Source organism: Trachurus trachurus, assembly GCF_905171665.1.
Source record: "Trachurus trachurus genome assembly, chromosome: 16".
In the NCBI taxonomy this organism is placed as follows: domain Eukaryota; kingdom Metazoa; phylum Chordata; class Actinopteri; order Carangiformes; family Carangidae; genus Trachurus; species Trachurus trachurus.
In genome coordinates this window covers 26566807-26710985 of record NC_139902.1, presented here as the reverse complement: position 1 = coordinate 26710985, position 144179 = coordinate 26566807, and the positions used below count along the sequence as shown (strand labels likewise).

At 41.0% G+C, this 144179-nt stretch overlaps 2 protein-coding genes across 4 annotated transcripts; both read left to right on the top strand.

Annotated features, from left to right (window-relative positions):
* The first annotated feature begins 15964 nt into the window (after positions 1-15964).
* Positions 15965-19730, top strand: id4 (inhibitor of DNA binding 4). The gene is made up of 3 exons (XM_083988937.1): positions 15965-16660; positions 17343-17408; positions 18236-19730. The coding sequence occupies exons 1-2, from the start codon at positions 16232-16234 to the stop codon at positions 17388-17390; spliced, it is 477 nt and encodes a 158-aa protein (XP_083845063.1). The 5' UTR covers positions 15965-16231; the 3' UTR covers positions 17391-17408; positions 18236-19730.
* Positions 19731-67466: 47736 nt separating this feature from the next.
* ncalda (neurocalcin delta a) lies at positions 67467-143625 on the top strand. 3 transcript variants are annotated; one of them, XM_083989742.1, is made up of 7 exons: positions 67467-67634; positions 70387-70537; positions 88090-88165; positions 125640-126051; positions 136322-136427; positions 138959-139080; positions 140447-143625. In XM_083989742.1, the coding sequence occupies exons 4-6, from the start codon at positions 125674-125676 to the stop codon at positions 139054-139056; spliced, it is 582 nt and encodes a 193-aa protein (XP_083845868.1). In that variant the 5' UTR covers positions 67467-67634; positions 70387-70537; positions 88090-88165; positions 125640-125673; the 3' UTR covers positions 139057-139080; positions 140447-143625. The 3 variants fall into 3 exon arrangements, with proteins under 3 accessions (XP_083845868.1, XP_083845869.1, XP_083845870.1); XM_083989743.1 differs by lacking the exons at positions 67467-67634; positions 70387-70537; positions 88090-88165 and adding an exon at positions 102499-102784; XM_083989744.1 differs by lacking the exons at positions 67467-67634; positions 70387-70537; positions 88090-88165 and adding an exon at positions 104239-104303.
* The last annotated feature ends 554 nt before the right edge of the window (positions 143626-144179 follow it).

Below are 144179 nucleotides of genomic sequence, written 5' to 3'. Positions count from 1 at the left end.
TGCATCCCGCCTGAAAATAAAAAATGTTTGGTAAAGGTTAGGAAAATATTGTGGTTTTGGTATAATGTAAATTCTTTGCGTTGCATAATGAATTTAAATAACTTTTTCTGTATTAAACCAGACTGTGATCTTTCTCTAACCTAGACCTTAGTGTCTGAACATAACATGAACTTATTTGTCCAACCAGGTGGGAAATTTGTTATGGGCTCTGCATCCATGCTGCAGCTATTAAAAAGACAATGTATAATCAGAATACAGTTGTAAAGCACATACTTTAATAGGATCAATTTATAGTCACTGTTAAGGAGCCTGATAGACACAGGAATAAATTCATTTTAAACCTGAGCGTCTTGCCAGAGGGCAGCAGTTCATATTCTGGGTGTAGAACATGTGACGTTTCGTTGATAATCTTATTGGTCTGCTTCGAAGTGGCCTGTTCGAAGATAATGTGATTTACTTTTACCACCTATTATTTTCCATGCATCTTCGTCATCCTCATCGGTTCATTTCTGACCTGCACTGACAGGTTCCTAAACCCTGCAGTAATACCTATACATAGCCATAAACCTTTGATCAACCCCATAAAAAGCTGTTGCGAAAAGTGTAGACTTGCACATACACATTATATGTTCAGTATTAATAAACTTTATTTTAGAATTAACACATATTGTCATTACGTTGGTAGAAATTGTAATTCTAGTCACTATTACGTTTTCTACTACAGTAAGCGTATGTGTGCATGTGTGTGTGTGGGTGTGTGTGTGTGGCAGCACTGCAGCATGCTACATAAATATTGTAGTGGGTTCTTAACCATCCTCTAGAGCCTCCTTTTGGCAACTGGAAGTGAATAATGCATTACAGAGATGCAGGGAGGATAGTGCTTTATTACAGTTTTGAAGTATAATATGAGTTGTTTGCCTCTGAAACTGTTCAACAGGGGAAATGCTTCTACTTACTGTGGACCTCTTCTTTTTTTTTTTTTTTTTTTTTTGGGCCACTCTATTTTCTTCTTCTTCTTTCTTTTGATACATATTTAATAATTAGGGTTATCTCCTTTTCCCTAAAGCAATAAACGCACACACACACACACAGAGAGAAGAGCATTGTCTTTTCTGTTGTTGTTTTTTTAAATCACAGAAGTAAGACACGTCAATACGATTTGAAAGCTGTGATCAAAGCCGAATCCTTTTTTTTTTTTTTTTTTTGGATCTAGCATTTTGGTTTTCTTCTCTGAATATTTTTGTGCTCACTATTGGTGTTTCCATGGTGATATAAATCATTTTTCTTTTCTACTTAACAATGGATCAAATGGAGCTAAAAACAGTATCAAAGCAGCTCGTGGATGCAGTTTGAACTTTTTCTTTAAATAAAAATAAAAGACAGAAACACATCCCCACAAGCCACAAATTCTGTGGTGGTTTAGAAAAAGTAAGAGATGCTGAATTTCCATTTCCTGCTCATATCAAAATAATCTGTTATGCAGAATTTATATGAAACAAAGCATCAAAGGTTTTTCTGACCTTTCAGGATCATAAGTCCTCTCTTCTCCCATGCAGACTTTATTTATTATGATGCACAGTCCTGCTCCCCACACACAGGCAATATGACACCACATTAAAGCATGACAACGGTTTCCTCTCAGAATCACAGAGGCAAATGAGTGTTGGGAGAAAATTAACTGTTTAAAAAGAAGAAGGAAAAAAAAGCACAGATAGCTGAGCCTGTAACTTGAAATTGACTGTGGGTATAGTTGAGGAGATAAAGTGCAGAGAGGCCTGACTCTCTCTCCCTCTTCTGCTCTTATACGATGTGCAGGCTCTTTCATCTGGTAAACAAATGTCTGAGATCTAAGAGCTTTCCCATAGTTGTTATGCTAACCTTGGAGAGCGAAGCCACCCCATTTGCATTTGAAGGAGCTAAATATTAGCTAAGAAAAGAGAGCGCTCCCATTTAAAGGCATGAGAAAAAGTCTGCTGCCTTTGGTACCTAACCATCTGTGCTGGCTTCTCTCCCTGCACTGCAAACACGACTTCAGGAGCTCAGGGTGACTAACTAACTGACTGACTGACTTGACTGACTGACGCTGTATACACTTTGAGCCCATGACTCTGAAAATAAGCCTTTCTTGCACCACATCTATTAATTCAGATAGGCTCCACTGCTTTGCTCCATCCAAATAAAGCTGTTTGGATTCAAGACCAAGCAGGCAATTTTCCATGACAAGTCCATTTTTGAAAATCTCAAAGTTTCAACTGTGTGATTGTGTGTGGATGCTCAGCCAAAGGAGAAAAAAACACTACTGGTGTGGTGGGATATAAAACACACTGTCTTAATCACTCCAGGATTCACTTGCACTTTTTTTTTAAAAGAAGATCTGAGAAAGTAGATTGTGAAAAATCTCCTCAAAACGTTTCTAGTTTCATTTTCATGATCATAGTATTTGGTAGTGCATGGTGCTAACAGTGTTGTATAACTTTACCATGTAACATGAATATCCCTTGGACATTAATCATGCTCTGCCAGTGGAGATGCTAAATCTGCATTGATCAACCACTCAAAGTGAAGTTTGTTCACAGCCTCCCAATAAACCTGCTTATTAAAGGGGAACTCTGCAAGTTTTGCTAAGAAGGCGCTGGATATCATTATATATCATATACGTTTTATGATGTTTCTATTTGTATAGTCTCGGTGCTGATCCTGCAAGGTTGTTTTTTTTTGGCCAATAGATGCTAGTTGGACGGCAGAGAGCCTCCATTCTCCCTGTAACAAGTCATTTAACCATCACAATTACTCTGAAGCTGTTTAATTAAGGTAAAAGACCAAGTACAAGCCCCTTAAACAATTCACTTGGTGCACTGATAACAACTGCCAAAAATGTGTGGATCTGAGCTTTAGACCGTGAACTTTAGACGACTGAAACAGAGCCATGACTAATTCGTGATGATCTGATTCTGATCTTTGTGTCCTTGATGATGCTCTGAACCATAAATTTCAGAAACACTTTTTGTAGGTTTGAGTTGTTAAGGTCAATTATCCCCCCCAAGGAACAAAAACATCTGGTTCTTTTAGCATAACAGCTGGATTCATTTTGATTTTTGACCACAAAGGATGAGGAATAAAAGTAGTAGAGGTCCCTGTCTCTCAGCTTAAAAGGACTTCCTGTTAGGTGTGACTGCACCAATCGCTAACTTTATGTAAAACACTGAGAGGATCGATTGACTTTTAAAACACATTGATTGCAGTTTCAGTTCTTCTCTACAGCCTCACTGGTTTGTCGCAGTCACAAATTACACCAGTCAGTCATAACATTATGTCTAATTAGTGAACAAACCGACTTCCACTGCTGAGATCATGTGATTTCCTATCAGCTGTGTGACGCCTTTTATAAAATTATATCTTTTCGTACTTGCATGTATGCGCGTGTGTGATCTGCATATTAAATTGTCAAGTTAATGGAGGAAACAGCGCTGATTCTCTTTGCCCATTTTCTCCAGAAAATGAGGTCGGGGGTCAGAAATTAATTTGGTGGACAGGATGCATGCTGGGTCACAGCTCCCAGTGGGAGGTCAGAGGAGCTCGCCTGCTCACCTTCAGCCTCTAAACCCTGCGGCTGCTGCTGCTGCACTGGAGGGTGTATACCTGTTACACCTTCAGATGGAGAGGGCACAAACACCCTGGAGCACAAAGAACACACACACACACACATACACACGCTACTGCTAACCCATAAAGGCAGCAGCAGCCGCCCACTGCACAAACTACAGGGCATGAAACCTTCATTCAACCTCTATAGTTTCCTTCACATACCACAACACATTCCTACAGCACAAGAGCATCTGAGCCTCATCCCTCAGCAACACACACACACTTGTTTTCCTGACTGAATGAGAGAGGGGGGGAGGGAGGTGATGGAGAGGTTTATGCAGAAAAGTCACATCTATGTTTTGTTGCAGTGAAGCAGAAGAGTTCATTTTTAAGTATATATTCCTTTTTGCTTCAAAGCAAAGTTGTTAAAATATATTAAATAAGGACTAAAGAGTACAGTTTTTGGTTGATATATTTTTTAAATGAGGTTAAAATGTTTTCACAGCAGCTCGTCACTCATCTTCTGAGTCGGGGTATAAAAACACTAATAAACACTCTATACCAAATAAGTACACAAGTTAAAACAAACACCATGGTTATACAGTAAATAGCGATTTCTGCACAGATTTCAATTTGACTTAAATGAAGAATATCCTAACTTTTCTCTGAGCAGCAGCTGTAGCGTCCTCTGCAGACACAGCTGCTAATTACAGGAAACTGTAAATTTTGTTAGGAAAACAAACACTAAATCAATACGTCAATACAAACCAACAATCATGCTATACAACCATGTTGCATCAGTATATAACTAATATATTTACCACTGAGAACATCTCGGCCCACAGCTCTGTGTAGCACGAGGAAGTGGTGAAAGTGAAAAAAACTTGTGGCCATCCTGACGTAGATGAAATCAACAGCTAGCAGGTCTGTTCATGCTATGGAGCATCACATTCAAATCTATATTAAGAAAATACATCAAAGATGACACTATACCAATGAAGCTGGAACATCTACAGTGTCAGGAGTAGGCCTGATCACAATTATTTGAGCTGACCGCAATGTACTTATACCATCGTTAAAATGGTTTCCATTCAGCTGGATGAAGCTAACAGAAATGTCATATTTCCATCACTATTTCCAGATCGTTTTCCACCATTTGAGGTTTGACTGGTGCTCGTTTAATGACATCATCATGCTGCGCCCCAAACTGTTTATATTCAAAGACCACATTTCGATGAGCAGCTATTGACATGAGCATCATGGGTTTAGTTGTAAAGCCATATGCCAAACAGAAATGTAGTTCTTATTTTTATGCTCCAGTGTTTAATGCCAATAAATGGTTCCTCTTCTTCATAAGGTATGTGTATTATTAAACAATGTTTAGGCTTACCGTACTATAATGGCAGAAAATGATCAGAAAAAGACAATTCAATTATTATTCACAATTATTTGTATGGCAATTAATCGTTAAAGTGACTACGAGGACTTTCAGAAAGTGGAAGTGTTTTCACACTACATATCCCATGAGCCTCTGCATGCACGGTGAAATTCTTGGACCGGCATAAGACGGACGAAAGGGAAAACATTTGCCAAAAATGTTTTTATTAATCAAGAACGAAAGTCGGAGGTTCGAAGACGATCAGATACCGTCGTAGTTCCGACCATAAACGATGCCAACTTAGCGATCCGGCAGCATTATTCCCAGCGTCCGGGAAAAGGAAACTAGGAAATGCTGGGCGAGTCGACCACTTAATAATAATATCAAAATAACTATCAAGACAAAACGATATATTTATCGGAAATGGACACATTAACAAGTGTGGGTTCTGTAGATTCATCCACATTAATATGATACTTTTTTATAACCAAAAGCAAACTTCTCAAGGTCTCTTTAACCAAAACGTCATGATTGTGAGAGCCTTAGCCAAGAGTTGTGTTTTTGTTTCAAGCCTCGATATGATCCAGTGGAGAGGACGGAGAAACTCTGGGAACAATGATGGTTTGATGGGAATAAAAGGGAACACATTAAGTTTTGTTCTCCACAGTGGAGCTCTTCTACATGATGATGATGTGAGAAGCTGCTGGAAAACCACATGACACACAGGGTCATTACTGTACATAAAGTTGCCAGGACTTTGTATTTGTTTAACAACCATAAACCGCTGCGACATCCATCCATTGCACATCATTTACACACTCACGTTGTTCAACATCATGCTGTCTCTTCTTGTTCTGCTGCCTGGTGGCTGCTGTCTGATGTCATTCAGGTTGAAACCTTTGCTCCCGCCTTGTTGCTTGGAGTCACATATATGAAGGTATCTCTCCTCCTGCACAAATGGAAAGTGGTGATTGTACCAAAAAAGAAACATCAGCAGCCAAAGCTAATGTGAACTAATGTGGGTTCGGTGCTTTATTTTTATTGCTTGGATCTAACTTTTGCTTTTAATGAGAGAGTTTAGTTTTTGTAGATTCAAAGTTTCATAGCTTCACTTGGATGAATAATAACACTGGGTTGGGATCAGCAATCAACTCAATAAATGCTTCCAGATCAGCTGTCAGAGACACACATCCATGCACACTCACACACACAGTCAGTGTCAGTGCGTGTGTGTGTTTCTGACATAAGGAGAGATTCAACCTTCACCCTAGCTGCTGAAAACACACCTGATTTGCATTTTATCCTTTGCAACAACTCAAAAGTTTGTGTAGCATTTGAATGACGGTTTAATGGTATGCAAACAAGGAGGAAAGACGCACTGAGAGAGGAAAGAAGAAAAAAAGAAATGAATATGATGAGATATTATATTCCCATGCTCTAGATATACTCTTCTTTCTTTCTTTTTCTTTATTTCTTTCTTTCTGTCGTTTTCTCCTCCTTCTCCCCATCCTCTCTTTCAATAACATTCCAGTCAGTGGTATGCAGTTGGATCATAGTGATGCAGGGTCTCTGTTGGCGTCCAGGGTCGCCGACAAGAAAGACAAGGAGCAGATGGTGGTCTTTGTCATTCCCTCCTCTTCTCAGCCTCCTGGCAAGCCTCACCGCCTCCCTCTCTCTCTCCTTCTCTCTCTCTCTCTCTCCCTCTCTATGCACCACCACAGCAGCACTCTGGGAGTCTGAATAGTGTCCCAACCTCTGCAATGCAAGCAGCCTTGTAGGTATGGACCTCAGCAACCAGATGGTGAGATTATTTGGAGCAATTAATTCTTTGAGAGAATCAGTGAGAACATGTTTGCAGCAGAGATTTGGGGGTGCATGGTTGAATGACATTCCTCCTTAAAGTCCCTCCAAGAAAAAAAAAAAAAAAAAGGAGAAGTTTAGAGGGGGCGGGAGGCTTCCAGGAAGAACAGGGTGAAAAAGAAAAGGGAGGGTTTTTTTGTTTTTTTTTTATCCGGCAAGAAAAGCGTGCGTAAAGTATGAGAGGCTGTGTATGGGAACTTTTCTTAATGAAAAGGGGCCGAGGGGTCGGCAGAGGAATTTCTACATTCCAGAGCAGAAACCAAACAGGAAAAACATGTTTTTATATCAAAATATACTGAGCATCTAAATATGGAGACTTGAACGAGCACTTTATTAGGAACAACTGAACAACTGCTCATCCAATAAGCCAGTCTTATGGCAGAAATGCGATGCATAATTTAAGAATAAATATCAAGAAGGAGAAAAATGTGATATATAAAACTGTAGATTGAGTATTTTCTGCTGCACTCCATCAGCTCATGCACATCAACACCAGTCATCATTATTTGAATGCCCCAGATCTGTTAATCCGACAGTTTACGGCTACTTCCTGCACGATGTTGCAGTTGCACCATGTCACAAACAGCTCAAACTGCTTTTATCAACATGACAATGAGTTCATCCTCCCCATGGTTAGTCACCACTCACCATACCTGAACCAAGCAGTGCACATATGGGATGTGGTGGAACAAGAGGTGCTGCAGGAATTGATTTAATTGCAACATGGACCAGAATCTCAATCTCATGACACCATGAGCCGAGGATGTTTGGAGATCCTGCTTCACCCCAGGATCAGTGTGTATATATATAAAAAAAAACTCTGGGCATTCAATAAAATAAATTCCATCACATTATGAAAATCAGCAGTCATGCCATGTCAACTAATTAGCTGTCCAAAGCGATCAATCAGCATATCAATCAATCTGTCCATCAGTTAGTGTGCTGCCCTTTCAGGCCCAACAGTCTGTTGTGCTAAGCAGTGACATGAGGGCTGTGATCCGTCACCACGCCGCATCATGGACAACCCGACGACCCTGCAGGTCACAGGGTCGAGTTCCTCATTAAGTCTGACACTGGTTTTGTCATTAGTCTTTTCTCTGGCTCCTTCACTGAGGATTTAGACTCTTTTCTTATTTCCATTCCCTCTCATTTCCCACTCCTGTGAATGAAACATGTCGGGTGAAGGCTGGGGCGGGTGGAACAGGTGTTTCTGTCTCTGCCCTGAGAGTGGCACTTTATTCAAAATGTTATATTATATGTATTATCTAAAAAGCAATAAATATTTATGTTGTCACTATATATTTATGGCTCAGCATTTGTATGGACAACAACACTCTCTGCTTTATAAATGAGGCCCAATTAATAAATCATTACTAATGGTATATAGGTCGGTTTTATTAAGTAGTAATTAGTTCATTTGACAAGTAGATACAAATGTCATGAACTCCTAAATGAGCAGTAAATTAGAGTCAACAGCAGTGGATCCCACAGTGTGTCTCAAGGTTATTATAGGCCCTGGGTGCTGAAATATTTGTTTCCAGTATTATGGATGTGTATGTTTTTACATTTCCAAATGAACTGGTAACATTGGCAACAACGTTATTTCTAAATGAGAGATGTACAGATTATATGTTAACCCACTGAAAAAGCTGTTTAACATACAGTTTGTTCAGGTAAATGTGGTAACCAGAGCTCACAGTCGCAACAGTTTCTATTTACTTACAGTATGTCACAAGTTTTCAGGGACAACAGGCATTAATAGTCAGTGTCAGAGCAAATGACAGCAGGTGGAGTCTCTTTCGCCACAAAAATATGAAAAGTTTTAACCTCTTAAAGCCTGAACTGTCAAAAAAATTGACAGAAAATTCAAATTCTTTGAAACTGGAGTCTCTATTTGAACTCCTGACCTGGCAAACAATTTGAATGTCACTCACAGGTTATGTGATATGTTTAATACTGTAGCCTACACAAGATTTTTTAGGGAAAAAAGTGTGACACTGATGATGTAGAGGTCTCAAAAACTGCATGTATTAAATATGATACACTTGGCGTTTAAAGGTTAACAACCAGAGGAGTGACAAATAAATGAATGATGTGTTACTAACAGTTATAACGTATTATAAAACATGACCTTATAAGTCAAGATAAAATGCTTTATAGTGTGTTGTGATTATTGTTATAAAGCATTATGATCATTTCTGAGTGTTTATAACTATAGTTATACAGTGTTATAACTGCATTGTACCTCATTATAAGTATGGTTATAATGTGTTATAGAGATAGGCATCAAAGTAAAGTGTTACCGAAAATGTTTACATCTACATGTCCATCTTTTTAGTAGCCTACTTGAAAACAACAAAGTCAATTGGCAAAAGAGTAATATAACTACTTTACTTCCATCATTTTGTTTAATTTGATTTATATGAAGCAAAAAATTGAAGTGAGTGGTGGGGAGGTTCCTTGTTGTGTTTAGAACAAGTTCGACTACCACTGATGTATTATGTACATATGAGGTGAGTGAAGAAATGATGTGTGTACATTACTGTAAGCTCCTCTGGTGTTTGACGAGCCTGTAAACAGAGACAAACAACTCATGATGTCACTGATGTTGTGTCCGTGCTTCTCTCTGTGTCTCACATTTTTTTAGCTCACGTCGACATTTTGTCACCAAACTTACAACATCAGCAAAGGAAGCCGAATGTCCGAGTGTTGACTCAGATCTGGGAAATGTGTGAGTCAAACAACGTTTTAGCGAAGAAGCCGGATCGTGACTCGTTAACGGCTGGGAGTGTTTCTGCTGCTGCCTGTTAAAGAGACAACAAGCAGGGCAGCAGTTGTGTGTGACTAGATGCAGCACAGGTGCACCTGCTGTGACACACACACACGCACACACACACACACACACATATTAAAATATCTGTCTGCACCTACATGTTGTTGGGTGTACAAACAGGTCAGGGCAAAACCGAGCAGTCATCCAGAGCACCGGGTCAGGAGTTATTTGATGTGACTATATGGTGGGAATTGGGGAAGTGAAAGTAGCAGGTGGGGGAATTATGAAAAACTCCCAGTGTGGCCACAACAAGAAATCAGTGAATAACATTTTTAGACTTCGACTAAACTGCTTGTGACCTAAATGAGTGTGGCCCAGAACACAGATCCCACATTTAGCACAGTTAATCTGAGAATAGATCATGGCTACTAAACACAAACCCCACAGGTGGACCGACACATTGTATACCTGTCTGCGGGGACAGATTGCTAGTTATCCTTTTTTTTTTTTGACACTAAAAAAGCTAAAGCAGGTCAATACTTTAATTTAACTTATGATGCATATGTGTGAGTGTTTTCGAGTAGGTGTGTGTGTACTGTGTCTATGTGTGTGTGGTTACTCAGGTTGCAGAATGTAAACAGTGAATGCACCTGTGTAAATGACACACACAGAGCTGTTTAGTTGAGCTGGGAAGGCCGGCAGGGAATAAGACATGTTGTGCAAAATGTGTCACCTGGAGAGTATGAGAAAGAAAAAGAAAAAAGAAAAAAAAGAGTTTGGCACCACCAGTCATCACAACACACACACACACCTGAGCCAACCAGTTCACATACACAGATCTGGGTTCAGGAGACACCCTGAAGCTCTAGCTGCACCTGATAGATAGTTAAAACTGTGCACTCATGTGTTAGGTGCTGTGTACTTGGAGGGATTAGGGACTGTGGTGCGTGCTGTAGTATAGCAGCAGACAGACAGAATAACTACAAAAAAAAAAAAAAAAAAAAACCCAACCCACCTGTTGGGTATTTTAAGTTCCAGTCTGGTCTACAGTGAAAGCCGTTGGTGAAGACCTCTCCGTCACCCATCACAACCAACCACAACCAGACAACCAGCCGGCACAGCTGGCGTCAGTTTAAAGGTCATCAGATGGAGTGGAGTGAAAGTTTCTGAGCTTGTGAGCAGCTGAGACTTTCAGGGTTACACTGACTGTACCACATGTAGCCCACCCATCTATATGTAGCAACAACACACACAGTCACTTCACCTCACTCGAACCCATACTTTACCTTTACCTATTTTGTACACAGTAAAGTAGAGTAACTTCCTCGTTATATCACAACTGTGCACCCCCAGGTGAAGTAATACACATTTCCAAACAACTATTTCAATAATAATACTCAACATAAACATACCAATTGCATTTTCTGATGCATTAGTGATGCCAATAACATGAAAAAAACAGATAATAATGATCATTGCAATCATTTTAAAGGTGGGTCAATGTGGAAAGGCAAGTGCACCCCACAAACAAAAAATGTTATTTAGAGTTTAACATACTCAAAGATTGTTCAGATGTCTTGGAGGAATAATAAATATATTTCTCTCCAAATAGATGTGTCATGTGTTTCAATGGACACTGCTAAGATTACAATGAGAAACCAACAGCTGAAAACCATGTAGCTGTTTCAGTTTCCAGGTCCTGGGATTGATGATGCTCACATTGTCTTGACTGTACTGAAACACTTTTACTGAATAGCGCTGCATTGATGTTGTTGAAAACACCTGTGCTTTTTTCTTCTCCTATAGCCCCCTGCACACTGGACTAAAAACCCCATTAACACCTGCAAACATCTGGCCTTTGACAAGGGTACAATGAACGTTTATGACTCTGTTGTATCATGGGCTTTTCTATGCAGTCACAGCTTTTCGGGTCGAGCAAACACTGTAAACGCACCTGTCACCTGCCCAACACAGTCTATGGTTATATTCACAGCACAGCAATGCTAGCCGAGCTGACTGAGTGCTATAGTCATCCTGCAGAGAATGTGCAGTGGAATAAGGTTTGATTTTTTTTTAATAATAATTACACAGTATTAAGCATTAGTTAAGCATTAAATACTGAATTCTTCATTTATAATGCATGAATACTCATTAGTATGTAGTTTATAAACACAGTTAAAAATGTTTTATTCATACTGTAAGGTTAGGGTTAGCACTCACTGTATTTATAAACTACATACTAATGAGGATTCATGCATTATAAATGAAGAATTCAGTATTTATTAATGCTTAACTAATGCTTAATAGTGTGTGCTTATTATAAAGTGTTCCCGAATTTACACACATACATATGTAATGGACAAAGCGTCTCAGTTTGAAGCAACAAGCACACTCATCTAATGGAGTGTTAGCAGGTTTAGCTGCTTCAGAAAAAAAAACGCTAATTATTACACTAATTATGGCACAAAGGTATAGGTATAAAAGGTGTGAACATCTGCTGTGGAAAGGCCTGTTGGGCAGGACTGCATGTTTTAGATAAAATATTCAAAATCATTGTTCCTTTGCATTTATGAAATCCTCAGCACTTGAAATATTGCACAATGATGCGGTCAAAAAAAAGTAGTGAACACTTTTTTTTTTGCTTGTTTACACATTGTTAGTAATGTGTATTTTTGTAGTTATTCTGTTTTGCAACAAATGTTCTGGACAGAGTGTACACATGTGGTTTGGGAAACTATGATGATAATGTTGGGTCTTGTTTCAAATGATTCGTAATGGTGCTTTACGTTTTTAGATATGTTTATAGGTGTGTATACTGAGATCTGGTATCACTTTTTAAAATATTTGTATGTTTTCAATTTTGTACATAATGAACTGAATGTTAAAATCCTCTACATAAGTATAAATCCAGCACATTTAAAAGATAGGGGTAGGAGGATGATGGTATAAGCCCATTACCATCCACTCAAGTGATATTATCTTGTGTTTTTACCAAAGAAGATGAGAAGAGGAGTTTGGCCATGTGTGCAAATCTCTTGCACAGATGTGAGCTTCTTGCAATTTCCACTCTGTGTGTATGGTTGTAACACTGGTGGCCTGCCACAGGAGAGTTTAGCTGAAATAGATCTAATGCAATACTTGTATGTACCAACTCTCTGGTTTTCTCTTGAACTATACACACTTGTCAGAAAGGGGAAAAAAAGCAGACTGGTTGAGTAAGTGTCCTCTCTTTCTCTCTGTCTCTCTCTCTGTCTCCACACTGTGTAGCCACAACAAACACAAAGGTTCACCTATCAGGCTTATCTAGTAGGCTAATGAGTCTCTGGTTACCAACCTCCAAGTCCCCAGTCAGCACTGCTGCTATAAACCTTTGGGGAAGTAGAACCAAAAACGGGCCACGATTAGAGAAGTTACACGCAGAGGAAGCGTGAGAAAGCAAACTCAAGAGACAGAAGGGCAAAGAGATAATGCACACTCACATTCCCCCTTTGTTCTGAGCGGCTATGAATGATTGCATGTGTTAAACATGAGGTCCATCTACACATCACTACATCACAGGACAAATAAGAATAGAACATAACAAGGTTACTGAGCAAAGAGTCAAAGTGCACACTGTTTAAATTCCTGCTTACACACATTAGCCACACACACACACAGACACACACACACACAATGTAAACTATATATTGAGGACTATAGGCCTCGTCCCACCAGCTCAGTGGAAGTCATTTCCAGGTATCCATGAGCTTTGTTGCCCATTGGGTACAGTGGCTGCCGAGCTCGAACGGCTAACATTAACCAGTTGGTCTAACACTAGTTGTCACAACATCTCCCCATGCTTTTACGACTCTTCGCCGGTACTTGATTGTCCGAATTGGACACCAAGAGTTTCATATAACCATAATTTAGCAAGTAGGTTAGCTCGGCGGCTAAAGGGCAGAGCCGGCCCAAGGCATCAGCGAGCTAAGCACCTACTTAGGGCCCCGTGACTACTATGGGCCCTAAATTGCAATTAACTTTTTAAAGCTACAGTGTGTAACTTCTGCCAACAATTCTGCGTAATTGCAAAAATTGTTGTTGTTGGACCTCACATTGATTCTCAAAAAAAAAAAAAAAAAGCGAATGATGTGTTTACAGTTTGTTACTTTTAGGCCTAGGCCTAGGTGACATTCAGTATCCCACTCAGTACTATATCACTTTGAATATTAAGTCTAAATCAATCCCAAGCTGCACTTTTAGCTGAATTTGGTGCCATTTCAGATTGAAAATCATAGGTGGATTAAAAAAAACATGCCAGGCTAAGAAATAAGTTTGTAGTAGGTGTGTAAATGATCTATAATTGGTATTATTGGCAGTAATAGAGGGCCCCAAAATAAAATTTTGCTTAGGGCTCTGTGGAGGCTTGGGCCGGCCCTGCTAAAGGGACAGTAACTTGAAAGATCGGTACCATCATCTCCTTTCCTATACATGTAGGTTCTTATACTACAGCCCTCTGCAGGTTACTCCAAAAAGAACTGGTTAACTCAAAAAAGGATCCAGTGATCACATACAGGCCTTGACGCTTCATGAGTATAAAGTCCAGCGAGGAAAACTCTTTATGAGATCCATAATAGTCACATACAACCACGACAGTTTGCTATAATAATCTAAATGTCCGTTTTGCACGAATTTCAATCAACATTTCTGCTGAAAAACAGCAGAAGAATTATTTTACATGGAAAAACTATTCCAAGCAGCAGTAGATTTTTAGGCTTCAGTGGAGGAAGCCAAAAAACTGTAGACTGCAACTTTCTGTTTTATTATGGACATAAATGGTCAAAGAGGTAGACGAGCATTTGTGAGTCACTGCTAAGGCTAAATGGACAGTGTTTTTCTCAGACCTCATCCGTCATCCGCCTGTCATGGGCTGGAGTTCATGCACCATGTTGCTAATGGAAAAGGCTATATAGCATCAAAGATTCATACCACTGACCTCTTTGAAGTTTGTCCTCGAACCAAACATTGTTGCCACACATTATTGAGCCGAACAGTCATTTCCCATGGCAACAGAAAACACAAGAGATAGAGGGAGCAAAAATGAGGAGAAAGAGAAAAGAGAGGAAAATACCCATTTACAGCCATTTAGGCCTTTCAGTATTCATGACAGAGGAGACTGTGGTGGTTCCCATAAAGTGTGGGACATTAAACCTCCAAAAGAGGCACGGCAGAGGAGGAGAAGGAGAAGGAGGTGGGTGTCATCCCCGCTGCACTCAGACCTCAGGGCCCCCGTGTGCATGCATCTCACATGGAAAAGGACTGAGGCTGAGAGTGGCGTCTGTGTTGTCTAGGCAACTTGCATGAAAAGAAAGAAAGAAAGAAAGAAAGAAAGAAAGAAAGAAAGAAAGAAAGGAGGAGAAGAGAGGAAAGGAGAGGAGAGGAGAGGAGCTGGGTGTGAATGGATGAGCTCCTGATGTGTGGCGCCAGGCTGTCTGCCCGGCTGGGCGGCTCAGTGCGCGGCTGTGAGGGAGCGAGCGGAGCGGCAACACGGCGCGGAGAGCGGAGGAATGTTGGAGGCATAAAAACACACAGCGGGGGCAAGGAGGGGCAATGAGGGGCAAGGAGGCCCGGCCAAACTGGGCCTGTCACTGGGTCAGGGCGGAGGAAGTGACAAAGTTTGGTACATTAAACACACAGACACACACATACATACACAATAACGATCAATGTATTCAATCATTTATGATGATTATGGCACCGAGAAGCCAGTGTTCCGTTGTTACAGCTCAGTGGTTTTCATTGTTGTTAGATTTCCAAAGTGAGGTGAGGCAGGTTTGTCTTTTCTTTTTTCCCCCTCTCTCTCTACGCAGGTGGTTCAGCTCAGGATCATCTGTCACTGTGTGGCGGGACCAGTATAATAATATAGGCTATATGCTGCTGCTGCTGCTGCTGCTGCACGGGAGGCTCTGTGTATATGCGCAATTACGCATCAGTGACTCTCCGGCACTAAAGATGCAGTCAGACACTAATCAGCGAGGTGAATCGGTGCAAACACAAACATCACCTGTGACTGGATCAATGAGGGAAAAACCTTCAACATCGTCTCTCTGCCTCTCTTTCTCTGTCGCTCCTTCTCCATCTCTCTCTCTCTCTCTCTTTCACACACACATACATGCGCACGCACACAGACACACATACACACACACCTCTCCTACAGACAGGCAGCCCACCGCAGCGCACACAGAATGAGACACGCCTTTTTCTCGGCTCCGTTGTCGGGTCGGTGGGCAGCGGGCTGCCGGTGATTGACCAGCCTCTCTCCCTGATCTGTCAGCCGGCTGGCTTGGCGCCTCCCCTCTCCTCTATAAATGTAGGAAATCTATTCATTCCTTTCACATCGAGCTTAGTGAAGTGAGAGGGAACTGTGTGAGGCTCCACGGGATGTTTTGACAGACTAGAATATCGCCTTTTGGTTTTTATCTTCTCCTCCTTCTCCTTCTTCTCTCGGTACAATTTCAGGCTGTATTAAAGTGGCATTTGCCGTGTTTACAGCGCCGTGGTAATCTTTAATTCCGCTCGCTAGTAGTAGTGTAATTGTTCGATTTTTTTTATTTTTTCCTTTTTTTTGTTGCCTCTCGTTGAGCGGTTGGTTATCTAAGATGAAGGCTGTTACTCCAGTCCGCCCCCAGGACTCCTCCTCCACCACCACCACCACCAGCAGCAGCAGCAGCAACAGCAGCAGCAGCAGCCAGCTCTCCCTGCACTATCTGTCGAAGCAGAGCCTCAACATCGCCCGGTGCAGGATGGAAGAGGAGGAGCTGTTCTGCCTGCAGTACGACATGAACGACTGCTACAGCCGACTCAAGCGCCTGGTGCCCACCATTCCGCAGGATAAGAAAGTCAGCAAAGTGGAGATCCTCCAGCATGTCATTGACTACATCCTGGACCTGCAGCTGGCCCTGGAGACGCACCCTTCTCTCCACAGACAACAGCAGCCACAGCGGAGCGGGACCTGCCCTGCTCCTCCTCCAGCCTCCAACAGCAGCAGCCGGACACCGCTGACGGTGCTCAACACTGACCACCACCAGGTAAAAAAAAAAAAAAAAAAAAAACCTCAGCGTCCAAGCAGCGGAGACTCGGCTTCTCCCTTTTCTCTCTGTTTCTCTTTCTCTTCATCTCCCTCTCCGGAACTTATCCCGGGGACCCCCAGTCTATATAGTCTACTACCTCCGTGTCCGCGAGTCAGACTCAGACTCAGACAAAGCGCGTCATGCCCGTTATGTGTCATTGTCCTCCGAGTGTTAGAAAACACAGAGATGAATCTAAATGTTATATACTGTATACACACACACGTCTTCTTATCTCAGCCTCGTGAAAATCATGCGTAAAAGAAAAGAAAAAAAAAAAGAAAATGCATTCGGCGTGGGCTAGATTGCGCACTTGATTGCGGGCTTTATGATTTGCATGATAATGACAGTGTGTGTCAGAGGCCCTACCTTATCCCAGGGCTGGTGAAGTACCTCAGCCTGCAGCCCACTCCACTGCGCACAATAAGAGCAATTTGTTATTCAATAGGCTATAAGAGAATTTATTTTGGGAGATATAGCAGGCTGATTTTCCACTGCTCTGCTGTATATCATTTATTTTTCACGGGTTTAGGCAGGCCTTGGATTTTTTTTTTCTTATCTGTTTTCCCCCTCCTCAATGGCAGCTATAAACGTTTAACCTGTTTGTTTTTATTCTTTTTTTTTCTCCTTTTTATTCTTTTAGAGGACATCAATAGTCAAAAAGCAGGAGGACACGATTTTATGCCGCTGAGACATGAGCACTGCATTGGTAAGTTGACTTCCAATAATATTATTAATCATTTTCAGTGTTTTTTTTATTTTATATTTTATTTGAAATCATAATTATTATTGTTATAGTATATTCTTTTTTTCTTCGACTTTACATCAGACACATGTGGCCCAGTAGAAAACACCACAGGCCCTAAACGTGGCCACTGAAGCATCCCCATTAACTTGATTACTGTAGCCTGTTATGTGGTGTAAATTGACAATCTCAAGAGTGCTCTGGGGAGGCCAGTGGATGTCAGAGAAAATAATAATTGAGGAACATGAAATTGGCAGCAACCTCAGAGGCAGCTGTGCTTTGCGCAATAACTGTCACTAGTGTAGCAATCTGGGAAGAAGAGAGGGTTAAAACCTCAGCTTGTCCTCTCTTTCAGTCTCTCACACACACACACACACACACATTCACTCTTTGTCTATCTCTCACTTCCATTCAAGCTACATTACAGCTCTGGCTTTGCTGTCAGATTTATAGCACTGAATCTAAACACACCTGCATAAGACTGAAAGTATGTATGTATACGTTCAGTTGTGTGGTAGTGGTGGTGTCAGACACTCTCACATTCTGGGCGAGAGCCTCAGCTGCCTTCTCGCCACCTTCCTCGTCGTCGTCAGCCTTTTCCAAACAGCCCCGAGGAGCTGTGTGCTTGTTGTTTGACCTGGTTTGTTTTGGGTTGTTGATCAAGCATGGCCTCTGTTTTGTCGGTGGCGCCAGTCAGTCTGGAGTTGTGCAGCTCGCTCACTCACTCACTCACCCCCACCCTTCCCCTCCCTCCCTCCCTCCCTCCCTCCCTCCCTCCTTCCCCTCCACAGGTGTGCAGGCTGCACAGAGCTGCTCCAAAGCCAGCAAAAGCTTCGCCAGGGACTCACACCCAACTGGAGGCACAATCACAAGGGGATTTCAAAAAACCGCTGGGAGGAATTAAACCCAAATAAAGTCACTATTCATATAAGCTTTTTTTTTTTTTTTTTTTTCCTCCTTTTCGGTTCCATTGAACAAGGAATCACTGTGTAGACATCTCCCTTCCCTTCTTCTTCATCCTGTTTAAGTTGCTCTAACTTTACTTCTTCTCACTTAAAAACATGGGATCCCCCCCCCCACACACCCAACGCAGAGAAGTTTTGTGTTGGAAACTCGTCTGTCGACAGCTATGAAAACTGTTTGTGAATTGTGCTTAAAGAATAGTTACAAAATGACTCCAGTTTAAAGCTTTACTAAACTGCGAAAATCATTGTACATGTTTTTGTACATCTATTGTTTCAAATAGATGATTTGTGTTGAACAGGGATCTGATCCCTGGGATCTTAAAATGTTTCATATTGTAAAGAAGAAGAACAATTCTGATTCGAGACAATAAAGATTGTACATAAAGAGACACAAATGTTCTATAAAAGTATGTGAAAGGAAGACTTATATGTTTAAAATAGATTATTGTAATTATAAGCTATTTTTATTAAAACCTTCTTTTTTTTGTCGTTATGTAAATATTGTGTTTCCACTGTTTATGCTCTGCCAGTAATGTCCTCACATGACGATTATCAGTTAACTCTTTGCAGTGTTTTTGGAATAGTTGAATATGTAGCATGTCAGGCTCATTGCAGAGATGTTGAATGTGCACTGAAGCAGCCCCTCCGTGTGTAGATATGTGGTGGAGTTCAATACAAGTTCCTTTTTTATTGATTTGGCCTGCTCAGCTTTCTCTTGAGTTGTTTTGTATTCATTAACTTAACGACAGCTTTGACCGAGGGGGTCGGTCGACTATTTGATCTGGAACAAAAAAGAAAAGAAAAGAAAAAGGCCTGATCTTGATTGTGTTACACTGCAGAAGGCAAAAAAAAAAATGAATCCGATCCTTACAGCACTTTGACAGTGTTTACAATATAATACATCAAAATCACTGCAACAACAATGTCGCTGGTCTATCTGTGCAGTCCGAGGAGTTAATGATTGACACCATGCAACCATGAAACTTTGGTTATACGAACTGATGAAATATGTGAACACGAAGAGACTCTTTGCAGACAAACAAACCAAACTGTGTGCAGACAGACAGGCTGTGTCTTTAAAAGTTAAGATATGAACTGATTTCCCTGTCGGAGAGTCAGCAGCCGTTGTTAATGTAAAGAGAAAAAAGAAAAGAAAAGAAATGAAAGCCTTTATTTTTCATGACATCGAACACCGAATTTACCTCACCACCCTCCTGCCAGTGTGAGAGGGCACTTGTACATTACTGTCAGCTGCACTGTTGGACTTGACCTTCACTGGCTTGTGAGGAGTTGTCAAAACAATTAAAGTTTCCAGGAAGAACTGTGTCGTCTCAAGTTTTGTCTCAATGGGCATCTCGGTCTCTTTTGCTTTTTCGACGCCGGGCGCTGTCACGTGAAATAATGAGAGGGGAGAAACAGGGAGGAGGAGGACGAGGTGCAGGGGAGCGCTGCGCTGGTGGAAATAAAGAAAGGGTGGATAACAGATACTGAAGAACGTTGCAGGTGTCCGCTACACTGTCAGCGCTCCAACCTGTTTGACAGGGTTCAGGGATAAAGTTTTTTATTATTGTAGGCTTTTATTAATTCCATCACACACACACACACACATAGTCACGGCTTCAGAAACACAAGAGACAACCAAACAGTGGAGTCAGGATAAATATAAGCCAGGTGTCATTCGTTTCTTTTCATACTCAAAGCTTTATGTTGGAAAAATATATATATAAAAAAACTCCATGACAAACTAGTTTCACTCATAACATATGACTAATTATTCTAAGAAACATTTTTGCAAAACAAAAATTGAAGTTAAAAAAAATATTGAAGAAGATTGTGAGGATAATTTTCCTTTAGTAGAAACAACACTGGCGTTCTTCATCTGATGGGAATTATAAACCTCTCTGAAACAGAAACCACAACTACATTTACATCTCTCCAAATAAAACACCCAATACAGCAGAATCCAAGTCAATGATTCACAGCATCCAGGTTCACTGTGAATTTAGTTTCACTGGGTAGGGCTGTCACAACCATGAAGTTTTAGTTGCCACACAAATTGCGATTAACAATTTAATTGTTTTCGCATCAAATTATGCCACTATTATAGTATACGCCTAAATATATAAAACGCACACAAAAACTCCTTGATGAAGACGAAATAAAAAAGGCATTTCTGTTTGACTTTAGGCTTTGCAGCTAAATCCATGATGCTAATGTCAATACAGTAGATGCTCATTGAAATGCGAAATATTAGAAATTAAACGCCTCGAGATAAACAGTTTGTGGCACTCCACTCATTCACTTAAACCATAGCAGAAGAAGAAGGGGGCACAATGTGATGATGTCATTAAAAGGGGACCAGTCAAACCTCAAACGGTGGAAAACAACAAGGAAATAGTGATGAAATCTAAGATTTCTGTTGGTTTCATCCAGCTGTTTTTATACGGATCAATGGAAACGATTTTAACGATGGTGCAAAATAATTGCAGGCAGCTCAAAAGATTAGGATCAGGCGATTATGTAATAACTGTGACAGGCCCAACTGTAGGTATTTGGAATAAAGCTGGACAACCCGTCATCAGTAAAGATGCACAATGTTTCCTGTGTTAGAGCAAAACTGTCAGGTGAGGATGTAAAACAAAGCAGTTCACAAAATAATCGCTGAAGAGAAAATGTGAAAATCATTTTAATAAAAAAGAACTAAAACAAAAAAAAAAAAAAACAGGTGAGCTGCTGATTAATGGGCCGTACAACTGCAAATCATCTTCACACTCCTAATTGAGAGAAACCTGCAGTGTTTCTGAACGAGGCCTCACCAAGGTTATGGGAGCGTTCAAGTAAAAACAGCTAAGACGGCAGCTCAAATGTTGAAAATGATAGAGACTGACTGTGTAATGTTGATTATTTTATGGTTATGGGGGGAAACATTTTTAATCTCAAATGAAAAATTCATTTACATTAATTTCTCAATGGTTTTATTTTGGAAATATTCTGAAATAATAGTAAAAAAAAATCTATCCTGGACTCAGCTGTCAGGAAAACACTGTCCTTAAACCAAACAGTGGTTGTTCTTGTCTGTCGTCTTTCCCACAGAGCTGCAGCGTTTTCACTCACACTCACACACACACACACTGACCCTTGTTCACTTGTCCCCACATCAACCTGCTGAATGCAGGTTAAAGCGCTGGTTTTGACACCAGTAGGTGCTGCAGACGCCTCTCAGACGCTGCTGCTGCTGCTGCTGCTGCTGCTCCCACCGTGGCCGTCTGAGGATAAGCGGGCTAACACACAGAGGCCACCTGTGTGTGTTTATAGTCCACAGTAAGAGAGCCTGGCCTCGCTGCCCTTGGGAAGCACTGTGACCTTGAGATGAGAAGTTAGTGTGTGCGAAAATAGAAATGGAAAAAAAAAAAAAAAATGTGTTTCAGCCCAGGTGGTGGCCATCTTGACAGTCAGACCTTCCTGATATGATTAAAGATATTCTGGGTGTCACAGAGCGAGTGAGAGAGAGAGAGCGAGAGCACAACAACACGACCCTGAGAGTTCAGACCTCAGGCCTCAGCCGCCGTGACGACACAGCTGGCCAGAGCGGCGGAAATGCATTTCTCACAGTAAACGCTTAGTTTTCATAGATACATTCAGAGATACGAACCGGCTGAACCTTTAACTCAGTTCACCCCGCTCGCTGACCCTGTTTTCTGCTTCCACTGCTGCACATCGTGGTTCACCTACTTTTTGGATTCGTCACATAATCAAAATAATCAAATATAAAGAGAAGGCCCTAATGTTAGCGATGCGAAAAAATACTATTCAATATGTTTCTTTTGCATACACAGGTATATTATATGTGATATTCCCAAGATAATTTATCAGAAATGCTTGTATTTACACACACACAGTGCATAAAGATGCTGATTTTACAGCAGAAGGACAAGCTACCGTGATCTGCAGCCTCTATTAGTCAGCGCTGAGACTAGCTGCCATCCCCAGATACATTATTCATCTGCACTGCTATTATACTTTGCTGCCCTGTGTTGACTAACAATTCCCACAGTCTTGCTATTAGCCACCACAGTCTTCTTCCTCCTCCCTCTCTCCCCTCCTCCCCCCTCCACCCTGCATCACTCCAGCATTTAGCGCTGCAGGAGTTTCCAAATAATTCCTGTTGAGACCGAGGAGAATCATGTGTGAGACTTGTTCCCTCAGCTTTTCCATCCGCCTCCACGTGTTATTTTCCGAGAACAGGTTGAATTCCTTCCTACCTGTGACCTTCCTGCTGCTCCCTGCAGGATCGTGGGAAAACGCATCACATCCTGTTTGATAAGGACGGCCCTACAAGTTGGCACACTGGTCAACACACTGGGTTTCTTTTCTGTACCCTGCCTGCATGCTGAGGGCCGGACGCACAAGCACCTGTGGCTATTGACTAGAAACTGTCATTATGAACACAGTATCATTATTATCAAAACAAGGGATTGGCCTGGCTGCAAGCGGAGTCGGTTGTTTGCACAGGTGTGAGTGCGTATGTGTGTTTGGCTTTCATTTGTGTGTACACGTATACCTGCAGTGGTGCGTTTTCCTTACAACGCTCTTGCAGACAAACCCAAATGATAATTGTCTGAGTATTTGTAATTAAAACTTTTGCAGATCACACACACACACACACACTGTAAAAAAAGAATCAACCAGCAGTACGTGCAAAAAGAAAAAAAAAAGAATCCACTCTAATCTTTTTTTTTCCATGCACAGAAACACATCAGCTTTTATTTCCACAAAATAGAAGCTGGTTAATTAACCTTCTGCATATGTTAAACTGCAACAACAGGTTTAGCTGCGGCGCGTCACCTCCCTCTCTCCCTGATTTAACTCCACATTACGCCGTTCCACGGGGGCCTATATCCCTGCGTGTTAATCACTAGCTCTTCCCGGGCGCACAGAGAAATATATGGCGGGTGCTTGCAGAGGAACAGTGGAGGACAAAAACGTGCTCACTCTTGGACACTACTTGATTACAGACTAATTGGTCTAGAGTGATTAAATATCTCATGCTTCTCGGTAATTGCAGCTATTTAAAGCAGCTATTAGCTTAAGATGCCTGCCACCAACAGCCATTTACTCATAAACAAAATGCGAGATGCTGCACATTCACCTGCTCAGGCTGGAAACAGGAAGCTGGGCCGCACATCACAACACAGACTGTTAATATAAAGATGTACCGATCAAACACGTAGAAACATATGTCAAGTTTTACTTTTTAATTGAGTGTAATGTTGAGAAATGTCTTTTTTTTTCCTTTTATGCTTTCCCAAATAAGTAACAGATGTACATTTTTATTGATGCCTAATTAATCATAATTATATTAATATCACCATATCTATATTGCTTGTCATAACTGAAGTGCAATTATTGAGTTTGACACTTCATGTTTTTTATAATATATGAGATGAAACTATTATATTATATTGATAATCTTTATTTATAAAGCACTTTTCTTCATGTTTAATTAGTAAAAATAGCATTTATTAAAATAAAGAATTGATATTATGAATATTTTTAATTTAGCAGCTCAAAAACTCAACATTTTTTGTGACTTCACTTGAGCCCGGAGCCATCCAACACAACACAACACAACACAACAACAATCACAGGAGATGTAATGTGTGTACACCCACTAGTTTAGCTGAAGTCATGGGCCTCTTTCAGGGCAACAACAAATAATGACCGAGGTGAAGAGGAGAGGAAGAGGAGAAAGAAAGACGCTGTAAGAGAGGAGGAACAGGGGCCGACAGTGTGTGAGACAGAGAGAGAGAGGGGGGAGACAGAGAGAAGAGGAGAGGGGAGGGAGGGAGGACTTGGCATCGCCGGTGCCAACCAGCAGCTCCCGGGAGACCTGCGATGAATTACAGAAATGAGATCTCAGACAAATGCCAAGCTTTTTCCAAAGAGCAGCGAGAATGGCTGTGCCCCCTCCCTCCCCTCTGGAGAACACAGTGATTATAGAGGGGTAAGGGGGGGTGGGGGGGTAGCCGGGGGTCTGCCAAGCCCCCTTAAAGGATCTGTGTGCGCCTGTGTAAGTGTGTGTGTGTGTGTGTGTGTAGAGATGGCACTGGGACAACAGCCATGTCACAGAACATGACCCTGAGGTGCAGCCATCAGACAGCCAATATGGCGAGTTAAATACCGCTGCTGCATCAGAGCGGAAGGGATCCAACTGCCTCCAATCAAACAGGTTTCTGTTCACCTAATGAGCTTAATTAATGAGGCTTAGTTTCCTTCTTTGCTCCAAAAGGGGGAACAATGTGCCACATTTACCGGAGAATAGGCCGCAGCAGTGTCTCTGTGACAGCGAGAGGTCGTCAGCTGTTTAAACCAGAGGCAGAAGATAAAAACACATTTATTTTAACTCAGCCCATATTTTAACAGCGCTCAGTGTCTCTTGTATAAATAGAACCGGTGTGACCACAAATTCCAACCGCGACTAAAGGATTTTATTTATTTAGTTACTACTGGATGTATCCGACTGAAATCGAACATCACGATCACAATAGACGCAAAGGCTCCAAATCCTGTTTCTTCTGCTTCTTTCTTTTATTTTAAATGTTTGCTGTATTTATCATGACTAAGCCTAAAATAAAAGAACAATTTGGTCATTCATTCGCTTGGTTTTCATGGCTATTCCTGTAGACTTTGACCCATATTCTATTATTTATAGTGCACAGGTGGGTTGAGTCATGCAACTGGAATAATAAAACAATAAAAGAAAAAGAAAGAAAGCAAGTTCTGCCGTATTTATACTCAAGTAAAACTTGTACTGGAGTTATGTTTGTAACAGAGTTGTTGACTTTGTCCATGTTGTCCACTTTGGTCCACCAGTGACCCCTGAAATACCCACACAAAGACACTGCTAAAACTGCCACAAGGTTTGTTTAACATCAAGATAGGAGAAGGATACTAAACAAAAGACAACAAGTTGAAAACCGCGGCTGAGACGCAGCAATGCCACCAGAGCTGTGGAGCTGCAGGGCCGTGCTCTTATGGCTGAAAGGGCAAACACAACTTTTTCTATCATTATCCTTTACTACAGTGCATGCAAAGCAACACAGTGATAATCTATTCCCCAAACTTCTGCATGTGGCCACAGATTAACATGCACTGTTCACCTAAAGCATCTCTACACAGAAACGTCTCACCATGAAGTTTCTACCTCTATGAGGAAGTGATGTCGTCCTGTGTAGATAGATGACGGATTCAGCCTCGCCGGCTCTCGTGGCGTTTGCTGTCCCAACTGGGAGTTCCTTTTTTATTTATTTCTGTATGAAGGTATTGAGGTTTGGTGGAGCGTAGATAGATGATTGGTTGATTAATTGATTGATAGCTTCTGTTCTCATTAAAGCTGACAGCACCACGTTATTCTGATATTTGAAAATTCCCTCCTGGGACTCGGATATGAGCGATCACGTTGTCTCTTATGAAATTGTCTCTGAGTGCGAAAAACCAATTCAAAATGGGGGATTTTATTTCAGAGACTGCCGGAGGGCAAACCACATCAAACCAAACACAAATCACATTGGAGTCTGAGATGACAAATAGAGACCTTGAATAACTGCATTACTGCTATTATATTTGGAAATGGGAAAAATTAATTTCACCACACTTCAATGTTTCTGTTTCCTCACAGATCTGGAGCCAGCCACACAGCTGGATTATCACATAGATCATTTACAGCTGCATTAGGAAAACGTTTCTTTACATTTCCACAGTATTTAACATTTGTGTCATCTGACTGCACAGTGGCACCAAAAGTAAAAACTGAGAGCAGAGAGTCTAGACACTGTGCTGTAAATAATAATTAGATCAATTACCAAATTAAATATAACCTAAATTACATGATCCGCGCCTTTTATTTTCCATCTACATTTTGTGTAACTGCTAATGCAAAATAATTTCACAAAATAACACAAACACACACACTGACCTATTTTATTTTTATTAAGATACAATAAAGTTTAGTTTATATATGCTCTGTAGCAGCAGTGTCAAACTAATTTTAGTTTTCGAGGCCACATACAGCTCAATTTGATCTTAAGTGGGCCGGACCAGTAAAATAACAGCATTATAACCTATAAATAATGATAAGTTTTCCATTTGTTTTAGTGCAAAGAAGAACAAGTAGCCTACATTATTAATGTGTTTACAGTTAAAGGTGTACAGAAAAGAAAATTGAATTTGAGCCCACTCTGGGTCATAAAATTTGTGTAATAACTCATCTATCAGACGATGTAGGCCAAACTTTGTGCAAAATTCTATTTTTGAGTAAATCCGTGATGAAAGTGTGTATTTTTTTTTTCGCATTGGATAATGCAGGCGCACGTATTATACGTCAGCCTGTACACGATTCACCAGCCACTGATATTGGATCCGTAATCCGTCATTCAAACGTCTGACACACGCACACACACACAGAGCTCGGGCTCGCCCCAAGCTTTGAATATCCCGCCCGCTCGATAACGACCAATCAAATTTGTTTTCCTTACTCGGGTAAACTCGTGTTGCAGCTCGTGACAACTCGGCGCGACAAACAGGACAAACGGCCATTTCTGTACACCTTTAAATAACTGTTACAAAACATCCTGACATACGCGCAATTTCAACAATATTATGCCTCTTATGTCTTCTATGTCATTTTTAACACTTGGCAAATTCATCCGGGCCGGATTGGATCTATGGCGGGTCGGTTTTGGTCGTACTTTTAACACTCCCACTCTATAGTGTATATATACTGTAAGTTAGTAACACACTTTGCTCAGTATTGAGTTCACTTGTTCAACCTCTTCACAGTCGCCACCACAGATGTCAGTGTGGTCTGAGCTGTGTGTCACAAAAAGCGTTCAGTGACCTCATCTGTTAAAACACATGAACTGTTTTCTCTCCAAAGAACTCGACCTGTGCATTCACGCTCCAGTTTGCACATTTACATGTGTTGTGCTGCTTTTAAATGTATGTTGTTCAGATCTAATGTAGCGCAGCATTATCGCAAATTAGACTGATGTGCTCGATGTTGCTGCTGTTGCACTGAAAGGTTAAACTGGAGTTTGAACTCAAAACACTGAGCAGTTGATTTCATTCCTTGATGGACAGCCAGGTGAGGCAGAATCCAGACTATTACACTGTGGGATGATGTGTTTGACTTTTTACAACTACATCCCAGGGAGCTGTTCACTTTTCCTTCTGCTCTCCATTCATCAGCCTCATATTCCTCTCACAGAGGTGGGAAGTGCTTGATTTCTTGACATGTGTGCAGCACCCACTCATCTGGTGGAGAAGATGTGGAGGCTGGGTTGACTGGTAATCTTATATCAGTGTTTCATATGTGCAGCTGTTCTTTACAAGAGTATATAATGAATAAATCTGAATGTGTGGTGCTTTACTTACTACTAGCAAAAAAGCAAAAAAGAACGAGAAGCCTAATTAATTATATTTCTAATGTGAGGCTGCACAACCTCTGCAGTAAAGAAGAACTGTTCTTTTTGTTTTAGTGTTTTATACCATTTATAGCTTGTCAATATTCAATATCCACTGGTTACCACTTATGTAATGTATAATATTGTTGGCGTTCCACATATTTTATGTGTGTGGGGAAAATAAACTACCTTGGACAAACAGGAGAAGCAGCTCCCCTCCAGAAGGCCTCAGTTAACCTGAAATAAAGTGCCGTATAACTGTCATTGCTTTGGTTTGTGGATGCCATTTCATATTTAAAGGCGTTCTGGTGCACAGCCGCTGGAAAAAAAAAAAAAAGAAAAAAAAAAAACCTCACGAGCCAAGACTGCAGGCCGCACGCACGAGCACGAAATGGGATCAAGCTGAAACAGTAAAGCCTGCGCTCCTGATCCCTCCATATGTTTGCATATAGATATTAAGCCATCGATTAGGGGAATGCTGTCATCTAGTTGGCAGCGATTAGGCTGCTGGCTTTGGCACCCAGTCAACAACAAATTCACATGCTAATGTCTTCCAAATCAGGTCTCGCCCCCAAACTGGTTCCCCTTATTGACTTGATTCCCTGATTGGACAGATGGCCACCTTTCAATATCACAGATGTCTGTTTGTGTTACAGGGTTGTGTGTGTGTGTGTGTGTGTCAGGAGGGTGGTGGGGTGGGTTCCCAAGCTTATGAATAACCAACAACAATCATCTAGATAAACAACAACATTATCTGGCGTCTGAACCTTGGCGACGATCCATTACGGCCATTACTGTCACATCATGTGCTACAGTTGGCTTTTAATTGCTCTTATTTGCTATTGAGAACGGGGAAGAGAGAGAGGGGGGGGAAAAAACTCAGACACTGTATCAGTCGACACTCTTAATTGATTTGTCCTCGCGCTTGCCAAGACCACAGTCAATACAGTCGAGTGCAGTGGAAGCCATCAAAGCAGAATTAGGAGTGAAGGCACGAGCGCCGAGGACAAAACAGTGGTGGTGGTGGTGGTGGTGGCTGCTGGAGAGAAGACACAGAGCAGCGTTTCTGCTTCTCCTCTCCCCCCCCCAACCGATCCTCCAGCCTCCTCTCGTCCTCCTTCCCTCCTCCTCCTCCTCCTCCTCTTCCTCCCTACTCCTCCACACACATCTCTCCCTCACCTCTTGCTCTGCTCTTTCTCTCTCCACCCTCTCTCCTCTCTCCATTTTCATGCCTGGCAGCAATCTTTCTCAGGAGACTTTCTCTGCAGTTGTGTGAGGAGAATGTCAGTCTTGTGTAGTTGTATGTGTGTGTGTGTGTGTGTGTGTGTGTGTGTGTGTGTGTGTGTGTGTGTGTGTGTGTGTGTGTGTGTGTGTGTGTGTGTGTGTGTGTGCGTGTGTGTGTGTGTGTGCGTGTGTGTGTTGCCGACACAAAAACGTCCCCTGGATGTGCTCATTACCAAAACACAAGTGCGTATGGCTCTCCCCCCCAAGAACAAGGCATTCTGGGTACTGCCACTGTCTATCTTGACTGTGCGAGTTCGTAAGCAACTAATGAACAGATTCAGGCGTGTACACACACACACACACACACACACACACACACACACACACACAGGGCAGCCACAAGCTTAGCACACACACAAACACATGCACACAAACACGCAAACACAGAAAATAAAGAGTAAATGACCTTTCATACATCACCGACTGAGAAAAATAACGAGTTGCTCAATATCCTACAAATTTAATATTCAGATTTTGTGTGTGGATGGTCTGAGGCTGAAGCTGCTTTGGGATAAAAATACAAATAAAAAGGAAGAAGAAGATACATTTTCTGCTCTGAAGCCCCCCCACCCTTCCCCACCCCCCAAAAAAGTGCATAAAAATCAGATGCAAGAGGAGCTGCTGCTGCTGCTGCTGCTGCTGCTGCTGCTACAATAGTTCCCAGGCTTTTACATTAATTCAGTATTCAATATTTAGCACACAGTGGGGTCCTGCTGCTGGAGGAGGAGGCTCTGTTAGAGAGAGAGGATTTATTTTCTCTCACAGCAGGACTCGCTCTGACTTTCAATGGAAAGTAAAAGTTTCGGTGTTTTATAATATGAAAACTGACATCCTGACTTTTTCTTTTTCTTTTCTCTTTTCAGACTACTACAGTTTTGACCCAACAGCTTCTCTACCAAGGCTGTTTTCTTTTTGCAGGTATAATGTCAGTGCAATGGCTTTTATAATAGTTTAAATATTGTTATGGAGCCTCAACTTTAACAAATCAGTCCTGACTTCAGAAGCCCAGGTTCATATCCAGCCGGAGCCTTTTGCTGCTCATCATCCCCTCTTTCGATCTACTATCACTTCCTGTCAGTCTCTCTCCTATTAAAGATTAAAAAAACTGTCCAAAAATAACTTAAAATGACATGTTTTGCTCATACGCCCATATTGTATTTTCATTTTGCACTTCCAAAAAAAAGTTCAGGTGAAGAATCCTGACTTATTTTGGATGTCTGAGTGCGTTGAGTTGGTTTTTCAAGGAGGAGATCTACAGTATGTCCCAGCCAGATTTATTTAAAAAGCATAGACATTAAAACAGAAAACACTGTATCCTAAGTTAACAATACAACTTACTATTATTGTTTTGTATATTTTGGAAAATCTGCCTGCAAACTCTCTTTTTGGTTGCATAAGTGTTTGGAAGACTTTTTAGCCATCTTTGAATGTCTGTATTTATATTGTTAAGTGTCCTGTAAGTCCATGTGAGCTGGGCACAATGTGTATGACACGTACATACACAAATCAATCAATCAATCAATCAATCAATCCATAAAGTTGGGCAGAAGATACCAGAGCTGATTGGGCAACAAGTCTGTCAGTCCACAGTATCTACAATAAATTCATGTTTCTACTGCCTATATGGAATAAATAAGCATACAGTATGTATGTAAAATCTATATTTGTTAGCTATTTGGTAAATTTATTTGACATAGTCCCACTGTACCCATAAGAAATAATCACATTTATTAAGTACCATCAGTACCACGCAACAAGTTTCTGGATGCAATGTACAATATTATGTACAATAGAGACAGACATAAAGATTCATTTATAAGATGCTGTTGTGTGAGATGTGGTCCAAGCTGAACACATGCACTCATAAATATGTATTTTCATGTACAAAAGGAAACAGTTTATCCCCAATCATATTTCCCTGTTCACTGTTCCAAACTAATCAGCCCATGGCCACGAATGGAAAAACACTCTAATCTCACACGAAATAAAAATGAGCAGGTGCATAGGTGAACAAAGATAAATATAGCCCGGCTTGATGAAATAATTTCTCTACCTGTCCTGGATAATAACTCATTATGTTAATCACGAGCCCTATTAATCATTTTCTCATTTGAACTGTCAGGACGTGATTGTTGTACAAGGACACTGTGTGAAGTACAGCGAGAAGATTCGCCTTTTGCCATTCATCATCAAAAAAAAAAAAATGTGAACGCCAAAAAAGCAGAAATCAAGGCTGAAGCTGTGTGTGTGTGTGTGTGTGTGTGTGTGATGTGTCTGGCCTGAGCCACAACAACAATGAGAAGCTCCTTAAAAAATCTTGAAGCTGTAAAATAGAGGAGGGTGGATGATAGATGCATTTGCCGTGGTAACCCAGCTCCGGCGGTTAGATCCTGATGGTTCTGTAACACAACAACACAACAGGAAAACGTATTAGCAAGAGCCAGGAGAATGTGTGTGTGTGTGTGTCTGTGTGTGTGTCTCTGCATACTGCATGTGCTTCCCTGTGCATATGTGTGTGGCACCAGGCTCATATATTGTGATTGTCTCATTGTGAAAATGCCCTACTGGGATGGCCAGCTGTTCCTGTGGCCATAAAAAGGGAGGCAGGAATGTCTGGTGGGATGAAGGAGGCTGCAGACACACACACACACACACACACACACACGCACGCTCTCGCTTCAGAGGAGCACAAGTAGGACACAAACGTTTAGCACAAAGAGGCAAAAGAAAACTCATGCAAAGACACAAGCACATTGACATACACTTGCCTGCATGTTACACTGTTTCACACAGTTACATCAACATGCACACATAAAGACACACACACAGCAGCAGCAGCGGCAGCAGGCGAGGTGGTGGAGGCGTTATCGGTCCATATCTGTGCTTGGAGCCACAGCAGTCTCCAAGGCTGCTATCAGCTCCCCCATTATCTCTGTCTGAGAGTGTGGAGGAGGAGGAGGAGGAGGAGGAGGAGGAGGAGGAGGAGGAGGAGGACAACGATGAAGCCTGCCTCCCCCACCCCCCATCAACCAGCTCCCCTCATCGCTCCTTCCTGCACATACACATACACAGACACGCACACACACATGCACATATTAGCACACACTCGGCACCAACTCGTTAAGAGGCCGGAAATGAAATGTCTGTCCCCTGAGTTGCCCGAGAAGCAGAGCTCTGCGGCTGCATGTGGCACAACTTTGGTGACTATACAATAGGCATCAAATAATAAATCTGCAGACAGAACAAGAAGAGGAGGACAGGGAAGGGAAGGGAAGAGGGAAGGAAACGACACGGCATGAACAGGACTAAGAGAATATGACAGGGAATGAAAGACACAGAGAGACAGGAGGGGGGAAGGAGAGGGAGCAGCCTGCTGCTGCAGCCTCTACCTCAGGTGTCATTAACTTAATGGTCTCTGTGGATGGTGAAGGGCTGAGCAAGGATGGAGGGCAATGGAGAGGAGAGGAGAGCAGAGGAGAGGAGAGGAGGAAGTTTTTGCAAAACAAACTCGAATTGGTTTTCCATTTGTCTTAATACGAGTGGTTTATTTTAGTTTTCAGATAAAAATTCATGATTCTTGTCCATGCATTTTGCATGATTTTTTATTGCACAGTCATGTTCATGCTGTAAAATGTGCTATTATACTGAAGACAGAGGAACAAAGCTGGAGTACAGAGAAAAGATCTGGTCCAGTGAGTCACCTACACTGACAGACTACTGTATATAGGCCAAAAAAATCATGAGCATCTATGGTGGATTGGTTCACTACTGTGGATTTAAAATGATCATGTAACTATATTTGCAGCAATAATGCAAAAGAGTACACAGAAGAGTAAAATATGTATTATATATAGGCCTATAATGTTATGATGTCATGTGAATTTAGTTTAATGGCAGAAAAAAAAACAGAGAACACAATTTTTCTGTCTCAAAAACCAGAAAAAGATGTCTCTAAAATCTGAGCTCCATTATTGCTTCTGAGCCACTGGTCCTAATTTAATCACAGCAGTGTTTCATCAAGTGGAAATAGAGAGGAGCACAATGTTTATTTATCTGAAGCTGTCGAAGGCTACGAGTTGGAAACCAAGGCAACGCAAACTTTGGAAGGAAGGATTTAATGACAAATTTGTAGTTCTGTTCAAAAACCCATTTTCCTTGTCTTTATTTCCTTTTTTTTATATACTTTGTCCTAAAAGTGCCTATTTTCCTCATCAGTAATACAATCAAGGAAAAGGAAAAAAAACAATGCAATTATCTTTCAGTGGGAATTTGCAGTGACAAAGTGTATGTAACAGTCCTCACAAAAGAAGGAGAATTAGACACACAACATTTTTCATTATTATGTTATAACTTTAACTTTTGAGGTCAATAACCTGAGCTTGTGAAACTACAGCCTTGATTTTTGTTTTGTTTTCATTAACCTTGATATTTGCCCCTATTTGGCAGCAACATATTATGGGTTAACCTTGGAAATAAAGATTTTATTAGTGATTTTCTGTCTTGGACGGGTCATTAATGAGGAAAAATTAAAGTAGGCCTATAGATTTATTTCAAACTGTCTCTGTGTTTGTATGTCCTCTGTGCACATGGAGCTCTTGCTTGTTTTCATCAGTGTCCCTCAGCGAGCACTCGTTGTTCTTTTGTGGCGGTGACACGGGCGTCAGTGTTGACAGGGCGTCCTCTGCTATCATCTGGACTGTCCAGACGCTGGCGCCGCACTCAGAGGAGCCTCCGCACCACCTCAGGTCTGACATGGAAACACTCGGACGCACGCGAGACAGCTTTCAGAGGACCGCTGTCCGGATTAGAGATGAAGGACGGACGGAGACAGAGACACAGAGACAGAGATGCCACTTCCCTGGTGCTGTGCTGCTGAGCGTGGGCGTATATGGGACGAGTGGGGAATCAGATTCACGAAGCCCGACAAGTTGGCCATCGGCGTTTCCCACTGAAATGCTGCTCTCACCATGGTAACATATTACCTTTCTGCATCTCTGTATTCAAAATGTATTTCCCTGACACTATCAATCAGAGGTGTGGAATAAGTGTAGCGTGTAAAACAACCATTCACTGATGTGAACTGGGATGAAAAGATCATTCTTCTACTTCTTCTTCAGTAAGACAGACAGGCTGAAGGATGAGACAAGATGACAGACCTCAAACTACTCCACATATACGTGAGATTGACACATTAAAAGAGCGAGGGACACTGCAGAGAGGAAGGAGGGAGCTGATGAGAACAATATTTAGCACAGAGGGGCCGACGGGGGAGAAAAGTGACAACGCAGGAGCCAATATGAGGAGAGAAGCAATAATTCATGGGAAATGTAGTGAGAAATAATTTGTCATATCTGTTAAAAGTACCTTGATCACAGCTGTGTGGGTCTGCAGGGGGAAGCATCTTCAGAGAATTGCTTATCCGCCATTACAGCAACTCACTGTGTTCAAGTTCGCTCTTTCACACACAAGGTTTTCTGTAAGTTACTGCAACACAAGCAAACAAAAACACACACACACACAGAGCAGCAGCAGCACTCCCCTTTCTCTCTGTCACACACACACACATGCATACCCTGCCACACTGCAGGGACCATCTGACAAGGCCAAAGTGATGTTGGTTTCAGGGGACCGGGAGTCGGTCCCTCCACAGATGGGCCGGGGCCCTGCACCCTTTCCCTAATGCTCCATTCTGCAGCTGTTTGAGATTAGCTAGGTACCATCAATGCTAATTTGTGCTGATACAACCAAAACTTTTATTGAGACGAGAGAGAGGAGGGTAAAAAAAAAAAAAAAAAAAAAAGTAGATAAAACACAACACACCCACCACCCCCTGATACAGCGAAAGATGTCTCCTTGAGTCTGCTGCGTAGGCTGCAGCCCAAGGTGTGCAGAGTTATGGTCTGCGTTTGAATACATTGTTATGACTGTGACTGTTAAAGCTAATTTTCAAGCTTTTGTAGATGTAAACCATTTAATGACAATAATGATACATATTATAGCAAATTTTAGCAAGACTCTGTCCTTCAGTATAATAAAAAATATATATAAATCATCTGCAGTGGGAATGGGACGAATGTAAGACGACTGAGAGGTCAGCATTGCCAAAGTCAGGGGCTGACATATATCTCTGCAATATCCACCATGCAGACATGAAAAACATATAGGCAGAGATCTTAAAGGTGTACAGAAAAGAAAACTGAATTTGAGCCCACTTTGGGTCATAAAATTAATGTGATAACTCATCTTTCAGACGTTGTAGGCCAAACTTTGTGCAAAATTCTATTTTTGAGTAAATCCGGGATGAAAGTGTGTTTTTTTTTTTCGCATTGGATAATGCAGGCGCACGGATTATACGTCAGCCTGTACACGATTCATCAGCCACTGATATTGGATCCGTAATCCGTCATTCAAACGTCTGAGACACGCACACACACACGGAGCTCGGTCTCGCCCCAAGCTTTGAATATCCCGCCCGCTCGATAACGACCAATCAAATTCGTTTTCCTTACTCGGGTAAACTCGTGTTGCAGCTCGTGACAACTCGGCGCGACAAACAGGTCAAACGGCCATTTCTGTACACCTTTAAAAAAAAAAACTCCATTACGTAAATTAGACAATAAATAGACTGTGTTCACACCATCGGAGGTCAAGACTATGAAAACTGCTGTACGAGAATAAAACACATGTTTAAGAAAACTCTTGTTGTCAATGGTTTTAACTATTTTCTTGCATTTAATCAACAGTTTAGCAACTTAACTTTGAAAATAAGTGATAACTATGGTAATTATGTGCTGACTTTTACCTAAGAGTTCACACAACATCCTGAAACAAACAGCAAAATGGAAGTCATTATTACTTATATCTGTTCCCTCTATCTGACATGTCACAATGTCTGCAGTGAAATAATCTACATGTCATATAGAAATGAAATAATATAGGAATAGTGCCAAAAACATCCCATCATCCTGCTGAGCTGATCTTAACAAACTAATATTACTGTGATGAATATGTTTGCCACAATCTTTCCATCTAGTTTTGCCAGTCAGAATCATGTGCATGTAGCCTATGTCGTCATAGAAAGGAAACCGTAATGTTCTCGAAAATATCTCCATAAATAAGAGGCTGTGCAGTGAGCGTCACATTTATGTTACTGATTATTCTCAAATTTGTGTTTTGTGTTGTGTTGTGATAGAATTTCAGGCCTGTAATACCACACACATATCATCTATTTACAGCCGTTTACACATGATGCATGTGTTCATTTCCCATTTTGCCGTGTGTTCACCAAGTTTTATCCACCACCAGAAACACACCAGACCTATAAAACCTCCTCAACACACACATACGTGGCGTTAGATCTCCCTCTCTTTCTCCTTCTCCATCTCTCTCTCTCTCTCACACACACACACACACATGATCCCACATTTGGCCAACTCATTACATTATTTATCATATGCGTAATGTCTCCCAGTTAGCCTATTTTCCCCAGATAAGTAATATACAGTGTAATGTCACTGGCACGCACACTGCAGTAGGAATAATGGGGAGGTTTGTTCACTTTATGAAACACTATTTATCACAACAGAGACAAACAAAACCGATTTCAGCTCCGGATTATTCACTGGCAGAGACTGATATTGTTTTCATGCAAAACCAATAAAGAGGCATCATGTGGATATTTTGATTATATTATCAGGGCTACAAATACATTTAATAATAGAAGTGTACTACTGCCTCATGACTAGAGTCCTAATACAGCATGATATATTCCTCAGGCTGTTTAATATTGTGGACCAATGGAAATTAAAAAAAAATAGAAAAGTTATTGTCACTGGCTCAACCTGCCCGGTGACACACAGTGGGTCTGTGAGCTTTGTTCTTCTCATTTGCTACAGGTGATAGGAAAGAATTACTGTGAAATACAATACTACTTTTGATGGCACAGAATTGTACAAATAATATAAACCAGAGTCTGAATTTGAAATATTTCTGAAGGAAACTGGTCAGGTCAGTAGAGAGCACCACTTCACTTATTTCAAAATACACAATTGACTTCACTTTGGCAGATTTGTCTGATGGAGTGAGAATTTGTGAACATGAACATAAATGAATATAAATGAAGCTAATACAAACAAAACACAGGATAACAGCCAGCAGCTAGGCTAATAGCTAACACAACTGGTTTTCTCTTATCATTAATGCATTGATTGTGCTACAATCCAGAGTCTAAGCAATAGTTCAAACTACAGCGGGTCACCTGTGATTTTCCTGGATCTGGAGCAGCTTCCAACAATTTGAAACTGAGTTTTAGTCAGGCCAACCTATGAGGCAGTCTATGCTATGAGGCCAACCCCAACAAGTAGGCCTCAGACTGTAAAAATAAGGTAGGCCTACACACAACTCAGCCACCACAGATCCTGTATAAACTCTCCCTTCAATCCAACCACCAAGGCAAAGTATGACCAGACAAGACAAGTACAGGTAGGCTAGAGGAGACAATTGACAACAACACCACATATTAAAAACCAAGCACCAGTCACAAAAGGAAATCAACTTTTTAGGCATACCCGCAAAAGCTATGTCCAAAATGTCCCACACAAGCAATAAATAACAAAGACAGTTCAGAAACAACCAACAGAAAGTTCAGTTAAACTCAGAGCAGTGATCCACCCTCTTCACAACAGAGCGAATAGAGGATCTCTGATTTAAGGACACTTGTCGGACTCACCTTAAACCCTGGTCGGTGGCTACTTTGGTGCTGCTCTGGAGATGTAGGGATCCTCCTGATGTAGCTCCGATGTTCCTGCGTGGCTCCAGGCTGTATAATCCACAGGACGAGGGCGATGAGTTAATCCATCACGACCGAGGACCATGTTCAAAAGCCGAAGACAGGCACCGCGCTGCTACTGCTCAGGTACGATGAGCCGCCATCTTGGCTCTAACGCAAAAGAAAAGAAAAAAAGGCGCGTGTTGTGGAGGGGACGCCATTGGTCGATGCCGGAGGTGTGTTGGGGGCAACTTAGAAAAATGAAAAAATGTTTATTTAGTAGTTTCTTGTCTGATCACCACAAAACACGGACATGATTAGGCCCTACTGTAGCAAAGCCTATAATGTCTCAGCTTCAATGTTAGCATGAAATGACTTGTGGTGCGTTCAAGTTTTAGTTGGAAATTGGGATTTCCAAGCTCCGCATTGGAATTTTAATCTTTAACGCTCCATGAAGTTTGATATCCAACTCTGAAAGTCCCACCAACTCTGGCTGCTCCTCCAATAGTAAGTGAACACTTTGCAGTTTCTCCCTTTTTTCCCCTCATGTAGCCTACTAGTACTGGTCATTTCTTATCCCTGGACATTTTCCTTCAATGTCTGCATGTGTAAAAATCATCTAGAGTGTTATCACTGCACGTCTGTCCGTCCTGGGTGAGGGATCCCTCCTCTGTTGCTCACCCTGAGGTTTCTCCTGTTTTTCCCTGTTAAAAGGGTTTTCCATGGAGTTTTTCCTCAGTCGATGTGAGGGTCTAAGGACAGAGGATGTTGCTACGATGCCATGTAAAGCCCTTTGAGACAAACTGTTTGTAAAAACGGGCTATACAAATAAAATTGCCTTGCCTTGCCTTATCAAAATAGTTTTGCTTATAATGGCTAACGGCTTGTTTGGTTGTTGGTGCATGTTACATGTTTTTGTTATAAGTTTTTACGGCTTTTTAAAAACATTATTTGCATTTAAATCTAACATTTACAAGTATGAAATCGTTATATTTTCGTTTTATTATATTATTGTCCATTTTGAATCCATCACCACCGATAATTCATTCGGAGACCAAGTCAGTTCTGGTATATTAAACCAACATATACGTATGGGCCTTGACCTTTGACCTTAGACCTCCAAGTCATCCTAGAATCTGTGAATGGTTGTGCCAGCTATTGAAGAAAGGTGTTTCTGAGTTTTCATTTTCATATGAATGGAAGATACTGGAAAACATAATGACTGTGACTGTGGGGAACATCAAGGCAGAAACACAAAAAAATGTACAGATTAACACTTCAGTGAGAGTATGCACTGTCTGTCTGTCTCTCTCTCCTCTTTCTGCACAGATCTGATGCCAAGTGGGCACCAGAGAGGGAGAGAGAGGCTCTAATGACTACCTGCTGCCTGGCACAGTTACCTTTGGACACTACAGAGAAATCTGATTAACCACTCAGCCACACTCTGCACTGTTGCTGTTCATGCCCCATGAATCCATGCAAACACTTAAAGGTGAGAGAAGGGTGTGTATGTGTGTGTGTGTGTTGCTCCGTAATTGGAGCTATGTTTTATTTCTAAGGGGGTTTTACATTGATTTTCTCATATATCTATATCTCTTGTCTTTAAACGCCTCATTCAGTGCCGTCAGATTGAACCAACAGGGTCACACAAGTTTGAGTTTCTATTATCCTTATTCTAAGTAAATATCTTTTGTTCTTTCAGTCATTTCTGGTTGATTATGTCGATGATTATTTCTTATTTTCCAGTAATTTTCCTGTTGATCTCAAACAATCTACTGTTATTGCTGCTGTAAATCTCGCACATCTAGTTTTGTCTGCCAAATGATTCTTTCTGGTAAATATGCACCTCATGCTGGTGGCGGAGAAGAGATATTATTGGATTATTGGTTTCAGATCGTAATAAAACATAGTTTGAATGTGAGATTTATAAATTACTGAAGAAAAAAGGAGTGAGTAATAGATCAGTCAAATCCTTTAAAACACCATGAAAAAATGTGTTTGTGTCAAAACAAAAAAAAAACGCGGCTAATCAGTCACAATAACAGGGCATATTAAAAATGCACCAACTTGTGAGGATGCTGCTCTGTTTTCATTTCCCAGCTCCATAAAGATTTAAATGAATCTGTTTTCAGAAGCTGCAAACAAGGAACAAGGGCTGACACATTTAGATCCCTCTCTTTCTCCCCGCTTTCATCTCTCATAAACAATCCTCTCGCTCTGTCTCCCTCTCTTGCTCTCACATTTTACCGTCTTGTCAATTACTGTCCCAGTGGTTTACCTCCTCAGTCTGACACATGCACAGAGTGTGTGAGCATTCATCAGAGCTGTTTAACCCCTCACAATGGCCCCGGACTGGAAACCAGCCAGGGAACGTCACGGAGGCAGCCAGTTGTCAGCGACTATCATCCCCTTCCACCCTCAAACCCCCCGTCACCGAGGAGCGCATCAGACAGGGAGCGGGCCTTGTTGATGAGAAGAAATTCACTAATTGTTTGATTATACAGATCTCCATGATAATGAATCACTACTCCATGGTTCGGGAACATGGTGTGCAACCCGAATTACCACCCCAACACTCAAGCTGTGAAAGTTGATTACTCATTAGCGGGTGACTGAGTGGCACAAACAACCCTGACACCCCTTTTAAAATCCCCTCCTGTGTTTTTTTTTACTGTATGTACTTGTAATTGCTTTAGGCTACAGTACACCGTGACTCAGGAGACTGGTCTACAGCAACACACAGCGATGGAAACCCAAACCAAAGTCAAGCTTCTTGCCAGATGTTACCCACTGCAAATATACAGTATACAATATTGTATATCATTTTGATTTGTCTGCAAGTTTGGAAGCAGGATAGATCTCTAAAATATGGCAGAGATGTTACTTTTTTTTTTTTTTTTAAGCATCCATATTTATTTTCATCATCTGGGAGTAAAAACATGGTGGAAAAAGTGAGCAAGATCTCGTATTGGTTTGATTGGTCTGATAATCCTTTTTCTTTTCTTTTTTATAAATAATAATACAGAGAATAAATAGCCTACTATGAACTCAAAAAGTGTGACAAAGACTCCTTTCTCCAACACATGAGACATCACTTCTCAAAAGAACAACCTGTTAAATCCCCCCTCTGTGGGTAGGCACGTCTCTCCATCTCTTGGCATTTATTGTGAAGTTTCATCATGTTACATTATATAATTCTATCCTTTATACAATTAAGGGAGGCAAAGTGTAAAGGAACATTTTGTAATGATCTTTCTCACACACACATACACACACACACAGACACACATACATATACGTATATAGCAGAAGGAGAAGACAAATCTCAGTGTTCATATGTTTGACAAACCTTAGACATGAGTGTGTATTCATCAGAGGTTTCACATTATTCCTGCATAGTTTCAGAATGTGCATTTGAAGTCAAATCAGTAAATCTCCCTCCGACTGATCCGACTGCATAAAATAAAAGAGGAAGCCTTTGCTGTGATATCTACTGGATTGTTACATAGATGACATCCGTATGACAATATCTAACCTCACTATGCTCTGCTTTCATACTGCATTCTCCCAGAAACCATAATGTGACCTCTGACAGCGACGGCAGAGATGTTACTGACATACCATAAACAACAGATTTTTAGAGGCTATGCACAGCAATTAGCTTTTTTGCCATTTGTTTGATTTGAACTTGCAACAATAGCCATCCTCAGCTGATAGTATGTTAGCATTTCACAACTGTAGATGTGGACAACACTCATCGAACACGGCCACACAGCTGCATCTAAAGCCTGCTATGGCAACCCAAAAAAAAAACATAACCCAGGGTCTAAACGACAAAGGGTGTTGTATATTGCACAGAAATAGGCCATGGTCACAAAAGGAAAAGCAAAAGCAGGTGTAAATACCATAGAATGAATGAAGGCTGAATTCCATTTACAGAGACTTGTCCATGCCAGCAATTGCATTATGGGAAACCCTGCATAGAATTGTTAATTTTCCAATGTCCTTGATGACAAGTCAAAACATGTGCATTGTAAATCCCTGTGAGCTGTATTTCCAGGTATACTAACTACAGTATATAGCGTACAGCTTTGCATTTTGTGTGATTCACAACCACTCTTAGTTGCACTTTGACTGGCTTATGTGTCTGAATGATTCATTCAGTACATTTCAGCTACTAAGCAACTAATTGACACAGTATTAGCCGTAGTGTTCGGCGACCTACACTGGTACAAAACAATGTGACTCTTGAATTGATTACAACAGTTTTTGGAGAGAAGCCAGAAACAGCAGCAGCAGCAGCAGCAGCAGTGGTCCAGGTGTAAAAAATAATAACCGTCTCAGGCCTGTGCAGTTCACAAGTATACTGTTTTTTATTCATTTCCTGATCGATTTGTAACCTGACCCATATGCAACCCAACAGCCTGCTATGTTGATACTGGTGATTTCCCTTTTAAATTCATTCATAATGATCACAGTGGAATCAAAGGTCACATTTCAGACTCTAATATTGCTCAGCTTATCTGATGGTCTTGCTGGAGAGGGGCTTCAAAGCTGAAGATGGGCAGATGCGTGTGTAATTGCTTGTACAGTACAGCTCCGAGTGGTACCGCTGGGCTTTTGTGTGCATGCATGTTTGTGAGTACATGTATGTGTGTGTGAAATGTGAGTGTGTGTGTGTGTGTGCGAGAGTGCTGCAACAAGACAAAAGTTAATGAGGTTTGAAGGCTGCTGTGGCAGCGGCGGCCTCGTCTTAGTCTTCGTCCTCAGCCTCTCTGCCTCCTGCCCAGACCTTTATTAAAAGGATAATGCAGCAAGGGTCTTTAAGTGTGCAGCTGCAGAGAGAAAGACAAGGGTGACACAGAGGTAGAGCAAGATAGAGGGAGAGAGAGAGGGTGAGCAAAAAGAAAGTCAGGGAAAGAGAGGGAAGGCGGCAGCGAAAAAGAGAAACAGGCTAAATAATGGCGATAAGAGGAGCAGAAGGGAGAGGATCTAAACAAGGCGTGCAAGGATAGATGGATAGATAGAGACATGAGGCGTAATGAGAGAAAGACTGGAAATGCTGGCGATGAGGGATAAAGAGGAGAAACAGAAACAGCGCATTAGACAACGGAGAGCTGCAGTGAAAATTTAGAGATTCAGGGTGAGAGATGTGGAGATAAGGACAGGGAGGAGACCGGCGGGAGAGATTCAGAGCAGGAGAAGCAGCAGCCACTCTGGCAGGCTGTCTGTGATCACCATGAATACACAACAGGGACACAACACCAGGCCAAACACTTTCAACAGAGAGCACATCAGGACTGTGGTTTCCATTTTGCTCCGGTATTAACCTGTTGACTTCTGATACACTGAGGTCTGCGTCACTGAGGAAACCTGTGGGAAAGTCAGTTAAACCATATTACATCGTCTTCTTTTGATTTATAAGCCAATCATATTTTATATCCTTCTCAGGGTCAAAAAGGCTGGGCAGCCTCCCAGCATGCACTGGGCTATAGACATGTAATATCCAGGAGAGCTCTTTCCAGTCTTTTAGACCAGGATGACTCACATAATGAACTTCCAATGTACAGTGTGGTGTGGTATAGTGTAGGGTTAGGTTCTTGTAATGTAGTGTAGCATACTGTAGTATAGTTTTGTGTTGTATATGGTGTACTGTCATGTAATGAAGTATATAGTGTAGTGTCGAGTCATGTCATATAGCGTAGTGTAGTGTAGTGTAGTGTGTTGTCATATGGCGTAGTGTAGAATAGCGTAGTGTACTCTATTGTCGTAGTGTAATGTAGCATAGTATAGTGATGTATAGCGTTGTGTTGTATTGTGTAGTGAAGTATAGTATAGTGTTGTATAGTGTAACGTCGGGATGTGTGTGGATAGTGTCGTTTGTTGTTATAGTGTACAGTAGTGTAGTGTATTTCTGTATAGTATAGTATAGCACAGAGCTGATCTTCTATGTGGTGAACTAAAAAGAAAATCATAAATCATAACACTTGCCATGTAAAATCCCTATGGAGCATTTCTGTAAACTTATTGAAACCTATAGTGTACTTCATCCAAAAACAGAAAACAATGTATGTTTAATACATGAGTCAAATAAGAAAACTTAAAATCTGAAACCATCAGGGAGACACTGACATGAAATCCTGCAGGTTGAGGATAATGAGCTCCGGTGGTAAACGTGTAACAGATTCAATTCACAGCCGCACAACTGCAACGTCCAGCTGGGAGCTTTGTTGCTCGTCATGCTCTCTCTCTCTTTCTCTCTCTCTCTCTATTTTTCTCTCTCTCCGTCCTCCATGTTTCTGTCTTTGTTTTCACTGTTGACTGGAGAAAGGCAAAAAAAAAAAAAAATGAAAAAGGCAGAAAAACAGATCTTTTGGTATAGGAACCTGTTAATTGTTTACACTTATATTATATATTATAATATATACATATATATATATATATATAATAATAATATATTTTCTTCTTTCCTGATTCTATTTCAATACTTCTTCTCTTCCAATTTTTCAATCAAATTAGCTTTAATTAGACCTAAATCAATGCTCATCTTACATGTGTGACACAAGTATTGACCTTTTTTAGAGCAACTAAAGGTGGAAATATTTTTAGTCAGTACTTCCTGCAGCCTTCAACATCTTCTCAGGTTTCTGACTACTTCGCTACCTGTGTAACTCCATTAAGACGTCATTAAAACGTTGTGTACTGGTTAAACAAATGAGATCAGTTGTGATATTCACTATTGCATCTAATCCAACACAGAAAGAATGGCGTCAATCCCACCATCTAACTTTTTTTTAGACAGAAAGTAAATGAGTGTAGTCTATACCTTAAAAAGTCAAACTATCATTGAACATTAGCTTTCCTCCTAATTGAACAAGCTTTCATCCCAGATGTAACAACGTTTAATTAGTTTCATACGTCACAACACACAGCAGCAGCAGCAGCAGCAGCAGCGTGGTCCTCCCTTATGGGTCAATCAGTCTGCTGAGGCAAACAGACATTTTGGTTCTAGCCTACTCTGAACCAGCCAATTAGTAACCTGTTAATTGGCGCAGGTGCACATGTCTGAATCCAGGGGCATTGTTATTTATTAAAGGATCTCTGCAGACCTCCTGCTGACTGAAATTAGGCCTCCTTTTCGGCCAATTGCAGGTCTCAGGTGTGGGTGTTGTGGCAGAGACATGCGCCTGTTAGTGTTGGTAAGTGCATTGTAATTAGTCTGTGACTGTAATAAGTCTCTCTCTCTCCTCTTTCCGTGTCCTCTTGGCCTCTCGCACCAGCTGCCTCTCTCCTTTCCCCCCTGCTTTGTCCATCCTTCTCACCTCTCCTCCCTCCATCTGCCCGTTCATCACTTGAAACGTATCCATGCCTTAATGTTGTGTTTATCTCTTGTCGTCTATTAGATTCTTCTCGGGGAGGTCAAACTGCACCGGGTGAGAAGATATACCCACGTACACACAAGTTATTTGACATTTGTACTTGACTGAGGTGAAATCTCACTTAGTTTTAAAAGTGCATTCACTAACGCAGCATGTTGTAATCAAGCATCATTGGTTTTCAGCCATACAAAAAATACAAACACAAATGAAATTAGTGAATTTGTTTGTTGTACTTCTTCTAGCAGTATGGTTGTATTGTGTGGTAGTTCATTTATGTGTAATAAAAGTGTATAAATGTGTAAAACTGGTGCTAATTAAGAGACAAAAGCATTGATCAGAATTTGTCATCTACAAAACATCAGTTTGTTGACTTTCATCTCATGAAGCGTGATTTAACCTGCAATGACAGATTTTTAAAAGCTGTTTTCTTTTTCTTTTTCTTTTTTTTTAGTTAAGCTGCAAACAAGTAATTGAGATATTATCACTTTATAGAGTTGGTGTGGTGAGACATGTTGGAAAACAGGTGTCTTCTACACACTCAGCTGATAAGTTGGACGTCCACCAACAGCGAGTCGATAGCTTTGTCTGTCAGCTTGTCTGGAGCTGTGCAGGTAGTGTAGGACTACAGCTGCTACCAGAACTGTGAAAGTAAAGTACACAGGAAGTTGTGGACCTGAAAATCAAAAAAGAAAAAGAAAAAGAAAAGAAAACAGGCTCTGAATTTCTTTCACCAACACATCCAGCTGCTGTACATTTTAGATTTCAAAGGAGGTTCACCAAACATCTCGGCATCTTTTCCATTAAATGTTCTGCAGATGGTGGTTCAGTTTGCGTGCACTGATATTCTTCTACCATAATAAAATTATGGGTCTATATTAAAATATTGACCCCCTGCTTAAATTTGCAGTCTTATTTTTGCAGAGCCTCATTCTGTCCTGAAGGAGAGGATATACATGGGCACACAATAGCATAATTTGACATCCTTGCATGCTGTGGTGGTCGTCTCATTGGGTTTGCATATGGGGACAGGTGCATGTAGAAGTGTGGCTGTATGTGTTTAGCACGGCTAACCACAGCCCGGCCATTAACTCCTCAGAGGAGGAAGGACAGAGGGGGAGGAGTGGCTGCGGGGAGGATGTAAAAGAGGAGGGGGTGACAGACAGCTGACAGACTCCAGCTGGGAGCTTCATTTGCTTCATTTACTCCTTCATCACTGGGTGAAAGAAAAAACTCAAACCTGTACGACCAAGCAAGCTTCACTGTACCTTTTATTAGGTGGCTTCAAAAAAACCCTAAGAATTAGACAGGATTTCAGCTACATAAATGCAGCAGTATTTGCTATGTCTATGGGAAATTGCAAACATGGCTGACTGGCAGCAGAACAGTATAATTTCCAAAGGAAGGTCAAATAATAATGGACAAATATGAAAATGTAAAAAAAAAAAGCACACAATCCAGACTAAAAGCATCACAGCCAACTGCAGAGGACTAATGTGAGCATGTAACTTAAAAGACTATTCTTACCACCTCCCTTACACCAGGACAAAAGCTCTCATTATAATTACATTTGTGTCAGGGTCAGTGACATTTAAGAGTTTGGCAAGATGAGAAATTCAGAAATATCTTTAAAGTATGTTCTTTTAAAAGCATCACATTTGTTAAAAAGCATATTTTGTATTGTATTATTTGTTCATGATGGTTTTATGTCAGTTGAAATGACATTTTAACCATTTTTTAACTTAAGTTAAGTTTCTATATTTCAATTTTAATGCATTTTGGCAACACTGGTCAGGACATATACTAGAAACACCACTTTTCTTCTAAATAATGTGACGAATTATGCAAAATTTGTCAAGAAACATTGTGTTGCATTGCAAAAGTGGATTGCATTTATTCCACATTTGAGTCCAGATCTATTTAATGTGTATGTAGTCAGATTTGTATGGAAAAATACCAGTTTCACCACTTGACATTGGGTTGCAACACGTCACTGACCCATAGATAGAATAGATGTATTCTTACTGTATAGTGTGTATGATAAGTGTCAGGCAGATTTGAGAGGAAACTGAAAATAGAAAGATAATTTGAAGGAGTGAGTACTGTAGGCATAACTTTCATAGAAATACAAGGCCTTTGTGCTTCACACAGTCTCAGTGTTTGGGCGACATAAGTAAACAAAAAGCACAAGGGTGCTTGTGCTCATTTTGGCCATGAGCTGCACTGGATCTTCTAAAGCAACAGTGTTTCTACATGCAAATATGCAGTATACGTTCGCATGGTGCTGTGCTCCAGCGGGAAGTGAACCCAGGGTTAAACCATGAGTTTACCTCGTTATCCTGTTAGTTTATGCATTGATAATGGGGCTTCATTCTGGTCAGAGACGATCAGGGACGGCCATGTCTTCATTTAGTGTGTCCTTCAGGCTCTTTTCTCTGCATGAAATGTTCTACCTCTGTCTTCAGCATGAGGTCTGTCCCTACAGATGAGATGATACAGCAGCAACCTAAACATCAGTGGCAGTGATGGAGTACGGCAGCAGCAGCTGAGTTAATGAAGCAATATCTACTTTGTTTGGAGAATATGAAAGCTTGAATACATTTGAATATATCTGTAAATACCCACGCTGGAGTCATACATTTTTATTAGAGAATATGAGAATATGCTGGCGCTGTTGTTTTCTTCTGACCTGATTTTGAAACAAAATAAAAGAAATGAAAGGTAAGAAACTGATTAACTTGATTGTATCAAGATGCTGGAGGTGCCATTTCTCAGCTGCTGATTTTATAACCATAACATCCTCTTCAATTCACTAAATACATCAATTAAAGACAAAGACTGTGCTGTTATTAGGGCTTTAATTACGTATAAATTGATCAGTCAGACAGGAAGTTAAGAGCTCATTCATTCACATCATGTGCAGTTGTAGTTCAGCCAAAACTAGCTTCACTCTTGTACAGACGATCCATCAATCCCTCAATCTGCTACATGGACGTTGCTTTTACATTTTCATAAAACACATCACAGTTACACACTGAGATCTAATACGGCACAGACGGCCGACCATAAGCCAAGTGGATGAATCCCATTGCTTTTTTATCTGGGCCATTTATTCACATCCATCACTTTCGGTTAGGAGCAGTGGGACGAGAGAGACTGGTCAATTTATTAGTCATCTTCCTCCTCGGTGGGTTCAGGAGCATGAAACACCCGACGGGGATTCAATGTGGGCAGGGTCCACACTGAAAGAGCATTCGGCATCAATCAGAGTGACAGCGTGACACAGTGTGGTGTGTGTGAATCAGACTGAAAATGTTTACACATAGGAGAAATGTACAAATCCCCCATAGTTTAACCGTCGTTTCATCTTGTATTTATGTTTTAGAAATGTTATTGGTTGTTTTGTTTGCATTATTTTGATAGCCTGGCCAACACCAGACTGAATCTCAATGTAGATTGAGATTCGGTCTGGGAACCACCCGTTCATTGTTTCGTATTTGAGGCGTGGTTTACCAAAGCCTAGAGCTGTTTATTGGCCACTACGAATGTCTATCAAATGATACGTAGCTTATAGCCAATCGTATCAATCATACCCGATGGCGTATGTAGAGCGACTGAAATCCAATGAGGAAAAAAACGCTAAATGTTGCTCTTTTTTCAAAATAAACTTGCAGTCTAAACTACTTAAAACACTTTCTAATGCTGCATCGAAAGGTAAAGCGTCTGCCGCCATGTTGGATTAACAAGCTATCAACAAAGTCGCTTCGGTGTGTCGCCATCGTCTTGCTGCCCCCTCCCCCGTTCTGTGATTGGCTCCCTCTTGAGGGGAAAATGGTTTCCAGGCTTGACTTGCAGAGCGAATAAAGTCGTGTGCAAGGCAGTATGGGTAAACCCAGGTTATCATTTTGGTTGGAGAACAAGAAAAAAATCGTTTTTAGACAAGCCGGGAGATTTTCATTCACTTTATTCCTTTAATTCTGTGGTATGACTCATTTTCTCTTTGTCCCACATGGGTTTCTGTTAAAAAAAAATAAAGAATAAGAAGAAGAGGTGGATGTTAGTCCTTCAGAGAATGAATTATACACAGAATCGCAAAAGAAGAAGACGAAGAAAGAGGGATATAGCCAGAGAGAGGAAGAGAAGCAGAAGAAAGAAAGTGAGATAGCAAAAAATGAGAGGTGAAGAAGAAAGTAAATAAAAAAGAGAGGGCGGGTAGAAGAAGGACCACTCTGCCTTTTTTCTCTGAAGAGAAAAGGGGAGAGAAAGGACGAGTGGAGGATGACAGCAGGGTCTCAAAGGAGCAGCCTTCTGAGAGGATCATACCTCCTGTCAGACCATCACTCAGGGTGTCATAAATTCACACACACACACACACATAGACACATAAAAGCGGGCAGCTCAGTGGGGCCTGTCTGAGGAGAACACATGTGAATGGATTAGAAAACACTGAGGTCAACAGAGGTTGACGGGGCACGCTGCAGTAACACAACACAAACACACAATAAGCCTCAGATCTCATTCAAGGAAACACTGAGGAGAATAAAGAAATGATCAAATGCTGTAACAATATTGAACAAATTATGGTATTATAGTACTTCAGATTACTGAATGGACACAACATCTGTAAAATATTAACACCTTTCACTTCAAAATATTCTCAACGGGTGTGTGTCTTTTGTGCGTCCTGATACAAATAAACCAGGAGACCAATTCAAAAACCGCCACTCCACAGCTCTTCTATTGGTCAAACATTCATATAAGCCACTTTCTCCCTTTAAAAGAGAAGCTGCATCCTCTGTTCTCATTGTGTGTGTGTGTATCCAAAGTCTGATATGCAGTAGCCTCTGTGTCTTGCAGCCTCCATTTTCATCCAAAAAAATCTACAACACATCAGTGAGCCACACTGAAGCACTGAGTGACACATTGCGTCATTACCATGAACACACGCACACACGCTAGTTTGTTTATTTTTTCTTACACGTCTACCGCTGCCAGAAAGTGTGGATCCATTTACTGCTGAATATAGTTCTTTATTAGAGTAACATACAGTAAATGATGATTTATATTTTCCAGATGTGGAGCAGGAAGTCAGGTGTCAAGCATCAAGAGACAGACCTTGGTTTTTGAGTCATATGGTGTGCATACTCATCTTTGTATTCATAAATAGCTATGTCACATTAATCTACATGAAAAAATTGAAATTTAAATAATGTCATATACTGACATGTACACCAATTAGTCACAACAGTGAAACGGGTCATTGTTTCAGCTGATCATATACAAATATGTTTGTATATGTAAATCCAAAGCCTGTCAATATATGTTGATATAGACTGTAACAGTGGGAAGATAAAACATGTTTAAAATGAATGAAAGGACTTATACATTTTTTAAATGTAATTTTCAATATAGTAAACTTATATAAATGAAACGTGTCATTGGTGGAAACCAAGTGAGATTCATCATATAGAGATGAAAGTGATGATGATAATAATATATTTTCTTATATCTAGCATAACCGGTGGCATCACTCTAGAGACATGTGCCATATATTGTATTTCTGTAATCCAGGCAGTAATAATAAGAAAGTAAAGGACCACATCGCGTTATTCTTGTTAACGTATAATGATTCCAGTAGATACATTTTCTTTTGTGCCCAGAGCAGTTATTTAATTATCATCATCATCTCTGAACAAATAGCCCTCTGTGTGTCAGGCCCAGCTGTCAAATGGAGTTTAAGGAGGCAAACTCATTTCTGAGGTGTATCTAACTATTCCACATCACCAGTGGCACCAGTGTGTTTTCTAAGTGTCCCTGCTCTCGTATGGAGAGAGGGCCAAACCTCTCCAGCTCACAGCAAGCATCAAGAAAGAGCCTCTTCATACCACTCCTCTGTATTCATTATCTTGCTCTATTGTACACGAGGTGAGTGTGTGTGTGTGTGTGTGTGTGTGTGTGTGGCGCTGTGCTGTGCTGTGCTGTGCTGTGTTGTGCATGTTTGGCGGGCGTGCTCGGCCACGCACTGAGCTGTGTTGGTTGTGTATACTTCCCTCCTCTCTGCTGCACTCCCTATCACTAATGCAACAGACATTAGCATAGTGTTTGATGTTGTGTTAGAAGACATTTAGACGCACTCTGTTTAACAACGGTGTCAAGTGTTTGCCGCATCTATTTACTTCTATAACAAAATCAAACAATGCACGCGCTGGGCCACAATGCCGCCCTGGCTGTGGAGGATGATGAGAGGAGGAGACAGAGAGGTAGGGAGAGAGAGAATTAGATAAAGAGTGAAAGGAAGGAAGAAAGAGAAAGAAATGAGAAAGGAGTCCTCCTCCTCCTCCTCCAGCAGCGTGGAAACTGTGAGTGCTGTGAATCAGCAGCACTGTGTGGAGGGAGACTGTGGTGTCCACTGCTGGGCTTCATTAGAGCACAGCAAAGGGCCGGAAGAGATGGCTCACTCCCAGCTGAGCTACTCAATACGTCTTCTTTCTTCCAAATGAGCAGTTAGTGTGCACATATATTACATGCAATTCTTCTGCATTCTTGCATAAAAAGGTTTTTTTTTGCATGAGGTTTATGAAAAATTGGTGAATACAACAGAACTCATCCATTTGCACATGTCATATCAAGAGACAGACCTTGGTTTTTGAGTCATATCGTGTGATTCTTGCTGAACCAATATCCTCTGAGGCTTAAAAATTGAACCCAACATAAAAGTAGCAAAAACTGCAGTTCCTCTTTTGCCCACTAGAATCAATCGCCATACATTCGGATGTTAAAAATGACAGACTTTAAAGGGACAACAAGGAATTTGTATCTGGTTATAAAAAAAAGTCTCATTAATGTGGATGAATCCCACACTTGTTAATGGATCCATTTTCGATAAATATATCGTTTTGTCTTTATCGTTATTTTGTTATTATTATTAGTGGTCGGCTCGCCCAGCATTTCCTACTTTCGGTTTCGCGGACGCTGACCGGCGGGTCATGGGAATAACACCGCGGAATCGCCATTTATGGTCGGAACTACGATAATATCTGATCGTCTTCAAACCTCTGACTTTCATTCTTGATTTGAAAACATTCTTTTTGCTTTCGTCCGTCTTGCACCGGTCCAAGAATTTCACCGTGTGCGCGGAGGCTCATGGGAGATGTAGTGTGAAAACACTTTGCTTTCCAAAACTCCTTGTTGTCCCTTTAACAGCGTAAATTATCATATTCACTGCCTGGAACAGACACAATTTTTGTCTCTACAGCTAATTTTCTCATTCTATTACGACTGAGCTGGGCCAAATTTTATAGATAGGCCTACTAACTTGTTTTTAAAATTATCAAGGCTTAAAGTTCAGTGCCACCATGCACCAAAGTCTCGGCTCCATGGCATCACTGGAACAGCTCTCTTTGAACTTCAAGATCACTCTTCAGACAGCTGCATGGAGGCTATATCTAACTTTATTTACAGTCTGTGTAAATTTCCCATGTCCCCTTGCCTGCTTACAAAAGACCTAGGTTATTTTTTGTGCTGCTTGTTCCATCTATAGCAGGACTAAACGTTTTCCCTGTGTAATATGCCATGTACAGGCCAGGTCAGAGAGTTTGGAAGACCTGCATCTATAGTTCATCAGGGCAACACCAAAGCATGTAATCACATTTCCCTGCAAACTATGCAGCAAAGAGAATATATAGGGCTTTACCTTTTTTCTTATATAGTATGTGTTTCTCTTTATTTGAGATGGATTCTATATTTATCACCACACTTGTGTATCATCTATATTGATGTGTGTGTGTGTGTGTGTGTGTGTGTCCTCAAGTGCCTATGTTTGTGTTTGCTTTCAGTGAAGGAGGAAGGTATTAGGATCCAAGAAGAAGAAAGAGGAGCAAGAGAGAGAGAGAGAGCAAAAAAAGAAAAAAGAAAAGAAACGACACTCTGTGGAAGGAGGGAGATAAGATGGAAAAGGTGAACAGCAACGCTTGTCACAGCCGATAATGCTTCAGATTGGGACGGGTGGAATTTAATGGAATAAAGGCAGCGCTGGGATGGGCGGGTGGGAAGCAGAATTCGGCTGAGCTCTCTAACCAACAAGAAAGAAAACCTCTATTGTTGTTTGTTTTCTATTACACCCATCACATGATAAATTGAATAGAATAGAAATTACTTGAGAAGTCTCCAAATTGATTAATGTTTTTTTATTTTATTTTAAGCATAAATATTGTACAAATCAACAGTGTTAAAGACCTCTCTGAGTCTCTTCTGTCCAATGCACACATCAGAACTGTGTTTACCTGCCTTTTATCCCTGCAGTCGATACCTGTCCGTCATCCCTCTGAGGCAGCGCAGTGTTTCACATGTGTGGCTGCCTGTGTCCAGTTGTGGCAGGTGTTTTCTCTTTGGGTTGTCAAGGACAAATGGTGCGAGATGGGAGGGTCACTTGTAAGTAACGAAGAGCAATCTGTGCAGCATCTCTGCTCCATTCAGCTCCATCAGTCCACAAGCTAAATGAGGCTACGCTGTAACTCTGGCAACCGGGGCTGTACATCAAATAGGACTGTTGATGTGTGTGTGTTTGTAATGCATTTGTGCACATGTGTGTGTGTGTGTGTGTGTAAAATGTGTGTGTGCTCTGGGAACATTGCCCTCTGAATCTCTACTTCCTGTATAACAATCCAGCAGAGGTGTGCAGTGGCCAGAGACCTCTTTTCTTTGATATGAATAGCAGCCAAAAGGTCTTGGCTGGAGGCTGATATATGTCAATCAGCTTTTTTTTTTTTTCTACCCCTCGCACAGCACCAACAGCAGCAACAGCAGCAGCAGTTGCATCTGCCGTCGTCCTGTCCGTCTCTCTCACCTACAGCAAATCCCTCCCCTGCACTGATAACACTCCAAATAACAGGTGAGCGACTGCTGGCAGAAAGGAGATTGCCTGACCTTATTGTTTGCCTTCGCCACCTCTTTGTTCTTCACAAATAAAGGGTTTTTTAATAAACTGAAAGGTCCTCTGCCGTGGCCCATAGAGAAAATGAAAGGGGGCAGTGAGGTATGGTACAATGTGGCGGGAAAAAAAAAGAGCAGCTCATCAGAAAATAACAAAGGTGCAAGTTAAAGATAAGGCGGCTGTCAGAGATTAATCCAGGCCTGCTTGATTGTTTTCTTTAATACCAGACCTGCTACAGCAAGCGATAAGTTTGCTGAGTAATTTGGTTTTCTAGGGGACGGTTAGCGAGTGGGTGGCTGGGTGCTCGAAATAATATTCAGGTGTGCTCCATAATTGATTTCTTTTTTTCCCCACTGCTCAGTTCTCAAAGAAAAATGAGATGAAACTCAAAACTGCTTTGACTTGCCATTCTGTTCACCCTGCTCTTTTTCTCTCTCTCTTATTTCCTTTCCCTTTCTTTTTCTTTTTTTGCTCTTTTTCCTTCTCTTCTCTCTTTGCCTTTGGATTAATAAACTGGCTTTGTTCAAGACAATAAAGGGAAGGAGACAGTATGCTTGAGAAAGCAGTTTTCTCTTCTTGCTAGCAGCAGCTCCCATTGTGATGGTCTGTGAATGTAGCAGAGAGAAGAGAAAGATGGCCAGCGCATGCAGATAGACAGTACAGTGTGTGTATGTGTGTGTGTGTGTCTGTGTATTGGGGGGGGGGGGGGGCACTTTCTGATGAGTCTGAGGAAAATGAATGCAAAGAACAATAGATTAAAATCTATTGGTTTTGGTAATGAAAAGCACGGATAGTCGGATACAGTCGCCCTATGTTAATGGCTGCAGAAATAATAAAATATGTTGCGTACAATATGAGTTGATAAAAATGCTGCCAAACTTATCTGCAAAGGACTTTTTGATTTTCTGCAGCAATTACCATCCTCTCCTCTCTCTGCCTCTGTCTCTTCCCTCAGAGAGAGATCGTTCGAGTGAAGTTTCTTTCACTTGGAGTGTAGGAAATTGCTGTAAAAAAAAAATAAATAAATAAAATGAGCTGTGGGCAAAGCTGCACATATCATTAAGCTCTCAATACACATAAATATAAACATACACACACACACACACACACATATATAGAGAGAAAGAGCGAGAGAGAGGGAGATGTATATAGATAAACATCTCAAGAGTGCAATGGGCTTTTCCATTTTTGAAAAGCAGACAGGTGAAATATTTATCGTTAAATCAATCATTCATCATCATCATTTCATCCTCAGCACTGTGCCGTTTCACCTTTGCACATCTGAATAAACAACCTGAAAGAGGAAAGAGAGAGGGAGTGGAGAGACAGACCCCGAGGAAAGAATTTCTTATATTTTTCATCATTTTTTTGCCATTTTGATGCCAGAATTGATCCACCTCACAAATCCCTCACCGCTCTCCCCTCTCTCCTTCCCTCTCTCTCCCTTTCTCCCTCTCTCCCTCTCCTCCATCCCAGCCACTTCTGCAGAAGATGGCCTGTACTCCAGGGCTGTTTTCCAATTACGGCTCAACCTTTTCAGAGAAGGTCATTATAATTAGAGATCCATTTAGCTTTTTCTGTGAAAAGCACGAAATAATTTTTTCTGATTGTGGTCCCTGGAAGAAGAAGGAGGGGAGGAGAAAAAAAAACATGCTGCAGTGCTGATCTCAAGTGGCTCTATTATTATGGTTGGCTGGACAGGTTGCATGCATTAATGGCTTCACTTGGAGGAGAGACTGGCCTTTTGCACATTACTTGAGCATGAATAGAAAAAAGACATCTTGGAAAATAGTGCTCCAAATCAATACCAGGCCTGTATGTGTCTGTGTGTTCACCTCAGCAAAGAGAGGATAATAAGCAGAGGAGGACTTCATTGGGAGTGGAAGAAGTAGCTGTGGACCATAACCTTTCTGATAAAAAAAAAAGAAAAAAAAATGAATTCTTCATATGTAACCTGAGAGAAAAAAATGATTGTAAAGCTATTGAGCTGTGTTTGAACAAGCCCGAGCCGGCTAAGATTACGGTTCATAGAAGACAGTAACAAAAGTGATCCTGTGGATATAGATTTCTGTTTCTGTTGGACCGCATAGAAATGAAAATATATACTGTTTGAGAATATGAGCGTGTCAGCTGCAGAGCCAAACCTAACATCACACCATTTTGGATCCTGAGTTATTTGTTCTGCTTTTTACATTTCTGATCTTATCTCGTGTCAATATTACTCGGACAAAGTACCTCGACACTCCTGTACCATGATGTCTCATTTCTGGTTTTTCAGGCTTATAGCGTCAATCTCTTTAGCACATATAATACTGTAATAGAGTCTGCCAGTAAACCCAGAACTCTCTTAGCGCCTTTAGCATTTCCGGTTCCTTCGTTTAAAAGTCAATACGTGTTTTAAATTAGATTTTAATAAGGTAAAATACCTCAAATTAGGTCAAATTAGGTCGCATTTAAGCTTCAAATATGGTAGAAAAGATTATTTCGCTGAACAAAACTTGTAAGTATCGTAAACCTGTCTTAGCCGCAGATCTTATTTTATGACATAATCCAAAACGCAATGCAAAAATCCCATTCACTTTCTTTTCCGGGAACCAGCACAGTGCTGAACCTCTGGGTTTTGACGTCAGCCCTGGCACACTGGATTGCATAGACCCATTATAAACGATCAGCTGATTCACCGACAGTCCACAAAATAACATTGACCGTATGCTACAATATCTTTAAGTTGATAGGATCTACTGTAACTATAAGTTGCTCTTTTCTGATACGACCTATAGGGGTTTCTCCAAAAACAGGTGCTGCTATGGAGGCAGATGGGTCAGACCTTGGTTGCTATGATAAACAGTTACGGCTTGGTTAGGTTTAGGCCTAGGCAACAGAAAACTACTTTTTACTACTACAGAAGATTAGAGGACCTTTCTTGTCATGGTTACAAGAGTAACAACATGTGTTTGTGTGTTTGAACAGTAGGCCAGTGGATAAAAGAAATGACACACACTGTTGGTTTTTTTTACGTGGGAGTCCTGTGTTTTGTTGATCCATCCATCTCATGAACATAGACTGTGTCGTTCTTTATACATCTCAGTGATGCAGAGCAAATATGTCAGGAGGTCGAGGGTGGATTAACCCAATGGGGTCAGGACAAACTTTTTATTTCCCTTCCCAACCTAACCAACAGCCAATGTTTGTTGGTTTGGTCCACAAACTTTGCATTTCCATATCAACAGATTCATTGTTGTTAGTTCCCTCAGACTGTTTTTAACCCTGGACTTGTGAGGTTGTCAAGGCAACTTCAACTTAAAGGAATAGTTCACCAAAAAATTAAATTCAGTCATTAGTGACTCACCCTCATGCTGATGAATACTCCAGAGTAGTTTTTTATTCCTCAAAGTGCATCTGGAGACCCGGGAGGCCGGTTCGTAGTCCAACGAAAACTTTATATGACGTCATTTAGGGCATTTTTACAGCCTAAACAGTCCTGTATCGCCCCAGGCAAATTCAATACAGGACTGTTTAGGCTGTAAAAATGTCCTAAATGACGTTGTTTCTAGTCAATTCTGGACTATATCCCTTCAGGACACTTGGATTGCAGCAGATGAGCAGTGTGGAGGAATATTAAATGGTTTTTGTGTAGTTTTATGGACCTTTTTTTGTCGGGTACTATTGACTCTCATATAACAATTTCGTTGGACTACGAACCCCCCTCCCAGGTCTCCAGATAGACGGCAGCTTGATTGACACATGATCCAATTGATTTTAACGTCACATTCACAATGATTGGATATTGTTTTTACAGGATTGTCCGTCCCACAGGTGACTGACTTTCTTCATTTTGGTGAAAAAATTAAAAATTATTCGTTGCAATCGTCGTGTGAAGAGGATTTCAAACAATTTTGTAAAAAAAAATGCTCCAGAATATGATCTCCAACCCTACCTTTAACTAGCTAGCTAGCTACAGCTGTTAGCTATAACTATCATTTCGGATCACACAATCATTTGTCCATCTCTGTGTTTCAACCTGCTATCACCACTGAAAATTGCTGAAGGCTTTAACCTGCCTAATATCGACTGTTTGTTGATCTTTGCTCATAGCAACCAAGTACTACAACAGCAACAGTTGCCACGTTATTGATGAGGGAATCAGATAAATTCACATCCACCCAAAACATGCTATGTGTGGTTCAAGGTTTATTTGCTTTTCACAAAATATATGAAAACGAATTTATGGACAGGAATCCTAATTTGAATTCCCTCTGCAGCCACACATGGATAAATAAGAAGTGGTTCTGTGCAGCATACAATCTATACAACAGTATGTTTTCTCCTCTCTGTATTACAGAAGCAGATGGCTGGGGACCAACACTCCAAAGTGGTGGAAACCAACTAATTGGTTTGAGGGAAATCGATATGGTGCCGGCAGCAAACCCCTCCTCTCCCCCTCACAGTCCATCAGTCTTGCTCTGCAATTACCCCATTGATTGGCTAGTGCTAATTGCAGGTCTCATTATTGCAGGTTTCAGCCAGTTGCCATCACAGCAGCTGAGTTCAGAGGTAAACAAGTACAGAGCATATATACACTACTGCGCTATAGCATGAATGACAACGCAGACAGGTGGACAGGGGATCAGTGAGCTAAAGACTTGTCAGTAGGCCTATATCTGAGTCTGGATGAGGATAGGGAGAGGGTTTATGGAGCCTTGTAACATGGATGGAGAGTTCCCCATATGCTCTACAGCAGAGGGAGGTCAAAGATCAGGCCAGCTTTACAACAGCTGTAAGATGTCAGTGTGTGTACCGTAATACTGATCAACAATTACTGAAATGGTCTGATCATGAGACTGACAGAGAAGTAGGTGAACAGTGTTGAATCCAATTCAAAGAAAAATATTATTTAGTTTAAGAGGAACTATGCAAGATTTGTAGCTTAACTATGCAATATTTTTTACCTTAATTAAAGCAGAAGTAAGCGGAATGTTTGTGTTAATATAAGTCTTAAATAGTTATATCTTCCGACAGCAATCACTTACATAGAGTGTTTGGTCCGAAACACGGGTCTGTCAGTCACTCTGCTCTGCTGTAAGCCGAGGAGAAAACTTTCCTTGTATCCTACAACCTTTATCCAATGAGGAGAGAGAACGGCATAAAGGGGCGGTCCTCTTTGTGTGTGCAGCCAAGGGATGCGCATGAATGTGGTGACGTAGGGACGAGGGCGGGGACTGCTAACTCCATCGGCTGACAAGAAGTTAGCCAAAACGACCGGATCGCTTACTTCTGCTTTAAACAGCTTTGGAATAATTGTGATGGTTCGATGAAGGAGAATGGAGTCTCTCTGAATAAACTATACATGAATATACACGTCGTAACATCGTATATGATATATAACGTTATCTACCGCTCTATTGACTGCTCTCTCGCTGGCTTTGTTGTAAACAAATGCACATGGCTGAGAAGAGGGTTAGCAAAACAGTGGAAAAGCGACTGGACTTGCATAGTTCCTCTTTAAATTGTGGTTAATAGAAACAATATTGACTGTCTGTTCTAAACACTAAATGAACTGAGCCATAGACTCCCATAGACTCTCATATGAAGATACCCAATAAACCTCTCCTTCAAGACCATTGTGAGGGGAATTTCTATATAGCTCATTCGTTTAAAGTTTTATTAACGCTCAAAGTCCTGCATAATTAAGGCTGTGCTGCCTTGAGTGACAGGTATAGGTGAGTCAGTGAGGCGACATGCACCAATTAGCCTTGAGGTCAGGCATTGGCTAATTGGTGGCCACGTCCATCGTTATTTACAGTCTGGTTAGGACTTCACCTTACTTCCTGCTTTGCTCCTGTAGTTCACACTACGGCCACTTGAACATAAACCTGGCAGGTACGGCAACATACTTGGACAAAAAGGGGAGTGTGGAGGGATAGAGACCTCTTGCTCTTTATGTTTTCCCATAAGCATTAATCATTGAAGCAGCACTGAGAGAGTGAGATGTGATATTTGGTAACAAAACAAGGTGCAAAAGTTTGTTGAAAATGAATATTTACTAAAACTTTTTATGTTTTTTTTAGTTTAGTTTCTGGTTGTTTTTATTCCACAAAACCAACACTGAGGATTATGCAAGAAATAAACTTGTAGTAGAAGGAGAGGAAGGTTAAAAAAAAAAGTTTCAACACTTAAAAAGGAACTTCAACACTTATGTTATCTAATATTTTGAAACATGAAGGTAATTCAGGTTATTCATACAGTTCTGGAGGACACTTAAAAAATGAATAATTTCTGTCTCTCATATCCTTTCTTCTCTATGATGGTCAGTCAGAGAGAACAGGCTTCCTGCCAAGACAAATTTTATTGGTCACATTTATGTGTAGTTATTCTATTGTTTCTAATAAACATTACATTTATTTCAATTGAAGCCCAAATCAAATGCAGTGGTGTTTACTTTATTGTTTTCCCTTCAAAAGGTTGTGAACTAAAGGAGCCTGATGGTGAAATGCAGCATTACAGATGTGTCCCCACCCACACACACACACACACCACAGTTAATCTATTCACACACTAAACCCAGTGGCTGTAGAGTAATGCGCGTACACACACACACACATACACACACACAGGTAAACACACACACACACACTCAGTCACCGCTCGTCCTGTTCTCTCCCATGGGTCTCTGTTAAAATTGACCTTCTCTGCCTTTCATCACAGGAAAATATCACCCTGAAAGAATAATAAGGCCGCCAGACACATTAATTAGAGAGCATCTATTTAGATAAACGTCTGAGAGAGCGACAGAGACAGACAGAGAGAGAGAGAGAGGGGGAACGTTAGGGAAGTTATTAATATGCAATACGAAAATAATTACACCCAATTTTTCTTAATATGTGGAAATGGCACATGTGCATTTTGTTAATGTATTTTTCCAGTGCAATTGTTTTGTGGACATTTGTTTGGTAGAAAGAACAACAACAGAAAAAAAGAAACCTTTTGTAAGGTTTGCAATCTTATTTATTCCCTGTTTGTGTAATCTTGGCGGATTCTGTGTGTATCACTCATGCATATTTATACAGTATGTGGTTACAGACCTGCAGTATTTCCTGTGATTTCAAATCAAGCTGTCAGTCACTTAAACAGTGCGAAACACTAAGGAGCTTCCAGACTTTTGAGTACATACACAGTGAGGTTGAGTTTTTATTATCAAGGGTTAGGACAGTAAAGACTTTGTAATAGTCAAGGTTTTTTGTCATTGCACAACACAAAACAACACAACACACACCGCTCTCTCTCCTGTATGTTTGCATCAAGGCCTGTGTGTCATAGCTTGTATACGTGTGCTTTGCTTTGTGTGTATCTGTAGGCTCTTTTACATTTGTGTGTGTGTGTGTGTGTGTGTGTGTGTGTGTGTGTGTGTGTGTGTGTGTGTGTGTGTGTGTGTGTGTGTGTGTGTGTGTGTGTGTGTGTGTGTGTGTGTGTGTGTGTGTGTGTGTGTGTGACCCTCTGTAAATCAGGGTCTGTGCTCCATCTGGTCTCAGTCAGAGCAGTTTGAGGCAGCATCTCAATCAGAGCTGCTGATTGGTGTTATTCTCCTGCACCGCAGCTGCCCGACCCACAGACTGGGATCAGCTCTGCTCACACACAAAAACATGGTCTCGGTTACAGAATTAAACTTCTGTTTCATATTTATTTCTGCTGCTTTCAAAGTGCTGTTGTTGGGGGGGGAAAACCCCAAACCATGGCAGGGGGAATTGGGGGTTTTTCTGTGTAAGATCTGAGTTGTAGAAACATGACATTTAAAATGTTTTTATGCTTTATAGTACTGTAGGTCTGCATTATATGGGGTGAAAAACGTGAGTACAGTTTTGCAGATTGACTGTGTGACAGGTCACAGGTGCGTGGTTTCATACACAGAGGTTGAAAGAAGGTGAAAGCCCCCCTACCCCTCTCATCACTGCTCTACATTTCTCCTGCTCAGTGAATGTTTCATTGTCGCCGCTTTAATGCAGATTTTAAAACACCTCGGTCGACTTCAGAGCAGCCATCACTCTCTGAGGAGACAGACACGTGTGTGTGTGTGTGTGTGTGTGTGTGTGTGTGTGTGTGTGTGTGTGTGTGTGTGTGTGTGTGTGTGTGTGTGTGTGTGTGTGTGTGTGTGTGTGTGTGTGTGTGTGTGTGTGTGTGTGTGTGGGTACCTGGGTTGGGGGTGGGCTTGATGGTTGCCAAGGCGACTGAATTTTTTTCTTTTCCCTGTTCTTTTGCAGCAGGAAGCAGGAAGACTTCATCAACTCTGGATGACCCCCCAGAACACACAGGTGCAACATCTTCCCTGTTTCTCTCTCTGCCTTCCTCCTCCTCCTCCTCCTCCTCCTCCTCCTCACTGCATCTGACATAAACACAAAGACATACACCACACCCATATATACATATAGGCTACGTATGCACACACACACACACACTCAGCAATAGACTTTGTATATAGTGGGATACTTGTGTGTTAATCAGCTGCTCAAATTACTGAAATTAAAAAGACAATTAGTTTTATTCGTTTGTTTTTTTCTCTCCTCTGGTCTCTGGGAATATTGGCTGAATGAAGCAGTTTGAGGATGTGGCCTTGTTTTATGAGAAGTTATGATCGGCATATTGATTACACGTGTGATAAATGTGATTGGTCTCAGGTATTTGTACCTGCAGCTACAGTATTACACTTTCCTCTGGTCTAGTTTCTACTTTCTTCTTAGTTCAGACTATAAAACAATTATTAGGTGTGGATGGTTGATCAGAAAAGGGAATTCCTAAAGTTCCTAATTTTCTGCTCTTATTTTTCAATATTAGCTTTTACTTGGTAGATAAACTGAAAATAAAACATATATACTGTGTATATTTCCAATAATTGCTGAGCTAGGACACTTTCCCTGATGCAAAGTAAACAATCCTCTGTCCAGGTTTTATTTCTTATGACCAGCAACTAATTGGATCATGTTAGAAACACAGAGCCAGATTATAATTTTGGATGCAAGTGGTTATTAATGATTGGCTAATGTTGCAATCTCCAATTCCACCAGTCACTCAGAGTTAGACAAGATTTTATTTTATTTTTTAACACTATATAAAGTTAAATCTTCACTTCCATCATGCAGCGATTTCTTTGAGGGTGACTGGAGTTGTATTCAATTATTAAAAAGAAAGAAAAACAGAAGACGAAGCTTTTCCACCAGAATATAAAAACCACTGTCGTGTAAACTCCATTACTTTGACATTTTCACTAATACAAAACAAATTTCTCCGCAGGGATCAGTGCGTGCGTGTGTGTGTGTGTGTGTGTGTGTGTGTGTGTGTGTGTGTGTGTGTGTGTGTGTGTGTGTGTGTGTGTGTGTGTGTGTGTGTGTGTGTGTGTGTGTGTGTGCGTGTGTGTGTGCGTGTGTCACTCACTCACTCACAAACCTGATTATGTACAATGAGACCTTTCCATTCTGATGCTCAGCTGCTGTGTGTCTTTCAGATAGCTGCCGTGCATGATGAAAAAAAAAAATACAACGTGGGGGGAAAAAAGATGCTGCCAGTATAAATGTGAGACCAAATTTGACAAACGTGGAAGAAAAAACCCTGAGATAGACGTTTGACAAAATGACAAATGATATGAAAAAAGGAAAAATGATGAAAATGACAGTGATTGTGATCTGACACGTCTGCTCCACGTGCATATTAATAAACTAGGGTTGCTATCAGATCAGAAGTGACTTTTTGCTTTTTGAAACACAAAGGTTAAACACTGCATTTTTTAAATTATTATTATTATGCTCTTAAACCTTTTAATTTGCTTTTGACCAACCCATCTTTCCCATTAATGCATCTAATTGTTTTAAGTATTATTCAGCCTGCTCTTCTTGGTTATCTCTTAACCAGGAAGACTCAGGGAATGTTTAACATGCGGCACTCTGGTTTGGACCTTTTCTTGGCTCCGTGCCTCATGAGTGTAATTTGGATGAGTGCAGCTCGCTTGCCTTTGGGCTCATTAACAACAATATAAACAGTAATTACTGTGATCGCCTAATTAATTCATTTAAAAATGCTGCACGCCGTAAAAGGCATGAGCAAATCTTTTCTGGAGATAACAATTTTACGAAATTATTGTTGGCATAATTAGCAATTTCATGTTCCAAAATACAAGTGAAATAATTAAAATTCGGTTTTGTCCCATTTCATACATGCACTGTTTTATTATTATTATTATTCAGACCCCCCCACCCCCCTCGACACCCCCTGTTCTGTTCTTTTCTTTGCCTTTTCCCACTAAGCCTGATGCTTTCTGTGAGTTATCCTCCTCTGATCCTGTCTCTGTCTGTGCATGGCAGCTCTGCAGCCCTGATAAATGTAATCCGCCCCTCTGGACACATTCCTTTGTTTTTTAGGCCATTTCCACGCTCTCCTCTGATCACCAAGCTTTACTTATTATAGAATTCTTTGCCTCCATTCACTGGGCTTCTTTTTGTTGGATTACAGAATGGTCATTTTGGGCCTCGACTGTCCATTAAGTCTATCTTTACTTTATTGGCCCAGTTAATTGTGATTAACAGTAATTAAAGATTTTGCGGACGAACAAAGAATAGATTTGTTTTGCTTCTTGACAATAGAAATTCTTCTTTCAGTTTCATTTCTCCCCACCACGCCCACATCAAGATTTTCTACAGAAACAACATTTCAATTAAGTCTGATGACAATAATAAGTAGCACAGATCAGCTCCTTGATAACTTGAGTTGTTATAGTTTCTATATGAAGCATGAGAGCAGCTCTATTGGAAATTATGGACCTAAAAATGAAGCAGAGTATATAAATAAATCCCAGTGGCCTTTAATGGTATTATGTCATAAAAGATTAAGATTTTCATAGTCAAAATCTATTGTTTGAATTTCTAGCTCGCCCAGTGCTTTAATGGGGGGAAATATTAATGCATAATATGAGAACTACAGCGTCAGAGGCGAGGGACAGAGTGCTTTATGATACAGGCACAGTCCTCTGACCCTTCAAAACCCCAATTAGTATTCCTGCTGAATTTATTACCACGCCCGGCATCACTTCTTGTTTATTACGTCTCTACTCATTAAAATGAGAAGTAGATTTATGGACAGATCGGACTGATGCATGGGTGAGGAGGTGGCGAGGTGGCGAGGTGGAGGGGGGAGAACACACACTACATCAGGATGGGGACAAATCTGTGTTTGATCCAGAGCAGTGTGGTGAATGTTTTAGTTTTAAGTGCCAGAGATTAATGATAAGGACAATTATTTAGATTAAAACAGGGGGGGCTGAGGTTAGATGGGGTAACAGTGGCATGTCAGTGATGTGTGTGAGGTACAAACTGCCTCTAATCCACACACACACACATACACACATGAATGCAAGACAGTTAGTGTAAAAACTATTTGTTTTTCTCAATATGTTATTCAAAATGTACTTACACATACATGGTCACGTCTAGCTACAGTGGCGTTGAGATAAATAAATATCTTATAATAATAATAGATGTTATATTGTGTTTTTGACCATTCAGCAGGATGAATGTGAAATATTACATCTTATATTCGGTGCCTGAATTTGTATGAGATGAGTTGACACACAACAATGTGACCATTGTGTGGAGAACAGCACTTGATCACCATCTGCTGGTCTTAGCTGTAAACAACTCCATGCCCCTCAAGGGTGGTTAATTGATTTATTTACTTATTGTCATATTTGCAGGAAGGCGATACAGGTCTACAAAAACAAAAACGTGCCGTTTCTTTTTCAGAATCTCAACAAATACACTCAGTAACTCTGCAACTCCAGACTTATCCACTCATATCATACAATATTACACTTACAAGCACTTGACCCTCTATAACCTGCCATGTTTGTTTCTTTATCTAATCTTTATTTTACCTACCTCAATCTTACCACTGTGATGGGCAGTTGAAATTTCATTGTATTTTAATGGAGTCACAATAAAGGCATCTTATCCTATCTTATTTACAACCAAAGCAGATCCACACTGTCACAACTCTGCACAGGCATCATAAAATATTATAGCAGCTATTTTGTTTCGCAGTGCAGAGCCTTCTGCTGATTTAAATTGTTTTACTAATTGTAGAGTATTGTGAAGGTCTCATATTTATTTACACATGAGTTTTATCTGAATAATTTATCCATAAGAAGATACAACAGTAAATGTGTGGTTGTGGCTCTGAGTGCAGCTCCTGAATACACAATTAAACAGATCTCTAGTAAACACTCCAAGAAACTAAATGCTACAAACTATATAGAATATGTGCATTTCTCTGTGACTGAGGTTTTGATACTTTAACTCTTTAAAAACCCACTGGCCTGTGGGATATTGCTTCTTGCATGCTGGGCCAGCTGGTATGCAGGCCAGGTATTGATATTAAACCTAGACCTGGTTTATAATCACACCACACATGGGCATCTATAGGCTACCTTTCAAATGGAGCTTTAGATTCATATATAAAAAAAAAAATAACATGATGTTTCAAATTGAGTTATGTGACTTTTCTAAAATGTTAAAAGTCAGGTCAAATGGAGGCTCTGCACTTGGCTCTGGATTAATGTCTTTTAGGCTTAATATTGAATTAACCACAAACACTTTTAGAAAATGGCAAGGCAATTTTATTTTATTTGTAGGCTATAGCCCATTTTTTTCAGTTTGTCTAAAAGGGCTTTACACAGCATCATGACAACATCCTCTACCCTTGGACCCTCACATCGACCAAAAAACCCTTTTTACAGGGAAAAATTGCAGAAATCTCAGGGTGAGCAACAGAGGAGGGAGCATGTAAAGTAAAGTTTTGTTTAAATTAGGTGTGAAAAATGTGTCAGGAAGTCATTTGCTGAAAGAAAGGAAAACTTTAACACTTTTCCTAGTTCTTGGGGGAATGGTTCATTTTCACTGTTTGCTCACTAAGTGGCGCCAGAGGTTTATTTTACAAAATATATAAAGTCCTTTGGCCTCTCAGTGGTTAAAGAATAGGAAGACGACAGAAGTCTCACTCTGTTATTTTCTGGATACCACAAATGAGAGCAGCGTTTCTATTTATTTCACGTGTTTTTCCAACGATAGATAAGTAAAAACAAAAGATAACGCAGCGGTCATCCTCTCTTGTGTCAATTTACGCGGGGAAACTAAAGCTAAATGTATGCTTCACAGTGAGGCACGGTTTCGCTGCGGAGCGGCTCATCTTCGCTCTCGACGATCTTTGACGTAACTAACTGCACACTGACACTTGTTGGGATACATGTGTTCCTCTTGTCTGTCTGTGTGTCGCGTATCTTTTACCGATTTACCGGCAGATGTAGGAAAAGACACGGTCGACTGAAGCTTTTTTCCCGGTTTTTATCGCTCCTGTTGCTGCTTTAGACCCGGTAGGTTCACACATAGCCTACACACAGAGACAGACACACAAACACACAGCTGTGGTTAAACTCTGTAGTCCTCCTCACCTGGCTCAGTGTGTAACGTTAGGCTACAAGTGGTCTGATAAACATTAACCTGCACACACGCTTTCGTTTACAAGACGGGTTTATGTCGTTACAGTGTGTGTGTAAATGTGTTATCAGTGTATGTCAGTGTATGTGAGTGTGCACAGGTCAGCTCACAGTGAAAACCGTGTGGAGCAGTTAGTAGCATCTTAGCCTGCTAAGCTAATGCAGCTTGGTGTATGACACTAATCACACAGATGTTTGGCTCAGACTCGATGCTGCTGCTGCTGTTGTGTGTCTGCAGATGTTGTTGTGTGTCTGCAGATGTTGCTGCAGTTGTTGTGAAGATTTACTCAGGTTGAGCTGCAGGTAAAGACAAACAACTGACTGAGCTTCTGTTCCCTATAATGAGCTGAAAGTTCAGATTGAGGAACCTAAGATCAGACATAATAGCCTATACTGAGATTATGATCCTGTTGCCAGGGCTGTAAATCACAAGTTTAATAGATATCATATCGATGAAACTGGCAATGAATCAGTGTTTGCTGATATTACAATACAATTTTGATTCAGGGATCAGTCATCTGCTGATTTCTGACAATCACTTCCACTCATATCAAATCACAAATGGCAATTAAAATATCATTACATGTTTATTATTATATTTAAATAGAAAACAATCTTATTTCTTTTGAAAAATCAGCCTCCTGTTCACTATAAAGTGCCACACTCTGATTTATTGTTCGTTTTCCATAAAAGAAAACTCTCATTTGTTTATATTTAATCAGGATTTAAGTGTAAATCTCAATACCAATTTGTTATTTAGGCTACACTATAGAAACTAAGTCTGTGTACACTGCATTAGGTTTTTAGTTTTGTTTTCATTAGGCAACAATAGTTTTTACTGATTAATCTGCTCAGTAATTTTTCACTTAATCTGTCAAATTATTGCACTTTTCAACCTACCTCTTGAGGTCACACTGAGAAAAACATTACTTGTACTCTAAAACATGGAGGAGCAGTTTGAAACCAGATAAATACTTGATATTTTTATTTAAGCAATTTGCAACCTTGCAGATTAACCTTCTCTAAAATAAAATAATGATATTAAATTCATGTCACAACAGCTCATGTAGCTACTCGTAACTTCACACCTGTGGGAGATGAAAGTCTAAACTGCTAAAGCAAGTGAGGATATTTGTTTAAACACTAACTGCACCTTTATCAACAAGGGCAGATTGGTAAGTGTGGGTTAACACTCAGAGGTTAGTGTGAAGTAGGTTCTCATCACATTTCTCTATGAAAACCTCTGTTATGATTTAATGCTATAGAAATAAACCTGACTCTTTTGACAGTCTCCATCTGTTTGAAGTTTATATGTTGTTAAATAGGAGTCAAACATCTGGCAGCGGTATCGAAAGGTGTCGGAGGTGCAGATCAATAACAGGAAAAGCAGTGGTACAGCAGCAGCAGCAGCAGCCGCTCTGTGGATGTGCAAAGTAGATTTCTCACTTTAACCCCCTCCAGTTCAGTTCATCACACATAGAGATGGAAACAGATGAGGCAACATCTGGGGCAGGTTACACATCATCAGGGCCGAGAGGATTTCCTGACAGCTGTGGTCAGCGGCACCTGTTTAAGGTTGATGATGGGTGATTCGAATGAACGTTTGTTTATTGTGTATTTATAAAAAAAAAACAGTAGGCGTGGGATGTCTTTGCCCTTTTGCTCACATCTTTTACGCAGAGTACTCGCCTCCATTCAGGCTTTGCAAGCTTTAATGGTCATAATGTCATGAATGATAATTTGTCTGGCAGGCAGTTTGAAAGATGAGCATGGCAAATAAGGTTTCGATATGTTATATTATCATACAGTAAATTCGATTTTATAATAATGCTCAAAATACAATAATTCGGTGTAATTTTGTTATTTGCATTTGTTGAAAAACAATAGAAAATGCATGCATATCCACAAAATCTAAAAGCAAAAAATGCATAAAATAGGCAAAACATTGTTTATTATCACCTTGATAATAAACCCCCCACTTTGAAAACCACTGGGCTACATGACATGGTATATCACTGTTGAAAATCCATATTAAATATTGATTATGCTCCTAAGTAGAGGCACCAGTGTGATAGTGTTTATTGCTAATGACGTTGGTGACCTCCCCTCTGCAGTGCATACCGTCTACCAGCCGCCGTGCTCACAGTAGTGACATCACAGAGCGTGGTCAGTCTGAGCAGCTGTAATAATGTGTTACAGTAACATTACTGTATATGAGTCAGTGTTTCTGTGAGCTGTGGATACAAACCATTGGATCTGCAGGTCAGTGCTGTTGAACAGTAGCTATTAACATATAATGCTTTCTTGTTATTATTATATGTTTCATCATCTTTAATTTTTTTGAAATAGTAGATACTAAGCCAATGCAATTATAACTATAGAAAGGCGCCGTACTATATGTTTTTCTTCATCCTGCTCCTTTTCATTTGGTGATTATGTTGTACATCATGTAAATATGTGCAATCATGTGAAGTATGTAAACCATGAATGGAATAAGTCGAAATGAAATGAAAACATGCAGAAATGTGTTCAAATGCATCTGTGCACATAATAATTTATGCATATATCAGTCCAACACTTGTTTTTACTGGTAAATTGAGACGTGTCTTCTCTGCACATCTGTCCTCAGGTGCTGTCAACTTCCAGTTAGAGTCATCGGTGGATGCAGACGGACACTACAGAGCACCTGACACCAGAGGGAGCGACCCAGCAGCAGTGTGTGTGTGTGTGTGTGTGTGAAGCCACTCACCTGGGCTGCAGGCGCCTCCACACTCCACCTGGTGAGTCTGACACAGCTACAAATGGATGAATGAATTAACTCTCTGTTAAGCCCGATAATCTGTGAAACACACCACCTCTGGATATCAGGATGACACACACACACACACTCGACCTGTATATCTTTTATTCACACTTTCACATTCACATTTTGCTGGTGGAAAAAGCTTTGAGCAGCAACAGTTGTGTATTCCTGAGCATCTAATGTATGAATGGATCCTGTTTCGGGAACTCCCTGTAGATGTGACGATGATGTGTGCGTGTTTAACGTCACATGCTGAGGCACGTTCCAGCCCACACAGCTCCAATCGGGATTAAAGATAGATGACGCAAGATAAAGGGACTTTTATTCACTGCCTATTGTAAATGCATAGGAGACTACTGAGTGGTAAACTGTAGTAGTTGTTACAGTTTGTCTGTGGCTCTGCTGTTAATGATCTTTATACGTATTGAATGCGTCAATAGACTTGCATGGTGAGCATGCATAGAGGTCATGGCAGTTAAATGCATTACTCATTGTTTTTGTTTTTTTTAACTGTACCTGCTAATTGCAGGTTTGTCTAAAGCTCTGTCAGTGATCCTTGGTTCTTGGACAACTCTTAGTTTTCTTTTGACTCTTGCGAGGACCTGGTCGTGGCCAGTTTATGGTAAAATGATCATCCTTTATCTTTTTATTTCCAGATAATGGCATTAACGGATAAAACGGTGCATTCAGAGTTCAGACACGTCTGTAACCGATGCCATCAGGATGTTCTCTCTTGTGTGACACCTTGGTGATGAGAAACCTTTTCATAGGCGTCAACTGGACTAAACCAGGCTGATATTACTTTGCACTGATAGGGGACAGGATGACTCTCTACATACTGACAGACTCCAGCTGCTTTCTTGGCTTTCCAAACCAGGCACCACCTCCTTTTCTTCATGTGTTCAATACTTATTCCCTGTGTCATTTCACTTTATTACACATTACTTAATTTATGGCCATAAATGTTGGTCGTATTTTCCCCACTGAATTAATTCAATTTTGGAAAGATTTCAGCTCTGTTGCTGCAGTTGATTGATTTTATGAACTTAGCTGAGTGAAAAAATTGTAAATTCTGCTTTCTAGCACATTTTTCCTGAGAGTGTAGTTAATCTTGGTGTAATGTCAGGACACTTGTTGCCATTAAGAAAGGTCCCTGATTATCTGGGAGAGGTTGACATCATTGGTCATTTTCTCTTGAATCACTTGTTTTCAAGGCTGCAAGTTCAGGATCAATGCTCCCTCAGAGACCAGCAGGAGCTGCCACGACCCACAGCTAAAGAAATAAAAACATGTATATTACGTATGTCAACTCCCCAATAACCATACCATAAAAAATGTCAAGCTCTACTGTAGTTCATTATAAGTGACAGTGAGTGGCAAAAAAAACAAACACAAGTGTCAGGAGGGAGCAGTGAGCAGGATGAGAGCAGCAGGCATGTTCCCTGCAACGGTGCAATGAACGTGTAGGAATTTAGCCAGAGCTGACATCATGTCATCACTTGTGCGTTGGTTGTTTGGTTTTCTTTGGCTCTTTTCCTTATCAAGCACGGACACAGTGTGGGAAACTGTTTCTACATTTGTCCCTCAGTTTTTTTTTTTTCCAGCATGGATACTCTGAATTGTTGGCATTCCTTATTGAAACCAAGGACTCAGCCGACCCCTCACCTCCCACCCCAACCCCCTGCTGCTGCTGCTAATAAGGATGTCAAATATCAGATTTGTTCTCTGTTTTTGAGTTCATTTTAAACATGAAGGATTTTGACAACATGTAACAACATATTCACACAGTATCATACTGTATGTGCCTTTTTTAGAAAAAAAGGTGAATTTGCAATAACCCTCTGAGATCTTAAATGTTAAAGTCCCCCTAAAGAGGCATTTTAAAATTTGTAAAAACGCTCTTCTATGACTAGTTTTTTATTAAAATTGCTTTCCCACAAAAAAAAGTTGAACTCTCAAGGAGGCTAAAAACATGTCTACTTTTTCTCCCTCATTGAAAAATCCAGATTCTATGAATATTCATGAGTATGCAAATGCATCACAACTTGCACCTGCCTGCAAGTTATGGCGTGCATTAGCGACTTCGCTGCTGAAATGTCTTGTAGCAGAACCCAAACACTACATTGACATGTTAATAACTTTTGGTTTAGGGGGAATTTAAGGCATGGCCCTTCGTGAAATATCCTTGAAGCACAACAGCACAGTCAAATATCACATCAGCATCTCTCCTCCTGCCCTGTGGTCCATACAGTACAGAGCTCTGTCTCTCTCTCTCTCTCTGCTCAACAACACACGTGTGGCTTAGCGGCTGCGACCAAACAGGATCATCAACTGTCAGCCTCGTGCTTCCCACGGACGCAGTGGTGACAGCTTGAACAAGGGAACATGATGTGCTGCCCGCCGCCTGCAGGAGAAGGTCTGCTACACTACACCCCCTCACTCCATCCATTCATAGCCCCGGCGCTTGTGGAGCGTCTCTGAGGGTTTGATTCAAGTCGGTTAATTTGGTATCATTATGATTATTAGACAAATGCTCAGACCCACCTCTTCTTCAAGTGAGTAATCAAAGCTCACCGAGGCCAGATTATTTATATGATCCACCTATCATCGGGAATGGAAACTTGGTGCAAAAATGTTTCTTTGATGAGATGAATTCTTCTGCAGACTGTCCCTGACGAATACTGGTCTGTTTTGTCTTTATTTCTCTATTGTTTGACAATTCTGGTCGTTACAGATGTTATATACAAAAATTGAAACCGTAATTTAAAAAACAACAATTTTTCAGCTTGAAGCAACCTGTAAAATGCAAAAAAAAAAAAAAAAAAAAGGCCTTATTGAACCAAATGTGGGCTTTTAAGTATCTAAATCAACAAGTCCCTCTCTCTTTAGTCCCTTGCACAGTGTCAGAGAAGACACTGATGTTCTGAGATTAGTTTTTTGAAAACACAATTATGATACGGCTGCATTTTGTGTCACAGCAAAGTTCATACCCCTTCAAAAATCATAACCCCATCGTCTTCTGTGTTACGTTAACAACATAAGTATAAGTGCATCATCCTGAGCATTTTGTAGGTTCAGTATATTTAGTGAGATAGACCACACCTGGTCAGATATTTTTTCTTTATATGCAGTACTTGATATGACCATTATTGCTGCAAGAGATGATGTATTAATGTCTAATTCATCTTAAGATATAACTGTACATACTGTTTTTGTTTTCTGTTAAATTGAATTTAAAGTGCCAAATCAGAATCAGAATCAGATTTATTTGCCAAGTATGTACAGACATACAAGGAATTTGACTCTGGTTTATGCACTCACTTGTACACGCATAAAAAAGACATGGGGACAGCAACAAGAACTGAGCAATGACATAATACAACAGAGAACACGTACAAGTACAAACATAGATAAGTAAAGTGGCAGGTGGATTAAGGTGGTCAGTCGGTAGTGCAAATAAACAATGAGGTAGTCGTGCAATGGGATAAATACTAAATACTGGATAAATAAATATATATATATATATATACAGTATGTATGTTATTTACAGCAGGGTTGTATTGCAAATAGTCGTCAAACCTGTTGATTGGCTCACAGAGCTTCAGGATATTTTATCAAACAGTTTCCACAGTTTGTCAAAGCCTCGACAACACGCTTCTTCTTCCAGGTACACTGCTGTAGTGACAACTCACTTGGCAGATCTGGTATGGTCGGTACTTCGCGACCACCTACGTGGGTCACACACACACACACACACACACACACACACACACACACACACACACACACACACACACGATCATTACGAGTGCTTCCATGCAGTTTGCCCATCCTGCTCAGTGTAGCTGTGTCGACATGTTTCAATGAGGCATAACATGAAGTGAATCCACAAATCTGATCTCAGCTTCCTTTTGGCCATTGTTTTAATTTAATATAATTTACAGTTTTTATCATTTCCAAAAAAAGCATCTCTTGATACTGACTTCACTTCCTTCAAGCGTATGAATGTTGGATGTCTCTGCAGGTGATTGACTGGGATAGATGAGGTAGCAAGATTGTTTTCCACGTGGTATGATCAGAGAGGGCAGACAGTAAGGTGAGAGGTGGTTGAGACCGAGATCTGTGTTTTTATTTATGCAGCCACTGGAATTACGCTAGAAGATAAATAAAAGATGTCCATAGTAACGTGTCCGCTGATACCAGAAGTTTGTGTTTTTTAGTGTTCAGTGACTTCTTCCAGAGCTGTGTGTGTGTATGAAGTCTGATCTGGTTGTTTTAGTGCGTTTTAAAAGTCAGATCAATGTTGTGTAACGAACTGTGACAACTTGAACTCATCACAAGCACCTTTCATGTCTCACACGTGTCAGCCTGACTGGGCCCGCCGTCAATAGGCGACTGACATCTGGCCGTGTGATTGGTCAGATGCCATTCTTTGACCCGTGAGTCATCACAGCTATGTCTGATGTGTTAGAGCATAACAATGGCTGTCATTAAACGTGATGACAGACTGCTGCAGTCTGCAGCACTCGTTGATTTAGCTTTTAAATACATGTGGTCTGATGCCTAATAATAACATGCACTGTATTTGCATCATTGTGGTGAGAAGTCCAATACACAGCCTTCCCTTTTCTCTCCTCTTGGTTTAATATAGTACAGTCAGTGTGACCTGCTGTTTTTATTTTTACTTCACTGAACTAATTCATATCCAATCTTAAATGGATGTGTAGTTTTTATTATTGTGTTATTGAAGGTGTGTTATCACCAGTGTGTTGAGGTTTCACTCAACACGTTCTTCACCACGTCGATCTGTGGCCTGTCATTCAAAGGTCGGCTGTGTGTCTCTGTGTACATGTTTATGTGTCCATTAAAGTCAAATAGAGAGACCAGATGAAGCTTCTAATAATCTGCTGATCAGCTTAATGACATGATGTAAGTGATTGAACAAGTGTTTAAGCTCACACATGAACTCTTTAGCTAGTTAAAGCTTCAGAAAAGGCTAGGAAGTGAACCTATAAGGTTTTTTTTTTTGTCAGACAGCTTTGATATTACATTAGAGTGACCTGTATCACCCCCTTTTGCATTTTCACTCGTTTTAGCTTGTTTCATCTCATTGTTTTGTTTTTTTAGCCTTCTCTGTTGTTGGGCACAGCTGTGCTCAGAAAAAAAACAACCCTACCTGCTCAGCATCAAGCAGCAGATAGACGCATTTAGCAACAGGTCAGTGAACATTATGGAGCATTTAGTTGCTAATGAGCCAAATATTTCCCCTGGGGAAGTTGTGGAAAGCAACACAGAGACACATTAGAGACACATTTATCAGGTGGACAGAAATGCAAATGTTGCTCCATGTTTTATGTTTTAGGGTATAGACACAGGGAACGCTTTGAAATTTGCTTTAATGTTAAATGTGATGACATTTCAGTGTCGTGAGTAAACGGGCTTTACGCCCTCTGACCTGCTGGTTTAATGGTTATATAATATACAGCGTACAGTATAGAAACACACTGTCAATTCCTGTAATTTTCCAAATCCAATGATCCGACATCCACTCTCACGTGGCGATCGTCCGTCTGTGCAGATGTGAGAAAGCAGCCGAGGTTTGAACTCCTCATGCCACCTCTTTTTTTAATGTGTTACACAACAGCTTCACGTCGCTTTCAATGTAAACAACTGAGCGCAACACCATGAAGAGACTGTCTGAGAATGCACAGTTATCCCTGTTTTTAAGGAATGTGATGCCCCCCCTCCTCCTTCCTCCTCCTCCTCCTCCTCCATGCATGACAGCTGGATTTTCACTTTTCCTTCCAAGATCTTACGAGGAAATTTGGGGCCAGTTGTTGCAACATGCAAGCTGCAACTTGCAGCATGAGAACATGTTCATTTTTACCACTAATCAAAAGAAAAACTATACTAGTGGGCCCACTTGGGTATATGCAACAGGATTGTACTCGCCATTTAAGCTGTACTGGTGAACCCCCACCCCCCTCTGTGAAACAGGCCCCAGGATCCCAAAGATACACTGTGTGCACACGCTCAGATGTAAAGTAAATGACCCCATTCCTAAAATGCAAATAGGCCCACTGAAGACGCTTCTTTCAACATCACCCAGGTGCTCAACGTCAGAGTGGGACATCTAGCCCAGTGGGTGGGAAACATACCATAGTGCATCTATGTATGAAGTGTCTTAATGGGCAGCAGCTGTGGCATTTCACAGCAGCCTCTCTGTCTGTCTGCCTGTCGTTATGTGGCTGCACAGCGCTGTTTGGGTTTCACACTAAAAGATAGATGTTCGCGTTCGGCTTTTCACATTTCATACAAATTTTATTTAAAAAACATAATTTTACAAGTAAATACAGCTGGAATCACAACAGTGTTTGTCTTAAACCTATTTGGCGATTTTGTACGATGACATCGTGGTTATAAAAATCAGGATTTCAGCAGCAGAGCAGGAGCTTGGAAGTGACTGCTCTTCAACGTCTTCGTTGTCTTCAGTAACTGTTGAAGTCACTGTTTCATGCAAAAACAAACAGATAAAGAGCTGAAACCAGTGCAAATGTGGAGCAATGACGTCCGCTGTACACAGTTTCTCAACATTTGTCAGCTGCGTCCTCTTCAGTCATTGACTTTGAACTTTCCGAAATCCTCAACCAACATTTACACGCCACGATTGGGCAACTGCAGGAAGCTTTTGTTGTGAAATAAACTAAAGTGCAGCACCATGAATGACTTCCTGGAGAGACTGAATGAAATTGCTCACCACCACCTTTCAATCTTGTCTCTCCCTTCTCTACAGCCAAGTCCACACAAATATGTTCTTAACCAGATGAATGTTTCAGCTCTGTATCAGAAACAAACCAATAAAACCCAATCATGGGACCAACGTGGGTGTCTACATCATCGTTTCCCAAGATCTCTGCCCGTTCAGAATATAATGCAACCCCAGAGAGCAGCATTTCCAAAAACATCTGGTGCAGTGTTGACATGGCATAAACAAAGTAGAAGTGATGCATTTTCAAACTAAAACATTAATTCTGCCACAAACAAGCTCCGAAATTTGGTTATTTCAAGTTTGCACTCAAGCCAAATGAATGATTTTTGTTTTATATTTGTCTTTGTAAAGGCAGCTTTGGATGTTGAGATCAAACAAATTACACACAGAAGTAAACAGCCACAGCGGTACTCCTCGTCGCTCGCATTAAACGTGTGCGTAATCTCCAACAACAGCTGCTAAACTGGACTCTGAGGTCTCGGTGCCGTACGTAGACTGAAATAGTTGAAAACATTGATGCAGAAACACACAACAGAACATTGGATAAGTCAACAACATGATGGAGACACGCAGGAGCGCAGGCTGACAGGCACCGACAGGTATGCATTTTTAATCTGAAGTGCTAAAAAATGTATGCCGCCATGACGCCCTTAAAGCACACACTCCATTACCTCACCAGCTACACAGCGACACCCCCGCACCAAGGCCAGACACATTGTCAGAAGCGGTGGCATCACTGGCTGCTGCAGGGCCGTGCTGTCGGAGCTCAGAGGAGTTGTTGAGCTCCTCTGACAGGTTCGTCCTCACACCCCGCCTGTGTCCCTGGCCCAGAGTCCACGGGGATGCCCCTGAATTAGCACAGGGCTTTCCCCGCTATGTGAGAGAAAGCCATGGTGGCCGGAGCGCCTGTCACTGGCCGACAAGTGTGAAAACCTTGGTGTACGACCGGTATGTCGGTATGAGTTATTTGTTGGTGGCAAAGTCGTCGGTAAATGTTTCAAATGTGATTCCTAGCAGCATATTTATTGTTTCAAGTGTGAAATGTGGGCATAAAAAAGAAGCACAAGGACCAGGATGCTTTAAAGGGAACATATTATGGATGTATCAGTTTTTGAAGGCTTTTGAACATATGTTTGGGTGTTGGCTCACCTTCAGGCCCCCAGAATGTGAGAATTGACAAAAAAAAAAGTGTAATTTGCAGGCTCCCTACTGTAGGTTGAAATCCATGTGGTTTTACAAGCTGTTCCCTCAGTTTACATACAATGATGTCATTAGTTTTCGAATTTGCATAATGCCACCCCTACCTGCATGTACTGGTACCAGTAGGGGGGGGCATTTAAAGGGACAGACACTGAAACCGGCTGTTCTGAACAAGGTCGTTTTGAGCGGATGAAAAGAGCTGTGGTGTTTGATCCTTGGGGTATTTTGACCAAAGCATGTCACATACTGTACATGTCTTTAAAGGGATAGTTCAACATTTTGGTAAATTGGCCCATTGCCATAATCCCTATAGTTTAAGGAGTAGGTTCGTTACCTTTAATTGTCGGTGCAAGCTGTTTTTAGAACAACGGAGCAGAGCCGCAAGCTGCTCAGAGCTATGCTACGCTTACATCGAAAACAACTCCGTCTCATAACGTTACATTATTATCTCATAGCGTGGTGAACGTGCAGGTCACAACTTGTCCACCAGAGCGTTTTGGAGTTGTTGGATTGTGTATGTGATGAGTTTGATGAGGGAAACCAAGAAATCCCATGAGCCTCCATAGCGTAGCTCTGAGCAGCTTGTGGCTCTGCTCCACCGTTCTAAAAATAGCTTGCACCGACAATTAAAGGTAATGAACCTACTCCTAAAACTATAGGGATTATGACAATAGGCCAATTTGCCAAAAAATGTTGAACTATCCCTTTAAGACACCTGGGAACTACTTTAATTTGTGGAAAAGGGACATAATATGTCTCCTTTAATAAAAGGTGGGCTGGGGGGTGAGGATGCAGGAGTGAAACATGGAGGATTGGAAAGTCACAGAATCAGCAAAAGGCGAAACTGGACCACCACTTCTTCTTTAGCCTCCTCTTTGATTTGAGAGACTGCACTGTGAGCGTAAGCTGCCATCTCAGACACCTGCTGAACATCTGAGTATGGCACCAGGTCACTTGCGAGCACTTGGTGAGGGAGGGGCCGGGGCCTTCTTTCTTCCTCTGGGGCAGACTGCTGCTCAACACAAACCAGCTTTGTGGTAGTGATCCAGTCTGTCTGTATTTGGAGGTTTTGCTGTCAGGGTTCAGAGAGCAGGATCAGCGCCTCCGTCCCCCTCTGTGGTTATTGTTCTCGTTAATTCCCTTTCCCATAATGCTTTAAAACGCCAAATAATACATCTACAAATGTAACCATGTTAAGATGTAATGGCAGCTCCTCCTTTCCAGTCTGATCGGCTTAATTTCATTCTCTTTTTACAGATCCATTACTCCTCTCTGCTAGTAAGAGGAGCTGTAACTCCATCAGTGCATCTGTCTCTGCACTGTTGACGCTTCACGCTGCTGTTGTACTTAGTTAAGTGTTTCTTGTTTAAACTTTCTGGTCTCTCCACCATGTAAACTGCTTGTATTTACCGGAGGACTGACGTCTCGAAAGGGAAAATTGTCACATCAATGCATTGACGAAAGTCCACTACAACCACTCTCGTATCTGTACCGATTCTGCTCCTGTCGTAGTCGGCATTTGTCTCCAAAACTGGGCACAATGAGAATAAACATCACTGAGTGGAATCCTGAAATGTATTTGTGAACATTACAGGTCACTGTAAATCATGAAATGTGCGTTTTTTTCCCCCCAAGTCTTCCGAGGCTAAAGTCTCTCAGGAAAAATACAAAAATCCACTCATATAAACAAATAACTTTTTTTTAAACCATTTATTTGTATTTGGGAGTTGTTTATATCCTCTACAAGCCCTCTGTTGTAAAACAGAACAAATGAAATTCTGCCTGAACACAACATACTGGAAATTAGTCCTAATGGTAATTTCACATCATTAAGTCGAGTTCAAAGCCTTCACCTCTCTCTGTTTTTAATTCCTCTGTGTTATGTCGAAGCCTTTTTTTTTTTTTTTTTTTTACAGTTTTCATGAATGCAGGTGAGCATACACAAGTAAATCCACACTCACGCACGCACACGAGTTGAGCCCACATTATTTTTTACGTAACGTTCGGTTTGCCACCCAGTGTGCAGTGGAGGAGAGGAAGGATGAAAAGCTTCTCGGAGCGACAGTTATATGAGAGAGGAATGGTAATGAGTGGGCTGGAAACCGTGACAGCTGGTCCGCCGCAAGAAGGGGAGAGTGCCGGAGAAAGAGAGAGATAGAGATAGAGAGAGTGAATAAGAGGAGGGGTTACATGTAGGAGTACACTACCACGGCGAATATGGAAGCGGACGACGACGACGACTCGTTGCAGCCGCAGCCCAGTTTTATTGAGCAGATGAGCAGAATGAGTGAGCAAGCGAGCGTGTCTGGTCCAGACACCCACACTGCCTGGGCTGGTGTCCTTGGAGATTAGCAATACATTGTTACGTCTTTCTCTGTTTGTCTCCCCCCTCCTATGTGTGTGTGTGTGTGCGTTATGTTGTTTTTAATACCTGCTGCCGTTTCAGTTCACATCCATCTGTGATTATTATTATTTTTTTATTAATGGCAAAGAATAAATCTGTCATAGAGCCATTCCTATATAACAAGCGCAAACATATACAGCCTTTATTACAGTAGGAGTTGATTTAAAGATTTTAATGAAAGGGGAAATGATTAAAGGGATAGTTCAACATTTTGGCAAATTGGCCCATTGCCGTAATCGCTATAGTCATAGCAGTAGGTTTGTTACCTTTAATTGTCGGTGCAAGCTATTTTTAGAACGGCGGAGCAGAGCCGCGAGCTGCTCAGAGCTACGCTACGGAGGCTCATGGGATTTCTTGGTTTCCCTCATCAAACTCATCAAATACACAATTCAACAACTCCAAAACGCTCTGGTGGACAAGTTGTGACCTGCACATTCACCACGCTATGAGATAATAACAGAACGTTACGAGACAGAGTTGTTTTAGAGGGAAATTCATGCAAAACTGCTGATGCGTGTTGCCTTCAGGGACAGTCTTTTGGCAAGCAGTCTCTGCATTTACCTCGTAGCGTTCTGTTATTATCTCATAGCGTGGTGAATGTGCAGGTCACAACTTGTCCACAAGAGCGTTTTGAAGTTGTTGGATTGTGTATTTGATGAGTTTGATGAGGGAAACCAAGAAATCCCATTAGCCTCCGTAGCGTAGCTCTGAGCAGCTTGCGGCTGTGCTCCGCCATTCTAAAAATAGCTTGCACCGACAATTAAAGGTAACGAACCTACTGCTATGACTATAGCGATTATGGCAATGGGACAATTTGCCAAAAATGTTGAACTATCCCTTTAAATGAGTCCAACACTTCAATATGAGTCATAGAGATGGAACAGGTGAATGAATAATGTGAATCAGGCTCTGTTACACAATAGTGGGGAATGTCTGTCCAGGTCTGAGTCAGAGCTGTCGCTGTCTGCAGCTGCGTCGTTGGGCAGCAGCGATTTGCTTTTTAGATGAAGAAATTTTTCAATCAATTTTCATAAAGTGCACCACCCGTATTCCTTATTTTCATACAGCTGGAGACGGCAGCACGACAGCCATGGCAATGTGAGGTATCGTGATGATCACTCATGGTGCCGTGACACAACAACAGGTTGTTCCGCACACACAAAGTGCAAATTTCAGTGTCAAGAGGAAACACCGAGTAGCCTAAAAAAACATGATGATGATGATGATGATGATGGCAGCTCTCATGGAGCTAAATCAAGACGTCAGATTACATAATCTCCTCGTTGAGTCAGTGTCGGTGTCAGTGGTGTTGGGTCATCATTGATGAGGATGTTTTATCCTCATGAATGTAACAGAAATAGCACACGGGAGCTGGAAGCTAATAAAATGTTAATCCCTGGAATTACACAGTCTTCCTGTTAATTTGACACCGCTGCTGCTGGTGTTTGTTTTGCACGAATGCACTCACACACACACACATACACACACTCTCGGGGGGGTTTCTGATCTATGTTCGCTCTCTTGAGTTGAATATTGTTCCAGTTTTTTGCACCTGATTTTTTTTCACCGCTTTGTCTTTGTCTTACCTTCCATATGCACGGAGCATGTTGCCATGGCACCGGTGAAAAGGCTGAGGTCTCTCCCTGTTGTCACATTTTTTTTGTTCAGAGACAGATGCAGTCTCTCCAAACTCTCTGTTTTTTTTTCTTTTCTGTATCTTGGAACATATATTTCCTTTATTATGTCTCCACAGGGGAGTGACCACTTTGTTGCGGCTCTTTTTTCGAAAGTGGAAAAACAAAGCAATATGTAAGGAATGAAAGACTGAATGTGTTTTTAATGTGCTTGCAGCCAGGATACGCTCACATTTTCATTGTGCGTGTTCTCCACCGTTGTGGACTATACGTCATAACTCTCAACTCTGAGTCTGATTAGAACAATAACCTCTTATTAAAACTATTGAGTTGCTGCAGAGCCGGTTTAAGTGGCACTGAGGTAATGTAATGGCATTGAACACTCTTGAAAACAAAAGCATGCGGGCTCCGTCATGGATTTATAAACAAGTTGCTCTATTTTTAGTTGTGTTGTAGTTCTTTCCTATTTTTTTTTTCTTTTCTTTTTTTTTCTCCCGTTTGCACTGTAACATCAAAGTTATGAAGTAATTCCGTAATTGAGCCAGAAGCTGGATTCCATATACGGTCGTCACTCGGGCCAACTTATGTGTTTGTGTGTGTGTCATTTGTGTTCGTGTAGTTTCACAAATGGTGTGTGAAATATGCTCGAGCGCTGGACAATCTGTGGTGTCTGTGTATGTCTGTGAGAGCCAGCGAGCAAGTGAGTGAGTGGTTAGAGCATAGATGTGCATAAACACCAGCGGTTCTGCTGCTGCTGCTGCTGCTGCTTTCACATCTGGGACTATTAAACTCACCCGAAGCCAAAACTATAGTTCTCACACAACCAGAGGAAATGAGTCCTCGTCCCATCAGTTTGATTGAGGGAAACTGTTGCTGGATTGTATTGTGATGGATTAGATTGACCCCTCTCTCTAACCATGTTTCCATCCACACGTTTTTATTCACATTAAGCAATATCAAATTAAAAATGCCTTATGGAAACAGTAAAATTTGATCAAAGAAGAATTCCGGCCATTTTTGAGCCCTAAATCGTTTTCCTGATGGTCACCCAGTGTTGGGGGGAGCAAAAAATGCAACTTAAACATGGAGTTACACCATGGCTAGACGGCGCTAGGGATAACAACAATGCTAACCTATGGGGGCAATTCTTTCAACCACAACAAACACTCAAAAAACAATCAAATATCTATGGTACATGACTCGAATCCATACGAGACACCACTGAACTCATATAGTGTTCAGTATAAACAGTATAAACTTTGTGTTTTTGCATGTAGCCACTCACCTCAGATAGCCGAACTCTGAAACATCCTGGAAAGACATTACTAAGCGATCGCAGAGCGCCTGCTCTCCCCGCCACAGAAACAAACACTTTTTCCTTGTTGTGGTGATTTCTTTACAAAAATAAACGGTCAAGCAGTGCAGTGGTAATGTCCAAAATATCTCCGACCATTTATTGTTTGTTGTGGTTGAAAGAATTGCCCCCATGGGTTAGCGTTGTCGCTATCCCAAGCGCCGGGTAGCCATGGTGAAACTCCGGTTTGCCTGCATCAATGTAAGTCCATGACCATCAGGACAATGATTTAGGGGTCAAAAATGGCCAGAATTCAATAAAAAGTAATCGATAAAAAGTTTATATGGTTGATCGCATCGGATTTTCTCTTGATCGATACAAAGTTTATGCGATAAATGCCGATGGAAACAGTTCTTTGCTCAATAAATGTGAGTTGCGATCTCGTTTTATGTCAGTTCCGCTACGTATTCCAGCTGTTCAAAGACACGACGGGAGAAAACAAAGAAAGATGCAGGTGTACAGGACAGACTGGCTTCATGTGAAGAGTCACCATCTCCCTGAACTGTTTGAAGCGCTGCTGTTCACAAACCATAATAGTCTATAATATTTAACATGCGGTGCATCTGCATCAAAGCGATGTTTAGATGACAGGCATGTTGCATTATAAGCACCAGCCAAAGCCTATAACTTCCCTACTTACCAGTGGTTTCCAGGCAACGACTCCAGCAGGCCTGTGCGCAGCCCGACCTCTGATAATCGGTTAAAGATGAAGGATGGAAGTCCTTCTATTTTGCTTTTTGTACAAAAATGAATGGAAACACCTTAAATTGCAAGAAAATGTTCGATACAGCAATATGATCGCAAAACAGCACATGGCGTCATTACACACGGCTTTTTATTGGATTTAAAGGTCTTAGATGGAAACGCACTTGAGCCTGCATTATTCGCTTTTATATTTTTATCGATCTTCAGATAATTCGAGCGACAAGTGGATGGAAACACAGTTTCTCTCTCTTTCTTCCCTCCATCCTTAGCGGAACAAACAACAGTCAGTCAGTGGTGATATCTGATGATGACGCTTCCTGACATAACGACCCAACACTAAAAAAAAAAAAGTGTTGTAATGTGATAAGATGTGTGTATTTGTGCTGCCTCCTTAAAGTTGATGGGTTTGTTTTGAACATCGAGAATGCATTCGCCAAACAGTCTGGCAGGTTGTAAACTTTACAACCACGTCTTATCAGTGTGTGTGTGTCTGTGTGTGTGTGTGTGTGTCGTCAGTGGAGCTGCTGGTCCTCCGGCTATAGGACAGATTGTGTGCGTATTTAAAATAAAAAACAGGCAGATATTTCAGCCCCGACTTTTAAGATGTTTGGGGTCGACATCTGTTGGAAAGCTTTTATTTTATGAACCGTAACGAGTCGCCAGCCAGGAGAGGTGAACAAAGCGCAGTAATGACTCACACAAGTAGCAGCTTTTTAAAATGATTTGTTGATTTAATTTGTTTTTCCTTTGGATTCTTCAGCCAGAAAACCACCAAACTATAACAGGCTGCACTGTGATGGATGTAGAGAGACAGTGAAGGCATCGTGACTGGTTTCTGTTGACCGTCCTGATCCTCCCAGCTCGGGGTCCAGCTGACACCAGTGTGACAGCGCTGCCCCTGCAACCCGGGAAACTGAGTCATGACCGAAAACACCAACTCTTGACTTATTCAGTGAGAACTCGCGCCAGTGGATTCACCAAAAGTGTAGACAGAAATAAAAAGGAACAAATACAGTAGATGAATCTTTGGAAACACAAAATCCAACCAATAAAACACAGCTCCCGTGTGTATTTATCCTTCGAAGTGTAAAACCTGCAACTGTTCTGGTGAAGCTGCAGCTGCAGCTCTGTGCCTTTGGTGTTACAGTTGGAGCTGCTACATGGTTATTGATTATTTCTCATCTACGGCTCGGCACTATGACAAAGCATGTGAAACAAAATATCTTACTATTCCTACAAACCAACTGTATCACCACATTTATATATATTTTTGCGGGCTTTTTGACTTGAATTGACAGGTTCGTTGAGAGAGACAAGTAGTGCTGTAAAACGATGAAAATATTTAATACGAATTATGTATACGAATACCAATTATTTTATTAATCCCAAAAGGGAAATTCATTTGTTTGTCAGTTCATCTAACATTTGAAGATGAATTTAAAAAGTCTGATTGGCTGTATAGGTACAAAGGATCCTCTATATCTCTCCGCTACTGCAGCCATCGACAGTAACCACGATCAAACGATCTGAAGATACAGTAGGGCCGATTTCCCATCCCTAGGGTTGGGTTTAGGTTGGAGGTATCGTTTATTAAGGTTAAGTAAGGCTCATTCCATGCTCGGGTTGCATGTTAATGTGGTTGCGTCCATCCAACACCTGAGTCTTCTAATAAGGTTTGAATCAGCAACAAGAAAAGCAGATTCACTGATTGATTCTTCTTTAATTATGCTGACTGGAAACAAAATGCGAGACAAAATCAATGTCTGCTTCGTGTTTTACAAATCTTTTTCTCTTTCCTATTGCCACCAAGCAGAATGGCTGTGTAACGGTGCCGTTGCACACAGAAACCCCCTCTCACACGTTCAGAGTTGTCAGTTTGCCTGAAGAGTTTTTTTGGTTGTCAAGCTGTGCTCTGCAAGAGGAGCAGTGTTCGCTACCAGAGCGAGAGTTTGGGGGAAGTGAGAGGACAGGAACCTGAGGAGCCGTTCTCGCTCCTCATCTGCTGCAACAACACGGGACGACGGTAGCTTTCCTCATACTTTCCTCTTCTCCAGGCACCCGACAGGAAAAAAAAAAAAAAGCTTTAATGGCGCTCGCTGACTCATTATCATTGCGAAGAAAAAGAAACACTTGATGCTTACAGAGAGCAGGTCATGTAGCTCTGTATTTCAAAAGAATACCAAGAACTGGAGGAGGATTACCATGAAAAGACTCGGCTCTGTCGTGAAATAAGCACAATAATTAATTGAAATACTCCATCCATACTCCTTGTACAGATAATGAACTATATTGTCATTTTTTCAGCCTCCACTCACTACTCACTGCTCATTATGGCCGTAATATAACATCATTCTGTCTTTAAGAAAAACAAGACATTCAATTTTCTCTTATGTGCAACAAATGTTCAAGTTTTTAATTGCCGCCTTTTTAATGATTAACTGCACCATTAACCATGAACTTTTAATGTCCTCTCTCTAATGTGCTGCCTGCTTGTCACAAGAAGTGTAGGTGTTGCAATGAAATTCAGATCTGTATGTGTAAATGCACAGAATATATATCACTTTATGTCCAATATAAATATATTTAACCGTACATAATAACAATACAAGCAGCCTGAACAGCACAGGTGTGTTTTGTCATGAATGGCACTCAGCTGCTCTGTCCTCACACTAAGTCCACAGGAATCTGTTTTTGTCCAAGAGATTTTAACTTAGGAATTTTTTCCCCAACTCTCTCCCCCACTACGATCTAAATATAGAGACTCAATGACCGTGGTTAATTTCAGCAATTCTTGTATAATTAGACAATTTTTCTCTTTTGAAAAGTGCAGAAACTGTGTTTCCAGGCAGACTTGGGGGGGAACTAAACTGTCATGCCTCATCAGAAGAGAAGAGAAGAGATGGCTGCAGAGATGTTAACGTTGTGTGTCACTGTTATTTATCACCATGAATCATTTAAAGATGATACATTTTCAAATTCCAAGTACCCGCAAATCTAATTTCCCAATGTCCTCGACTCTAAAATGTGCATGTTTAGTATTAATTAGCCATTAGCATGCTAAGACGTTAGTCAGTGATGCCCAGCAAGGAAACTATTTCACCGGCTAAATGTGAGCAAGTTATTAGTTAGTATTTTGAACTAATATATATGTGAAAATCAGAACTGGTTGGTTTGTTGAAGGCGTATGAGACCTGTCTGATGTTGTTATTGGAGAGACCAACAGTCTGTAGCTTCACAAAACAAACGTACGTAACATACAGTAGTGATAGACCATAGTCGGCCAGATTTGAAATTCCCAGTGCTAACACTGTGCATGTGTATTGTTATTACTACAAATAAATGATTATTGTCCAGAATTACCTCACCTGAAACTTAGCATGCTGACATTAGCATTTAGCTCAAAGCACTGCTTGGTCTTGTTTTGCTAATTGAAACATATTCTTTTTGTGTTGTTTTTTTACAGATCTGACTGGGCGTCCAGTGTGAAACAGGCAAAACATCTGAGAACCAAGACAAAGACAGAGACGGAGACGCTAAAGGTTTGATCAAAAGTTTTAAATCCATCAGGTCTTCATCTGTCATCTGTGAGCTGTAGTACTAATCCTGGCACACCTCCCTCTGTTCGCTGAGCAGCTTAGAGCAGCGAGCAGCAGTTTGTTCCCCAGGAGGAGTGAATGTGTGTGTTTGCCACCTGAGAGACAAAATAAGACGGATGTCCTGTCACGTCTTGTGTTTGTGAGAGAGTTTATGAGACGATTTTGTGGATATTAAATCAGAGTTTTGTCAGCGCAAACGTGCACCGCTGCAGCAGGTTGTCATGTCGTCTTAACAGGGTTTCAGTTTCCGTCGGTATTTCAAACGTATTCTCTTGTCTGACAACAAAAACAGCAAAACATGAACCGGTAAATGAGAACAGATTTACTGGGAAGTCGTCTGTATTAAAATACCGTGTAGAAAAGTAGAGACACAAATACAACACGATGGGTGTCCTGATTGGTGTGGTGCATCATATAGTGACAATTATTGGCATTTTCCGCAACTTCACTATATTGAAAACCTTTTTTTTTTTTACTTTCATTACTTACCATTAACTAAAAGCCATCCTTTTTTTGCACATTGACTACACTATAAAAGTATAAGCAGTATAAGGAATAAAATGTAAAAGATTTTGACCTAGCAATAACTTTTGTTGTTGTTTTTTTTAAGTGCAAAAAAATTAATTTCTATGGCATGTAATAATTACAACACTTCAAACTTTTCTTAGTCCCCAGGAAGTTGTTTTTCCATTGTTTGTAGACCCGATACTTCCCCTGAGATTCTCTATTACAAAATCACTCATTATTTTAGTCATGAACAACAGAAGAGGAGATTGTCTAAGTATTTTATCTTAACTTTTAACCTTTAAAAACAATTTCCTTGCACCCATTAATCAGTGTATAGGACACCTTTAATCTCTGGCTGAAGGTGGTATGTGTGTGTTTGTCTGGACAGTAAAACGTTGAGTGCTCAAGCTGTTTGGTGTACGAGCGGCCGCTGTTGTTTTTGGTCAGTGTTGTTTCCCATGACTCTGAGATGAGCCAGAGGAAGCCCAATGTGATTTCCACACAGTTCCCAGGCCCCTGAAATCCCTGCAAACACAGGCCATTACACACAGTCACACACACACACACACACACACACACACACATGCAAGCAAGCACACACACATACACAAATCAGGGAACAAATGAGTGTGTGAGAGTGTGTGTACTATTAATAATGAAATATATAAAATTAAATTGATTCAACATCCTTTGCTCATTATTACACAATTTCTAACTTTAACTTGTCAGCTATTTACACACACACACACACACACACACACACACTGGCCTGTCAGACTGAGGGGACAGCTGCAGCTCGTCCAGTTAAGAGGCCCACTGCTTTAAAACAGGCGCCGGCGGCAGCAGAGCCTCACACACTCGGACTTCAGGTCACTTTGTGTCAGTGAAACCTCTGAACTTGTTGAAGATGACAAACACTTGTCTGAAGAGTCGCATCAAAACAGGAACTTCACTTCACTCAGTTTGGATCTGAAATCGAGAACAGAGGTGATAATTAGCTGATTAGTGGTTAGTAACTCCCTATAAAAACCATTTGTTGTTGTTTTTTTTTACAGCATAAGATAGTATTTGGTCGCTGTTCCCTGTCCTTAAGATCACAGAGGACTTGGATCTGTATTTATCTGTATTACGAAAACATTTCAGTTTTACGTACTTACAGTCTGCATTTAAAATCTACTGACTTGTGAGCGGTTAGGTATGGAAGTCCGTTTCAGCCAGTAAATGAAAATTAATAGATGAAAAGTCGAATTTATGAGATAAAAAGTTGAATTCATGAGATAAAAAGTTGAATTTATGAGATACAAAGTCATCCTTATGAGATAAAAAGTTGAATTTATGAGATAAAAAGTTGCATTTATGAGATAAAAAGTCATAATTATGAGATAAAAAGTTGAATTTATGAGATAAAACGTCATCCTTATGAGATAAAAAGTTGAATTTATGCGATAAAAAGTTGAATTTATGAAATAAAAAGTCATAATTATGAGATAGAAAGTTTGACTATCATAATCTATGATTTTGATTAATTATCTCATAATTTTGATTTTTTCATTTCATACCTTGTGGATTTTTATTTTCTTATTTATGTTTCTTACTGGAGGGAACAGGCTTCCATATTTGGGTGACAGAGATCGATCATATCACATCTTCATGGTTTTGTGGTGGCATGAACTTCAGGAAGGTGCTGCACCAGTTTCCTAGAAGTCGTCACCATCTACTTGTTGTTGTTGTTGTGTGTGTCTGTATCAGATGTTTTGAAAGCTGCCTGGCTGTTCCTGCAGAGCCTCCAGGTCACTCCATCAGATCAGACTCAATGCAACTATGTTTAGCAGGATTACCTCACCCTCTCTGACAGCTTTTCCCTCTGAGCAGATTCACAGCAGTGAAATCTGCTCATTTTAATGAGATGCTCCGTTGGGGAAAGCGCTGCTGTCGACTGTTACTACAGTACTGGGTCGTCGTTTTTTTTTTAGATTTGATGCAGTGACCGGGGATAAAACCATATTTACTATTGTTCAAAGGGGCGCTCATGCATTAACAGCCAAAGTCGAGTTAAACCCGGGTTTAAAGTGGATCAGGGCAAATGGAAACAAGTATCTATAACAGCTACTAGATCACTGCCCAGTTATTTTATATTTGTTTGAGGATTATGCCAATTTTACAGCTTGGTGTCTGTTGACATGTTGCATTTCAACATAATACTTCTGTCATTCATTTGAGGAAATAAAAGTTTAGGCTAAAGTTTCGGACTTATTTATATATATATGTATGAGTGGTTTCCAGTCCTCTAATTTCCCTTCATCAGGATTAGGGCTTTGTGAATTGACTGGCAAAATAAAAATGAACGACACAATACAAGACGATATGATAATGACACTGATAATGATTTATTATAGGATTATGCCAATTTCACAGCTTGTTGTGGTCTGTTGACACGTTGCATTTCAACATAGTACTTCTGTGGTTCATTTGAAGAAATAAAAGTTTAGGCAAAAGTTTTGGACTTCTCTATATATGAGTGGTTTCCAGTCCAATCAGGATTAGGGCTTTCTGAATTGACTGGCAAAAAGAATAGAATTAAATACCATTACTACGAAATACAATTACGATACGATACGATAATGATACGATATGATACGATGCGATACAGATATGATACGATACGATATGATATGATGCGGTAAAGATACGATATGATACGTACACATAACATAAAATTCAAAAACAGGAGTGCCATTAAAGAAAACACGTATTACAGAAACAGAAAGCCCCAATAACAAACGAGTGGACAATGGAGACAGGCTTAAAGAGTATTCACTTAAATTCAGTCGCATCATACTGTCTGTATAAAGAAAAAGTGGTGAGAGAAAGAACAGTGGTGGTGACAGGCTGAAGATGATTGAGGATGGATGTGGACGTGGAGCAGGGAGAGCTGATGTCAGGTCAGTGAAGGGGGCGATGGACGCTGGTTCAAACTCTTGGATTTACCACACACGATGAGATAGAGAGAGAGAGGGAGAGAGAGAAAGAGAGAATAAATAGAGCAGCATGAAGTTCAGTTCGTCTTCTCCCGAAGCTTCATTTGTCTAAAGTTGGAGAAAGAAGACTGTGAGTCACAGGAAGCGCTGCCTTGGCCAGTGAAAATAAAAAAGTGCGATCGCTTTCTGCTGCTGCTCCTCCTCCTCCTGTGAGCTTCCTCTGAATCTGATTACTCCTGACATTTGATAGGCGAGCTGCATCTGTCCATCCATCGCATGCCAGTAGACGGGAGATTAATATGCAGAGACAACTGCTGATTGATTCGCGTGTGTGTGTGCGTGTGTGCGTAATATATCAGGGGATAGTGAGCAGAGTATGACTCATAGGAGAGGAGGTGATGTGTCTTTTTTCTCTCTCTCCTCTCGCTCCCTGACTCCCAACCTGCTGCTCTCTGATAAGACGGTGGGCTCTGGTTAATCCTCTCTCTGCATCCAATCCCGCTGTCTGCCACGGAAAAAAAAACAAAAAAACAATGGATGGGACAGAGCGGTCGTCAGTCTTTTCTTCTGGCTTCTGTTTATAGCTTCTGAATCACCGAGGATGGAGTGGGTTGTAATGTCGTTGAGTAACTCTTGAGACTCTTTGCTGATTGTATAACAATCCTTTTTCTTCAGCCCCCCCACCCCCCCAATTTCCTGTTTCTTCACAGCCCACCTCTTGAGCTATAAATTGGATTAAATAAATACTTTCTGTTGATAAAAAAAAAAAAAAAAAACTTCTCCTCACCACTCAGGGTTAGAAATATAGACACGCGAAGGTTGAGTCATGCACAGTATTATAGTCATTATGATTGTTTAGTATTTAGTATCAATGATCGGTCGTGACAGTGAGAGTTATTTTAACATCAGGTTGAACTTCCCCTCACTCTCGTTCACTAATTACACTAAATGCTCATTAAATGTCATCAGACAGGTGGTTTAGTCGCATTTTACTGCACATTCAAAATAATATACTCATTGCTGAGGTTAGTTTTCAGTATTATTGGTATTATCAGTTACTTTAATTGGCTGCTCGTTTAGGATAAGGACTGGACATGAGGAAGGTTCAGGAACATCTTTAGTTCATAATTTAAAAAAGAAAAAGAAAATACCAAATACCAAAAAAAAAATTGTATTCTTACTTTTTTTAGGGCATTTTAGGACCTTTGGATGGTTTTGTGCTTGGCTTTTGGATTTTACTCATTCACTGTATTTATGCATTTTTGCTTTGCTTGCTTATAACGGTGGCTTTTTCGTTTTCCCTTTTAAATTTTAATCTGCACCTGTTCTCCCATTCATTCCATTTATTTTACCATCATTTCTCCTGTTTTCATAATAGTATCTTTGCTTTTTTTTAACACAGAGTCACCTACTTTTAAGCTACTCTCCTCTCAGCCAGTCATTCTGCAAAATAAAAAAACCTAAAAAACACCTTTGATACAAAATGTCATGGTCATCACTTTCAGCATGAGAAAAAATCACCCAGTTACAACAGAGGTGCTTAAACTTTGGGTGATGGAAAGCAAGTACAAGAGGAGGAAGGAAGAGGAGGATGGTGTGCGAAATATCTACAGTACGTCTCTGGGAGAGAAGTATCCAAATTTATCTTTTATTTTTTGGCATGACCATATTTAAGTTTAGTCTTGCCAAAGCAGGTTGTGTGAGGTTCCAGAGTGTGAGCATTGTGTTTCAGTGTTCCTCCTCCACCTCTCTCTCCTGTGCTTTTATACCGTAATATTTCTCTCCCAGGTCTGAGTTTTAGGAGTTTAGGAAGATGGATTTTCTTCAGACCTCATTTGGTGTAATAAAGGTTTTATTATTGGATCTGAACCAAAAGATCTAATTCCTATCCCTATCCCTTCGTCATTATACTGGAGTGAGAAGAGCTAAAGTGCACACCTAATGAAACGTTTAATAAATTCACACACTGTATACAGTAGCAGCATAAATATTGTGTAATTTCCCATCACAGTCATTATTCTAATCCCACCTCTAATGTTAATTTATCTAATTTCTTCAGACTGTGCAGCCGTTTCTTCGCTACATATTAATTAAACTTCATCCTAAAAAGTGTGAATATTCAGTATTTGTATTCCCGTGGTAAATAATTGCAAACTTAATTGTCAATTAACGGATGTTTAGTTTTGAATTAACGTACATCATCATGCATATTTATTCATCTTTTATTTTTTTAACTGTAACAACGCTTTAAGATGGTTTCGTCATTTGTTTTGGCAGCTGGTGCGGTACATCGGATTAGCCTGTTCACTGAGTTGCATCGGCTCGCCCACCTCATGCACTGCAGTTACATAACACATGAGAGGAGATTTGTTTTTAAACAATCTTGTCTCCTTATTTCAGCGAGTGCTGAATTAACCTACTGTACATGAGAAGCTATGAGAACAGCTGCTGTTTGTAAGAGAGACTCTCTGACTACAACTGCTGCAGGATAAAGGAGCGTGTGCATGCGTTGTGCACCGTCAGAGGGAAACTGTATTAATGAAGTAGTGAAATAGTAAAGTCAGTGGTTGTTACAGTAGCGTAGTCGTAGTAGAAGTGTGTGTGTGTTGCACAGTGCATCCCTCCGTCTACAGGAGTTTCCTGCAGTGTGTAAGTGCATGGGTGCACATGTGCATGTGGTTGTTGTTGTGGTGGGGAGGAGGATGTCATTTTCCCTCTCTATTTCACTCTTTCTCATTCTCTCCCACCCCCCACTCCTCGCCACCTCCACCCTCACAGGACAGTGCATTGTTACATTCATAACCATATGGTGTGTGGGACATGACTCCACTTCCCTGTCTGCTGGCCAGGTTTCTGCTGATTCCTGTATCTGTGTTGTAATTGGCAGTTACATAAAAAAAAACAAATAATAAAAAAGAAAAAAAATGTGGAGCTTGTAACTGTGCAATGCCGTCGTCATCCTCATGTAGTCCCCGGCGCCGCCCGCCCGCACGCTGTATCTGTATGTGTGTTGACAGTGAAGCTGCAGCTCCTCCTACATAATGCAGTAGAGCAGCAGAGACGCATCAGACTCATATGAATCAACTGTGTTTGTTAATGTGAGGTTTTTAGTACAGATAGTGCATAGTTAAGTGAATAAATAGTATTAACCATCTGAATTAAGAGCCAGTTAATGATATTTTCCTGAAACGTAAATGTTAAATCAGCAACAGGTCCTGTTTTCAAAGCAGCTGATGTTGAGCGGTGATGAGCTGTGAGGCAGGAAGCCGGTTGAAGGTTTGTCACTTGATGCATATGTGCTCATGATGATATCTAGAAAACATTTTACTGTGTGCAAAAGCATCTGCACATGGCAGGAAAACAGACGGTCACTCTCCTCCATTCAGCTCCATGACTTCTTCAGAGGTGTCCACTGACATCCACCGCTTTAAGCTGCTGCTAAGCGGGACATGTTTTAACAGATTATAAAATGGATAAGTGTAGACAACCATCTGTGACTCGTGGCAGTTCCCACATATTTATCTGTGGGTCATTAAAACGTATATCATCATATATGTACCACGGTCGAGGAGGTTGGTGCATGAATTTGAATTTATATTTTTTTAAGTGTCATGCACCAATTAAGGCACTATATTTCATATTTAGACAACAAACAAAATTATCAGAGTACAGACAAAACAAAAACCAAATGGAATTCACATAAATAATTCACTTTTTCTTAGTGTCCAGGCACTTTTTATGAAAGTAGATGTAGTAAAGACTTCTTTTCTGAAGAACCATTCCAACTTAACCTCATCATCATCAGCCCAAAACAACTCAGGCTTCACATTTTGCATTTTCTGAAACAAAAACTGCCTGGCTTCGTCATATAACGGACAATGAAACACAAAATGCAGTTCATCCTCAATTACATTTAGATTACATACATGTAATGTGCATATTGTAGTCTTCCCTGCTCAGGTACTAATTAGATTGCCAGAGGGAGAATCCCAGCCCTCAACTGCGCACATAAAGATCTCTTGGATCTATCCAGTGGCAAAGTCACATAGGGTTCTGGACAATACACATTTTTCAACTTGCAATAAGTTCTGAGCTTTGGTGTAAACCAGATATCATTAGCCCATTTTTCTTGCATTGCATTCCTACATTGTTGCATCGCATTCCTGCATTGTTAAAGGACAGGTTCACAGTTTTCAAAATAATAATCATGTGTCACTATCAACATGTTCATCATCCTTCATGATACTGCACATTTTCTATAACTTACCTGTTTGATTTTGAATTTCCCTAAGGCTTAATTGCCTACCGTACATAACGAGAGCTTTTGTGTGACAGCTAGGTGACTGTACACCTGCAACAGACCAGCTTGTACTGAACTCTTAGCTCCACACATGCTCTACCTCTTTGCCCATTTTTGGATTAGCTGGGAGTTAAGTGGAGTCGCTCAGAGCCAACACGGCGATGATGGGAGCAGCTCGCTCTGAGCTTCAGAATGGCTCCTGAGAAACGTGTCGAGTGACGTCACGCAGAGGATTCATCCATCTTTAATCACAGTCTATATGAGATCAGTAATGTTGCCAAATTATGACTCACCACCCTCTCTTTAAAAACTTCTAGTCATTGATTTAGGCGTTCAGATGATCCTCTGGGTCACCATCAAGTCCATGTGAACGTGTATGAGAGGCTTAAGTCACCCAGGCTTAACAATCTATATCAAGACAAAACCAGTTACATGGTGCCCCTGTCACATTTGTTCATTACACAGGACAGTGCAGGTGTAGTATCCTAAATTTAGCATGTGATTTAACACATTCCAACGCAGCAATGACTCTGGACACAGTGATTTCTGCAGAGATCTGCTCTCTCTGTTACTATAGGGGCATAAAAATACTTTTTTTTTTTTTTTTTTTTTTTTCAGCTGCTAATCTGAGCCTGTTACAGAAGCATGTGCAAAAATTACTTAATATCCCTCTCAATGTATTGGATAACATGTTGAAAACACCAACACCACCTACTATTCTCAGCAACTGGAGGAGTCACTGTGCATCTGTAGTCACTGTTATGTGTTCATTGATTTTGTTATAGACGTTCAGACCTTGTAACCAGCTCTGCATGGGCTTTTCCTCTCGCTGCCTGCTGATTATCCATTTTATAATCTGTGGTTATCTAATACGTTCAAGTCCAGCTGCTGAGATTAGCCCAACGAGTCCAACCTTCAGGTTCAAGGTCTCACAATTCAACAACAATTGAGTCTTACAAAAACATTTCCGAGCAGACATTTGTCTTTTTCCCCCCATGATTTTGTTTATTTGCAGTTGATTTAATTCCATTCTGCGACTTTGTGAATCTTATCTGTTGTTTCATACTTGACTTCTTGTGCCCTGGGGCTGGTTTTAGTAACATGCTGCAGACAATGATGGAGTTATTTAGGCATGAGTTTCTAACATTGACACAGAGCGGGGAGTGTTTCCTCTTCCTAAGGAACAACTTCTGAAGGGTTTGCCTTGGAAAGAGAAGTTGTTTTCTCTTCCGCCCATGCTGTTGCTTCCTGAGCTTTCAGCAGGAAGGAATTCCCTCTAGTGCCTGTTACCCACCCTACATCCTAACACACACACACACACACACACGCACACACACCAAGGAGCTGGTTTCACGCTCCTGTAAAGGTCGAAACGCAGTGAAAAGCGCCTTTCTAAAAGTCAGATAAATATCCGTTTAACACCAAAGGCCCGGTTCAGATCTGGTGCCTGATCTCAAACCAGTGCCTTTTTTTTCTTTTCTTTTCTTTTTTTTGGCATTTTTAACAGCCACAGAATTGGATCTCAGCCAGGAGGACTGTTCACAAAGGGGGGAGGAGGTGGTGGGGGGGGATTAAGAGTGACCAACAAGACCAAGCAAAACTGGGAGAATACAAAAAAATATATTACCATTTTGTCTAATTCAGAGAAGAACCAGTGCTACAGTATGGACGTGAAACCAGCTAGTCTTGCTTATACTGTCTTGAAATTTCAACTTGAAACAGTTTTTGTTTGGTCTTTAATGCACTTTGTAAAGTTTTGAACTCTTATATGAGAAATTTTGCAATTTTTTCAGTGTTTTCTTTTTAGCACCACCACAAAAAGACAATGCAGTCCAACATGCAAGGTTCAAAATCTGTCTCTGTGATTGGAGCCACGTTGGACTCACTGGGGGATGTGGTGGAGACAGTGGCGGCCTTAGACATCTGGGGGCCCGTTTCAATATTTCATATGAGGCCCTACCCTGTTAAACATACAATTATTTGCCAGCTATGAGCCCATGTGTCGCTGATGCTTTAAACCCTGAAAGGAGGCAGTAAACGCATTATCCATGCATCCCAGGTAGGCTATGCACTAAAAAAAAAATCACTATCAGGGCAAGAAACCAGGACTTAGCAGAAAAAACGAGGACTGAAGTTGGTTTTCATCAAAAAGCAAAATCATTAGGCCTATGTACATTTTCAGACATGAGGAATCTTAACACAGTCAAAAACTACAGGCTTTAACAATATTCTGAATTTAAATTGCCAACAAAAGTAATGAGAGCAAAGTGCTCTGCGTTATTTCAGCACCACGGCCACGGAGAAGGAAAGGACGAGACATGCGGACAGACAGACGTCTACAGGCGCTGATCCTGTCGGTGCTGCGGTGCTGGAGCAGCAGACAGACAGCTGTCTCCTCCATTATTAAAATCTGTAGCCTAAATAAGCTGCCAATAATATCACATTTTAGTTGTGCTCGCGCTGTGTTTTATTTCTCTGTTAAGTTAGGACGTACGCCTGTTTGGAGGCATTTTAACCCGAGGAAAAAAAAGAAAAGAGGAGGAAAGTGATTGACAGACGTCAATCATCAGGTTACGCAACTGGGCGCACGTCAGGAGGAAAGCAGGAAAAACAAAAGGACATTAGAAACGCTAAGAATACTAGGAATAATACTGGGAGAAGGAAAACGAGGGTCTATTGATAGTTTGCGGGCCGTTTTCAAAGGTAAGCCTACGTTGTTATTGATATTTCCTGCCGTATTATTAATTAGGAGCGATTACTACCGTCGCGGTGTGGCATGATACGCGCATCAGGTTGTAGAGCGGATCAGGGGTCGAGTGTGTGACCGCACGGTGGACAGAGCTGTTTGTGGTGGATGTAGGCCTGTGTGTGTATGTTAAGGTGAAACTTAGGTGATGAATTATTGTAGGCTACTGTCTTTTACTTGGTGGCTGGCAGCTGGGGGCCCCCCTGGTGGCTGGGGCCCGTTTCAATTGAAACGGTTGAAACATAGGTAAGGCCGCCTATGGGTGGAGAGATGGTAAAGGGCATTCTGATGTAGAAAAGATGTAGAAAATCCTTGCACGAAATGTCCGATGTGCATGATACCATTCAGTATCGCGATGGCGACATGACCTGCAATAAATACACAAATGTTCAGGTGTGTGTGCATATTAACCATACAGTACCTGTGTCTTTCGGGAAACAACTGGATAAGCTGTAGTACATATGCCAGGCCTGTGGTGGCGCTGTAACACTGGCACACAAATTCACGCAAAAACAGAGATAAGAGTGGAAACATTGAGCGCTGTAAACAAACTCAAAACATACTAAGTTGTTCGAACAAATATGCCGATCGATGCGGAGTAGATTGTTGTTGTTACGTCCAGCGGTGTAGCTCAGGTTACAGCTTGCTGATCACATTTCAGGCAACCTTTTGTCATGTGTTTAATGTGCATGTTGATATTGTAGTGGCGATTAAAATAAGGTTAATCCATCAGCCCTATATCCATCAGGATGTTTTAATTCCTGCAAATGGCAGATGATCTGACAGACAAATGACTTTTCTCTTAAGGGATTAATGAAGTCATTCTCATTCTCTCATTGGTGCTATAGGGTTAGGGTTGTAGGTTGCTGTACGTTGCTGGGGAAAACGTAGACATACAATGTTCCCAAGTAAAGGTGGTCAACTCTACATGAGCACATCTTTGACCCTCCACAGGGTTTAAGGCTTTAGATTATGGATGTAACTCACAATTATAGATTTTCGTGGTACGATTGAGAAATAATCACGGTATTACGATTATCACGATTATTATGCATTAATCAATTTCACAACACTATTAATGTGTAAAATCAAATACAGTTTAAGCGAAATGTTTGTGTTATAAATCTTAAATAGTTGTATCTTCCGACAGCAATCACTTATATAGAGTGTTTGGTCTGAAACACGGGTCTGTCAGTCACTCTGCTCTGCTGTAAGCCGAGGAGAAAACTTTCCTTGTATCCTACAACCTTTATCCAATGAGGAGAGAGAACGGCATAAAGGAGCGGTCCTCTGTGTGTGCAGCCAAGGGATGCGCGTGAATGTGGTATGTTTTTTTAAATTACAAATGACACTCTAGCATTTAAATTCCTACCAATTCAATGTTACGTAAAAGGACCAGTATCTGTGCATTTACCATTACTTTGGCGCACATCTGTCAATATGGTTCCGATGTTAATCTTTTTTGGAAAGTGACGGTATTTAAGAATCTTTACCATTAATATAATTGTGGCGTTTAATACCGCGATTCATTTTGAAAACAAGTAATTGTGACATCCCTATTATAGATATTATGCAGAGTGCAGTGCAGTAACTCACTCATATCATTCTCCAGTGCGTCATGATGTCGGCCTGCGTCTCAGTGTGTGCTCGGCTCAGCTCAGCTCGGCTTCTCTCACATGGCAAGACAGCTCTTCTCCAAAAGTTATTCTGAAAGCCAAGCGCATGTGTTCACCTTAATCAGCCGGGGCATCACCAGTCAGCCCGCTAATCCCCGGACTCACAGGCTTTAATCTAACTAATTTATCCCTGAGCCAATTTACCCACCTGACAGCCTTGACTCATTTCACTTTCTTACATCATCTGAGCTCCCGGTGCTCTGCTCCTCTGGCGTCCTGACGGTCTCATCATGTCTCTGCTCTGACGAGTCTTTACAGTCGTTATTTATCTCAGCTGCAAACTCCATTTCCCACTGCTGCCTGTTTATTCTGCTCACTCTCTGCATGTCTACCCCCCTCTGCCTCTTACACACACACACACACACATACACACATACCCTTACTCACAGTTAGTCCAGAGAGAGGGTGGGGGGTTAGTTTTCACTTGGCTGACCTCAGCCCCACCCTCCACACAGACCCCACCCTGCCCTGGGCCCCGCGGTGCTGCATTCAGCAGCCAGCAGATGCTCTCCAAATGAATCAGAGTGGAGCTGTTCGTGCTCTCGGCTCGGTGGTGGTGGTGGTGGAGGATGGGATAAGGAGGGTCTTTAGTTGGCCTCCCCACCCCACACTGCCCCTGCCACCCCTCAGTCTTTGTCCCACACATGAGCCCCTCCCCAGGAAAACTTCACACAATGCACAGCACGATTTTATTGGAAGTGAAGTTAGAGGTGATCCTTTAATAGATCTTAATGTAAAAAATGTTAAAACTCTGAACACAGAGAGCTTCTTAATGCAAATAGAACAACAATTATTTTAATTATCCAATAATCTGTCAATTATTTGGTCTATAAAACATCAGAAAAAGGTTGATTCAACACCAAAAGGTCCAGTCTTTGAGAATCCATCAAAAACAGCATGAAAATAGACGCTGATCATTTAAATTTCTTGACTCAACCAACTGTTGCACAGTCATCTGTTTCCATTTAACCCTTTTTTTAAAGTAGTTTGACATCAGCAAAGCAGAACACAGCGCACCAGTATCAGTCTGTACTGACTGCTAATGACACATGAGGTTGTAATAATAACCATCACCCATATGTACTCTGTTAATTTCCACTGTTGTTGATTTAAGCGCTATCTCTGATTGGCTGTTTGATCACGCTGTTATACATGTAAATCTGTTGGGGTTTGCTGCATCAGCTCCTGACACAGTGTTACATAAATGAGTAATATTCCCTTCTTCCCTTAAGTAATGAAACTTATTATTGAGTTTCTGTTTTATTTTTTGTCACGCTCTCTCAGAGCAGAAGTAGCTCCTGGAGTTTCAACGAAAGAAGGTCCATTTCTAATAATAATAAAGTATATATTTTCATTTCACCAGATAAGAACCAAATATATAAGAGTTTATTTATAAATAATCTTAATCCAATCTGCTAAAGAAATAAACAATGACGCCATCTTTCTATAGATGCATGCTCTTCAACAAAGGTCGTACAGTAGACGTCGACAGTAAAAACAAACTGTTGTAGGAGCAGAACGAGCTTGTTTTGGTTCAAGGAGCCAAAGCTGTTGGTTCAAAAGTGCAGTTTGTCTGGTGCACATTCCTCTGTGTTTCTGAGAGAATGAAAATAATATAATATAATATAATAATAACAACAATATGGGAAACTTTAAACCACTTTGTGTTGTTTCTGTTTCATCTTGTCCACATGAGTCCATGTGTGTGCTCGGCTTTTTTTTTTCCAGCTTCTCTCTGTGTAAGAATCTATGTGTGTGTGTGTGTGTGTGTGTGTGTGTGTGTGTGTGTGTGTGTGTGTGTGTGTGTGTGTCTTTGTGTCAGATGACCTATTGAAATCATTGCGGTGCAGTGTGCCTGTTACCAAGGCAACACAGGCTTCTCCGTCTCTCTCTCTCTGTGTCTATCTCTCTGTCTCCCCTCCTCTTTCATTTCCCCTCCACACCAGACTGAGGTCATGTGACCGCTCTGACGTCAAGCTGGGGAGGCAGGCAGAGAGAGAGAGAGAGGGAGAGAGGAGCGAGTTAGTTTGTGAGCCTCTAACAAACCTCCAGCTCCAACTCGTCTCTGAGAGTCTGTCAGTCAGCGTTCGCTCTGTCTCACTCGTCTCCTTCTCTCCTCCTCCTCCTCCTCCTTCTCACCGCTCCTCTGTCCTCCTCCTCTTCTCTGTCCTCTCTCCTATCTCTTCTCTCTCTCTCATCTTTGTTTCTTTCTGGTTGCACTCCTTATTTTTCTGCTTCTTCTCCTCCTCGCCTGTTGCTTCTCCTGCAGCCGCTGCTGCCGCAAAAACTTTAGTCTAAGGGGGAGAGCGCTGGGTGATGGGCTGCTGAACGGCTTGTACGTCGCTACAAAGTGAGGTAAGCTTCCTGTGTTTTCTCTTTTGTGTGTGTGTGAATGTTGTGTTGCTTTTAGGAGGCCCACACTGGTTGCTTCCAGACGAGCATGCCGTGCACGCAAGTTCAGAGCTGGATGAAAAAAGCAAAGAGGACAGCTCTTATTAGCTTGTGCAGTTCGAGGAAAGTCTGTAGGTAAAGTTTAGAGTGAAATAACAGCAGTAGATGTGGTGGTGAGAGGAGAGGAGACTAAGCTGCTTTCTCTCTCTCTCGCCAGATCTGTTTTCAGACCCCCCCCCTGCAGGAAATGAGTGATGATAGAAAAGAGAGAAATAAGGGGAGTGCGATCGTTAACAAAGGGGGGGCAGAGCATGTTATGTGTGGAGTGGCTGGAAGTGATGGGCAGTTCCACATGGCTTTTCCTCCCAAAGCGTTGCTAATGTTAGAGGCAGTGTAACATAGTGTGGGCTGCACAGAGGCAGAGGCAAGAGAGAGAGAGAGGGAGAGGGGTAGAGCAGCTGCCACCTGCCCCCCCACCCCCCCACCCTCCCACTAACACCCACCCTGCTCTCAGTGGGGATGGGAAAGCCTCAGAGGTATGTGCTGCAAAAATCTGAACTCCTATAGTCTCAAGGTCAGTTTTTTTTTCCCTAAAGAAAACCAAGAGGAGCAAGGAGGGAAGGGTTTATTTATTAAAAGGAGTTTATTTTTTATTTTTTTTTAAGGATTTTCTTGACAGTTGTCCAGCCTGCAAACCTCCACTCACGACCTCCCACCCCCTCATTACCCCCCCCACCCCCCCACACACACACGCGCATACACCCCTGCTCCCTGCGTGCCTCAGACAAAGGCACGCCGGCCCACATTTAGCCCAAACAGGGTGGAAAGAAAAGGGAAACAAGTGGTGGTTTGGGTCTTTCTTCAAAAAAATACTCCCCATCCTCTCATTCTCCCTCCCCACCTCCCTCCCTCCCCCTCTCCTTCTCTCTCTCTCCCTCCCTCCTTCTCAGCTGCTCTCAGACTTGATCTATTGCCTCGTGCCTCCGAGCTCCAACTTAACGAAGTGGAGACGAGCCAAGAGGAGCATGTAACAGGTCTTTGTCAAAGTCTCCCAAGTGTCATAAGAGCAGGTTTAAACTGACTGGAGCTGTAGCTTGGGGTTTTTTTTTCCATCGTTCATTTAAAACATGTTTTTTAATCAGTAAATGTCACCATAGTTGGATAAAGATCATGTAAACAAACAGTAAAGTTAAAGGAGTTATGACATGTATAGTAGTGAATCATCCTGCTCTGGTGTCTCCACGGAGAAGCTCAGTCAGTTTGTATGAATTTGACTTTTAATTGTTAGTTTTACACGTCAGTTTAGAGTACGTTCGCCCTCCTCCAGCGTGTATTGTCCTGTACGTGTGACGGTGCATCATCCAGAAGTGTCTTCCTGTTGTGAAATGAGCTGCATTTACAGTATACGACAAGAGGCCATTTTGAGCCAAGACACGGAGACTAAAGTTATGTCCTCCTTTTGTTTTCACGTCCATCTCCTTTGGTAAGACTTAATATTTGTGTGCACGGCACGCTTATACTGTTGTTGCGCGTTTTGTGTGTTTTTTAGTGTTATATGTGTGTGTTACAAACTGGGCACGGTGGCAGGACTCCCTCTGACACGGCACACACACACACACACACCTCGAGCATACAGCCAGTCGCTTTATCTGACATCCTGCAGCAATGGATTGTCTCGTGTGAGCGCGTGTGTGTGTAAGTGTGTGTGTGTTGTGTTGTTGAATGTCTTCCTACAAGACAATGTTTGCGAAAGAGGCGAACACATATATCATCCTAAATGTTTTATAGTTTTAAGTCTTGAAACAGCTTCGTGGACTGAATTCAGACGACCACATGTGGTGTTTTGGCTTTTATGTCATATATTTACATAGCGGATCAGTGGATTTATGTTGAAATGATTAAAAAAAAAAAAAAAAACGTGCATTGCAATATGCATATCCTACATTAAAGACATCATGGATGCTGGTAATCAGGGTGAAACCTCTGGATGTGAGCAGCTTCAAACAGCTTACAGGGATCTGTCATGTGAATGATGCGATACTTCAGGCTGACTCTGTCATTTCATGCCAAACAGCTCGATACGCACACGCACACATGCACGCATTATAACGGAGGTAATGGGATGATTGAGCGGGGGTGAGATTGGTTACCATGGCATTTTCTCATTTTGCTCTCCAGCTTTCATTTACACCGAAAACGCACCAGGGTCAGGCTCTCTACCGGTGCTGGTGGTGGAGGTGGGGGGGGGGGCATGGCGTTATCTCTGGGTCAGATCCTCGTGTCTAAATTTTTTCAACATGCAACTAATAAATATGTGTCTCTTTATTACTTCTGCACCTCTGCGTCACATGCACCGGGGGTGATACTGCAGGGCTGAGCTCATTAATGTCCTCATAACAATTAGAGAACCTCGTCCTCCCTGCTTCATCTAACAGCTGTTTGGAGCTGCAGAGTTTTTTAGGCGTAAAAAAAAAAAAACATACTGTAGCACTTCCTGATCGATGACTGGTTCGGTTTGAAAGCTGAAACTTTCCACTGACCAACCACAGTAAATCTAGAGATGTCAAAGATCCACGGCTTCCTGTTAACGCCCGCTATCATCTTTCTGCTGCATAACAAAATATGTTGCATGAATTTTTAGGCAAATCTATAACAACAACAACACAGCTGAGAGGCAGCAGGTGTTTTTTTTTTTTTTTTTTTTTTTTTTACAATGAGAGACTCTGGCACTTGTGTGGAGATAATGATCCAGTTTAAACATAAACATCATGTTTGTATTTTAACATGTTGGAGGATTTTCTGCTTTGCTTCTTCTACACCGGGAGTTTAAGGCGAATTGAAAACAATGCAGTACAGTAGCAGATGGTGCAGTATTACACAATTACACAATCCTTCATTCTCAGCCTGTTATCTGCTCTTACAGCGATTACCATCACTACTCTACACATATAGATCATCTGCTTTTAGTTGTGTATGAGTGAGTGTGTGTAAGTGTGCAGCTTGTATCTTTGTGGTTGCAGGTGGGTGAAAGTAGAGTGGCTGTGCTGCATGTCTGCAAGTGTGTGTGGAGAAAATCCAGAGCTCTTGCTGTGTTTCAATTGATTTAAGGAAGTTATATCATGGAAAAAAGTGACTTGTCTCCCTCCTGCAGTAGCCCACACACACACCACACACACACTGTGATGTGTTTATGCCCATATCTGTTTTAAAAACATGATGAAAACAGTTTAAATCTCAGCTGAACCATACAAACCAGCGCTCTATAACATAACATCCCATTATGTACTTAAAGGGAGTCTCGTGTAACCGTGGTGGAAACTTTAACTTTAAGGCAGTTTATGTAACGTGCTGCTGATTTATGAGCAGAGCCGGCCAGAGAGAGAGACAGAAACAGAGAGAGATGGAGGGAGTTAAAGTGAGGGATACAGTGAGAGATAGAGAGAAGAGACAGACGCTGGAGGAGGCAGTTGGAGCTCTTTCCTGTCTCGATTCCTCTCGCTTCTTTATCAGGTGGTAAATAATGGCCACTTTGAGTGATGGAGCTTTTTTTTTCTTTTTTTTTTTTATAAACCAGGAAACAGACTCAATGAGTCTCAGCGTTCAGATAAACAGACGTCCGACAGAGCATTTACTTTGGAAAGCAAAAACCCAGCCGACGTTATATACCTGCACTCTTAATTGTTTTGTTAATGGTAAGTGATTGTCGGCCGTCGGAAACACCTTAGGCCCCGTCAAGTGTTTGTTTCACACTCTAGTCTTCTAGAGTGTTTAAGTGTTAATGTTGTTTAAGCAGCAACAGCATTAGTACCGATCCGAGCCCCCATGGGTGTGTAGGTTTTAAAACTGAACTGTGGTCATGTGCGTCGTTGGTGTGTTGCTATCTTCAGGCAGCAGAAAGTAATATAGGTCGTATAGGACGAGCGTAGGTAGCCAGGTTTTAGAAATTGGTGAGGTCCGGTCAGCTGCAGAAAATGTTCACATTATTTGACAAAAAACTATGCATCACTTTGGACCCCTCTAGTTATTTTATAGGCTGTACATAATCACTTCAAAATGACCCACAAGACTTTTTATTATTATTGTTATTATTATTATTATAGACCCATTAGATGGGATGGATGAAAGGAGGCTGCTTGAGCTTTACACCGCTGACTATTAGAACAGAAATGTCCTGTGGTTTTCAGCCTTCTATGATTATATTGAGCGTAACGTTTACAGCTGCAGTGCAGTGAAAAAGTATTTGCCCCCTTCCTGATTTCTTACTTATTTGCAGATTTGTCACACTTAAATGTTTTTTTATTTTTATTTATTATAGTATTTTGGTAGGACACATTTCAAGACCAGTCAGTGGTCCTGAAATGTGTGTTTCTCTTCTGTAATTCACATTCTACATCTCGGAGGCAACGTCTTTCCACATACGGACTTCCTTTGCCTTTCAAACGGAGCAGAACCGGTCTGACACAACACCGGCGGTAGAAGCAGGGCCATGGAGCTATGAGCCGCGGACGAGCACGAAAAAACAAGCGCACATCGAAAGTTATGGATGAAATTTTTACCGAGGTCCGGACCTCGGTGACCTCATAGCTGGCTACGGCCGTAACTTGGATTTAAATGAGGCTCCTCCTCCCGTTCGTCACCTACTACATTTACAGTTTCATAATGAACCAAAAACATCACATCAAGTGTGTGTGATGCTGTACACAGACCACTTGTTCCTCGGCCCTCCACACTCTGATTGGTTTATTGCATGTTATGCCCAAAACACTCCCAGGATTAATTAATGGACTAAGTACAACCCCTGTGAATCATGCGCCTGATGGAGTGACCTTCTTTTTCACAGTTAAATAGACCCAAAATGCACTTTATACTGTTAAGATACAGCCTCACTCCTCTGTGTGTGTGTGTGTGTGTGCACATGATGATCCCCGTGGTGGAAAATTCACCTTTTTCATCCTGCGGTTACAGATACACACACACACACACGGCAGATCAGAGGATATATATTGAACAATAAAGGCACCTGCTCATCAAACGTCGCTCCTCCGCATTCATCAGGTTGTCACAAACCTCCACGGGCGTCAGGGTGCAAATTGACACATTTTGTGCAGCAGCATGTGACTTTTTAAAAGGTGGAAAAAAGCTCTTAAAATGTTGCACGCTCTCACATAAACTTCTCCTCAACAAGAGCTCCCTTCACGCCACCGCCTCTGGTTTCAACCCGGCAAACAAAAACATCACTGAGGGAACTGTCACAAGTCGGTCTTAAGTAATTCACATTGGCCTTGAAAACTCTGAGAGTGCATTTATATTCTTACACTCTGTAGCTTTAGGTTTGTTGTCCACTTGTTTTTTGTTTTGTTTTTTTATTTTTCTTCAGGGTCTATGACCATGTGAGGTGACAAACATAAAACTAGGTAACCTGGAGAAGCTTCACTCAAAAAGTGCAGATTTTTGTTTGACATTGATAGAACATGAAAAACCAGAGATATGCTACAGTAGTTTTAATTGGATCGTACAATATTATTTATTTATCAGAGCGTAACACTGAGATGGGATGGGATAGGCAGACGTTGCATTTCTTTTAATATATTCATAATTTTTTGTTAAAGGGACAACGAGGAGTTTCTGAAAGCGCTTTCACACTACATTTCCCATGAGCCTCTGCGTGCACGGTGAAATTCTTGGACAGGCGCAAGACGAAGGAAAGCGAAAACATTTGCCAAGAATGTTTTCATTGATCAAGAACGAAAGTCAAAGGTTCGAAGACGATCAGATACCGTCGTAGTACCATAAACAATGCCAACTAGCGATCCGGCAGCATCGCGGAAACCGAAACTAGGAAATGCTGGGCGAGTCAACCACAATATAATAATATCAAAATAACGATAAAGACAAAACGATATATTATTAACAAGTGGGTAACATAGATTCATCCACATTAATATGAGACTCTTTTATAACCAAAAGCAAATTTACAAAATGGGAAAAAAAGTGTTTAATCAGCTGATACTACTCTACATGATGCTTGTGTAATTTTGGGTCCGATCAGATCATATTGGTGAAGTTATGCTGAAAAGAAAGATACCAAACATGAGTATGGTAAACATTTTTTTTTATGTGCTATCATGTTATATGAAGGCAAAACAGGCTCAGACCCCTGAAGGGTTAAAGTGTGTGCAGCAGAGACAAGCAGCAGTGAAACATGCAGCACATACACTGACTCCTCTCCATGTACGTGCACCTGGCTCACTAACAATGGTAAATGGCACTCGAATCTCAAAATTAGTTTATACAGTGTAATTTTCCCCACTGTGGAAATGTCAGCCTGAGTGTTGACTTCACTTGAGCGGCTCTGACACCTCTCTCTCCTCTCAGCCTGGACAGTGGAGGTACAACACAATCCCCTGGTTGAAGTTTATAGTTCACCTCGGGTCAAGTGGAGATTACTCATCCACTGTCAGAGCACCAACTGCACTAGATGGATGCGTCGTGGGTTCATCGGGGCGTTTCGAACCCTGTTAAGGACGAGTTTTTTGTTGTTTAGTTTTCAGTTTTTGCTTTGCTCTGCTCTGCTCTGCATCTTATTGTTGTGTTTATATTTGAACATATGCGGCGGCGGCGCAGGAAGGATACATTTTTACAGCGCCTGTCTGCCCGAACACAGTGACCTCCATCCTGTGCTGTAGCTGCCGTAGCTGCTGTGGCCTGGGACTCATCAGTGATTGTAAGGAGAGGAAAAAATACCTTCAGAAATATGACATCAGCTCCACTTATGGAAATATTCAATGAGTTCGCTGGACGTTTGACAAACAGCAGCGCTCTGTCGTCTTCAGCCTGGATCATGGAAGCTGGATCTTTTTCTTTCTTTTTTTTTGTGCGGTTGCGTTTTTAAAGGGATGATATATAGGAAGGCTGTAAGGACTGGGAAGTGGTGTGTCAACAGTTTACGTTGGACCATATCTGACCCAGAGATGAGTTTATGATAAAAATAAAACAAGTTTTTTCCCTCAGAGGAGCAGCGGTGTATAAATAATTGCACTTGCCATCGTCCCCCCCACCACCACCCTCCCTCCTCCTCCTCCTCCTGTGAAAGCATTTCATCTCAGACAGACGCGGTGCGAGTTCGGAGGGACAGCTGGTCAGCTCTGGCGCTCTTTGTCATTCTCCCATGGGCTTCTATATGAAGAGATCAGAGGTCACGCAACTTAAAATCCACAGCCCCCAACAGGCTGCAGAGTGCAGAGAGCTCTCAAAGATGGCCCCCAGTGAAAAGGTCCCACACAGAGTCACACTTGCTGACATGGATCTTTTTTTTTTCTTTTTTTTTTAAAGGAAAGTCTTGGCCTATAGGGTGCCATGCATTGGTTCAGGGAGGGGGGGGGGAAACTATGGGAAACAGATGTTCTATTTTTAGATGCAGAGGAATTCACACACACGCTGTTGTGTCATCGTGAACACAAGAGAAGCTGCTGCTTTCAGAAGTTTATTTGTCTGTAGTTGAACTATCTATCTGCGATCTGTGGCTCTTTCATATTTATTTTTAATTCTTATTAAGTGTTTTCTTACCCATTTTGTTGACTGCTGTGTTTGTAGAGCACTTTGCAAAACTTTTTATGTTTCCAAAATGTGCTATATAGAAATTATCTGTGAATCAAAGATGTAAAGTTAACATTATCTTTATTAGTGTGTATCATCAGGATGCATGTATTGCATTTGGTGAACAAGGTTTGGTCAGTGTTGAATACTTAACATATAATTATTTTCGTCTGTGCGTTTTGGTTTCAGAGAAACTGAGCGTGTGGTTTTTGCTTTGCGATATTAGAGCCATGCGAGTATTTGTGTGCGCGTGTGTGTGGTGTTCTTTGTGGAGATTTATCTCTCACACTGCGAACAAAGGAAACAACGAGAGACCAAAATAAAATAGTCTTTATACGTATAAAGCTGAGCGATGAGCCTGTTTCTAAAAGTGAATACTCAATTTAAAAAAACTGTGTTTGGCAGAACAGAGCAAGAAAAGAAATGTAAGAGCCAAAAAATTGACTTCACAAATCCAGAAAATATAAATTTCATCCTCCGTCTCTGCAGCAGCGAGGTAAAGAGAAGAAATGCGCCCAATGTCACGCAGAATGAAGCCCTGCCCGGCGGTCCGTCGCTGAACCACTGTGCATTATGCTGCAGCAAAAGTTTGGCGAGGTCTCGATGTTTTTTCAGGGAATACCACACATGTTTCTGTCTGTTCTGCACTTCAGTGTAAATGATTCTTCCTCGGTACAACCTGACCTCGCATCGTAGTGTCAGGGTTCAATAATTCAATAATTCAATAATTCAGCCTTGATTATTTAATTTAAAAAGTAAAATCTGATATTTTTTATTTTAGGAATCACAGGTAGAAATCTTACAGCACACACTGTGAAGGATAAAATGTGTTCATAAGAATCCGTCCTACTACTGTTGACAGTATGTTGAACTCATACCTGCATTTTTTTTTGCATTGAAATGCAATAATAACAACATGTATATTACATCCCAAAGGGAGTGTTTCACATGACAATATGGCAGCTCTGAGGTGATGGATCTCTGATACACAGCTACTTAAAATTCCTCAGCGCTTGCAGAGATCTTTGGCAGTCAGGGTGCATGCCTGAGTGGGGTACGTGAGGCGAAGGAGAGATGAGTGGTACCATCACTGAACTGTCGCTTGAAAACAACTTGAAATGCAATATGTTCCTTGGAAATTGCTTTTCTGAAGCTGCATGCGCTCTTATTGTGAGCAAAGATGGCTGTCTGTCACGCAGAGGGGGGGAAATGAAGAAGAGTCGTGTTATGTGCAAACCTGTGTGGTTGGTAGCTGCTCACCATACAGTTACACGCAGATGCAGGTTATATCTATGAATATATGACAAAGACAGTGTTAAGATGTACTCTGTGATTAGCTATCAGCACAGTTCTCCCATCATCATCTCTCTGCAGATTTGTCATTTACACTTTAAATCCTCTCATCTACCACGTCTCAAAGGTTTTTTTCCCCACTGCGCTTTGATTTAGAGGATCATTAGGAGGTAGCAATAGAAGATGCTAAACTGAGGCCACGAAGGGATGTTCATGATCAGCAACACATTACATCATTTAATCCATTCTTAATATAACAATCCTCCATCAAAGCAGAGCATTATGAGCATCATGAAACGAGGCTGAGCGTCTTCAGTTTCTATCGTAGCAATTCCTTAATTAGCCGAAATGCAGCGTGCGTTAAAGACTGAAACCACGGTGACCTCTGAGAGCAGCAGCACTGACTGGTTCCCAGTCGCACTGATGGAGATAATGAGCGTGTCAGTAGTTCTAGTTCGTCACCTCTTGTTGTCAGTTTGCAGAGATTCTGGGAACAATTGAAAAAAACACTGAAGGCAGATGAACAGTTAAGGGATTTATTGCAAAAAGATGGATAATGAGCGAAGTATCAGCTGATATTCGACCTCAATGGCCATTGGTAAAATACTGATGTCAGTGGCAAATTGTGCTGACTCAGAGGAGAAGCCTTGTTTGTTTTTTTTCACTTCTTCAGGGGACGTGACTCGAAAAAAAATTGTGAGAAATTAAGATTTCTGGGTTTTTCTTTACACAAAAGAGGAATAAAAACAACAGAGCATTGGCCGCATTGTTATTTTTCTCACAATCGGTACTGTACATCCCTACCAGGCAGGGAGGGACAGATCCGAGGTGAGCAGCGAGCTAATCCGGTGAGTCCCTGAGGTCGGAGGGAAGAGGAAGGGTGAGGAAAATCGAAAAGAAAAAGAAAAGTCACTATAGGAGCACAACAATTTCACTGACGATCTGAGGAGGAGTGACCGCACCTTTTTGATGGTTCCTCCACTTCTTATTATGTTTCATTTGAGAGAATTCTGTGTGTGAGACAAAAAGAGAGAGAGATATAGAGAAATATTCCCATCCCCAGTGCATCAATGTGAAAGTATTTACGCTGCCAAATTAGCAAAACACAAAATATGCAGCTGGAAAGCTCGCCGACCGTTACTAAAATTAGTTTTCTCCACTACGTAACTCACTGAGCTCCAGTGAACCTCTTTTAAAAATACAGGTGAAATCCAATAATAAAGAGTTATCAGCCATTAGATATGACTAATATGAGGATGTGGGTTTTATGGCACCACCTTTGTGATACGTCTTCTTTGACATCCACACCCTAAACCTCAAATCACCTCCAACTAAACGAACAATAGCCAACACTTCCTGTTCATAATCAATGGAGTATCACTATTTCTAGTGGGTTCAGGTTATGTAATCAGATTACTCAGAGAAACAAGGTCATACGAGGTCAGAAAAAGGCTTTATATGTTTGTCGATGGAGTTATGTTAAATATAAAACCACGTTTCCTAATTTAAAGACTGTTTTTATCATCCAGTTGTTCCACACTCTGTTTGCACAAAGTCTCACTGTTGAAATGTGATTAAACACCTGGTTATCTTTATACGGAGATAAGGATTTAATGTTCCTCTGCTCCTCCGCCCTGACACAGGAACTAGGTTTCCTATTTACATGACATTTAAGAAATGAAGTTACTGGGGAAAAAAGCTGTTGTTGTAACCTGGTTATTAAGCGCTCGCTCACTGCTGCTCTGTGTCCACTTAACCTTATCGCATGCACTCGTTTTTTTCTTCTTCCCTAGAGCAAAATACGGAAACATCCTCACGGCTGCGAGGAGTTTTAACACGCTCGAAAGCTGCACAGGAGTTTAAAGACTCAAATTAAACCACTGTTGTATGAAATTAACTTCTTAAAATCCTAAAAACTTAATTACGTTTCACATTAAGCAGAGAAATAAGAAGTTAATTTGGGTTGTCAGTGCAGAAGAACATCCTCTACCACAGTTCACTAGATCCCAGCCCCTCCACCCCTCCACCCCTCCACCCCTCCACCCCCGCCAGTCTCGTCCTGACCTCTGACCTCCACTGTGGCGTCACTTCCGCCCTGTTTGTTATTTTCCGTGATGTTACATCCTGTTTCTATATTTTCCCTTTGACCACAGGAAGCGGTGTGAGCTTTGTTGCGTCCCCCGGGGGGTGGGGTTCAATCACAGCCATCCACAGGCGCTTCAGACTCTTTTTGCCTGAGTCACGTTTTCTCGTTTCCCTTTTCTTTTCTTGATTCTGTTCCTCTTCCTCCGCCTTCTTCTCTCTTACAGACCTTATCGACCTCGTCCTCAAACTGCCATACGTAGCTACTGTACATCCTCCAGCTGCTCTCCGCAAACATCTTTTATCAGTTACAGATCGGCTCATTTTACAGCCGTCCCTCCCTCGTCCCACGTCATATTAGCACCTTGAATCCACACAGGTGTGAACTGTTTTTTTTGTTTTTTGTTTTTTATTGTGACTCATCAGTTTTATAGAAAATTCAGTTGGATAAACAAAGCAACACACGCAGCAGTGGGTGTAGAAAGATGATGGGAAAAAGGGTTTTGAAGTCATGTTTGTGTTTCTTAAACCGTGGCTCGAGTCGATTTGTTTTCAGATCTCAGGATCACTTCGAGGAAATCCTTACAAATTTGGATCAAACGGTCACTCAGACTAAAAAGATGAAATGATGAATCAAATTTGAGGTCAAAAGTCAAAGTCAGTGCGACCCCCAGAAAACTTTTCTTTCATTTTTTTGGGCCTTGTTAAAAAAGTGATATGTCAGGAATGCCTTGATCTGTCCCCTCCTGACTTCACTGTTGAGTCCAGTCCAGTTTTTCATTCCCCTCGCCCCCTCCTTCACTTCCTCTCCCTGGACAGTGGCTCTGCTGTTCCTCCTGTTGCTCCTCCACCGCAAAGCTCATCGGGTTTTGGCAGAAATTGAGTTTCAGGTGATTGTCATTGCACCATGTGACCAAAGCTTTGGCCCATCGGTTCCTCCTCTGCACCGTAGGAAACCGTCTCTAAAAGTGACGGACGAAATATTTCCCACAACAACAAAAAAAAAAGATTCCCTGATGTCAATGCGGTGATGATTTACATTTTTGCAAAAGAATATATTTAAAGTAACCATGTGTGCAGAGATGAAGTGCATGTGTAAAATCTATTTTTATAAGAGTCTCATGTCGAAACAAACCAGCTGGAAACATTCAGAGGATGTAAAGTTATAAATCTGCCACTGTTTGATAGAAGATAGAAGCTGCTAGGAGACTAAAGCACGAAATAATAATACGAAAAAGAAGAATAGGAGACAGGAGGATATGTATCCAGCTTTGGGACCCAGGAGTTACTCATTCAACCAATTAAGCAGGTCCAGTGATGCAGGGCTCTGGCAGACAGAGAGCCAGACAAATTATACATGACCTCCGCGTACAACAAGGCGCGGGGGTCATTTTCTCTTCTTGGACAAAGACAAAGAGACGAACAAACAGATCAGATTCTCACGACCGTCCAACCAAAGTAATAATAGTCGACTCGTCACATGTTTATATCTAACGCAGCGTTGTTATATAATACGGAAGCGTATTGCATTTTTGTTTGTTTTTTTGAATAATTATTTCTGTTTTTCAGTTTTTTTGTGGTAATATTTTTCGGACTTAACAAGATTTCAAAATCCTGCAAGAAACTCCCACCTGCAAGTAACGTTTAACCGCTGCAGTCAAGCCTCCACTTCAACACAATCATCTTAGATCCATGAGATACATCCATGGTTATGCTCCACAAAAAATACAGTCGAGCTATCACCGGCATTGTAGATTTTCAAAGGAAAACCCCACTCATTTTTCTTATTTTCACTGTGTTCCCAGTAAATTCAGATTTATATTGAAAGGAAACCTACCTGTTATTACAGAACACCACCTCAGAGAGTCACTCAGAAAACATCAGAGCAGTCTGATGTAGCACCTTTATGTTGAAATCAGTCCTTACGTAACTTGCAGGTGGGAGCTTCTCACGGGATTTTGAAATCTCAATAGCTAAGTCAGAAAAAAATTACCCCGAAAAACAGAAAAAAAAATGAGTCAGAAAAACAGAAAAAAATTATTTAAAAAAAAATAAAAAAAATAAAAAATTACTCAGAAAAACAGGATTTTTGTCTTGAGTATTCAAGTGAATGCAATACGCTTCTATAATATAAAACCCTATTTAATACGTGAATAGAAAGTGCAGGTAGGCTACAGTTCAGTGGCAACATGTTTGTGCGCTGTGGCTTCATGCGCTACGTCATTACTGTACGTCAAAACCTCCGCAGGTTGATTTTGAAATTGACTTTTGAGGAAACGTGTCATCTCATCTTGTTGCTTCTCAACCAGTTCACTCTTCTTCCTCTTTTTTTTTTCTTGAATCAATGGGCACAATGTGTGTTTGGCTGCCACGTCCTCCTCCTCCCTCCTCCCTCCTCCTCCTCCTCCTCCTCCTCCTTCTTCTATCAGGTCTGTTACCATAGCAACTTAATGAAGGCTTAAGAGGTCCATTTAAAAAGTATAAGAGCTGAAAACAACAGCGTTAAGTTAAAGAGGCAGACACAGGTTTTGGTGAAGGTATGAAGTACCGGGGTCAGAGAAGAGAAGAAAAGAGGGGAAATGTTGGCGTCGGTCCAAGTAGTACAAATACAAACTCATCTGCCCCCCTCCCCTCCTCTTGCCCCACCCCTCCCTCCCTCGCCCTCCATCCAGCTGCTCCCTGGCCGTCTGCCAGCGCCCGTCTGTGTGTGCTTTTCCTACACCTCGCCTCCCAGAGCCACGGCGTTGTCAGGAAGCCGGAGGGGAGAGGTTTCTGCTTGTTGGACGCCGCTGAGGAACCTGCAGGCTGCAGAAACTGCAACCGAGCAGCAGCAGTGATATGTTTAGAGGGCGGCGTCTTAAGTCCGACACTTTTTACAGTAGGCTACTTGTGGATTTCACACTGGTAAATGGTTAGTTCATAGTTCATACATTAGATACGTATAAACAAACATTGTGGTTTGAGGGATGAATAATTATAAAATGGTGTCAAAATGTCTTTGGGGTTTCCTGCTGAAAGAAGAAAAGAGAACGTAGTCCTTCTTCTTTCTTACTTTAATCTCTGTCTTGTGTATCTGTGTGTGTGTGTGTGTGTGTGTGTGTGTGTGTGTGTGTGTGTGTGTGTGTGTGTGTGTGTGTGTGTGTGTGTGTGTGTGTGTGTGTGTGTGTGTGTGTGTGTGTGTGTGCGTGTGTGTGTGTGTGTGCGTGTGCGTGTGTCCTCTCCCTCTGCAGACTCAAGCTGCTGTGTTTCATTAAGAAAAATGAAGTGTACACATGTTTCTCCAAACACAGAAACCCTCCTCCTCCTCCTCCTCCTCCTCCTCCCTGGGAAACGTTCTCTATCTGTCACTTTTTTTTCTTTATTTCTTTTTTGCCGTCTTTTCTTTTGTCTAATTTATTCTCCACAAACCAAAACTATTCGGTTATGGTTGCACATCAGTCTCTGAGTGTGGTCAGCGCTCATGTTACTCATGGATTTCCTTCTATAAACCCACTTTGGGTTTATTTTTCCGTTGTAAATTTAGCTTTTCTGCTTGGACTTCCATTAAGAAACATTTGCAGATGAACCAAACAGAGCAAAAGGTCAATCACCTCTAAATTAGCTCCATATGTATACGGATATATTGGATCTTACATTGTTGCTAAGGTGCAGCTAAACAACACAAAGACGCCTCACGTGATGAATTAGTTCCCTGTTATGCAGCTGAGTTCTCCAGGAAGTGCTCCGCTACACTCAATTAAAAACCTTTTAAAGCAGGTTCCTGCTCAGTAAATACAAATTAGTTTGTCATTGACTTCGCAAAATCAACACGGCACACCAGTGAACTGCTTTAACACCAGTTTAGCATATTATATGTCTGATTTGAGCGAGTGTCGGTGGCTCTGAGTCAGCTCGGCAGTGTGTGGTCTGAGCGCTGGATCCTGTTGGACATCGTCGTCAACTCATTAAGTCATAAATTTCAAGTTTATTAGTCTGGAAGTTGCCTCCAGATCAAAATGAGTACAACTGAGTTCATAATAACTGCAAGACATGATGTAAAATGGTTCATACTCAACCGGAGTCATGGTAAATATATCTTCATTCATCTTTCAAAGGTTTAAAATGCACCACTCTATTTGCTTGTTTAGGATTATGCAACAAGTGCAGGACCTATTTGCACCATGATACATGGACCAACGCAAGAGGTTTTGATCCAATTTAAGATCCAGAAATCATGTTTAAAACTTTGCATAACATTTCAGTCAATATTGCACATCATTGGATGAGTCTGACTGTCAATTTAGTTTGAGCATTCATCATCTGAACACACTTATCGTATCGTTAGAGATAGTTCTGCCGTCTCTGCTTCCAGTTTTCTCTTCTTGTCGACTTTTTTGACACAATCAGAGAAGAGTAGAGAGATGTATTTTTATCAACAGACACAATCACATGTGAAAATCTAAATATTCAGTTGTGGAAAAAGAATGGAAACTGCTGTCTCACCACCGCTTGTGTGGACATGAACCGCTGCCACCACCTGAAACAAGAACCAAAAAATTGCGGTACAGATGGCAGAGCGCGTGTTGCACTGCACGCATCACCAACAGGAAGGCACAACTCAGAAATACAATAATGCTCTCATCTCTGCACCTTCAAGTAGTTTGGTCTCTCATGTTGTCGACTCAAAAAAATTATCTGATTGGTTTAAATCACACACTTTATAAATCAAATGTCATTTATATTATAGCCAAGTTTAATATCACCAACAACATGTGATCTAAATCCTTTGTGGTTAATATCCTGCTGGTTTATACACACACACACACACACACACTGAGCGCTCTGCTGTGACGTTGGACCACTTCATGTCTCAGTTGTTATTTGTCTCGCTGCTGCTGCTTCACATCAAAAGATGTTTTATTACCTCTCTAGATTTGTGCAGCTGATGATCACAGTTGGCTCCTTGCTACTCACCTCACTCATATACCTACACCCACACACACACACACACACACCTACACACATCCCAGAGTCAGTCATTGTGAGCGTGTGTGTGTATAGTGTGTGTACCCATGCGTTTGTTTATGCAGTGCACTCAGCCAGAAAGCTCATCAATGGCTGTGAGAGATTTTTTTTTTTTTTTGCAGAATGTTACTATGGTAACTGCAGTAAAATTGCTTCATAAGAGCGAATTGGTCTCCTTGTGTAAGATGAAATAAAACAGAGGATGGAGAGAGCGAAACAACGGAGCAAGGAGGACAAGGAAGCGAGAGCGGCGTTAATTAGGGACAGCTGCAGAGTCAGAGAGAGAAGGAGAGAGAAAATGTGTTTTTTAATTTCCATAATGAATTAAGATGAGATACCGTCGACTTTCTGCATATACAGAGGAGTCACAAATTAGGGGAGAAAAACAGCATTAAGTAGGATAAAGTGTGTGCAGACTCTCAGAAAACATATTCCCTCGTTATTTAGTTTCTTTCTGGCCACAGCTTGTTATTATTCACATCGTTTTTTAAACTAATCCAACCACCACGACACAAATGTTTCATAGATGGGATGAAAGTCACCTAGTAAATGTATTCACACCTCGTTAACATCGCCGCCGTGCTCAACACCGCTCATTGTGAAGAGGCCTGGTGTTTTTCTACAGGCTGTTTCCCACAGAGGAAGTGGAGAGAGAAAATATCTGTAGCTTTTACTGGAGAGAGTGTTTGTGTGTCTGTGTGTGTATATATATAAAGTGGTTAAATTGTTATAATGGGGATGTGGATCTGAGCCATCGGACCCGGTTCTGCTCAGACCGCTCAGTTTGAATCTGAATCGGTATCCACTCCTGTCTGTTGAGGGGATTATAAACGGCGTCCAAATTGTTCTGCAGTTGGCTTCAGGAGAGGAAATGTGACTGGATGAGGGACAACAAGGAGGGTGGCGACTTTTACCTGCTTAAAACTTGTACAACAAGTCAACCAATCCCATTGCATGTCCAAGTTCTGCTGAGGTGGAGCCAGAAACTGTTACATTTTTTTTTTGAATGAACTTTATTTTGCTGCTTCAGTGGACACGGTGGAAAGCAGTCGCTGTCATGCACCTTTGATTTATGAGCTGCCATCATGGCTGGTTATTGTAACACTCTCTGTAGAAGCCTAAATATATTTTGCCTGCCATTTTGCTTTAGGTTTTATGTCATTGCGTTGACACATTGAGAGTCTGTGGTTATTTTCTTTTACTTATTGTGTGTAGTGGCAGGAGTTTTGAACACAAAAGGAGAGAACTAGAAGCTCATATTTTTTGTTGACCGTCAATTCACTTTACCATCTCACCATTATCATTATTATCATTCATTGAAAGGCACTTATTATTTTTGCCTTTTTCTCTAACTGCTTGTTGGCTCTTTTTGATTTTTTTGATTTTTGTTTCAATAAACACTTTAAACTGATCGTGGACCCTTGGAGTTTTTGGACGCATCTCAAAAGAGCTTTAAGTTCCCCAGCGACTGAAGTTTGTTGAAAGACAGCCGCAACACTCTCCCTCTCAACGTCTGAAATCTGTCGCCCAACAAAAGTCGTCAGGAGCAGCAGTCTGCTCCAGTCTTGCTTCAGTTGCTGTATTGGCAGGAGTGTTTTATTCCCAGCAATGATTTGTTCTCACTTTATTCTTTTATCAGATTTCATTGTATTTTCAGGGCTTGTGTTACAATAATCCGTGCCAACAATACATCTATAAGCAGTGGCCTGATAGAGGGGGGGAGTAGAAAAGAATAAAACAAAACAAAATCAAAAACCCAAAATGAAACAAAAAGATATAAAGCAACAACATGTCAACAGATAAAATAATAAGCATCCTTCCTTGCGCATGTTAAATACCACTTCTTCTGATCCAGTGTGACCATTTCCCACTTAGATGTTGTTGTCATTTCCCTTTAACTTGACACTTTGTCTTCTCTCTTCATTCCTATATGTAACAGACAAGCTGTAGCTCAGATCCCCCAGCACCACTCGCCTTTTTCCCACTGCTGCAACATCTGTTTATCTTTACATTCTTGCACAGCACGTACAACGCTCTGCTGAACGATAGCGCTGACAGATTCACCGCTTCAAATTCTTTATTACTATACGTTCTCGTGGTCGGACAGACACGTACAGACGAACTCTAACTTGTCATCTCTGATCGTCTTTCATTTTTCACCTGTAGATTCGATCAGCGACTAATTAAGTGAATGTGAACTCCCACTGCTGATGAATCCACCGTTGAGGTCATTATAATTAATATAATAAGGCAAAAATATTACAAGCAATTGCTGTGATTATATTATTATAGTAATAATATTATGTAATGATGATTTTTTTAATCAAATAAAACAGTATGAAAATGAATGTTAAGGTCTCTGGAGCAACAGTTACTTACTCTTGAGCTGCTGAATATATGGACCAACCCAAACCCTCCTCTTTCTCCTCCTCCCCCTCTTCTTTTTTATCCCACCTGCCGTTTTTGTTGTGCAAAGTGGGCGTAGACTGTCAGATTGCTTGTTCTTGAAAAGTCAGAATAAAAATGTTAAGTTATGCCACCCCCACCCAACCAGCCCAACTGTGAAAAAAAAAGCAGCTCTCCCCTCCGACGCCGTCTCGCCCTGTGAATAGCTCGCTGAAGCGTGTACACGGCAGCCTTGAGACGTGTCCTGTCACTCACCAGTGCCTACTCAGCTGCTGTCAGTCTCACATGTGCAGCTCAAGTACATATGCAAACTTATGTTCTGCTCTCACCACCTACAGTATCGTCTTTATATGTTTTCATATTCCCTTTGACTCTGAAGTTAACAGATTTGAATTTAAACTTAAATCGTTAAAATACCTTCTGCTGTAGTTTTCGAGGAGTCTAAAAAAAAAAAAAAAAAAGAAATTGGAGGATAGAAGTGTGAACTCACTCGCACAGACGTGGGTCAGTGTGTGTTTGTACTCTAGCGGTTTGTTTGTAGCTTTTAGCCACATTACTGTCATGGCTTTTGAAAGCAGTTTGGCTCTGACAGTCTGTTATTTTGTGTGTGTGTGTGTAGACCATGTGTGTGTGTGTGTGTGTGTGTGTAGCAGTGGACGGGGTCATGACTGCGACTCCATTAGTGAAGCCAACAACACACTGCAGTGAAATCTCCGAGCTCCGAGGGGTCGGACGCTGTGACAGTGACAGTGACAGCACCTTCACAGTGGAGTAACTGGCAAATTACTTTAACTTTTATACAAACCAAGACCTTCAATTATGTAGTTTGACTCCACGCCACGAGAGACGGCAAAGGATGATGGGGGGAAAAAAACAAAACAAAACATGTATGACACTGAAATCATCATTGCCATGTTGTGTGTCTGAATGTCTGTGATGTTTTTAAGGTCGTATTATACGTTCTTTTGTTTTCTGATTTAGGTGCTTTTGGTGAAAGACAGTAGATTTGTGACAAAAACAAATGAACTGGATACAACTGTAGAGAAAAATCAATGAGTCCTCTGCTTAAAACCGAGCCGTGATTACATTTGATGACCGAGTAGTTTCTGTGAATTGTAACAAAGGCCAGGCTTGGTGCAGAGACAAGAAAAATCAATGTTTCTGAATCATTATTGGTCTACATGTACTGTATACCAGGCAGTGTGTGTATGTGTGTGTTTGTGTGTGTATGTGTGTGATCCCACATCGTTTCCACTGTTGCCACCATGAAGTTGACGTTTGGTGGTTTTGAACTGCAGTATTGGATGATTTTGCCATGACAGTGGTTGCACACTTTCACATGTCCCACAGGTCAGAATCCCATGCAGATACCTGAACAACCATCCACAGCTGTCACTTATTTAGTGTTAAAGGGATAGTTCAACATTTTTGGCAAATTGGTCTATTGCCATAATCGCTATAGTCTTAGCAGTAGGTTCGTTATTTTTAATTGTCGGTGCAAGCTATTTTCAGAGTGGCGGAGCAGAGCCGCGAGCTGCTCAGAGCTATGCTACAGAGGCTAATGGGTTTCTTGGTTTCCCTCATCAAACTCATCAAATACACAATCTAACAACTCCAAAACGCTCTGGTGGACAAGTTGTGACCTGCACATTCACCACGCTATGAGATAATAATGGAACGTTAGTTGTTTTCGAGGTAAATGCAGAGACTGCTTGCTGAAAAACTGCCCCCCACGGGAACGCGGATTAGCGATTTTGCATGAATTTACCTCGAAAACAAATTTGTCTGGTAACGTTCTGTTATTATCTCATAGTGTGGTGAATGTGCAGGTCACAACTTGTCCACCACAGCGTTTTGGAGTAGTTGGATTGTGTATTTGATGAGTTTGATGAGGGAAACCAAGAAAGCCCATCAGCCTCTGTAGCGTAGCTCTGAGCAGCTCGCCGCTCTGCTCCACCGTTCTAAAAATAGCTTGCACCAACAATTATAGGTAACGAACCTACTGCTAAGACTATAGGGATTATGGCAATGGGCCAATTTGCCAAAATGTTGAACTATCCCATTAATGAGAAAATGTGTTAATATGCGAATACACTAAGATGAACTAGGATGATGAGCACGGTGAACCTGAACCGGATAAATATGAAATATCTTTCTGAGCGTGTTGGCACTAAGCACCACTCCCACTTATCTCGGTTAACATCCACGCAGTCCTGTGTTTCTTTGCTTTCATTGGTCTCCAGGTTGTCTTGTTGTTATTCATATATGTATGTTACATTATGCATCTATTTCAATGTTATCACTACTATCCACATTTCCAGTAGCCTATGCTGCTGTTTTGAAGTTGAGCAGACAGTCAGTGACAGAAGTAAACAAGGGTGAAAGGTAAAAGGTGCTTCAGAGCCGTTTCCATCCGGTTCCATGGAGGCTGAAGCTGTCGGCCACTTTGAGCTTTTCCATCAGACTCTGAGAGGAGATAATTCAAGTTATCTCTCTCGCTCTCTTGTCAAACGTCCTTGCCTACATCGGGTGAATGTCTACTCAGTGCTAACCTTGGTTGAACCTTGAGTACAGAGCTGCTTTTTTACTCTGACTGACTCGAGCTGTTGGTTTATTCACCTGCAGTGAGCTTCACCAACACTTTTTTCCGCTCTTTTTCTTTTTTTTTTCTCTCACACTGTCGCCGTTAACTGCAGATGACCTGATGTGAAAGAGAAACTTTCTGTGTTTCTTGCAGCGCCCCATGGTTTCCCCACAGCGAGGCTGCCTTCAAAGAGCTCGCTAGGTGGTTTTCACTACAGTAGTGACTCATTTCCGCCGACTTTTCACTGCTGAGCCCACAAAGCACAGAGAGTGGACATAAATACTTACAACCTCAACACAAAGGCATGATTCTGAAATATCTGCATTGTTCTGTTTGATCTTGTAATTGCATTTTAATCAATATAGATTCATGATAACACATAATGCAAACAAATATGAACATGCAGTCACTCCCATATACACACATAGTGCATGATAACTACATTGAAAGCACAATCTCACTCACACCAGTAGTTGGCACTTCCTGTTTGTGTCACCACAAGGGCATAGATATAAAAATAAAATAAAAAAAACGACTCACAATGTTTCCCTGGCTCAATGTCACCATTTCCCAACTCAACAGCTTAATTCTCCATCTGTCTGTCTGTCTCTTATCTCTTGGGTCTAGTTTAGTTAGTTTTTTGTTTCTTTCACTGAAAAAAGAAAAGAAAAACAGTTTAATGCAAAAAATATAATGCAACTCCCGAATGAAAGGGGGCAGAAAGAAGCAAACTTATGTAGTTTACTCATTTTTTTCCCTGAAATCTTTTACAAATTGAATAATGTAGGTATCAAAACGAAAGAAAATAAGAAAGAAATAGAATAAAATCCATTAAAATAATGGCTTCAGACCAGCTCTGTTTGTTCTAGTATCAGAAGTGACAGTTTTGTGAATTACAACAAATGTATCAAAGCCCAAAAGTGACCATACAAATTGTTATTTTTTAAATATTATGTAACTGTGCTGCTTTTTTTGCAGTGTCATACTTGATTTTCATCTTTATCTAATTCAAGCAGCAACTTTTTATGTCAAATCTTCTCAAAAAAGTTTTTGTGTATTATTTTATTTTGTCAGCCTGAACAACAACCGAATAAAATGAAATAATGGATAAAAAACTCAACACCAGTGAAAGTCTGTAAGGTGTGAGGTGTTACGAGTCCTTTACGTTCAGGTCGTTCAGCTCTAATCAGCAAACACTCGCTTTAGATAAGCACGACGAGTTGTAACAATACAATGATGACTCACTGTTGCTATTTATGTTGTATTTATCATTTGACATGAACATTTCTAATCCATCACAAACACTGTAAACAGGGATTATAAAGCTTTATCCTGTTCATAAAGATCGGCTTTATGACAAACACTCCCACTCCAGTTCCAGGAAGCGAATGATTAAGGAATTGTTTCTGAAAAGGTTATGAATCTGAATGATGTTTGTTGAGCGGCTCAGCTTAAATATCATTTGACTCCACCACTACCACCACCTCCCTTCCCCTCCCTGTGCATCTAAACCCAATTTCATGTGTGTGTGTGTGTATGTGTGTGTAGAGATTTTATAGACTAATTAAAGCCGTGTTGGGCATATGGTGCCGTGTGGACTCAAAGTACACAAAGCTGTTTTTCCATGGAAAGTTCCATTAGTTTTTTAATCCTAAAAAGAAAGGGTTACTTACATCGATGAAGCCACTTGTGTCCTCGGCTCAGTCTGGTGGTCTGTTTTCCTCCTGTCGGGAGAGAATGTGTAGATAAATAATAGTTTCTTAATTTATCCGATCATTTGGGATCAAATTTAAATGTTTGAAATGTTGCCTAGCTCATCCTAAAACCTCTCCATCCTCCTCTCTTCCTCCCCAGTTGTGTGCAGAGTGATCAACGGGACTGACAGACAATGGGGAAGCAGAACAGCAAGCTCCGTCCTGAGGTGATGCAGGACCTGCTTGAGAGCACCGACTTCACCGAGCACGAGATCCAGGAGTGGTACAAGGGCTTCCTGAGGGACTGCCCCAGCGGGAACCTCTCCATGGAGGAGTTCAAGAAGATCTACGGGAACTTCTTCCCTTACGGGGACGCTTCCAAGTTCGCCGAGCACGTCTTCCGCACATTCGACGCCAACGGCGACGGGACAATAGACTTCCGGGAGTTTATCATCGCGCTGAGCGTGACGTCGCGCGGGAAGCTGGAGCAGAAACTGAAATGGGCCTTCAGCATGTACGACCTCGACGGAAACGGGTACATCAGTAAAGCGGAGATGCTGGAGATCGTGCAGGTGAGTGCGCAGCGCGAGCAGGTGGATTTATGATGTCATCATGCACCACATACATTGATCTCTAAACAGTCTAAACAGTCTCTAAAAGAGAAAACAAAAAAGAAAAAGCAAAACAAGAAAATTCTACGCTGTCTGTCATCATGGCAGTATGGCAAGCAGATTTAACATTTAAACGCTAATTTTGACTGACTATCCGGAATTAACATTGTAGATATCAACAACGTCTTTCTGACTTATCGTAATTACATTTTGAATAGTTGCATTTTTCATTCAAGATATCTGTAATTCAGTTTTGCCGAGTCAAAAAGAACATTTCAGATATCCGCAATTATATTCTTCCTATCCACAATTGTCATTTCAGATATCCACAACTACGATCTTCCTAGGACAAATGACGTCACTTTTGCCATTCATGTGAATGGGGTTTGTCACATTACAGATGTCTCCAATTCAGTTGCAGATATCCACTATGTGAATTATGGATATCTGTAACTGAATTATGGCTATTCCTAATTCCAGTTTGAGATATCTACAATTTGATTCTGACTTGTCATAATTCCAGTTCAAGATATCTACAACGCCATCTCGCCTAGTCAAAACTTATAAGATATCTGAAAAGGCACATGTACATATCTTTAATTGAGGTGAATTAAAGATATCGATATTGAACTGGAATTATGACTAGTCAGAATCAAATTGTAGATATCTCAAACTGGAATTACTACTAGTCGTAATTCAGTTACAGATATCCATAATTCACATAGCGGATATCTGCAACTGAATTGTAGGAAGATCGTAGTTGTGGATCTGAAATGTTCTTTTTGACTCGGCAAAACTGAATTGCAGATATCTGCAAGACTGCAACACATATCCAGTCCGGCTTTTAAATGTTAAATCGGCTCAGTTTCCTATGAGCTTGTCGGTCCTGAATTAATGAACCAGTGAACCAGGTGACACACACTCGCACACGCACACACATTAATGGTAACATTAGCCAGGGCAGTGATTATTACATCATTGTATTGAGAGTGTTTCCAGTGTATCCATAACACACTCGTTGTGACAGCACTGGCATTTTAAAACGAGGCCAAGAGGACGTACAGGTCTGCTGAGCGTCCAAACTTAACACACGATCTCCGAGAGCGATGTCATTCATCTACTACCAGTTTGAAATGTTAGTGTGCTAAAAATTGTATTTTAGATCATCGTATGGTTCTTCGAATTGGAAAAGTTCCCCATCCTGCCTTTGAAATGAGTTCTGGAAACAGTCAGGTTTCTTAAAAGTGGCTTTTAGTCTTATCAAGAAAGTAAAAAATTATAGACTTTCCATCTGCTCTGCGTCTTTTTACAGGAGCAAATGGAACCAAAGCTTAGTCGTCTAATCCATGTCTGCATTTCAGAGAGCTGATTCACTTTGGGTCGTTTTGTCATCAGAGGAAAAGTAGATCTTTGTATTTTTTTAAAAGATCGTGGTGTATTATTATACCAGACATACATGTGGTGCAACAGTGACGTCTGTTTTCTCATCTTTAAAACAACACGGATTGTCAAAAACGCAGGTGGCATTTCCTGTGCATGCTCCCTACGTAAACACACAATTACATGCTCATGCACATTACAGTAAACTGTAGTTAAAAGTGTGTATGTGTGTGTATGTGTGTGTATGTGTGTGTGCGTTCACTTTGAATTTCTATAACAGCAGCTGGCTTCTTCCTTCTTCTTTTTTTTCTTCAAATGCCTCCTAATCTCATTTAGCTCCCGTTTTGGAGACCACTCATCTTGTCTTTTTAAAAGCTGGGAGTCCGTTTACAAACAGGAAGTCTTTGTGATTTGAGTCAGGAAAGGAAGATGAATGGGCCGAAGAAAAGAGCTGCGTCGTGTAACCGTGGAGAGGCGCAGGCAGCACATGGACAAAATACATTAAACCAGACAGTGTTTTCAGAGAGGAAGCAGAAAGGTATATACAGTCGTCTGTTGGAGAGTGTGCTCATGAATCTTTTACTTCACCGCGCTTCAGGAGATTTTTCTCTCTAGTGTTGTTGAGCTGTTTCTGTCAGGTGGATGTGAATGACAAACGGTTAGTCAGCCTCTGTTGTTGTTGAGTTGCTGCTGCTGTTGTTGTTTTCTGTTGTTTTTTTTTGTTTTGTTTAGCCACATTTGGTTCATTGTTACTTGAGCACATAGTTGGCTGCTGAAGTGGCACAGCACATTCCTGGTGCCCGACACTGACAGCAGGATCCAAGAGAAGAGGAATGCTGCAGTCTCACCACAAAGTGACATTCGGCCATCAGTGTAACCGTGTGTGTGTGTGTGTGTGTGTGTAGTGACAGCATACATACAGATTCAGGATCAGTTAGAGAGAGAGAGGTTAGCTTACAATGTTACAGTGGCGATCCTTTTCTACAGTATGTTGTTTCTTTGCTTTGACTTTCATTTTTATATTTTTAAACCACCTGTGTGCTGTTGCCATAACAACACAGTGATGCTCAGGCTTTATTATTGACGATGTTAAGTGGACGGGGATTCGACTCAAACCTCTGTCTTAAGAGAGAAAAAGAGAAATCTAGGCAGCTTGAGTTCAGCAGACTCACTTTGATCTGTTATTGTCATATTGATTTGAAATAGCTGTTTATTCAGATGTGGGCACCATTAGCATTCATTGAAATCGGGTTTGTGTTTATTTCAGTTCAGTTTATTGTCATTCAACATGTTCAAAACATGAATATTTTACTCAGCAGTGTACAGGATAAATAGCATTATAGACCCTATAATAATAATCACAAATAAATTAGATTAGATCAGTGTATTTGCACATTATATATGAAAAAGATTAGAGCAATGAAAAGTTTATACGTTGTGCAGGAGAGATTGAATGCCGAAAAAGGCCTATAAAGAAAGATAAACAACACAGTGTCAGGATTCAGTAATAACACAGAAATTCATTATATTGAAAAATTGTAATTTGCATACAAAATGAAAGACACAGATTTACAGATTTTAAAAAGTTTGACAAATCTTTGCTAATTAATGATCTTTTCAGATGTTTTTTGAACAATTAGAGATGTTCCTCTGTATTATAATTTATCAATTAAATGTATTAATTGATTGAGGAAAGTCAGACAATATGGAAGATGAAAGTCCTTTGAATGTCTTGTATGATACGAGAAAGCATCTGAATCAATAATTAAGATGATATAAAATAATAAATAGAAATAGACACAAGCAGCAAATGCTGGTCCTTGTTGAATATCACAGATGATGTCATTCACATCATGTCACCACAGAGATTAGATTTTTATTCCATACGTATCTGAGTCACTGGTGGAGCAGGTACAGTAGCTGCAGAAGCTACTGGAGTTAATTAAGCCAAATGCCCGTGAGTCATTTCCAAGTTAAGCCACTGCCAACCGTAGGAAAAAAATATCAACTTATAAAAGCCCCACACTTATCACACGTATATGTATGTATGGTGGCTTCAGGATCAAGTTCCCTACGTCAAGACGGCAGTGATTCAGACTCCAGGCTGCCATTTTCCTCTGCATCCTCCTCACAACACCAACCCTCTGCCTACTTTACACTAAGAGCTGCTGGTGCCGTTCCCAAGGACGACAGAACAGGAAGTGGTGTTTGTCTGCAGCTGAAGCCAGTAAGGACGAGAAAAAAGGGTTGTTCAGAAATAGCTGCTGGTGCAGGATCGTGTGTGTGTGTGTGCATGTTAACTTTGCACATCACATGTATGTGCTTTATAACTTCAGAGACGATGTGCACTTGCACCACGCAGACAGAAATGTAATTGCAGATGCAGGAGCTCTGCTGTTTAACTCATCATTAGATTAGATGATGCCATTCCTCATTGTAAAGTACAGATTTAGAAGAGAAAAAAAAGCCCCAGGCCCATCGCAGTTTCTTTCTCTTTATTCGAAACACACAGAGGCATTTACACACAGTATTCGTTTATCCTCATGTCTGTCTCTTATTCCCTCTCTGCATTTGGCTGGCTCACTGTGTTAGTTCAAAGCCGCCCACCTCCGCAAAAAAGAGGGAGAGAGAGAGAGAGAGCATGGGCTTAAGAGAAAAGTTTTCAGGTAGCGCTGACTTGTGCAAGTAGCCGCACAAGAGCTCACCGTGTTTGAATAAAGTCTGCAGCTTTAGTGAGATCACAGTTCAGCGGTATCAGAGGGCAGATTGTCAGATGGTTCTCATAAAGCCAAATCCAACCATTTTCTGCTGCTTTACACAGGTCTGGCGGGGTTTTGATGGCCCAGACAGCCAAGATAATAATCCATCCAGCCTCAGCGTTGATACAGATGTAGCTCCGGTTCTGTCCAAGATGAAGGAAGTGAAAGTCAAATTATAACTTTCCACTTCTCGTCATGCTGCTTTTAGCCCGCTGTGATTACTTTTAGCCGGGGCCTCGGTCGTCTTTCACTCTGTCCACCACCACCGCCGCCACATTGGTTCGTATCGATTTTCTCGGGGGCAGGAATTCATTGTGGTGTGGCTCTGCTGCTGTTCGGCTGATTCAAAAACTGTCAGTCATTTCCAACCAGGAGCTCTGGGATGTCACCACCACCACCACCACCACCAAAGTCTGGTGTTACTAGCACTTAGAAAGCAGTCCTCGATAAAAGGTGAAATTACAAGTTTTGCAACAATAAATTCCATTTTCTGAGTGAAACCCTCAGTGGCCTGAATCAATTAAAAGTTGCATGATCTCACATCACCTTTATGCAGAACTCTAGACACAATTTGACTCTAAAATGAAACATAATGTGCACAGTGTTGTGCTTTTGATGCATAATGATATTGATTAACACAGGTTGGCATATAGGGGTTTCAAGAAAGGTGTTGTGGAAAACTGTAAAATATTTTTCCACTGTCACTTCTCATCACTTATTCACGACACACTTTGAGCAGATGCTAACTACATCCATGCTATCTAGTTACATATTGCAAATTATTCATTATCCATTTTTCACAATACAAAAGTACTTTTGAAAAAAGCTAAAATTATCACACAAAATCCCAGAATGCACTTTGTGTTTAGTGCAAACAAGCAAATACTGGCATGCTAAATATAGAGGGTTACCACTGGATTAGAACCATATTATTCCACAAAGCATTAGCCTTGTCACCTTCTAACATGTTAATCCACACCATTAGCATTTTCATTGTGAGAATTAGAGGTCAACAAATGAGGGAAATCGAACTAGGGCCGTTGCAGTGAGGAATGTAGCCTCTGTATATGGGGCACCTGCTGAACAACACCAATATAGTGGATTTTTAAAGGCCAGTATAGTATAGTGATAGTCTGAAGCAGGAAACAGCCGATTAATCAATCGAAAGCCGATTGTTGATGTAGCTGATTGCACAACAGGGAGGAGGCTGCACAGCCAGAGTCTAACTTCTGCATTAATAATAGTTTCTAAAATATCTTATTAGCACCGATTAATCAGTCGCCCTCTAGTAGGTGTGTTACCATACTAACTATGGCTGCAACCACGGCTGCACTATTTAAAGGGATATCGGTGCATGTTGTTTTGAGATCCGCGGGGCAGAGACGTGAGCTGCTCAGTGTCATCAAATACACAATCCAACAACTCCCAAAACGCTCTGGTGGAGAAGTTGTGACCTGCACATTCCCCACGCTATGAGATAATAACGTAACATTACGAGATGAAGTTGTTTTAAAGGCAAATGCAGCCGGAACTACTTTGCAGACACGGCTGCTGGGCGGAGCAATTTCAAAAGTACAAGTAGTTCAGAGTATTTGTTCATGTGTCGTAATGTTACATAGCGTGGTGAATGGGCAGGTCACAACTTGTCCATGAGAGCGTTTTGGAGTTGTCGGATTGTGTATTTGATGAGTTTGATGAGGAACTGTACCGTTCACCTCCATTGTGTTCACTGAGCAGCTCACGTCTCTGCCCCGCTGATCTCAAAACAACATGCACCGATAATTAAAAGTGATGAACCTACTGCTATGACTTTAGGGATTATGGCGATAGGAGAATTTGCCAATTTTTCTTTAATTTCCCTTTAAGTAGAAACCCTCCAGGTCCCTAATCTCCTATGTCCAGCTTGTGTTGTTGTTGTTTGTCGTTCATTACAGCAATCACTTTAAATCCTCCCTTGGCAGCAGGGAGTCCAGTTGTGGAGTGTGTTCCCTGTGTAAGGGATGTATCGCCCGTCATCACACCTGTGTTATTATTGTTGTGGCCGACGCTCTCCAGTGCTTTTACCTAAAGAGCCCTCTCCTCCCACTGCCGTCTCCATGTTCTCTATTCACACTCACCTCCATTTACTGTAGTGTAACCGCGGGCCGGCTGATGCTCTCCTGCAGAGAGCGCCTGTGTGTGTCTGTGTGTGTGTGTGTGTGTAAAGTCTGGTGATGCTCATAATTAGCCCGAGCTGCAGTGGGAGTATACTGTACACTTGAACGACATGGATCTCCATCAGCCCAGCCCGACTCTTCTTCCCTCCTATTCAGATAATGACAAAATGTGTGAACAGAGGGAGAAAGATAAAAAAAAAGAAGAAAAAAAAAGCCAAACTGTCTGTCTCATCCACTCGTCAATAGTTGAAATCTAACCTCTATGTATCTTTCATCTGAAACAACTGAGTTAGCAGCAGAGCAGACGAGCGCAGAGGGAAGTTCATCATCGTGGTTTCGATCCACAGTCAGTCTCGCCCGGTGGAAGGTGGAAAAAAGGCGGGAGCGTTGATACCGAGCGCTGATTTAATGAGACTCAACAGAATAGTGGGAGCAAGATGAAGAGATCACTGCTCAGTGAGATAAAAGCACCATGGGAAATGTGTTCGTCTTTGGTGTGAGAGTGAGGGCCAGACAATTAGATGACCCCCTCCTTGCCCTCTCTCTCTCTCTGTCTCCCTTTCTTTTTCTGTCTCTGCCTTCACTACATCTGTCCTCTTTCTGTATTATCTGATGTGGCTCAGGTGGAGAGAGGAGGTAATGATGTGATGAAGTGGTCAGGTGTCGGTTTCAGAGCTGGAAAATACATGAATGGGAGGAAAGAAAATGATGTTTTCATTGTTAGATTTGTGAGAATGAAAGAGCTTAGTCACTCCGCCTGATATGACGTGTCCACTATCTAAGGATTTAGTGTGTTAAAAGATATTAAATCAGTCTTTCTGACTTTTTTGCCTCTATTTGGAGCCGTGGATCCTTCTGAAGTTGTAAATCTAAAATCAAAAGTACATTTTTATTCCGTTTTTTTAAAGATTGAATCGTCTCCTGAAGCAACGACGCATTACTTTTTTTTTTTTTTTTTTTTTTACCACAGCCACAGAAACCACCAGGACAGCAGGTCGACATGTATGTGGGCTTGAGTCTTTAAATAAACTCCATTGTGTGTGTGTGTGTGTGTGGGGCAGAGAGGAAACCAGCCCAGTGCATTGGCATGGCCGCCGATGGTGTGCGTTTATTTGTTTTTGGACGACAATAGAGCAGAAAAAAGACATGACAGACTTGGGATACATACAAATGTCCAAAAATGACCAGATTTTCAATCAATGAACCATTGTTTTTTTATGGATTTGAGTCATTTATTATATGAAATTATAGAATAAAATGAGACAAACACTTCCTGTGTGTCTGAGAGCGACGTCCTGTAAGCTGCAGATTGTTTAGCTTCTTATTTGTTGCTTGTATTTTGGGGTGGATTTATGAATTTAATCTTATCCCAGTGCATTTCTCTAGATTAGGACAACAGTTAAATCCCCACTGGGTAATAATATTGGCTAAATGCAAAAAAAAAACTCTCTGAGGATTTCGATTAATAACTCTAAACTGAGGTAAAAGCTGATATTAACTGTGGCTGCTGCTGCTGCCGCTGCTGCTGCTGTTTGTCTCCCAGACAGACTCTCCACTCTGACCCTGCCACCGTGTAATAGGAGGCACCGCCAGCACCTATTTAAAGCTCCCGCTGCACCGTAATCACAATCAAACTTCCTCTGTTCGCATGTCAGCTCCTATTCCCCTTCAAAGCCGCCGCCGCCGCCGCCATCGCCATTCGCCACCGCCTCCTTATTAGAAGGCAGAGAGAGTGGGTTGTGATTTCACTGTTTACTGCCAAACAGCCTGCGATGCAACAGAGAGCAGAGGAGACACAACACTGATAAATAGTCTGTGAGGGATTGTGTAGTGTGCACATATGTTCGTCTCCTCCTCCCCCTCCCCTTCACCTAAAGCATGGAAATGAGTTGACAATACACCAGAATAAAATCCCATCTGAGCTGAATGGATGCAGGTTCAGAGAGAGGGAGTGTGTGTGTGTCTGAGTGTGTCTGTGTGTGTGTGTTGACTCACCTGTGTTTGTCTTTGTGACGGAGCAGAATGAACGTTACTTATCAGTAAAATTAAATAATAACACGGGGAAACGTTGCATAAGATCCCGTGTGTGGCAGACAGAGTCCTGTGTGTGTGGGCCTCCCTGCTCGCTTTTGTTATTTCACTGGTTTCTCTTCTTCAGAAATGAATGAATCATCAGGAAAGAAGTAGAACAGAAAATATTGATGTTGTGTGTGTGTGTGTGCGTCATAATGACCCAAACTGTATTCATGAGTTAGTTCACAAGTGCCAAATTCTGATTTTTTGAAAACTGAAGGACGATAAATTCATTCAAAAAAACTTTTATTGACTAGGATAAATCTATCTATCTATTTTTGCTTTTGTTCTATCTATCTACCCCTTGAGAGGAAACTCTCTGGTTTTCACAGGGGCCCTAACACACATTACAGACAAAAAACAATCAACAATCTACAGACATATTGCAACAAAGACAACATACATCAACACAAACATAAAAATAATGAGTACAGAAATGAGCGCAACCTCTCACTGGCCACAAATAGGCCATAAGAAATAAGCAAATATTAGCCTAGAAAAACAATGAGAAAGAGAGACAAATAATAATATATATACAGCATTGAAATTTGAAATGACAGTGTGTTATGTATGATAATATTGGGTATAACATCATCTGAAGCATGTACAATATTAAAATTCCTATTTGTTTATTAAAGTAGGTTTTTAGTGTGAATCTTAATGCCAAACTTAATATTTTAAGAATTTAGTTATTAGCTATACATATCTTTGCAAATTAAATGTGATATTGACGCAAAAACATTCATCACTCTGACATGCCCATGGGGAATTTCAGTATAAAGGTGTGCCTTTTAATGATGATATGCTTCAGTGTCTGATCTATCATTGAATTGGTGTGGAATCAAATCTTTACACCGCTCTTTATTTATTATTTGTTCTCATTGTTTCCTAAAGTCCAGACCACAGCGCTGGTGGGCATCTCAGACTTAAACAGGTCCAGTTTTGTCTTCAGAAGTCGATTGAGTGTCTAAAAACCCTCCAGAGTAATGGACCAGAAGGCAAAGATGGACCAATAGTGATGCAGTTTTCAATATTTCAGTCATGTTGCCAGCTACATTTTGAGTTTGGACGCTGCAGGTGTGTGTAGTTCATGAACACACACACTGAGGGGGGGAAAAAATAGCCAACATGAGTGAAATGAAGTCATTGAGAGGTGAAATAATAGAGTTAATTGCACAGCTCTAATTACTGTAACACTGGAAAACAGATTGACCTGCCGCTGACAGATTTACTCAGTATTGTGTGAAGCTTGAATGTGATGGACATTTATATGTTGTATAATATAAAAATGTAACATAACGTATATATTTTATGAGCTAACTTAATTGAGTAAGTTAAGTGAACTTAGGCTGACTCCACTGTTTGGTTACATGAACAGACACTGTGATAAGTCATAACGGACAGGTTTCCTCTCATTTCTCATTTTACACTTCACTTCTTCATTTGACACATTGAAGACACATTGTACCAGAGACAACTTGCACAGCTGCTTTTCTGGGAATTATCAAATAGTCAGAGTAGCTAGGGACTGGAGTGAATTTAACACTAAATTTCATCACGGTTTTGTCTAGTGTTTATTCTCATTAAAATAAAAACGACCGTGGTGTAATTGGAATACACTACATGTAATTATGAATGAGTGCTTCAGACAAAACAAGTCAAATCAAGTCTGTGGAGCGTGTAAACACAGCGCACACTAATGAGTCTGCTCATGCTTCTTAAGTTTCCTCAGAAACTTGTTGTGAGTTGTTCTGAAGTGGATCAAAGCAGACAAAAAAAAAAAAGACCACACCATCAGATCAATACATCAAACTTATTGTAATTTGTTGAGTGAATAACGTCACCTGTGTCTCCTCCGTGTAGGCGATCTACAAGATGGTTTCCTCGGTGATGAAGATGCCCGAGGACGAGTCGACACCTGAGAAGAGGACGGAGAAGATCTTTAGGCAGATGGACACCAACAGGGACGGTAGGTTGACACCACTGATCCGCTGACCAAACGTTGGACTTTACTCATTTGTTAGTCACTCATCCAAAATGCGACCGTTTAACTGACTTTCTTATGAAAAAAAAACACTGAGCTACTTCTGTAAAAGAGAGTTTCCATGCCGCTCTGTGAGTGTGATGTTACGACCACACAGCAGCAGCTGACAAGTAGACGTAGCCGAAACCAGAGAACAGCTGTTGTCTTTAACTTTGATGGTTTCGTTACAGAACATCATAGTTATAAAATCTGCAGAGCTGCAGCTTGAAAATGTAGTTTTAATGGTTCACAGTTACATACAACTACCTCAACTTACAGATCACCAAATAAGCTTTTATATACAGTGTATGTGTTTTATAGTTGAGTGTTTTCAGCTAGAGACGCACCTTGAATTTTGTCATGTTGATGCACTACTGTGTTAATATGATGACAGTAAAGCTTCTACTGCAGCTGTTTTATTTACAGTTGTTTTAACACATTAAAGATCTGGCCGTAGTAATAACCTACAATGTGATCCAGCCCCAGTACAAGAGGTTTTGCCTTTTGATCTTGTTTAAAATGGAGTAGTTTCACTAAGATGTTGCATAAATACAGTAGAATAAACAGATGGGACAGAGAAGAGAAGAGAAGATATTTGTGAGCATTTTAAAACAGCCTGTTGGATTTTGACTAATTAATTGACTATAATAAATTTCAACTTAAATGAGACGCAACTGTTTTTATGAACCAGACTGGTTTGATAATCACAGTCGGCCTGAAGCAGCGATTCACCAACACACAGCAGATTAACACTTGACCTGTAATTCTTGTTGTGTCATTCACAACACAACACAACATAGTGCAGTCACACACACACACACACACACACACTTGTAATGCAGACGCTCAAAGAGCATGTTTGTACAACAGAAACACTCCATCAGTGATCCAGAGCACAGGAGGCACAGAAACAGAGGTGGGAGGAAGAGAGAGAGATGGACAATTAGGAATTAAGTGACTGGTGTGGGTAGAAGGAGGTGGAGACATAGTGAAGAGGAGGAGGAAGAGGAGGAAGAGGAGTGGAGGAGGACAGTGACAGAACAAAGACAGTACATGGTGACAGGGAGCGTGCCGACCTGGACGATGTGATGAGATGTGCTGTCTGTTTTTTCTTCTTCTTCGTCTTCGCAAGTAGTGAGGGAACACGGTGTCAGTGTGTGAGAGAGAGAGAGAGAGAGAGAGGGAGGCAGCTCCAGTGTTTTTATTATGGGGGTGGTTCAGGAGCAGGAGGAGCCGCCTCAACGCTGCCACCTGTTGGAGACGAATGTGACATCATTAGGACACATTGATTAAAAAAAAAAAAAGGTCTAAATTTTCACTTTCATTGAGTTGAAAATGAAAAGTCAGTAATCCATCCAAAAACAGCTGCTCAGGTGAACATATGTGAAGCCAAAGCAAATAAAAAACATTATATTTTCAACATACAGTATGTAGGATAGATAAATATAACCATTATGCTTCAGCCTACAGTATACCTTTTCATTCATTACCATCATATATAAAGTGTTATCTAGAATGTATATATTTATAATTATTAAAACAGTGTATCTTTTTATGTTGTGTGTGGTGACGATTCAATAAAAGCTACTATTACTACAAAGAGGAGCACATTTAAAGAAGAGCTAATGCACCATGGTGCTGTCGGTGTCAGTAATTACTTCAAGATAAGAAATACTTTATTAATTCATTTGTCCGTCAGCTCATGTGCCATTTGCAGAAGAATAAAAAAGCCTGACAAAGGATCTTCTATTTCTGCTTTTCCACATTAAAATGACCGGAGCTGTTACAGATCTTTGTTGAGATGTGTAACTCCTGGCATTACCTCAGATGTTGTCATCTATTTTCAAACCAGAAGAACCCGTCGTTGTAATCAAGGCAACAGCATGTTTGTCTTTGTTTCGTGGCATCAGATCCACCACCACAACAACAACAGATCTGAGTCATTTTTAACTGGATACGTCAACCAGATGAAGGACTTTAGTCAGAAACAAGTCGAGCGTCAGTTCACATCACATCACATCCACTAAACGTTTTTACTCAGAACAGGCTGATTCAGGGTCAGTGAGGTGACGACACCTCTGTGGATAATTCAGCTGCTGGTAAAAAACCATCCTGAACATCTGCATCATGAGTTTTGATCAGCAGCAGCTCAGTAGTTCACAGCCCCTGCAGCTCACATTTTAACACGAAGCTGCTTTATTCAGTGTTTTGGGGTTGTTTTTTTGTTTTTTTGCTGGTTTTAATCACCTGGTCTGTTTGTTTTGGAGCGGAGGGACGCCTCTGCAGATAAAAACATCCTGAAGCTTTAATAAATCCAACAGGGATGGTCTCCTATGATGCCATGCTACAACACAGTGTCACCAAACGCTGTCTTTTCTTTTTGTTGCACATAATTTTGCATTGATCTCCTAATAAAAGAATAAAAAAAAAAACTTTAAATTACAAAAAGGTCACTTGACGTCTTGTTTGTGTTTCAGGCAAACTGTCTCTGGAGGAGTTCATCAAAGGAGCGAAGAGCGACCCCTCCATCGTCCGCCTGTTGCAGTGCGACCCCAGCAGCGCTGGACAGTTCTAAAACCTGAGGCGTCGATTTAAACCTGTGAGTTTCTCGCTTCATGTCCCCTAAATGTTTTATTATTGTGTGCAACAGCAGGTTGAGAGAGGTGTGAGCTGCTGAACGTGCTGTGCTGGTGTTGGAGGCGCCTGCTGCAGGGAGGCTGCTGCGAGGCGGCGTGCAGTGCAGTGTGCTGCTGGATGTGGGCTGGGGTACGCACAGTGTCACCGGCTGTGACTATTTGTAGCTCGTGGACCGATATGAGAGACTTTGTAGGAGGTGAAACACGCACTAATACTCCTCGGTAGTTTCTTCTTTGAGCCGTTAGAGCTGGATGTTTGGAAGCGCTGCGTTCGTGGGCACCTGTAAAGATCAAACTCGTGCTGCCTCCTCATGACGCAGTTTACTGTCAAGTCAAGTCCACGTGTGATAGTTTAGTTTTGCGAACTCGGGGTTGGAGGTGAAACAAAAACAAAAACGCTGTTTGGTTCAGGAAATGCTGCAGCGATCAGGTTCAGCAATAAAAGCAAAAGAGACGTAAACAGCAGCCGGACCACCGCCTGTCACAGATGAAACGGTGACAGCATCTGAGGGGAGGAGGGACAGCAGGGGGTTCATTAAAGTCTCCACTGGTTTGTGATGTGGACCTTTTATTAAATCTACTTCAGTTTGACTCCCTCAAATAACAGACTGCTAGCTGCAGAAGTTCTGGATATGAAATGTGACTGTCTTTGCACATTTTGTACAGATGTGAACACTGTATTATTTGTCCAGAGCGATGTAGAGCATTCAACAAAGATGGATGTCATCTAACCGTGTAGCTCTTACAGTACCTGAACACACAGGAGTTAACTGAGACTGTGAGAAGACGAGAAAAAGACTTTTTCAGGAATCAAAAGTTGATGATCATTGATAATTACATCGTTTAAAGAGACAGGAATCTGGACTAGAAAAAAAATACAATCTGGTGTTTATATGCGTTGTTTTTGTACTAGATAAAATAGTCAACATTTCAGTTGTTAGACCAGTTCTTCCTGAGGTAACCATCTGCTGACTGTAGCGTCAGATCTCAGAGCGGTTATCAGTCCTCTCATGAATTATTCTGCTCCAAGAGAATAAATATATTTCAAAAAAAATGTTGAACTATTCCTTTAAATTTAAAACCAGTCACTCTGTTTGTTTACACTCTAAAATGTTTATTTGTGGCGTAACAAAAGAAAAGTACTTGATGGTGATGGAGAGAGAGAGAGAGAGAGAGAGAGAGGTGCCATGTTTTTACATTTGAATGCAGTGGTCGACCTGTTGTGTTTCATTTTGTTCATTTCGTGACATGTGTGATGATGACTAATAATCCTCCACCACCATAAACACTGGGTGCTAACCTGACTCTTGTCTCCCTCCCTCCCTGCAGAGCTTCTTTTGGGTGACTCTAAATGCCCCTTAACTCTCCACCATGGAGCAGACTGATGATGAAGGATGACGATCTGATGACGATGAAGAGGACGGGCCTTCAATTTGCACTGAGGACTTCAAAGACGGAGCGAAAACAGGAGCCGCAATCTCCACTTTTTCCACCTCGAGCCGTTTATCAAAACTCTCCCAAACCCCCCCTCCTCCCACCTTAAGAAAGACTTGACTTCCCACACCCACCCATCCACCCATCCACTCCCTCACACTGATTGTAATTAACCAGGACCCCCCCACTTCTCCCTCAGTTCTCCTAAAGGCATGTCAGAGTGTAAAGAAGGTCCGCAGTAGGTTGTGTATATACAGTATAAACTGGATTCTCTGTATCAGTGTCTTTGCTTGGCTCTCTGTGCCCCTCTGAGGCTGTAGCCACGGCGACACAGAGCCTCGTGTATCATAGACAAGAGTGTATGCATGAGACGACAGGAGAGAGAGATGAGAGAGATGATGATGATGATGATGATGATGATGGTGGTGGTGGTGGTGTTGACTAACAGGACAAACTGTAGGTTGAAGGTCAGTGAATCTACGGAGAGAGGACCTGTGAAGTTCGTTCCTTCACTCAGAATGAAATACGTACTGCTTTTTAGTTTTTCCTCTTTTTTCTACTGTGAGAATGTGTACGCATGTTTGTGTATTTTGCAGACTTGATAGACTTTGTTTCATATTTCGTGCTGGGACGACAAGAAACATGTAATATTATGCTACTACGCATATGCAACCCTAATGAATAGTTTTGATTTTATCGTGAAGTGTCATTGATGTAAAATGAAGGATGAACTGCATCCCCCCATTTATCCATCATCATCTGTTCCCGTGTTTTTTTTATTTTATTTTAATTTTTTTTATTATTTCTCATATCAGTTAAGAATTTGACGGAGGATTTTCGAGCCGCGGCGTCATCTTTTTCGCGAAAACATAGAAAACTAGTCTTTTAAAGTTATTTGAGTAGTGTAGATATTTTCAAGTGCAACTACTATTTGTAAAAAGCGAAATTTCACACACACACAAACACACACACACACACACACAAATGATAATGAAAATTTGTCTGTGTATTTAAGCTGTTGCAGGATATGAAGCATGCAAACCAGTTTCCGTGGAGGATCAGAGACAAAACCTCTTCACGCTCACTTTCAGATGTCTTTTAAAAACGCTGCATGTTGAATGGAGTCGTTGAAACAGTCGGGTACAGTGGTGCATAGACTAAGTAAAGTAACACATATGCATGTGACTTCTGCGCATGTGTGTGTTTTATTTGTTTTGTTTTTTTTTGTTTTTTTACTGTGTGATTATGGACAAATCGACCAAGTGGCCCATCATCCAGCCGTGTTGTGTTGTTGTCATCATCAGTGCTAATAGTTTGTGGAGGAAAGACGACCATGCACAACAAACTATACAGTGTTTTAATAGGGATGCTGCCGGGTGTAGAGACGTCTTCTGTTCCAGTCGTATCAATCAAACACACACACACAGTCCCGAGTCTTGAGTAGATCCTTCCAACTGAATGGCATTTAGATGATTTATAGTGTTACGGAAAAAGACTGAGATGAGCTAAGGCGACACCAACATAAGCGCTGGCGTCCCAATGATACAAACACTCAACGATAAATCAATCACATTTTTAATGGTTTCATCACCTCTCCCTCTTTTATTACGTTTTGTTTTGGGTTTTTTATTTTCTTTCTTTGCTTAGCTGGAACATAAAAAAATTCCTGACAGTTCAACCGGGAGCAGGAAACGCACGGCGTCCTCCTCCTCCTCCTCCTCCTCTTCTTGCTCACCCTCCAGAGAAGCCGTTTCAGTCATTGCTTTTGTTCTGTTCCCCCAATTAGAAAAAAAAAAAGCTTTGAATGTTTTAATGAGTAACTGCTGTTTTTTGTAAAGAGAGAGAATTAAAAAAAGGAAAAAAAATGCAAACAAACAAACCGAGAATCACAACTACTGCAATGATACTGTCACAATGTGTTGCTTTTATTGTATTTTTATGATTTTCTTTTTGTTTTTTTTGTTTTTTTAAAAAGCTGTGTCAGGTAAAACATTTCTGTTAATACACAAAATAGCATCTTGTGCCAAATGGAAACAAAAAAAACAGTATTCTATAAATTTATACTGTACAAATGTTATTATCTGTTGAACAAAATGTTTGTAATTGTTGCATTTTGTAGGTTTTGTATGGTATTCTGTATTTAGTGAACTGCAGTTTTTGGAACACAGGATTCTGTTTTTTGTTTTTTTGTTTTTTTTTTGGTCGACTTTAAAAAGGCAAGAATTAAAATTTACATTTTATTGTGTGCGAGCAGTTACGTGGTGTCTGGTTAATTCACTAATTCACTCATTTTGTGGCTTGAATTAAGAGAAAGGGAGAAAGATGATAGATAAAGTCCAGTCTATATTCACTAACTGAAGGTATCTTGTATTGTATTCCTTTACCCAGAAAGTAAAGATCAACTTCAGCAGAAACAGTTTTTGCCATCACATAGTTTGTCCATCAGAAACAAATATTTCACTGTAAAATGTCTCAATATGCACATACGTACATTCACATATAATAAGTATCTCAAAAGCGTACCAAAGTACATTAGTTTCTTTCCACAACATGTCAAGTAGCACAAACTGAAATTACCAGCAAATTAACATTTCACCACATTTGGCTCCAAATAATGTTAGAATAAGTGGAAGTCCAGATGTTTAGCACTGTTTTGAATTCTGTGTGATTTAGTTTTCCTTGATTAAAAAGATAAATAATGCCGATATGAAATCTAAATTCTGAAATTTACATGTTAACACAATGAAATGGTGAATCAATTGAAAATGTTAAATGTAAAATCTAAATGTTTAGGAGTTTCTGATGTTAAAATGTCCATATCAACATGAGTAGTTAGAAATGTTTCGCTTGTCAACTACTCTGTGGAGATGCCATGTGTTTCTGAGCATACTGTAAATAGAGAGGCTGTAAGTATTTACATTTCTGTCTTTACCCGTACCTTTTTACTTGCATTTGACGTCCATGGCAACAAGAGAAACAAGACTCTGCACTGCAGCGATGCTGACAGTCTTGTGCGGGTGTACTCTGAGCTATACACATATAAAATGCATGTAACCTACCACCAGGTCATGAGATTAAAATGTTTGCACCCTCAGTTTTGCAGTTTGTACAATGAGCTTTTTAGGTATTTAGTGATAATGTATTGATTAAGTGGATGTTGCTCTAAAGGATTCATCCTCTGGGGATCATCACTGTTCAACAGCAGACCAGTCGTTGGTCACCTCTGTCTCCTCTAATTACTGTGAAGATCTGACTCACCCAGACAGTCTAGTCTTTTTTTTTTTCATAGCTGTAAAATGAAGACTTGGCCAGTTCATCTTAATAAAAATGAGATCAGTGTGACCTGTCACACTGATATAAAGTCTGGGTGACGACGCACTTTGATCCATCGTTACAAAGAGGAACGAGGAGTTAAACGGCCTGTTGTAAAACTGAAAATCCATCTGTAGAGATAACATTTCTGAACACAACGTGGTTTATGTCAAAGCTGGAGTCGACAGTTTGGTTTAAACCATATGACCATATGATGCCACTTCCAGTAAGTTGATGCAGCTAATGTGAATTTTAGGAATAAACCTCACAAAGAATAGAATAGAATAGAAAAAAACATATACGGTATACACAATAA

Bases quoted from the DNA above. Each gene is read 5' to 3' on its own strand.
- ncalda (XM_083989742.1), top strand. From the start codon at position 125,674: ATGGGGAAGCAGAACAGCAAGCTCCGTCCTGAGGTGATGCAGGACCTG. The intron at 126,052-136,321 runs GTGAGTGCGCAG...TCCTCCGTGTAG, and splicing joins AGATGCTGGAGATCGTGCAG to GCGATCTACAAGATGGTTTC. The intron at 136,428-138,958 runs GTAGGTTGACAC...TTTGTGTTTCAG, and splicing joins GATGGACACCAACAGGGACG to GCAAACTGTCTCTGGAGGAG.
- id4 (XM_083988937.1), top strand. From the start codon at position 16,232: ATGAAGGCTGTTACTCCAGTCCGCCCCCAGGACTCCTCCTCCACCACC. The intron at 16,661-17,342 runs GTAAAAAAAAAA...TTATTCTTTTAG, and splicing joins TCAACACTGACCACCACCAG to AGGACATCAATAGTCAAAAA.